General features: G+C 44.5%; 5 protein-coding genes and 1 non-coding gene across 8 annotated transcripts in view; 2 read left to right on the top strand and 4 right to left on the bottom strand.

The window, feature by feature from the left end:
• Positions 1-10318: 10318 nt before the first annotated feature.
• On the bottom strand, positions 10319-10400 carry TRNAS-CGA (transfer RNA serine (anticodon CGA)). The gene has a single exon. It is a non-coding gene; the product is annotated as a tRNA-Ser (tRNA).
• Positions 10401-20379: 9979 nt separating this feature from the next.
• On the bottom strand, positions 20380-22448 carry LOC142209989 (olfactory receptor 6N2-like). Its single transcript, XM_075279022.1, has 3 exons — positions 22442-22448; positions 22293-22346; positions 20380-21383 (listed from the first exon to the last, which is right to left on the bottom strand). Exons 1-3 carry the CDS (start codon positions 22446-22448, stop codon positions 20380-20382), a joined length of 1065 nt encoding a protein of 354 aa, XP_075135123.1.
• Positions 22449-36090: 13642 nt separating this feature from the next.
• On the bottom strand, positions 36091-61173 carry HYOU1 (hypoxia up-regulated 1). 2 transcript variants are annotated; one of them, XM_075279879.1, is made up of 25 exons: positions 61107-61173; positions 59542-59646; positions 53123-53216; positions 52740-52818; positions 51943-52097; positions 51222-51298; positions 50749-50930; positions 49383-49498; positions 49037-49223; positions 48807-48941; positions 48611-48693; positions 47410-47542; positions 47121-47305; positions 46861-46999; positions 46710-46770; positions 46014-46096; positions 45703-45840; positions 45160-45338; positions 44709-44796; positions 44388-44510; positions 43508-43641; positions 42842-42926; positions 41214-41460; positions 40752-40829; positions 36091-39656 (listed from the first exon to the last, which is right to left on the bottom strand). In XM_075279879.1, the coding sequence occupies exons 2-25, from the start codon at positions 59612-59614 to the stop codon at positions 39607-39609; spliced, it is 2904 nt and encodes a 967-aa protein (XP_075135980.1). In that variant the 5' UTR covers positions 59615-59646; positions 61107-61173; the 3' UTR covers positions 36091-39606. The 2 variants fall into 2 exon arrangements, with proteins under 2 accessions (XP_075135980.1, XP_075135979.1); XM_075279878.1 differs by having other exon boundaries at positions 61016-61142.
• An 18874-nt stretch (positions 61174-80047) lies between these two features.
• Positions 80048-87505, top strand: RBM7 (RNA binding motif protein 7). Its single transcript, XM_075279877.1, has 5 exons — positions 80048-80175; positions 81243-81405; positions 82466-82562; positions 82926-83019; positions 84491-87505. Exons 1-5 carry the CDS (start codon positions 80086-80088, stop codon positions 84779-84781), a joined length of 735 nt encoding a protein of 244 aa, XP_075135978.1. The 5' UTR covers positions 80048-80085; the 3' UTR covers positions 84782-87505.
• Positions 87506-93032: 5527 nt separating this feature from the next.
• VPS11 (VPS11 core subunit of CORVET and HOPS complexes) lies at positions 93033-105711 on the top strand. Its single transcript, XM_075279876.1, has 16 exons — positions 93033-93218; positions 94270-94418; positions 95445-95580; positions 95897-96060; positions 96889-97121; positions 97235-97442; positions 98845-98996; positions 99553-99739; positions 100580-100723; positions 100830-100994; positions 101435-101596; positions 101766-101905; positions 102020-102222; positions 102814-102985; positions 103618-103840; positions 105274-105711. The coding sequence occupies exons 1-16, from the start codon at positions 93056-93058 to the stop codon at positions 105436-105438; spliced, it is 2766 nt and encodes a 921-aa protein (XP_075135977.1). The 5' UTR covers positions 93033-93055; the 3' UTR covers positions 105439-105711.
• Positions 105712-109370: 3659 nt separating this feature from the next.
• Positions 109371-112659, bottom strand: part of KMT2A (lysine methyltransferase 2A) — a 73716-nt gene continuing 70427 nt past the window's right edge. For both annotated transcript variants that reach the window (XM_075279875.1, XM_075279874.1), the window contains exon 36: positions 109371-112659. This exon is cut by the window's right edge and continues 3005 nt beyond it. The gene's annotated coding sequence lies outside the window, so the exon portion shown is untranslated.

The following is a 112659-nucleotide window of genomic DNA, read 5'->3' as shown; positions in this document are numbered from 1 at the left end:
CTCCAGATTCATGTCCTCTCCATCTCTGCCCCCAGATTCATGTCTCCACATCTCTGTCCCCAGTGTCATGTCCCCCATCTCTGTCGACAGATTCATGTCCCCCCATCTCTGCCCCCAGTGTCATGCCGTCCCCTTCTTCATCTGCCCTGTTTCATGTTCCACCTCTATGCATACACACATTAAACTTACCTTCTCCGACGACTCCGAGTCCTCGCTCCCCCGCCGCACTCTCTCTCTCTCTCTCGGGCTAGTTCACACGTGAACTGCCCGTGCGGGTTTTGACACCGAGAGAGACGCGGCGAGCCGCGTCTCCCTCTGGTCAAAACCCGCCTGCCGTGACCATCGCGGTCGCGGCTTTCCCCTCCACTGTCGACTCAAATGAATGAGCCGACAAATCTTCCGCCTGAAGATTTAGACGCAATGTGACGTCATCATGTCACATCACGTCTACACAGCAGCGTGTAGTAGCGAGTAGCCGCGTGAGTATTGCACCTCTGCGGCCCGCACAAAAGTCTCAAACTTTGTCTCTTAGAGACAAAGTTTGAGACTTTTGTGCGGGCCGCAGATATGCCTGTAAAGGGCCGCATGTTTGACATGCCTGACTTATAGAGTGAGATTGGTATATCTTGTCGAGGCTCAAATGGTAGCAGCATCAAATCTGAGAAGACCACGGAGAGCTCCAATGAGGGAGATGGCTTCTGTGGATCTGGGTTCAGGTTCCTCAGAGCCTTGAAGAAGGAATTTATTAAATGCTGGTCAGAGAATTTGTTCTGTAATTGTGTATTCAGCATTGTGAACTGCACTGTCAGGGTATTTATCTTGAGACCCTTATTGAAACCCTCTTTAAGTAACATGAATAGAGTTTACTGAAACCACCTGTGCGTCATGTTTGGAGCACCAGGAGTTAAAAATTGACCATATCCTGTTATAAACTTTCACCGTGGATGGCTTTCTGGCACGCAGAGTGTTGACAACCTCCGATTAGAGACCCAGATTGATCAGATCTCCAGGTAAGTCTCCATGGCACACTCTATTCTGGGAAAGATCATGTGCTATCATAAGTCTCTGTAAGTAGCCGCAAGCATGGGAGCAAATCTCAGGACAGCTCTTATTCCTGTCCATTTTGTGGCCTGGGTTAAATAATGAAATCTATGGGTTTTGTGAATGTAGTCTTACAGAAAGAGATCTCCACAAGACTCTACAAACTACCAAAAAGCTGTTTTGTCTCCACAGTTAAAAAAACATTGAAGAAGAATGGTGTTCATGGAAGGACTTCACAAAAGAAGCCACCATGACTCAAAAAACATTGTGGCTTGTCTGATGTTTGCCCAAAATCACCTTGATGTTCCACAATTCTTCTGTAATGTTCTACTGTCTATCGGGTCCGCCGGGGGACTCAAATGATGGAAAGGTGGATTGTTGTTTTAGAGGTTACACACGCACACAGTCAGACTCTAAATCAGATGTGAACTTCCTTAAAGTGACATTGGTTATTGCTACAATTAAGGTTTTGATAAATGGATCATTGTGACCATACAATCATATGGAAGAATCCATTGAATTGTATAAAGGTAAAATCAAGACAATACTTCTGTCCCTCAATCCTCCTTACAGCTGCAACTAAATCATTTATCAAATAGTAACATGAGCATTGGCTGAACTTCGTAATTGAGAAGGGTAGTGGGGGTGGATACAATATTGTTGGGGTGGTTAAAAGAAAATAGAGGAGTTGAGAGGAGAAAAATAAAAGAAAAAAAAAGAAAGAAAAAAGGGAGATGGGGGCAGGAGACCTTCATGCCTTGGGGCTGTAGGTGGATGGGGGATCTTCTTCATCTGTAGAGTTCGTAAACTTGTAAGCAACTAGGAGGATAAGAGGAGGTGGACATAGTGGATCCAGGAGATCCATATCTTTTCAATTTGGCATTAGAGTCTTGGGCAGTCAAAGGTGACACTCCAAGACATTTTGGATGACACACATTGTCCGAACTAAGTGACAGCCACAGAGGCGCACCTTTCAATAAGTAGCTGTCGATAATTTTTACTCACTTGTCCATGCTCCTGTCTTGGTCTCCCTCCGCTGCCTCCTCAAGGAGGCGCTACACTTACATCACAACACTATGTACAGCATCCCAGCATTCTTCAGCGTCAGCTACAGCACATTCTGGAGGTGGCAGCAGAGGATGGCCAGGAATGGAGCATGGACAGGTGAGTAAAAATGATCTACTGAATATGGCTGGATTTTTTAAATCATAAGTAATCTCTTGCTCAGCTCTTCAGTGTGCCTCACTATGTTACTATGAATGTCTATAGAGACTGCATGCTTGATTATATACCTGCCAATGGAGGATGCATTTTACTACATAATATATGACTTTCCTTATCTTACCTTAATCATCAATGGCTGTAGATTGTTTTGTTTCTTAGTATTTTATATATAAAATATATCAGGTGCCTGGGAATTGACTAAACCTAAGGGAAAAATACTCAAGGCTTACAAATTAACATGGGAAATAGCATGAGATACTAGGTTGTACTGTGGGATATTAGAAATAAACAGATTAATGAACTGAAAAATAAAATACGTTTATTATTATATTTAAGATTATTATTTTACATTATAGAGTATTATATTTTAAAGGGAGTCTAGCAGTAGATTCCCTTTTAGAACTAAAACCACATCGGAATAGCCTTAAGAAAGGCAATTCTTCTCCTACCTTTATTATTCTGATCCGCGCTGCTGTTCTGCTGTTATTTAGTTTTTTCGCCGTATGCAAATGAGTCTTCCGATAGCACAGGGGGCGTCCACTGTACTGTTCGAAAACTCTCCAGCAATGCCTCCAGCTTCTTATCCCGACTGCTTCTTCGCCACGTCATCAGCCGCATCTTCAGCCAAAAGAGCCAACTGCGCATGTCCGTCAGCCATTTTCTGAGAGTAGATGGTGAATCCAAAACTGTTGGAAAATTCAATCTGAATCTAGGTCTAACCAAATCAGTTCATTCTTCCCTAGCAGTAACCAAGACATACTTAGAAACAGCTGACAATAAGTGTTATATTGATGTCAGCAGCACGCATCATAAACCCTGGTTATTGAACATACCTTATAGTCAGCTCAACAGAATGTGTTAGGAGTATTTTGGTTCATTGCTTTCTATTTTTCTTACCTGGGGAGTTTTTGGCTGTGCAGTGTCTGGGGTGGCATCCTGGCGCTGCGGGGTTGTCCTGTCGTGGGTATTGGTGCACACCTTCTGACTTGCACGCGCGCACTGATGGTAGGCAGCTTTATCTCCTGGTTGATTAGTCTGTCCTCCCATTTGCACCTGGGAGGAGTGGTCTCTACTCTGTATTTAAACCCATGCCTCCCATGGTTCTGTGCTGAGTGTCGCTTTTACAGAGCTAGGCCTTAGCAGGAGGAGTAGGTGGTGTTCTGGGATAGAGGAAGTTCCGTGGTTGGTTTTTGGGAGGTTTTGGGTGAACAAGTTGGTTTGTGTGTTTTCCCTTCTGTGTTCACCAATCCTACCTCTGTGTGTTATTGACTGTGTGAGTGAATTGCCTTATCCTTTGATTTCTACTCAGTTTCCCTGTGTTTGTTTCCTAGTGTAAGGTTCCTTCCCATATTGGTTTGGGGGAATCCTTTCCCACATTTTTCCTGTGTGCTGCTTGTGTTGTTAGTCAGCGCACACCCTTGTCAGTCCCTGTCAGTAGCAGCTTCACTTGTTCGTTAGGGGTGACCCCCTTTAGTCTCCAGTCCCTAGAGATCTTATAGGGCATTCCTTCTCCCACTTCCCTCTAGGCCTACGGTATCAGTGAGAGAGGAGCTGTCGGGGTCAGGCTTAGCCTAAGAACAGCCGACCCACACCCGTGAGGCAGGGACCGGGTTAGCTAGTGGGAGTAGTGCAGGGCGAGATTTCCTACTGCTATTCCTTAGCCCCGTTGCAGCTACCTGGACTGACATAACAGAATGAATAAAACTGTACGCAGATAAGAAAAAACCCTCAAAGCACAGACCCCCCCAAAAAATTCAAGACCAAAAGCTACCCCAGATCAGTAATCACTGGAACTTACAAAAAAATACAACTGAGCACCCAAGAACCACTCATAGCAGACAACCCTTGAATGAGACAACCTCAAAGAAAACATGAGCCAAGATCCAAGGTGTAACTTTATTACTAGAGATGAGAGAAGTTTTGAAAAATTCGATTCTGCCACTTCGCCGGATTTCACCCAAAAATTTGATTTCACCGAAACGTTAAAAAATAGCAATTTCCTGGCTGCAGAGAGCCTGTATAGTGGTGTAGAACACTGTGCATTGCAGTAACACACATGGGGAGTCTGCTGTGGTAGTCAAACAATACAGTGAGTCAGTATGACACGCACATGACAGGCTTCACTTGTAGAACCATTGAACACTTTACTTATTTGGGGCCAAAACTGACCAAATAACTCAAGTGTGAACTCAGCCTTACATGTCGATGTTAGTGCCAGGTATAAAGAATCATGCAGAGGCTCAAGATCCTACTGTAGCGTGAAAGAGCTCACTCCTTTGAGATCCTTGTCTGCTGAATCCACACAGATGTCTACAGAACCTGTTCTAGTAAATGCTTATACAATTAGAGCCCCCCTGACAGAGTGGAGAGGGTATCATAGTGACATGGTGACATAGTGTTGAGGTAGCAGTAGCATGAGGAGGCCACAGAGTGGCAAGGTGGAGGTAGCAGAAGCCTTAGGAGGTCATACAGTGACCCAGTGGCAGATTGTGGAGGTTGCAGTAGTCTTAGGAGGCCATATAGTAACTCAGTGGCAGTGTGTGGAGGTGGCAGCAGCGTGAGTAGGCCACAGAGTGGCAAGGTGATATTATGTGGAAATATCAACAGCCTCAGGGGGCCATACAGTGCTCAGTGGCAGATTGTAGAGATTGCAGCAGTGTTAGGAGGCCATACAGTGTACCAATGGCAGAGTGTGGAAATAGCAACAGCCTTAGGAGGCCATACAGTGCCCATTAACAGAGTGTGGAGGTGACAGCAGCCTTACAAGTGCAGCAACTCGGCAGAGGGGATCGGAGAGTGTGGACTACAACGACACGGACAGTGCCCCCTGCTAAGCCTGGTGCGCTACTCACACACTCTGAATCATGCACGAGGCTGTGCAGAAAAAGGGGAATCCTGCAGTTCTTGTCTTTCCCCCAGGCACCATTGGATTTAGCCATCAGGAGATCATTGGAGACTTTTGTGAGGGCTGTTTCAGTAGAGTGCAGAGTGCAGAAGCCAGATTGTAAGGGGTCAAGCAGAGAGTTAGCAGAGAGATAGCGGATTAACCGGTTAAGGACCAGGTCTACAAGTACCTTATAGACTAGGCCTCATTTTTCAAAACTAACATGTGTCACTTTATATGGCAATAACTTTGAGATGCTATAACTTACACAAGTGATTTTGAGATTGTTTTTTCATGACACATTGTGCTTCATGTTAGTGGTAAACATTGATCCAAATTTTTGTATTAATTTCTAAAAAATTTGGAAATTGAAAAAAAACGAGTGATTATGAAGATAATCTTGTTTCCCTTAGTCCTAACAGCGGCACAATGTGGGGTATTTCTGCCCCTGTGTGCTGGTAGGACAGGCGGATATTTAATTAGCCAATCAAATGCGTGGCAGGCCCTATAAGAGGGCACAAGAACCTCCCCTCTGCGTGTAAATACAAAAGTACCTCCATTACATTTATATACAGTTTTATACATAAGATATGATTCCTAGGGTGGGAAATCTTGTGCCGCTGTTAGGACTAAGGGAAACAAGATTATCTTCATAATCACTCGTTCCCTGTCGTCCTCAACAGCGGCACAATGTGGGGATATAGCAAGCAGGTCCCCAAGATGGGTGGGACAAACCCATGACCGAACTTAAACTGGTCTGGGCAAAGGCAGTGGAATCTGCCACTTGGTCCTTCAGGCGGTAATGCCGAATGAAGGTGGATTCAGATGCCCAAGAGGCAGCTGCATATATTTGGTCCACAGACAAAGCACTTCTTTCTGCCCGTGAAGTGGACACTGCCCTGGTTGAATGGGCATGAAGGAAAGATGGAGCCGACAGCCCTTGGGCGGTATAGGCGACTCTAATAGTCTCGGTAACCCACCGTGATATTGTAGCTTTGGCGGCTTTGGCGCCCTTGTTTTCCCCGTGTAGCTGACCAACAGGTTTTCAGTCCACCTAAAGGGGCGAGTGCGCTGCAAGTAGATCTGCAGGCATCTAACCACATCCAGCTTGTGCCATCTTTCTTCTTCAGCAGAAGAAGGGAACGGAAAAAAATACTGGAAGGGAAATCAGTTGGTTCCTGTTTACAGCAGATGGCACCTTGGGACGAAACCCAGGGAGGAACCTAAGCTGTACATGGTCAGAAAAAAAGGTGGTATATGGCTCCTCAGCGGACAAAGCTTGTAGTTCACTAACGCGTTTGGCAGGTGTGACTGCCCATAGCAGCGCCATTTTGCCGGTTAGCGACTTGAGGGAGACCTCTTCCAGAGGTTCAAATGGCTGGCCACATAGGGCGTTCAGGACCGGAATAAGGTCCCATTGGTGGACAGGGGTGTTTACCACCGGTCTCAGCCTAGTTGCCCCTTTAATAAAGGTGCTCACTAAAGGATCCTGAGACAAACGCCTCCCCAGATAGGCGGACAGGGCCGCTACGTGTACCTTGAGTGTGGCCGCAGCAAGACCTCTGTCTAGTCCGTCTTGAAGGAAGTCCAGGATCACCTCCGTAGGGGGATCGGTGGAGTCCACTTGATGCTGCAGACACCAGGCATTAAAGATGTTACCTATTCGACGGTAGCTGTTAGTCGAATCTGCTCTGGCGCTGGATAGGGTCTTCAAGACGGCTTGTGACAGTCCTCTATTTCTCAATAGGGACTGGTCAACCTCCAGGCTGTCAGGTTGAGTCTCCTCAGATCCTGGCATCTCAGCTCTCCTTGGGTTGCCAGGTCTGGGAGTGGGGGAAGCCTCCAATATATGCCCTGACTCATTTGTATGAGCTGAGCAAACCAAGCCCTTTTTGGCCAGAACGGGATTATGGCTATTCCCGAGGCTTGGTCCTGTCTTATTTTTATCAATACCTTCGGTATGATTGGAATTGGAGGGAATATGTAAAACAGCCTGAACCTCCATGGGATGGACAGGGCATCCACCGCCAAGGGATTGTCCTCCTGGTACAGAGAGCAGAAGGTCCCCACCTTGGCGTTGAGTCGGGTAGCCATAAGATCGACCTCCGGGAGACCCCATCTCTGGACGATCTGTTGAAATACGTCTGGATTGAGAGACCATTCTCCTGATACGGTAATACCCTGACTCAGCTGATCCGCTACCATGTTCAGGGAGCCCTTTATGTGAACAGCGGATAACTGGACCAGATTCTTCTCCGCCTAGGCAAATATGAGATTCGTCTCTCTCAGCAAGGTTGGTGACCTGGTGCCCCCTTGTTTGTTTATATAGACTACCACCGTCATATTGTCTGACCGGTTTTTGACAGACTTGCTTTTCAATTCTGGGGCAAAGTGTACTAGGGCCAGGTACACTGCTCTGAGTTCCTTGAGATTGGATGACCCCAGCTCCGGACATCTCCATCGTCCTTGTACAGTTTTGTCTTGACAATGGGCTCCCCATCCCCACTGGGATGCATCTGTTGTCAACAGGGTCCACACTGTCGGGACCGTGGACCTTCCGTCTTTCAGGTGTATCCACCATCTGAGGGAAAGACGGGTAGCGGGAGAAAGGCAGATCTTCTTGTGCAATCCCCGTGGAGACCTGTTCCAGGTTCTCAACACTTCCATCTGCAGGGGACGCAAATGCCATAAAGTCCAAGGCACCGCCCTGGCCGAGGATGACATCAGGCCCAGGACTCTCATGGCGGTCCGGATGGTTACCTGCCGAGTGCGCAATAGGAATCGTGCACTGGCTTGGATTCTTTCCTTCCTTGGACTGGAGAGGAAGATCTGCATCGCTTCTGAATCCACTATAAATCCGAGGAATTTTCTTCAGGTGGATGGAACGATTTCGGACTTCTCCCAATTGATAATCCTAACTCCTGTAGGAAGTTGATGGCAAGGTTGAGCTGCTGGAGGAGAGCAGCAGGAGACTGAGCTTTCAGTAGCCAGTCGTCTAGATAAGGGACGATGAAAAGACCCTGAAGTCTGAGGGCCGCGGCGACCGGAGAAATCACCTTGGTGAATACCAGTGGGGCGGATGTGATGCCAAATGGCAGAGCTGTGAATTGATAGTGCTCCCTGTGGCCGGCCATAGCGACGGCAATCCTGAGGAACTTCCTGTGGAAATGAGCAATGGGGACATGTAGATAGGCGTCCTTCAAATCGAGGGTAACCATCACCTCTCCTGGCTGAAGAAACACAGCCACGGAATCCACGGTTTCCATTCGAAATGACCTCTTCCTGATAAACCGATTGAGGTACCTCAGATCTATTATCATCCTCCAGCCCCCGGTGAACTTGGGGACCAGAAAGACGGGGTAGTAGACTCCCAGACCGAGGTCTGAGGCTGGTACCTTCTCCAGGGCGCCCTTGGTAACATATTCGGCAACCAAGGCTTCTAGACTGGCCTGTTGAGAAGGTGGAAGAGTTTGGGTGGAAACGAACCGATCTGGAGGTGGAAGATGAAAGTCGATGTGATACCCGTGTTGTATGATCTTCAACACCCATGGGTCTTGGATATGGGTGAACCATGCTCTGGAAAAGGAGGAAAGACGTCCTCCCACAGGAAGGGGGGCCACAGGGAGCTGCCCCACGTCAAAACTCAGGCTTCCTCTTGGTGTCCTCCTTGGAAGCGCCACGACCAGCTCCCCTAGGGCGATATCTAAAACGCCGTTGTTGGGAAGGGCGTCTATAATTAGAGGAAGAACCTCTGCCTCTAGGGGGAGCACGTCTGCCCCTGGATGCTTGAGGTAGGGACCTTCCCCTACCTTCAGCTAATCCCTCCATAATGGCGTCTAAGCTTTGGCCAGACACCCTTCCCGGCTCAAAGGGGAGAGCACAGAGTTCTGCTTTAGACGCAAAATCTGCCCGCCAAGGCTTTAGCCAAAGGGGTCTACGGGCCGCAGTAGACAACGCCATAGATTTGGCGGAGATTTTAAATTGATGGCAGGAGGATTCCGCCAAATAATCTGCAGCCCTATGAACTCTTTTCATAGAGGCCAGAATCTCATCTCTGTCTACGCCCAAGTCTATATCCCGCTCCAAGGCGGCTAAGCGGTTGCGGAAAAAGTCACCAACCATAGAGGAGGCTATGGCCACAGAGGCTTGTGCGGAGGAAGCTGAGTAGACCTTCTTCAGAACGGAGTCCGCCCTACGATCCAGAGGGTCCTGAAGATTTGAACCATCTTCCAAGGGCACCAGGGTTCTGCGGGACAGCTTTGCTACGGCCAAATCCACCTTCGGGGGAGGCCCCCAGGAATCCCACTTGAAGATCCTGGAAAGCGAATGTCCTTTCTCTGGCTGTTTCCACTGCTGCACCATAAGGTCGGTCAGCGTGGCGTCCGCATGGAAGGCAATATGTCCCCCAGAGGCAGACGTGGAGGCTTCCCCGTCAACATCTCGGCCCACTGTAGACCGGATGGACTTCAGCAGCCTGCCCGTTTGTTCATAATGGAACGCAGTTCTGCTGGAATAACTGAGTCGTCCTCGGAGGAATCATCCTCTGCCACCCGCAGGTGTTACAAGGGGGGGGGGAAGAGACGAGGAACGGAGCTCAGAGCATGGTCTCCTGGTGAGCTGAGACAAGGTGCAATGGATCCCTTTGAGGGAATCATCCTGCAAAACAAAAAGGAGAGTACAAGCAAGGGAAAAACTATTTACCCAAGCGATGCCCAAACTCACCATCTCCTTGACCCATGCCATCATATCTCTGGGAGAGGGCTCCACAGGTGGAGGACCTCTGCACCCGCGACAACGGGCCCACTCATAGCCTGAAAATAGGCACGTTATAGGACCAGTAGTACCCCGCAGGGCACAACCTTTCAAGCCGCTACCTACCATCAGGGAGCGGTGTGTCGCAATCGAAGCAGGAAAGATGTTTCCTCTTGGAAGAGGTTTTCCTCCTACCATCCCCAGGAGGGGTAGTAGAGGATGACATATCCTACAGAGAGAGATAATAGACCATGCAACACTGTCACCATGACATCATACCAGCTTTTAAAAAAAGGGTAAATCTTACCAGGTCCTGTAGACCGGACAGAGAGGTGACTTGGCGCCCAACGTGCGACTCGAACCCACGACCTTGAGATTAAGAGTCTCATGCTCTACCGACTGAGCTAGCCGGGCTGGCGCTGTGAACAGGATCTGAACCTGTGCGGGGAGACCCCATTGGATTTCGAGTCCAAAACCTTAACCACTCGGCCATCACAGCCGGTTCCCAATAAAGTTTGCAAACTGGAAAAGAGTTCAAGATCAATGAACACCACAATCGCACGCCTTCAGCAGATACTGCAGGAAGGTCTCTGACACCAGGCCAGACAGCCTCTTAATTCTGGCCGGCTGGAAGTGGGCGGAGCCACAATCAAAGCAGGTGAGGCAACCTGCCCAGACAACTAACCCTGTAATCAGGGGTCTGCAAAGATATACATTCCCCCCCACCAAGAGGCCCTTAACACGGGCACTTACCCCCACATCTCCCCGTCTTTTCCGGCCTTTAATAAGGCCTGAATCTTCCCTGAGTGAGCGGCCACCAGCGCCAGGCCGTTGCCATGGTGCTATGATACTTCCGGCGAAACCGGAAGTGCGCGCTTACAGCGGCCGGCGGGGAACAGGATACACAACAGTGTGGTTCCACCCGCCGGCAGTCCGCGCGGCCACCAGAGGTGGCATGCGGAGTCCCCGGACTCTCACCAAAATGTCAGGTAAGTCACAAGGAGCAGGGGAAGCGGAGGAGAGGGGGGGCAGGGGGGATAGAGGGGGGTAGCCACACATGGCTAACAAGCACCTTCTCCCCGCAGGGCACAGAAGGTGACAAGAAGAAAACAACCGCTCAGGAGGTGAGTGATCCTGCTGAGCTTCTCTAAGAGGACACAAGTCCTCCCACCTGTCCTCTGTCCACACAGGACAGAAAAAAACACGCAGAGGGGAGGTTCTTGTGCCCTCTTATAGGGCCTGCCACGCATTTGATTGGCTAATTAAATATCCGCCTGTCCTACCAGCACACAGGGGCAGAAATACCCCACATTGTGCCGCTGTTGAGGACGACAGGGAAAAGCAATTTTCAAAATGTGAAATACTCTGCTCTTCAGGCAAATAGTCATACCTCCCAAATACATGAATAAATAGTATCTACCATATCTCTGCTTTATATTAGCATCATCTTTTAATCGTCCTTTAATTTATTTTGGATGTTAGAAGGCTTAGAAGTGTAACAGCGATTTTCCAGATTTACAAGAAAATTTCCCAAACTCATTTTTAGGGACGACTTCAGTTCTGAAGAGGATTATAAAGGCCTATATAATAGAAACACCCCCATAAGTCAACACTTTTTTAAAACTGCACCCCTCAAATAATTCAAAACAGCATTTGAGAAGTTTGTTAACCCTTTAAGCATTTCACAGCAATTAAAGGGGTTGTCCCATAACAAACATCCTATTTATACTGCTTGTTAATGTGGATTTAAGGTTTTTCCTAAATACACTGCTTCAGCAAAACTACTTTCTTTGTCCACTTAATTTATTCATTTCATTGTTGACATTGGGTTTCTGTGGCCCTTGGGATTATCTGCTCATTTCCCAAGTGATGTAGCTGCCTGCTCTCAGGGGGGAGGGAGGAGGGGCTAAGTGCACGGGAGCGAGCCTGTGCCTGTAGCTGTTCCTGTGTCTGCACCACACATGTGACCTAGCTTCCTGCTTTCAGATAAAGGAGGGGGAAAATGAGTGCTGCTTTCTTATATAAAACAGTCTAAATCCTAGTGGGCTAAAGGACCTGGTCCCTCTGCTCACTAGGATTTAGCTTTCTTATATAGAGCAGGCTAAAAGCTAGTGGGCAGAAGGACCTGGTCCCTTAGCCCACTAGGATTTAGCCGACTCTATATAGAACAAGCTAAATCCAAGTGTTATAGGACCTTTGATAACATCACAGGCACTTCAGTCGTCCCATATGATCACGCTATGTGGTGGGTGGAGCTACATGCTAATTTGGAGGTGGGGCTAAACTGGAGGTAGTCAGACAGTATGGCTTTGCATATGAAACCCCGTCCACCAATTGACATCGAAAACCAGGAAGAAAAAAGTCTTTGCAGCAGCGAAGACTGGTGAGCAAGGGACATGGGAATACCCCTTTAAAAGAATATGGAGATGAAATTTAGACGTTTCATATTTATCCAATAATATATTCGTTTTTGACTAAAATTAACACATTCACAAATTGTTAAAGGATAAAATGCATTTCACAGTTTGTTATGCAATTTCTCCCAAGCAAAGAAATACCCCACATGTAGGTGTAAACTGATGTTTGGGCAGACGGTAGCGCGCGGAAGGAAAGGAGCGACACTGGGGGTATGAAAAGCAGAATTTGCTGCAATTTTCAGGCGCCATGTCTCATTTGCAAAGCCCCTAGAGTACCAAAACAATGAAACTCCCCAAAAAGTGACCCCCTTTTGGAAACTACACCCCTCATAGAATTTATCAGGGTGTGTAAAGAGCATTAATATGCCAAGGGGGTTGCACATCGGATAGTGACAAGTGAATACAAAGCTGTGCAGGGTACATGGGGTACACAAATTCCCTACTATGTCCCCAATAGCTCCTATGATTGGGGAGGGTCACTCTGGGGTCACTCTTAGTTTATTTTCCCTTATAAGCTGTAAATATGGGGGTGTTCCCTGATATACACTCGCACAGCTTATATATTCGCTTCCTGCCACAGCCAGTTGTGTTCTAATGATTTGGCGATTTTTGGGGATTTTGTCTTCACATTGTGCAAGCTATATTTTCTTTATTTTTCTGGTGATGTGGCCATATAAGGGCTTGTTGTCCGTGGGATGAGATGCATTTTGTAATGACACCATTTTTGGGTGCCTACAACTTATTGAATACATTTTATTAACTTTTTTTTACTCCATTTAAAAAAATAAATAAGTAAATCAATTCTGGCATTGCGTTTTAAATTTTTCATCATGCAGCGTACAGTATAAGTAACATGTGCCCATTATTCTGCAGGTCGGTACGGTTACGGCGATACCTCATTTATATAATTTTTTTATGCGATATTAATTCTGCAGAACAAAAACACATTTGGGGACATAAATCAATGTTTTTGCATCGCCATTTTCTGAGAGGCGTAACATTTATATTTTTTCAGTTGACAGTGTTGGTTGAGGGTAGAGATGAGCGAACAGTGTTCTATCGAACACATGTTCGATCGGATATCAGGGTGTTCGCCATGTTCGAATCGAATCGAACACCACGTGGTAAAGTGCGCCAAAATTCGATTCCCCTCCCACCTTCCCTGGCGCCTTTTTTGCACCAATAACAGCGCAGGGGAGGTGGGACAGGAACTACGACACTGGGGGCATTGAAAAAAATTGGAAAAAGTCATTGGCTGCCGAAATCAGGTGACCTCCATTTTAGACGAATAGTGGATTTCAAATCCGGGTCATATGAGAATGTGAACTTTGTGACTATGAGACAGGGATAGCTGTACAGGCAGGGATAGCTAGGGATAACCTTTATTTAGGGGGGAATGTTATTAAAAATAACTTTTTGGGGCTCTATCGGGTGTGTAATTGTGATTTTTGTGAGATAAACTTTTTCCCATAGGGATGCATTGGCCAGCGCTGATTGGCCGAATTCCGTACTCTGGCCAATCAGTGCTGGCCAATGCATTCTATTAGCTTGATGAAGCAGAGTGTGCACAAGGGTTCAAGCGCACCCTCGGCTCTGATGTAGCAGAGCCGAGGGTGCACAAGGGTTCAAGCGCACCCTCGGCTCTCCTACATCAGAGCCGAGGGTGCGCTTGAACCCTTGTGCAGCCTCGGCTCTGCTACATCAGAGCCGAGGGTGCGCTTGAACCCTTGTGCACACTCTGCTTCATCAAGCTAATAGAATGCATTGGCCAGCGCTGATTGGCCAATGTATTCTATTAGCCTGATGAAGTAGAGCTGAATGTGTGTGCTAAGCACACACATTCAGCTCTACTTCATCGGGCTAATAGAATGCATTGGCCAGCGCTGATTGGCCAGAGTACGGAACTCGACCAATCAGCGCTGGCTCTGCTGGAGGAGGCGGAGTCTAAGATCGCTCCACACCAGTCTCCATTCAGGTCCGACCTTAGACTCCGCCTCCTCCGGCAGAGCCAGCGCTGATTGGCCGAAGGCTGGCCAATGCATTCCTATGCGAATGCAGAGACTTAGCAGTGCTGAGTCAGTTTTGCTCAACTACACATCTGATGCACACTCGGCACTGCTACATCAGATGTAGCAATCTGATGTAGCAGAGCCGAGGGTGCACTAGAACCCCTGTGCAAACTCAGTTCACGCTAATAGAATGCATTGGCCAGCGCTGATTGGCCAATGCATTCTATTAGCCCGATGAAGTAGAGCTGAATGTGTGTGCTAAGCACACACATTCAGCACTGCTTCATCACGCCAATACAATGCATTAGCCAGTGCTGATTGGCCAGAGTACGGAATTCGGCCAATCAGCGCTGGCTCTGCTGGAGGAGGCGGAGTCTAAGGTCGGACCTGAATGGAGACTGGTGTGGAGCGATCTTAGACTCCGCCTCCTCCAGCAGAGCCAGCGCTGATTGGTCGAGTTCCGTACTCTGGCCAATCAGCGCTGGCCAATGCATTCTATTAGCCCGATGAAGTAGAGCTGAATGTGTGTGCTTAGCACACACATTCAGCTCTACTTCATCAGGCTAATAGAATACATTGGCCAATCAGCGCTGGCCAATGCATTCTATTAGCTTGATGAAGCAGAGTGTGCACAAGGGTTCAAGCGCACCCTCGGCTCTGATGTAGCAGAGCTGAGGGTGCACAAGGGTTCAAGTGCACCCTCGGCTCTCCTACATCAGAGCCGAGGGTGCGCTTGAACCCTTGTGCACACTCTGCTTCATCAAGCTAATAGAATGCATTGGCCAGCACTGATTGGCCAGAGTACGGAATTCGGCCAATCAGCGCTGGCCAATGCATTCTATTAGCCCGATGAAGTAGAGCTGAATGTGTGTGCTAAGCACACACATTCAGCACTGCTTCATCACGCCAATACAATGCATTAGCCAGTGCTGATTGGCCAGAGTACGGAATTCGGCCAATCAGCGCTGGCTCTGCTGGAGGAGGCGGAGTCTAAGATCGCTCCACACCAGTCTCCATTCAGGTCCAACCTTAGACTCCGCCTCCTCCAGCAGAGCCAGCGCTGATTGGCCGAATTCCGTACTCTGGCCAATCAGCACTGGCTAATGCATTGTATTGGCGTGATGAAGCAGTGCTGAATGAGTGTGCTTAGCACACACATTCAGCTCTACTTCATCGGGCTAATAGAATGCATTGGCCAATCAGCGCTGGCCAATGCATTCTATTAGCGTGAACTGAGTTTGCACAGGGGTTCTAGTGCACCCTCGGCTCTGCTACATCAGATTGCTACATCTGATGTAGCAGTGCCGAGTGTGCATCAGATGTGTAGTTGAGCAAAACTGACTCAGCACTGCTAAGTCTGCATTCGCATAGGAATGCATTGGCCAGCCTTCGGCCAATCAGCGCTGGCTCTGCCGGAGGAGGCGGAGTCTAAGGTCGGACCTGAATGGAGACTGGTGTGGAGCGATCTTAGACTCCGCCTCCTCCAGCAGAGCCAGCGCTGATTGGCCGAATTCCGTACTCTGGCCAATCAGCACTGGCTAATGCATTGTATTGGCGTGATGAAGCAGTGCTGAATGTGTGTGCTTAGCACACACATTCAGCTCTACTTCATCGGGCTAATAGAATGCATTGGCCAGCGCTGATTGGCCAGAGTACGGAATTCGGCCAATCAGCGCTGGCTCTGCTGGAGGAGGCGGAGTCTAAGATCGCTCCACACCAGTCTCCATTCAGGTCCGACCTTAGACTCCGCCTCCTCCAGCAGAGCCAGTGCTGATTGGCCGAATTCCGTACTCTGGCCAATCAGCACTGGCTAATGCATTGTATTGGCTTGATGAAGCAGTGCTGAATGTGTGTGCTTAGCACACACATTCAGCTCTACTTCATCGGGCTAATAGAATGCATTGGCCAGCGCTGATTGGCCGAATTCCGTACTCTGGCCAATCAGCACTGGCTAATGCATTGTATTGGCGTGATGAAGCAGTGCTGAATGTGTGTGCTTAGCACACACATTCAGCTCTACTTCATCGGGCTAATAGAATGCATTGGCCAATCAGCGCTGGCCAATGCATTCTATTAGCGTGAACTGAGTTTGCACAGGGGTTCTAGTGCACCCTCGGCTCTGCTACATCAGATTGCTACATCTGATGTAGCAGTGCCGAGTGTGCATCAGATGTGTAGTTGAGCAAAACTGACTCAGCACTGCTAAGTCTGCATTCGCATAGGAATGCATTGGCCAGCCTTCGGCCAATCAGCGCTGGCTCTGCCGGAGGAGGCGGAGTCTAAGGTCGGACCTGAATGGAGACTGGTGTGGAGCGATCTTAGACTCCGCCTCCTCCAGCAGAGCCAGCGCTGATTGGTCGAGTTCCGTACTCTGGCCAATCAGCACTGGCCAATGCATTTCTATGGGGAAAAGTTAGCTTGCGAAAATCGCAAACTGACAGGGATTTCCATGAAATAAAGTGACTTTTATGCCCCCAGACATGCTTCCCCTGCTGTCCCAGTGTCATTCCAGGGTGTTGGTATCATTTCCTGGGGTGTCATAGTGGACTTGGTGACCCTCCAGACACGAATTTGGGTTTCCCCCTTAACGAGTTTATGTTCCCCATAGACTATAATGGGGTTCGAAACCCATTCGAACACTCGAACAGTGAGCGGCTGTTCGAATCGAATTTCGAACCTCGAACATTTTAGTGTTCGCTCATCTCTAGTTGAGGGCTTATTTTAGTAATAGCTAACACCTGCTCGTGATCCCTGTCAAGGGGGTCTCTGAAGGCCAGCCATATTTTTACAATTGGCCAGTCTTCAGAGACCAGGACCGCCGGCCGTAATTTTATGACCGGCGGCCCTTAACTGGTTAAACGAGAATAGACCAGACGTTCTAAGATTTTAGAGATGAAGGGGAGGTTAGAGACGGGTCGATAGTTAGCAGCACAGGACGGGTCCAGGGAGGGCTTTTTCAATAGCGAGATTATGACAGCATGTTTGAAAGAGGATGGGAAAACTCCAGAAGAGAGAGGTTAAATATTTTAGTAAGGTAAGTTGTGACAGCAGGCGAAAGAAATTGGAGAAGGTGTGAGGGGAAGGGGTCACTATTGCAGGTTGTAGGGTGAGATGAAGAAAGTATCTGGGATACTTCCTCTTCTGTAACAGGTTCAAAAGATGAGATTGGACAATCTGAAGTGCTGTTGATGAGGGGATCATTACTATGGTAGGTGAAGAAGAATCATAATTTTTAATTAGATGATCAAAGAGGGTCATGTGGGGCCATCTTATTTCAATAAAATATGTGTTTTACTACCCTTGTACCCAATACTACCAGGAGTATTGACCATCTGGTCATGGTTCATTGAAAATTTTCTGAAATTTGGTTTGTTAAATCAGTTTTGCCAACTCTACTAGGGAACAAGGAATTCTAGGATGTATTAAAACATTTTACAGAAGAATGTAAGCTTGGATCAAGCTGAAGAGACACTGCATGATGCAACCGGGCAAGGACCCAAAGCACCGGAGTAAAGAATGGTTGAAAAAACATTTGTGTTTTAGAATGACCAAATTAGAGTCTGGACCTTAACTCTGTTGAGATACCATAGAATGACCTGGAGAGAGCTGGGTACACAAGGCCCTCTTGAAATTTTAATAAATGGATACACATTTGTAGGAGGGAATGCCAAAAATTTCAGCTATAGGAAATGTTTGGTGGAGATAATTGTTACTGCAGAGGGATCTACAAATGAAATATATAGGCTTTACCTACTTTGTCTCTATACACTGTGAACATGTAGTCAATGTACTTAATAAAAGACATGAACAGTATTTTTCTCTGACCCTATATAGTATCTGCCCTGAGATCTCAACTTTAATTTTTGTATTTTACCACCTTTCCAAACTATACAGCTGAAACCTTACATAGTATATAAGGGTGGATATAGATACAAATCCATCAAATCCAACCTATAAACCTACCAATTTCATCCAGAGGAAGGCAAAAAATACCACAAGACTAATACCAATGATCTCATCAGAAGAAAAATTTCTTCCCAACTCCAAATACGGCTTTTGAACCAAGTTCCTGGATCATTATCCTCTCCCAAAAATTTCTAGCATCCATAAACTATGATTTTCTTACTTTCATTAAAGGCCCTCTTGAGCTCATACAAGTTCTTAGTCATCACCACATCTTGTGGCAGTGAGTTTTATAGTCTTACCACTCTTACTGTAGAGAATCCTCCTCTATCACTAAGGTAAAACCTTTTTTTCCTCTAAACGTAGACGCCGCCCCCTTGTCACGGTTATAGGCCTCGGTATAGAGTGATTATTGGAAAGGTCCCTGTATTGTCCTTTCATATATTTGTACATCCCGATTCCTTTCAGAGTAGGTTATCCAGGTTGGATAAAGCCCAGGTGTACTATGTGGATTCTCGAAGTGTTCCCATTTAAAAGAAGACAATCACAGACCGGAATTGGTTTATACGATACAACTTTACTAAACAATGCTGCACAGATAGTAGTACAAAAAAAACGTATGGTTGTGAGTCACTTTAAGAGACACAATACACTTAGGCTCCATGCACACTACTCAGCGTGCATCCGATGCGGGGATTACTTTGCAGCGAATACACTCGGATAACACTTGTGGTGACATCTGAGTGCATTCTGTGATGTGCTTACCTTCATGGGGGCTTCCAATGCCATCTGTTCCTATGACACTGTGCATGATAGGACTTTCTCTATTTTCATCGGAATGGAATGGCCATTAGACAATCCCTTGGAGGGGCATCAGATGGCACACTCAGTTGTGTGCATGGGGCCTTGAAGAAGTGTTCAGTTTTACATCAGTATGTGATCTGTCTGTATGTGATCTGTAGGGTCTGACTCCTGGACCCCACACGGCCCAGCTGTTCCAGGAGCCTCCAGAAGGGAAAGCTTATACAGTGGTCAGGGTGCGTTTGCAGGCTGCTCCTATTCAAGTAATAGAAGCAACTCTACAATTTCTCGTAACCACTTCTATAGAATTGATGGGTTTATTGCACTATCCCTATTAGTTGAATAGGAGCAGCCTTTAGGAACTCCCTATTAACTACAGCCTGGAGGCTGCCAAAGCAGCTGATCTATACAGGGTCCGGGTGTCAAACCGCACAGATTCCGTACTGGTGACCTATCTTGTGTATAATGATCAGTATGGAAACTCCACTTGGCGCCAGAAAAGCCCTTGAATGCTTATAGCATTCTGATGAGGAAAAAAAAATCATATTCATTTCAGTACATGAAAGAATGCGCTGCAGCTTAAAGTTACTTAAAGGGGTTTTCCAGGAATTTTTTTTTTCTCTTTTTTAAAAAAGGTCTGTTAGCACCATTAAAGTTCCACAAAGTCAACTATTACTGCAGCCGTCCACCAGTCGAGGGCTTTATGGCAGAGTGGCCTGAAGGAAGCCTCTCCTCAGTGCAAAACATATGAAAGCCCGCATAGAGTTTGCCAAAAAACACATGAAGGACTCCCAGACTATGAGGAATAAGATTCTTTGGTTTGATGAGATGAAGATTGAACTTTTTGGCTTTAATTCTAAGCCGTATATGTGGAGAAAACCAGGCACTGCTCACGTACATGCCCAATACAATGCCAACAGTGAAACATGGTGGTGGTGGCATCATGCTACGGGGTGTTTTTCAGTTTCAGGGACAGAACGACTGGTTTCAATTGAAGGAAAGATGAATGTGGCCAAGTACAGAGATATCCTGGAAGAAAGCCTTTTCCAGAATACTCTGGACCTCAGACTGGGCCGAAGGTTCACCTTCCAACAAGACAACGACCCTAAGCACACAGCTAAAATAACAAAGGAGCGGCTTCGGAACAACTCTGTGACCATTCTTGACTGGCCCAGCCAAAGCCCTGACCTAAACCCAATTGGACATCTCTGGAGAGACCTGTAAAAAGGGGTGTGAGTTACCGTACCCACTGTATATCTTGTGATTTGCTGAGTGGTTCTAATCTTTGCACCCAAGACATTTTACATAAGATTCTTTTAGTTTTAATTGTAATTTAGCTTTTTCATTCTCAACAAAATAGACCTCGATGGTATTTTAAACATGAACAATTGAAAACTTTTTTGAAAGATTTTTTAATTTCCTGGTTTCTCAAGCCATATATCACAGGATTAGCTAAAGGTATAAAGACAGCAAAAGTGAGACCAACAACACGATTGTACTCTGGAGAATAGAACTTGGCTACATGTATGTACATGAAACCAACACTGCCAAAAAATAACACAACCACAATAACATGGGTACCACATGTAGAGAAAGCTTTCTGCCGTCCAACTGTAGACTTAATCTTAAGAATATCAAGTAAAACCTTTATATAAGAAAGGAGAATGCACACAAAGTTCAGCATGATCGCCGAGCTGAGAGAAGACTCCACCATCTTAAGTAAACTGGTATCTGAACATGCTAAATCAATGAGAGGTGGAAAGTCACAGAAAAAATTCTCAATTTGATTTCGACCACAGAAAGGAAGACGAGAGATTAAAATTATCTCCATAACTGGAGAATATAATGACCAAACAAGACACATAATGACTAATTTTATAAAGAACTTAGTAGTCATAATGGTGGAATATCGTAATGGCTTGCAGATGGCCAGGTACCGGTCATAGGCCATTATTGTGAGCATGTAACATTCTGCGACTCCCAGTACATGGAGGAAATAAGCTTGTAAGAGGCAACCACTGAAAGATGTATTCTTCTTCTCAGCCAGTAGATTGGCCAACATTTTAGGCATAGTAACAGCGGTATAACATATTTCAATACAGGATAAAGACCCAATGAAGAAGTACATAGGTATCTGGAGACTGGGCTCCAGCAAGATCAAGACGAGTATGAGAACGTTACCAAAAACTATAAATAAGTAGATAAAAAGAAATACCATGAAGAGTAAACCTCGGAAATGTGGTAAGTCTGAAAATCCAAATAAAACAATGTCTTGGATTTTGCTGTCATTGATATACATGCTTAGCAAATTTATTAGAAATTCAGGATGGAATACAATGAATTGATCGCAAACTGATGTTTACATAAATTGTTAAAACGTATATTCTTGAATACATGTGGTTTTTCTATTATAAACATTGTCAGGTATTAGTCTAACAATGCCCTTCATCTAAAATGATCAGATAAGACTGTATTTAGTACATGGTTAAGAGTAAGCAGACATAGCTAAGACCGCTATGAAGACTCCAGTATTATAAGCAGGTAGAGACCCCTGTTAAATGAGTTGCCCCATGAACAGAACTATAATTTAGTAAACAATTAAACATTAAATATTTTACCACATACCACATCATCTTAGTGGTGACAGTATATTGTCTAAATCCCATTGACAATTTATATGACCATGAATGCAGGAACTCAACCATGATTCCCTTACTGTGTCTGGATTATCTTCTCATCCATGTAGAGTCCCTGACTGATAACCTGTCCACAATAAGGAAACCATGGCAGGGTTTCTGACAATTCCAAGATCATAGAGATTTCCTACATTCATGGCTAAGATGGTCAGCGAAAATCCTTAAAATTCTACAAAATTTTTCATTTATATTTGCAAAAAATGTTAAACTTGATGTAATTATGGTCAAGTTTATGACTTTGCATTGTGGCCAATGACCTTCACATTACAGTCAAGTTCCTAATAATTTGGAGATGATGGCTTATCTGATATCTAACTGTATGGACATTAGTAATCTTGAGGTAGATGTCGTGACTCACAATCCGATTTCCAATCACAAAGACATCTAATAGGAAGAGGTCACACCAGTCACACTGCTCCAAACCATTTTTATTAGGGGACCTGGGCAATGAGCATGCAGAGTGGGAAAGGACTCTATTTACAATGTTGGCAGAAAAATGAAAGCCTACACTTTAACATAAGTGGCCAAATCCAAAAATGGCCATTATCCTTTCTCAAAATTTTACATTTCATACTTTCAGACATAACCTTCTTCAGGTATCTATCACACTTAGATGTATCTGTTAAACTTAAAGATAAGACATGACTCAAGAGAACACCTTTTTACTACTGTGGAGTGTGGTGGCCATAGGCTTTACATCTACCCAAATAATACCTGGCATTGTACTTGGTTATCTCAGCCTTCTATGTGGCCACCTGGTCATTTGTGAACCCAGCAGTAAGCATGGAGGAAAGAACATGTTCAGAAGGCCCATTCTATGACATTGGGATCACCAATGTAAGTCTGAGCTGATGTTCATTCTCTACATGTACAAGAAGATTTCTGAAAAATATTCTACCATTTTCTGTCATTGACTTCTATATAAACCTGTGTGTCTTCATGGTTATGTACAGTGTACAGTATGCTTATACAGATGTACCAAAGTTAAACCAGATGCGTTCGCAACACATACACAGTGTTAATTCTTTTCAACTTTTTCTCACTTTGCAGTGGCTTTTGCTGTCTTCTGTAACAAGATTTTATGCCGTAGCAAGTTATCATACAAAATGTCAAGTTGCTGTCCTACATTTATATACCCAGAGAGTCCTGATCTCAACATCATCCAGTCTATTCGGGATTACATGAAGAGACAGAAGGATTGGAGCAAGCCGACATCTACTGAAGATCTGTGCTTAGTTCTCCAAGATGTTTGTAACAACTTCCCTGCTGAGTTCGTCAAAAACTGTCTGCAAGTGTCCTTCTAAGAATTGACGCTGGTTTAAAGGCAAAGGGCGGTCACATCAAATATTGATTCGATTTAGATTTCTCTTTTGTTCATTCCCTTTGCGCATATATATATATATATATATATATATATCTCCCTATATTATAAAAATGAATTTCTGTCTGTCTGTCTGTCTGTCTGTCCGTCTGTCTGTCTGTCTGTCTGTGCTCTAATGCGAACCAAACGACTGGACCGATCTTCACCAAATTTGGCACAAAGATACTTCAGGTATCCGGGAAGGTTTAAGACGAGACTCCAACTCGCTCGGACGTACCGTTGCTGAGATACAGCATTCCAAACACAGTGCCCCCCCCCCCCTTAGCCAATACAAACCTGCAAGTCTTTCACTCATATTCCAACTGCAATACACATGGTCACTCCACATACACAACCCAACACTGATATCCAAACTGAGATACATGCATCAGAGGATTAGATACACAGATCAGCACACAGTATCACACGCCAGAGGATTACATACACGCGTCTGCACACAGTCCCACAAACCAGAGGATTAAATACGCGCTTCTGCACACAGTTCCACATGCCGAAGGATTAGATGCACGCGTCTGCACAAAGTACCACACGCCGGGGGATTGGATACATGCGTCTGCACACAGTACCACATGCCAAAGGATTGGATACACGCATCTGCACACAGTTCCACACACCAGAGCATAAGATATGCACATCTGCACACAGTACCACATGCCGTAGGATTAGATACGTGCATCTACACACAGTTCCACATGCCGTAGGATTAGATACGCGCCTCTTCACACAATACCACACAGGGGAGGATTAGATACATGTGTCTGCATACAGTACCACACTTTGGAGGATTAGATACATGCCTCTGCATACAGTATCACAAGCCAGATAATTACATACACGTCTCAGCACACAGTACCACACAGGGAGGATTAGATACACGCGTCTGCACACAGTACCACATGCCGTAGGATTAGATACGCGCGTCTACACACAGTTCCACATGCCGTAGGATTAGATACGCACCTCTTCACACAATACCACACAGGGGAGGATTAGATACGTGTGTCTGCACACAGTACCACACTTTGGAGGAATAGATACATGCCTCTGCACACAGTACCACAAGCCAGAGAATTACATACACGTCTCAGCACACAGTACCACACGGGGGAGGATTAGCTACGCGCATCTGCACACAGTACCACATGCTGTAGGATTAGATACACGCATCTACACACAGTTCCACATGCCGTAGGATTAGATACGCACCTCTTCACACAGTACCACACAGGGGAGGATTAGATACGTGTGTCTGCATACAGTACCACACTTTGGAGGATTAGATACATGCCTCTGCATACAGTATCACAAGCCAGAGAATTAGATACGTGCATCAGCACACAGTACTACACGCCAAAGGATTAGATATGCGCGTCTACACACAGTTCCACACGCCGTAGGATTAGATATGCGACTCTTCACACAATACCACACAGGGAAGGATTAGATACGTGTGTCTGCATACAGTACCACACTTTGGAGGATTAGATACAAGCCTCTGCACACAGTACCACAAGGCAGAGAATTAGATACGCATCTCAATACACAGTACCACATGCAAGAGGATTAGATACGCGCATCTGCACACAGTACCACATGCCGTAGGATTAGATACGCTCGTCTACACACAGTTCCACTCGCCATAGGATTAGATACACGCCTCATCACACAATACCACACAGGGGAGGATTAGATACGCGCATCTGCACACAGTTCCAAACACCAAAGGATTAGATAAGCGCGTCTGCACACAGTACCACATGCCGTAGGATTAGATACGCAAGTCTGCTTACAGTTCCACATGTCAGACGATTAGATACGCACATCTTCACACAGTTGTACACGCCATAGGATTAGATACACGCGTCTGCATACAGTACCACATGCTGTAGGATTAGATACGTGCATCTGAACACAGTACCACACTTTGGAGGATTAGATACATGCCTCTGCACACAGTACCACATGCCAGATAATTAGATACGCGTCTCAGCACACAGTACCACACGGGGGAGGATTAGATACGTGCATCTGCACACAGTACCTCACGCCAGAGGATTAGATACACCTGTCTGCACACAGTACCACACGCCAGAGGATTAGATACGCGCGTCTGCACATAGTACCACATGCCGTAAGATTAGATATGCACGTCTGCACACAGTTTCACTTACCGGAGGATTAGATACGTGCCTCTTCACAGAATGCCACACGGGGGAGGATTAGATACACACATCTGCACACAGTACCACCCGCCGGAGGATTAGATATGTGCATCTGCACACAGTACCACACCAACAAGGATTAGATACTTGCGTCTAAACACAGTACTACACGGAGAAGGATTAGATACAGCTTTACTCCAGGTATCCATAACAACTGATCACAGGTTTTTCACTGATATCCAAAATGAGATACACATAATCACATGACGCTTATGGACATACACACAAACCACATACAAAATACACCAGTGCAAAATTGGACATTTCTTATGGGGCCACTACACAAACATAAAATGTAATATACCCGTGCGAAGCCGGGTCCTCCCTCTAGTATATATACACTCACCGGCCACTTTATTAGGTACACCATGCTAGTAACGGGTTGGACCCCCTTTTGCCTTCAGAACTGCCTCAATTCTTCGTGGCATAGATTCAACAAGGTGCTGGAAGCATTCCTCAGAGATTTTGGTCCATACTGACATGATGGCATCACACAGTTGCCGCAGATTTGTCGGCTGCACATCCATGATGCGAATCTCCCGTTCCACCACATCCCAAAGATGCTCTATTGGATTGAGATCTGGTGACTGTGGAGGCCATTGGAGTACAGTGAACTCATTGTCATGTTCAAGAAACCAGTCTGAGATGATTCCAGCTTTATGACATGGCGCATTATCCTGCTGAAAGTAGCCATCAGATGTTGGGTACATTGTGGTCATAAAGGGATGGACATGGTCAGCAACAATACTCAGGTAGGCTTTGGCGTTGCAACGATGCTCAATTGGTACCAAGGGGCCCAAAGAGTGCCAAGAAAATATTCCCCACACCATGACACCACCACCACCAGCCTGAACCGTTGATACAAGGCAGGATGGATCCATGCTTTCATGTTGTTGACGCCAAATTCTGACCCTACCATCCGAATGTCGCAGCAGAAATCGAGACTCATCAGACCAGGCAACGTTTTTCCAATCTACAATTGTCCAATTTTCGATGAGCTTGTGCAAATTGTAGCCTCAGTTTCCTGTTCTTAGCTGAAAGGAGTGGCACCCGGTGTGGTCTTCTGCTGCTGTAGCCCATCTGCCTCAAAGTTCGACGTACTGTGCGTTCAGAGATGCTCTTCTGGCTACCTTGGTTGTAACGGGTGGCTATTTGAGTCACTGTTGCCTTTCTATCAGCTCGAACCAGTCTGGCCATTCTCCTCTGACCTCTGGCATCAACAACGCATTTCCGCCCACAGAACTGCCGCTCACTGGATGTTTTTTTCTTTTTCGGACCATTCTCTGTAAACCCTAGAGATGGTTGTGCGTGAAAATCCCAGTAGATCAGCAGTTTCTGAAATACTCAGACCAGCCCTTCTGGCACCAACAACCATGCCACGTTCAAAGGCACTCAAATCACCTTTCTTCCCCATACTGATGCTCGGTTTGAACTGCAGGAGATTGTCTTGACCATGTCTACATGCCTAAATGCACTGAGTTGCCGCCATGTGATTGGCTGATTAGAAATTAAGTGTTAACGAGCAGTTGGACAGGTGTACCTAATAAAGTGGCCGGTGAGTGTATATATATATATATATATATATATATATATATATATATATCGTTTCATTCGTTGATCTTTACATCTTACCTCAATAATCAATGACTCTAGACATTTTTGTTATTTACTTACACAGTGTATGTATATATATATATACTGTATATCAAGTGTCTCAGGCTCTGGGGAATTGACTAAGTGGTGAGGGTATAAATCTTCAAGGCCTAAGAAATAACATGGGAAATGCTGTGTGATAATTGGTGTACCTTAATGAATTTGTGCCTGTTTATTTTCCTAACTATGTTATTGTATAAAATACAATATTCATGTGGTATGGTCTGCAGCAAAACATCTCATAACCACTATGAGAACCATATTAAAGTGACTCCATCCTTTATCACAATATTGTCTTTAGGTCCAGTATTCTATGCTGAACAATTTTGCAATGTTTGAGATCATCACTCTGAATTTCTAATCGAAAACTGTAAATAGACGTAATTCACCAAATTCTGGTTGCCTGCCCTCACCACTAGAAAGGTTTAGGAGCTTATAGTTGTTCTGTTTTTTAGTTTAAAGGATTTTACCGGGCTGCAAATATTGGTATCCTATCCTAAGGATAATTCATCAATATCTGATTAGTGGGGGATCTGACACCCGGTACCCCACTGATCAGCAGATATTCAGAGAATGAAGCAAGAAGCAGACAGCTCCTTTCACTGTGTAGTGGTCAGATCAGATATTGCAAATCAGCTTCTTTTTATTTGAATGAGTAAAAAATAAAAATGTTACGTCTCTCAGAAGATTGTGATGCAAAAATCAATGTATTTCTTTCTCCAAATGGGTTTTTATTCTGTAAAATTAGTAATGCATAAAAAATATTATAAATTAGGTATCACTATAATTGTACCGACCCATAGAATAAAGCAGTGGCATAACTAGGAATGACGGGGCCCATGGCAAACTTTTGACATGCCCCCCCCCCCCCCACCAATGCCGAAGACCTCGACCAACTCCCTCCCACACATTCCTGCACGCTCTATAATGCCCCATAGTGGCCCCTGCACACAGTATTATACCCAATAGTGGCCCCTGCACACAGTATTATGGGGGGGGGGGGGGGAGAGGGAATCCAGATTCCTATATTGGGGACTAAATAACTTGTGTTTTCTCTCTCCTTAGCATGTCCTCCTCCTCCTCCGTGCTCCCTTCCCGGGAAAAGACTACTTCCAAGAGGAAGCATTTATCTTGCAGTAAATGAAGGATCCCGTTACCCGACGGGTATGAGTATCGGTATTGCCGTGGATGCAGAGGCCCCCCATCAGAGGATACCCCCCTGCATGATGTGGTCGGCTGGGTAAAAGACTTCGTTCATCAGTCTATGAGAGAAGTAAAAGATACCATTTCCTACCTGGCAAAAAGGCCCCGAGTGGAGCCCAGTGAGCTCTCTCTCCCCCCCTTGGAAGATCTCCACATTGGGGATGTTGACGACTCGGAAGAGGAATCTGAGGAAGCTGAAAAATCTATATTTCCACTGGAGAAGATGCCCAGGCTGCTTAAGCCCATCAGGTCGAGGGACCGTGAGAGTGGCGAAGGATCTAGCTGAAGATCCAGGTCCTTCAGGGCAAATTCGGACTTAGTCCGCAAAATGGAGGCTGAGTGGAGACGTCCGGAGAAAGCGTCCACTAAACGCTTTAGATCCTTGTTCCCCGTTTCCGAATCCCAGCAGGGAACCTGGGGGTTCCCCCCAAAGGTGGATATGGCCGTGGCAAAACTATCCAGGCGCACGGTAGTACCTACGGAGGACGGATCAAATTTGCAGGATCCTATGGATTGCCGCGTCGAGGGCTCGCTGAGGCGGATATATGCAGCCTCCTCCACCCAGGCCTCTGTGGGCTTCTCCGCCAGCAAGGTGGTGTCAGGCCTTCGGGCTGAGCTGTCGTCCCTGGCTAGGGACAACGATACTGGAGTCCACCGAGATGACCTTCTATCAGCAATGTCGGATATTAATTTAACGGTAGACCACTTGTCTGAGGCTACCTTTTACCAGACAAAGCTGGCTTCTAGGGCAATGGCACTTTCCACCGCGGCCAGACGCCCTTTATGGCTGAAGCCATGGAGAGCCAATAATGCCTCCAAGTTTAGTCTGTGTGCCCTCCCCTTCGAGCCAGGGAGGCTGTTCGGCAAGGAGTTGGATCGAATAATGGAGGGTCTCATGGATTCTAAAGGGAAGAATCTCCCTCAGCCCTCCAGCAGCGGAAGACCTTCCTTTCGGGGCCGCAGTTTCCCCAGAAGAGGTTCTAGAGGCCAGAGATGCCCTGGCCCTCAGTCCAGAGGGAGAGGTCGTGGTGCCTCCCGTGACCAGCAGAAGCGCTCATCTTTCTGACTATCCGACCTCCCCTCCCCGCGTCCCCGCAGCAGTAGGCGGCCGACTTTCCCACCATTCGGCTGCTTGGATTCACCATATTCAAGGCCCCTGGGTCGTGCAGCTGATCCAGGAAGGGTACAGGATAAATTTCATCGCTCATCCTGCAGAGAAATTTGTAACAACTCGCCCTTTTCAGGGCACCAAACAACTTCATCTAGAAAGGTCCGTCCAGGAGTACGTGGACAAAGCCGCATTGGAACCGGTTCCTCGTACAGAACACGGCCAAGGCGTCTACTCTCCGGTCTTCTTAGTTCCCAAGTCATCAGGCGGATAGTGGATGATCATCGATCTCAGATACCTGAATCAATTCATCCACAAGGTACGGTTCTGCATGGAAACCATCAGATCGGTGCTTCCCTTTCTGCAGCCCGGAGATCACTTCATCACCTTGGACCTAAGGGACGCATACCTCCACCTACCCATTTTTCCGGCTCACAGGAAATTTCTAAGAATTGCTGTACACCTAAACGGAAATCTGTCCCATTTCCAGTTTACGGCTCTCCCATTCGGCATATCCTCGGCCCCCCACACCTTCACAAAGGTACTGGCTCCGGTCGCAGCCGCCCTGCGCCTCCAAGGGATCTTCATTGTCCCGTATCTAGACGACTGGCTCCTAAAAGCCCGGTCAAAGGAGGTCCTCACCACACAGCTGCAGACCACAGTGGCTTTACTAAACGAGCTGGGCTGGCTAGTAAACTGGCAGAAGTCAGTAGTGGTTCCATCAACCCTGATCCAATTCCTGGGATTTATCTTGGACTTTTTCAGTATGATGATCTCCCTGCCCTCTCCTTGCAAGGAGAAGATTGGTTACTATCAGGATGGCCATGAAAGTCCTAGGTCTTATGTCCGCCACCATCGAGGCAGTTCCTTGGGCCCTGTGGCACATGCACCCATTACAAAGCGAGATCTTGAGAGTCTGGAACCGCAGTCCTTCAGGACTACAGAAGCCTATCCAGTTATCCATCAGTACCCGTCGATCACTGGCTTGGTGGTCTCATCTCCAAGACAGGAAGTCCATGGTCCAGACCTCCTGGATCATGTTGACTACAGATGCCTCCCTCACAGGATGGGGAGCACATGTAGGGGAGACCCTGGTACAAGGTACATGGAATCGTCTGGAGAAAACGCACTCATCCAATTGGCGCGAGCTTACGGCAGTTCACCGTGCACTTCTGGCATTTGCACCCCACCTGCAGGGACAAGCTGTGAAGATAAGGACGGACAACCTAACAGCAGTCCATTACATCAACAAGCAAGGGGGAACCAGATCCCCCTCTCTCCTGCAGGTGACCACCTGATATTTTCCTGGGCAGAGGAGAATCTGTCCCAGTTGTTGGCAGTTCACATCCGAGGTCACTTGAACATCTTTGCGGATCAGCTCAGCAGAGGCCTAGTGACATCAGGTGAATGGTCCCTGGATCCGGACATCTTTCACCATCTCATCGAGATGTGGCGTCTCCCCGAGGTGGATCTGATGGCCACCCAATACAACGCCAAAGTAGAAAGGTTTTGCTCCCTGTACTGGGAAGACATCCCTTTGGCAGTGGATGCCCTGTCAATACCTTGTAGGTAGACTGGTATACGTCTTTCCTCCCATTCCGATGATTCCGAAGGTATTGGCAAAACTCAGGCAGGACCAGATTTCGGCAATAGTGATCATGCCGTCCTGGCCAAAAAGGACATGGTTTACCCACCTCATTCTGATGAGTCGAGAGAACTACTGGAGGCTTCCATCAGTTAACAACCTGGTAACTAAACAAACAGCTCTGCCAGGACCTGGACAGGTTCAACCTCACTGCCTGGAGGTTAACCGCGCCGTATGTGGAGATAGAGGATTGTCCCAGGGAGCGCTAAGGACGTTAGCCCATTCAAGAGCGGAGTCAACTAACCGGAGCTACAAGAGGATCGCCCGGATATTCCGAAATTGGTATGCGGATAACCAGCGCAACTCTGATAGAAATTCAATTGTGGAATTCCTACAAGACGGTCTGGAGAGGGGGCTATCACCAGCCACCCTGAATGTTCAAGTTTCAGCTCTATCCGCTCTCCTGGAGACTCGGTTTTCACAAGATCCTCTAATCAAGCAATTCCTAAGAGGGGCCGCCAGGCTCCGCCCCCAGGTACAACCTCCAGTCCCTAGGTGGGACCTGGCTGCGGTTCTACAGGGGCTTTGCTCCCCCCCTCGAACCCTTATCTGAAGTAGATTGGAAGTACCTGTCATACAAGGTTACCTTTCTGTTGGCAATAACCTCCGCCAAAAGGGTTGGAGAACTATAGGCCCTAGCGGCCTCGGAGCCCTTTATAACCTTTTTCCCGGACAGGGTACAGCTGAGGTTTGTCCCGGGATTCTTGCCAAAGGTACCTACACTTCAGAATATCAACCAGGTAATTTCCTTACTGGCCTTTTTTCCCTCCCCCACTTCCGAGTGGGAAGAGAAGATGCACAAGCTGGACTTGGTCAGAGCACTGCGGATCTACCTGGACCGCACAGCCTCCTTCCAAAGATCAGGAAATCTGCTGATCAATGTGTTTGGCCACAACAGAGGTGTCAAAGCATCGAAAGTAACAAGAAAAAATATATATACCGAGCAACCCAGATGATTCCCAAACATACACTTAAATATATTTGAAAAGATCGTGTACCAAACACAAGGGAGATTTACAGCAGCAGTAATAACATCCAAATACCCCTTAGGGAACGATAAATGAAGAAGAAAGACCGATGGATGCGAGGATAAACTGCGCTACTCTCTTGAGATAAAATACGTTCTTTATTCCGCTTTTCTTAAAAACACGACGCTACATACAGCGTTTATGATATCCTGTATTCATTATGATATTTGTTTGTTTTTATTAAGGTACATTGTGTGTTTCTGTAACACTTGAGAAAGGGGAATCCCCCGAAACGCTGTATGTAGCGTCGTGTTTTTAAGAAAAGCGGAATAAAGAACGTATTTTATCTCAAGAGAGTAGCGCAGTTTATCCTCGCATCCATCGGTCTTTCTTCTTCAAAGCATCGAAAGTAACCCTGTCAAGATGGATCAGGGAGGTCATCATCTGTGCCCTGCGTGCTCAAGACCTTCCGGTACCTGAGTTTGTCCGTGCCCACGCCTCCAGAGCAGTGGCGACGTCCTGGGCAGATAGGCGTCCCCTTTCTTTTGAACAGATATGTGCCACTGCTTCCTGGAGTTCACAGCTGACCTTTGCCAGGCACTACAGGCTGGACTGGCGTGTGGCGGATTCCACAGCATTTGGACCATCTGTCTTGGCATCAGCCTGCCAGGATCACCCACCCTAGGGTATTAGCGATACTTGCTAAATCCCCAGTTGTTCTGCTGGTTGGGCGTAGGGGGAATGGAAGATTATGAATGATAATCTGTTTTCCCTTGGCCCACACAGCAGCACAAGGCTCCCTCCCAATCCTTGTTATTGTATATTTTGTATTTTTGTATACTTTGTTACTAACACAGGGGGGAGGAGGTCTTGTATAGGGGGTTATTATAGGGCTCTTATAGGGGGTTAAAGCTGTTAGTTAATTAAAAGTTCAACCTGTCCTAACAGCTCACAGGGGCAGAAATACTCCAGTTGTGCTGCTGTTTGGGCTAAGGGAAAACAGATTATCATTCATAATCTTCCATTCTCTGCTACTATTTAACCCCACGTTGTTTTAATAAAAGTGCGTCAGTATTTCCTCCTTGGTTGAGAAAGGAACTAATACCGACACTGTGTGTCTGTGTCATTTCCTTACTGCTGGCACTCAGCCAGCAGGATTATTGGTCAATCCTATTAATATTATAAAGGTGAAAGTTTATGAGTTTGTGTGTTTGGATGTTTGTTCCTCATTCACAGCCAAACTGAATGGATTTTGGGGAAATTTCACACACACACACACACACACACATATATATATATATTTGCCAGGAAAAGGTAGTAGGAAAAGGTAGTAGGCTACTTAAAATGTGGGTCACTCACCCCAAATCGCCACCGTGACCCTCCAAAGACCCCTCCGGGCTCAGCTGTAGAAGCTGGCATTCTGCCAGCGCTGGTCTGTCCACGCATCTCCTATTGGTGCATGGCAGGCTGTGGGCGGGCTATAGAGCCAGGGCTGCGGCACCATAGGTTGGGGGCTGAATATGGGCGTGCTGATTGAGCAGGGACACAGTGAAGAAGATGGCGGCAGCCCACATCGTCCCGGAGTCGCAGCTATACTAGGCCACCAGCACACATCGCGGACGGAGGAGGCTGCTGCACCCGACACTCCACATGCAGGTCAGTGCAGCGGGGGGAGGGGCTGTCCCTGGGAGGGGGTGTCCCCAGGGATCAACCACGTTCCCTAGCTTTATGTCCCCCTCCTACATCGGCCCCAGTGTAGTAGCACTCACCTTGGCCACTCTCCCCCGCCGCTCTCTCTGCTCGCTGCTGCCTGTGTGTGTCCTATATGCAGCAGAGGTCGGCCCGGCGTCATCGGCCGGGGCCTCGCTAGGACACACACAGGCAGCAGCCACAAACTATATGTACTGCGTGAATGGAGAAAGCAGCAGCAAGGGAGCGTGGCCAAGGTAAATGCTAATACACTGGGGCCGATGTAGGAGGGGGACATGAAGCTGGCGGCAGAGATGGGGGGACATGAAGCTGGGGCAGAGTTGGAGGGGATATGAAGCTGGGGGCAGAGATGGAGGGGACATGAGGCTGGGGGCAGAAACTGGAGGCAGAGATGGAGGGACAAGAAACTAGGGCCACAGATGGGGGGACATGAACCTGGGGGCAGAAACTGGAGGCAGAGATGGAGGGACAAGAAAGTGGGGGCAGAGATGGGGGGGACAAGAAACTAGGGGCAGCAATGGGGGGGACACGACCAAGTAAGACCCATGAAATTCCGTCAGTGTGAGGCAGATTTAGCATCCTTAACAGTGTGCCAGGATGGACTCTTAGTTATCTATGCTGCTAGGAGTCCCTGCTTCCTACGTGAATACCATCCAGAGATCCAGAAGCCCATCTGGAAAGGACCTCTGTCTGTATCCCTCTCGAAAAAAAAAAAAAAGGGGGGGGGTAAAACCCCAAAACGCTTTGACAGTGTTGTGTGTGTATTTGTCAATTACAATAAAGCAATATTTTACTGAATACTTTGGGAATAAGCGCAGTGCCTCTGCAGTGGTCCAGATCCTGTCAAATCTTCGTCCCTTGTGGATGTTAAGGGCCCCATCAGCTATATATTACTCCACTCCACTCCACACATAGCAGAATCGCTTCCCAGCAAAACACGTCTATCTTAGGGTCCATTCACTCGGAGGAAAATAGCGCTTTATTTGGCGCTGAATTTTCAGCACTGAAAAAAAGCCTCCCATTGACTTCAATGGGTTCCACTAGCTTTTTCTTTTTCCCATTAGCAGAATTCTCCACTAGCGGAGGGGGGGGGGGAGGGGGAAGCTAGCAGAAAATCAATAGGGAGCCTTTTTTTCTCCCAGCGCTGAAAATTTTGTTCGTGTGAATGGACACCAACTGTGCACTTGGTACCGTCTACCTACATACAGTCCAGTGATTCTAACTCTATTGCGCAATTGCTGCTACAAGTGAAGAGCTGAAGGATCCTGCCTACTACACATGCGCAAGAAGTCCACAGAAGAAGAAGCCGGTGGCACAGAAGACATTGATCTCCAGGACACAGAAGACAGGCAAGTATAATGGGGTGGTTGAGTCAGTTAGGTAGGTAAGGTTAGTAGCTTGCAGACTAGCTAGGGAAATAGGGAGGCGGAGGGAGCGAGAGTGGGATCTGAGACTAAGACAGCAGGAAGCTACCCATGTAAACAAATGCATAAGAAGCCAGGAGCTCCCAGAGAAACTCAGAAGTTGCAATTCCGCAACATGGGCCTTAAAGGGGTATTCCCATCTCACATACTCAGCGGTCTTTATAGTTGTAAAATCTTCTTTCTTCCTGGTTTCTTGCATTATTTGGTGGGCAGGGTTTCACATGCAACCTGTCATTTAGCTCCGCCCACCCATAGTGGACTATGAAGTACAGGCAGCAGCAACTCCATTCTGTGTTACATACAGAGACTGCCTGTCTCTGCCATAATGAACACAATTGAATTAGCTAACCTGATAACTGGGAGAACAGAAGAAATGAAAGCAGCTCCTCTCCTCTATCTGATAGCAGGGAGCTAGGTCACATGGTGTAGACACAGGAATAGCTAGAAACACAGTCTGGCACTCTGCACTTAGCCCCTCCTCTCTCCTGAGAGCAGCAGATACAATCACTTGACTTTTGAGCAGATAAGTCAGGGCTGTGGCCACAAAGAATTGAATAAAGTAAGATAGTGGACAAACAAAGCAGTTTTGCTGAAGCAGTGTATTTAGGAAAAGTCTTAAATCCACATTAACCAGCAGTATAGATAGGATCCTTGTAATGGGACAACCCCTTTAAAGCTGTCGGCAAGCCATCCCCTTGTCCAGTTCCCCTGGGGTTTACGATGGAAACCCCAGGGCGGACAGCAGTAGTAGTGTGAACCCTGTCTAAGCTATTGAGAAATCTGTGACAGTGGATGGGATTTAAAACAATTCCCAGCCACAAATAATAATAGTAATTAAAAAAATTAAAAAAAAAAAAAAAAAAAGCAGAAGCAACGTGTACCAGCATGTCTATAATTGCTGCATGTTCTGATACAGTTCTCACCCTTCACAACCTTTTGGTTGACTTCTTTAGCAGCAGCCCCGTCCCGTGTAGCTTACATCTTAAAGATCACGCATCAAGAAGTAAACAGACAAGAGTCATGGATTTTCTTAATAACACAGCCTCACATTCAGAAATATAAAGAACTTTATTATTTTCCTAGATTCTGCAAATGGTAAAACAGCAGTTATGAAAAAAAAAAAAACTGGACGCAATTTTCCAGGAGGCTTCTGGCCCAGTGTTGTTAGAGAGCCTTCTTCACTGTCCAATATCACTATGAAGGCCATACATAGTTCTCATCAGTCAACATTTAGATCATTCATTACAATGCATTCAAGGAGTGAACAAAATGATGATGTTACTACGCACCAGTCAGCAGCAGAAACTGACGCCTATTGCAAGAATTGCTTCGGATTACAATGCAGCTTTGCTTTGGCAATGAAGGGTGAGAAAGCCGCAGCAGAAACTACATATAAACACACGCGCTCTTTAATTTTGGCACACATTTGCCCCTGACAGTAGCTGTAGTAGTTCAAGAAACAGTTTTATGTATCGTAGGAACAATCTAAACTGTGCTAAGAAAAAGGGCAGCATTGAAAATCAAAGTATTCTGATGCATTGTGTGAACAGGATTTGAAAATTCCATTCACTACAAAGTAATATCAGGCTGCAACAACCATTTTTCCACAGCAATCAACATACTATATTATACCGGCCAACATAATATTATTTCCCGTACTCAAACCGATTCAATTTTGGGTGATGGATTGGTATGGTTTCTGAAAATGTGCGACTTTCTGGGCAAATAGTTGGTATCTATGCAATATAAAACATCTGTGGAGCGTACCACTAAAACATGTAACTATAAAACTGTATAGAGAACCCACCATCCAAATGATTGTGACAATGTGGTACATACATGAGGCTAGCTTACAGAACCAGTACTACACACCAGAACTGGTTAGAACTGAGAAAAAGCAGCAGCAGAGATGTTTTGAAGGCATGGATGAAAGAAAAAAACCCCAAAAACACTCCAAAACATGGAATCAGTGGTCAAATAGGCAATTACACAAAAATAATTAAAGAATTTGACATTATATTCACAACTATATTAATTGCTCATCTGGACTTTTACATCATGACTGTTGGTATTTGCAAGCAGGGGCCATATATTTAGTGTCCAGAAAACCATATTACAACTGTTCAAAGGCTTCTAGAATAAGGGTCAGCAACCCTCGACACTCCAGCTGCTGTGAAACTACAACTCCCAACATGCTCCATTCACTTCCAAGTATGCATGCTGGGAGTTGTAGTCTTACAACAGAGAGCACCGAAGCTTGCTTACTCCTGCTCTAGAAAGACCAGTATGTGCGTACATCTAGGCACTGTGTCTTTGAGATGTCTCTGTCACATTGGGCAGGAAGAGCGGAGCAGACTGATATATAGTTTTGTAGGAAAAGATTCAGCATAATTTGAAACCTTCTTATTTGAACCGTAGAAGTCCAATGGACGACCCTAATACAAGAGAAGAACCACCCACTGGACTCCAAAGCTCAAAATACGCAGGAGTTACAATGAGCAAATACAAGTTTTACTAAACTTTGGCCACAAAACTATAGAATAATGTGCTCAGCTCCTCCTGCTACGCAAGTCGTTGCCTATACAATGAATGTGGAGTATGACAGGTTCCCTTTAAGTGGATACAGATATTGACACTTTTCTACATTTTTTAATGTTTATCTTCACTTTTTAAGTCTATTCAGCCTCCACTTTCCTATAACTGATCATTTAGTTGATTATCTCATGGTTTGTATTGAATGTAGATGGGGGGAAAAAAAACAAAAACGTATCACATCCATAGTAACTCGACATAACAGATGGAAGGCTTAAGTCACGGATTCCACGAACAATGTTTGAGTACATTCAAGACATTCAGACACGTTACATGATTGGCATTGCATGAATATAGTTATTGGAGCTCTTGCAATGCAACCGTGTGTAGCCCAAATAAAAAGAGGCAGGGACATCTGTCACCACAAACCACACTTTTCTTAAATTTAGAAAAAAAAAAAACCCAACACTAAAAATCACATTTATTTTCACAAACCTGAAGGCAAGTGCTGATATCTAAGTGCCATAAACTAACTTAGTTTGGATTAATTTCACTGTTGAATTACAGGCAAGATGTGGAAGAGAACATGGTGTTAGACTGTATATTACATTTGTGATCTATACGTAACCAAGCAGAAATAAACATTGAGATATCTGTTACACTGCCTACACCTGCACAACGGCAGGACTTAAAGTAAAGCTTCACCTATATGAGATATTGCCAATATAAAGTGTTACTGTGTGTTTAATTCCCTTTAAACAGTGGTAGTGATCCAGCAACATGCAGGACTTTGTGCAATCACACATTCCTTACCAGTCTTTCGATTCCCACAAAAAAATAAAAATAAAAAAACAAAACCCACAAAACCCTGCTGTTTTAGGGAACTCCGACTAAGGCCAGTTACTGACTGCTGAGTTACAGCTGCATTTTATCATCTTTTTACATCCCTAATACAGTCGAAAGGCCCAAGATGGATAAAGTAGAAATGCTGTCCAATCTGCAGGCAGCATGTTATAGAGCAAAAGTAGCTGAGCGGATATATATAGGTTTACAGGAAAAGATTCACTAACCAATAAGCAGCTAAGTCTTTGCTCATTCTGTGCTAAAGAGTCCAGTGGGCGGTCCTACTTATTGTCTGAATGCCTTCCCTCTGTATGCATACAGAGAAAGCTGTCAATCGCAGTGTAGAACCGCCCACTGGACTCCTAAGCCCAGAATGCGCAGACATACAAATAAATGACAAGTTAAACTAAAGCCATCTATCAATCTGCTCAGCTCTTCCTGCTCTATATAATAATGCAGAATGAAAAAGCATTTTTAACCATCATATTTGTTTTAATTTAGTTGTTAGATCATTCCTTCAGCTAAAGGAAAGGGTACAAAAACACAAAAAAAACCAAAAAAAACCCACCCACCTTCCAGGAGCAAATATCCCTTGGGAAACTAAACATTGCCTTAGTCCTCCTACCCCATCCCTGAACTACGGCTGAGATCCACTTTTCTTAAAGGGGAAGAATTACGAAAAATTATTGCGACTGGTGACCATTTCTTGTCACAGTTAAGCATCTGAAGTGCAAACTTTGTAACACAGACACATTGTTTATACAATTTTTTGTGTATTTTTCACATCTTGGAAAACCAGCTATGTCATTTAATATCAGGCCTGATACTGATGGACTTCTGTGTTGCCTCCAAAACGCTAGAAAGGCCAATGCTCTTAAGGGCAATGTTAGTCAAAAGACCTTGAAGCACGAAAATTGTGACTATTTTTCCAGCAAAAATTACGTATCTTCCTGCGTACACCCAGCGTTAAATAAAACACAACAAACACACAAGGTAACAAAATTTCTAACATTGCTCTGACAGGACAGAAATATACATCCAAAGAACAGTTTTCCACTTTTTTTTTTCTTGAGAAAAAAAAAAAAATTAACCAAAAATAAAGTTCAGTTTCTTTTAAACCATCAGGGTCCATTACAAAAAAGTAATGTCAATAAATATGAGCGCCGACACAAACTGCGGATGTCACAGGGTTATAACTCGGTCTTCTCGTTCTCTTGAGGAGGTTGCTGCGTTGTTGAATCTGGAAAATAACAGAACCAAAGAAAATGGAGAGAGAGAATAGTAAGATTAGAGGATTGAGACTAGAGGATAATGTTATATCTGGCATTGCCACTGCATGAGCCCCAAGATCAAGTTAGGGCTAGAAAATCTGTCAATGTATTGGCTGGATTCAATGGCCCAAATGTAGCTCTGCTGAGCTGAACCAAGCAGATCAGTTCTGCTAAACCATGTTCAGGACTGGCCAACGCACAGGTCATTTTCCAGGACCAAACTTGTAAAATGGCACTAGATGTCTCACTAACCCCAAATGGGATAACACAAGATGTACAAGCCATGAAGTTACTTATAGACTAGCCTGGATGCAGGTAGAGTGGTTGTCCCAGAATAACTTGTGGATAGGTGAGAAGTGTCTGATTGATTTGGGAACCCTTGGCAATCATGAAAACGGGTTTCTAATGGCCTGCCTCCTCTCTAAACTTAAGAGGATCTTTCACGTCCTGTAACACCAAAGGTTTTATATACCGCTGGAATGTTGACTGTATGCTGAATTCAGTTACAAGGGCATGTGCCCAGGTACCGGAGATATCGGTGCCATTCGTTACAGCACTGATATCCCTTCACTATCAGAAGGGCGGGCCTTAATTGTCATTGCTGAGGGCAAGGAACGCCCCCCTCTGACAGTACAAAGCTATGGAAGAGTACTGATGAGGGAGTGTTCCTTACTGCCCAGTGATGACGCTAGGTGGTAAAAGTCCGCCCCTTCTGACAGTGCAGAGATATTGGTGCAGAAAGTAAGGGCAATGATATCTCCTGCACCTGAGCAAACAACCTGAAAGCTGAATTCAGCGTGCAGTCAGCTTTATAGCGGTATAGAAAACTGCAGGTGCCAGAGGACGTAAAACTTACTCTTTAAATGGAGCAATGGTGGTCTAGTATATTGTCACTCCATTCAAACATCTATGGTCCTGATGAAAGTAGCACTGTACTCCGCTATCTAAACCTGCTGACTGGTTCCTTTTAAAAGTTCCTGCAGGTTCATTGATACGTAACATCCATACTCACAAGCTTACAATTTGACCAGAGCTTTAAAATTCTTGTGCATGTCCCGGTTTACCTGCTTCAGAACCTGATAATTCTAAAATCTTCTCTTCCGCTGGAGGCTCCTTCGCAGGCTCAGGTTCACTGGGTGGTTCTGTTTGAAATAAATACATAAAAGGTAAGTGTATATATTTACTAGGATTCAGAGCTGGGCTCTGTTCACGTTTGTATTAATTCTTAACCACTGCTCTAGAAGCTTAAAACCTGACGGACCAATGAAAAGTAAGGGTAGCAGCACAGTTCAAGCCGGTATACCTGGCTGACACACGGGCCGCGTATCACGGGTGGAACGCGAATGTGTGCTGCTACCCTAAATACATAAAATTTTGAATCTGCACCAAAAACCACATGCAGCGTTGTCCAATGCAATTTTCACTTATTTTAATTGCACCCAACTGCACCAAGTAAAAGCTGCATAATGTGGTGCCTGTTTGTAGAAAGGTAGGGGACAGAGAAAGTGGTGAGAACTGTCACTTACCTTCTGTGGTCTCTTTAGGCGGTTTGTCAGCAGACTCAGTCGTGTTTTTTTCACCATTGTCAGATTTTGTGGTGTTGCTCTTTGGCTTGGGCTTAGGTTTGGGTTTGGAAAACTTTGCCTTGTTTATCAGGTACTGAATTTCTCTATCCAATGCTGCAGACTTTTGCTCGATATCTTTAGACAACAAGACTGGTTTCTCGGTGGCAGGTAACTTTTCTTGCTCGGCCAGAGTTTCATTCTTCCAAATCTGAGTAAAATTGTAGAATATATATCTCATGTAATGTCTGCTCAACACTCAAAAACAGCCTGATCTAAGACATAGATTTGGAAAAATAGCTGTCGACAATCTGGATTCTACCAAATGTGCCTATAATTGGAATGTTAACGTAAAACTGGAGTGATAAATGAACAATGGTTAAAAAACAAACAAACAAACAAAACACACACCACACACTAGGTGGATGGCAGGGTCATTGTAACAAACTTTACATAAATCGGCAGTTTTCCGCCTCCGCAGAAGAGAGGAGACTAGAAGTTATGAGTAGAGATGAGCGAGTACTGTTCGGATCAGCCGATCCGAACAGGACGCACGCATTGAAATGAATGGACGTAGCCGGCACGCGGGGGGTTAAGCGGCCAGCTGGCGTCAAAGCGGAAGTACCAGGTGCTTCCATTCATTTCAATGCGTGCGTGCTGTTCGGATCGGCTGATCCGAACAGTACTCGCTCATCTCTAGTTATGAGGACTCCCATAGACTGCACACAGAGAAGAATTTGCTTATCTACCTTTCTTGTTCACACAGAAATATCAGGGGGATCATACGGGATATTAGAGAAGTATTGATGTGAAGTATTAATATGAATAAACCTCTGTCTGTGCCTGTGCCTTTCCTTTGGTACTCAGCTTCTGCTCACCCATCACTTCTATCATAGAGCTGTAATTGGACATCTATGACCTTCTGCAAGATGCTTTCAGCAGAGATTTCAAGTTTAGCAGGAAGGTGGAGGAGCAGCACTAAAGGAGACTGTATGACTGCTTCAGCCTATCATTGGCCTTAGCGGAACATCACCGAGGCAAGTGAGAAGCTGTAGCACTAACGTCAGGTTGCAACCCTGCATACAAAGGCAGGAAGCAAGGAAAAGGTATGGCACTAAAACCGAGGGGAGAAGAGAGGCAAGTATGGACCTTGCCTCTAAGGGGATGTTCACACTTGTGCCCCTGTCCACCCGCCGTTTCTGTCCTAATCCCCAGAGAAACTGCATAGGGGACGGCTTGTCAGCAGTCAGTTATAAAACCCATTCTTTAAAGCAAACCGCCGATGTCCGTATGCAGCCTCTATGCGGTGAAACCTTTTTTTTTTTTTTGCAAGGACACAAAGTCAGACATGTAGGACTTTGTGTCCATCCAAAAAAAATGGTGTCACCGCGGAGAGGTTGCATACAGACACCAGCAGTTTGCTTTAAAAACCCATTCAGAGGAGAATAGAAGTTCATTTTTTAAGTTTTACAGACATCCTTGATAAACTTTTTTTGGTTTTTAAACTCCATCCAGCCCACTTAACATCACAAGGCTATCACTAAAAATGTGTCACAAAGATGTAACCGAGAAAGTAACCTCTTTCCTCTTACCCAGGTGTCATTAATGAGCTTTTCCAGTGTATTAAGCTCAACTGCTGTGAATATGGGATCATCATCAGGGATCATTCTAGCACTCCTAAAGACAGAAAATAAATTAGGTAAAGAATATTACAAGTCAAAAACAGACCTCATACAAACGTATGACACAGATTTATTCATGGCTGGACGACTGAATTCCTCTGCTTACACTTCACATAGCCCAATATATGCCAAACTGGCATACTTATACTTGAAATGTAAGCCAGCTCCTAGTACAGAGCAGAACAACTGAGGCACATCTGACACCTCTTCAGACATCTAGAAGGCCAACCGATCGGCTGTTTGAAAAGGCCACGGTGTTCGGATGAGCACTGTGGCCCATTTACTACTTACCAAACACTTGAATAGAAGATGTGCTTGGTATCAAAACTCAGACTATTTATATGAATGGGACTGAACTGGGAACAGGCCATGTGATTTGATGAATGTGATGTCACATGGCCTGTGATGCAGAAGTTGCTCTTAGGAAGCGCTGCTGATAAACAGCTGATACTTGGAGATCAGACCCATGCTGATCTTCCTGAGAATAGCTTAGCAATTCACAAGTCCAGAGATCCCTGTTAATACTTACAAGTAAAATCATTTACAACAAAGTATATTTCCATATGGCTCACTTACTTCAGGAAAATAGTAGAGTGATTTAGCAAGCTGTCCAGTACTGCCAGTCTGTCCGGCCACTTTCTTCTCTCGTCAACCTTGAAAAATAATGTCTTGCACGCCTTCTTAAGTTCATTTAGCTTCTCTTTGAGATCCTGCAATAAAGAATTGATGAATGGGAATCAATCCAGTGGATAAATTCCATCCTAATACCACGGACACATCTTGCATACTCAAAGCAACTGCTGCAGAATAGTCTTCGGCCCACCCGCTGTGAAGTACAAGTAGTAGTGTAGTGGATGGGATTTACACAACATGTCAATTATTGTTCAGCCACAGTTTTTAAACTTTGTATTGCAAAAGCTGAAAGCAAGGGCCAGCTGCCTGGGAATAGTAGCTAGTGGACATCATGGAGAGAACAAAAGACAAAGGTTGTTTGGTTTCAAACAACCATAATAGGGCCAAGAAATCCAATCTGTCTACAGGCAAAATTTCTAAGAGTGACCATGGCTCATATAAAGGGAACTCACAGCTTCATATGGGGTTTTTTTTACGATGCTGTGACTACCACCTCTGTAGAGTAGCATTGACATGATGCTGTACATACTGTACGACACAGTTGTAGTAGCTCGGAAGCTCGCAGCGTCATAGTACACCATGTCCTATTCACATGAGCCATGGTTGGGCTGGGAAATGTGGCCAACTCAAGGCCTGCATTTCTCATCGTGATCAGTTGTGTTAAACCGGCCATATAGAAACCCATTGCATTGAAAATGTAGCCCGATTTAATTTTGAAAGCCCATCTTAAAGACAGGCCATACATTTCAAAAGGTTGGTTAACACCCTTAAGAAACGGATCTTTAATTCTTAGAACATTAACTGTGTGTTTTAGGTTACGTACCTTCGTGGTTGCTGTATATCCTTCATCCTCTAGCCAGGTTGAGGCTTGGCTAAGCTTGCTTGAGATCTCCTCTCTCTGCTCTCCGGTAGATACTTTTTTGAACTCTTTTTGTTCTAGTTTATCCTATGGCAATAAGCAGACACTATTATGGAAAGATTCCTCTTACTGGTAATTGGATTTCCCCCATGCCTCCTCAATAGAACAGCATTCTCCTTTGGTACTGTTGTGGAGGCATGGGCGAAGGCTTGGTTCTAACCATATGTACTGTATAACACAAGTATGAAATCCAATTAACTAATTAATTTAATAAGGACAACATACCTGTGTCTCAAATATAAAAGCTTCTAAGCTATTTGCAGCTTTCTCCCTCTCCTGCTTTTCTAGGTCACGTTCAGTAAGATCCTGAAGCCTAAGGTACAAGATAATTTGTTATATTCACGTTTTCTTATATAAAAATGAAAATAAAAGGGACACTGCTATTACATCCCAGGTTTTACTCTGAAAATATGGGCAGCTGAAGATACGTCATCAATGTAAAAGTCCCAGACAATCTCTTTAAGGCGATTTGTTACATTGATTTGTTCTTGGTGTAGCAGCAAGATACAAAAAAATTCCAAGCAGAGAATGTGGCTTTCAACCATATCACTGCAACAGATGTATGCAGTACATCATGGCTGCCAAATATTTACAAAGGCTCACAGCATATTGCAGGTCACAAACCACTTCCAAAAACTACACATGACCTTTGCAAATTTACCTCCCATATACTCACTTTTTAACAGATTTCTTCACCTCATCTTCTACTAGATCTGGTATATCATTAATGGTCTGCTCTGCTCCTATTTCATCGACAAGTTTCTGCTTCTTGGGAGCGGCAGGTTTTTTGGGCTCTTCTTCTGGTGGCTTTGCAGACTCTGATTCTTTTGTGGCTTCTTCTTTTTCCTTAGTGTCCTACAGGAATCATAAGAGCATAGATTTAGTAATAATCCAGCTGCTGCTCATTTTGGGCAATGTCTCTGTAGATTCAGTTTTGCTCATGGGTCCCCTAGATGTGATCTATATCAGACAATGTCACATTCCTTTTGGAAATAACCTGCATCTTATAAGTCTTCTGTTCTGCTTGGCTTTCCAGTTCACAGAGTTTGTAATAATCCATACAACCCTTAATCTGAGCAGTTCTGCCCCTTCAAGCTAGCATCAGAAGGGAGTCTCATCTCTGCAGACCACCACTGACCCAAACGTCTGACATGTCACAATGAAATGTCAGTAGTTCATTAAAATAATAAGTATCCTTTGATCACATATTGTGCATTACCTTGCCATCTACCTTTTCACCCTCCTTTGGCTCTTCAGTTTTTTTTTCCTCTGCTTTACTGTCAGAATCCTTTTGCTCACTGGCTTGTGCTGTTGACTCTTCCTCTTTTGTGGCCTCAGTCGGCACTTCCTCTTCTTCCTGTAATGAATATTAAAAAACAGCATCAAAAACTGTATTTACAGCTACGTTTGACAGCCACAAGCAAGGACCACAAACGTACCAATCTAGAATACAGATTTTGATTAAATGTAAAATGGGATGTATGACCAATAACCAGACATGAATGTGATGTCTGGGGGATGAAGGCTTACCTGCACAGTGTCTGTGGCATTTTCCTTACTTTCTGCGGTGGAACTTCCTCCTCCAAATAAGCTTGATATAGTATTTCCCAGCTCTGTAGAGAGCAAAGTAATCTTTATAACAATACAGGGGATGTGAAGAGGGCTCAGAGGTGCAAAACCACAAAATCAGCAAGAGAAAAGCCCCAATAATGGCACCATGCAGGGGCACAGCTACTGGGACAGCAGAGGTAGCAGATGCTGTAAAGGAGCACCTCAATGTGTAGGGCCCGGTGGCAAACTAAAACAGTATCCTACATAGCACATGCTATGTGGGGGCCCTGTTTAAGATGTCACATTGGGGCCTAGCAGCTTCAAGTTACTCCTCTGGCACTATACACGATGAGAAAATCAAGTTTCATGCATTCGAATATTGACATTATACACACCTTATATATTTATATACATATACACTTATACCGATTGCCTATGTTCTGAAGTATCCATTGGGCATGAAGTGAACATTAAATTGAGCAGGAGACCGTGCAGGCACTGCTACAATTAGACACATTTTTAAGGAAGTCAAAAATTTTAACACCCTGAAGACACTGCAGAATTACTTGCATACTTGACATGAGTGACCCAAAGTTTATGTGGTATACTTTATCACGTTTTCACTTCCCTGGTACATTCATATGGTCTGGTCTATGAAAGTAATGCTTTACGTACTTGTCAGTGTTGATTCCTGTTCAGGCTTTTCCTCTACTGAAGTTTCGAAAACAGATTCCACCTAAACAAACAGAGGCATTAGGACAATTCGAGGTCGGGCTGTAGAAAGGTTTGGAGTGCCAACTCAACCATCCTGATGATTAAGTCTTACCCTGTCAAGACTGAGTATTCCACTTTCATCCATGTTGAAATGCGCCTTGATACCCTTTGACTCATAGTCTGCATTCTTCTGAAAACTCTCCCCAACTCCACGGAGTTTTACAGTAGTGAGGTTCAATGATCCGAAAATTCTGAAACAGCAAAAAAAAAAAAAAAAGAATAAAATTAAGTTTGTCACAACTGAACACAGTATAGTGTATATAACATAAGGTTTGTGATGGGTGGGCAAGAACATAATGATCTATTACTCACTTCAGGTCCTCAGCGTCCAGAAAGCTCAGGTCGCCATAATTGATGTTGAATTCAAAGTCATCCGTGTATCTATTAAAGGTGATGACCTTGCGCTGTGGGTATGGTGCCATCCTCTGGAAGAGAATTCGCTTATTGTGTTTTAGGTTTTTTACGTTCTCTTCATCCACTTCTCGAGTAAATTCCACCTGAAAGATACGAGATTCCCATTAGCTTGGGGACTTTTCCCTTCTCTAAGACCAGATTTTGATAATACTTAACAGATTACAATATTTCAAGTTATAACTGTTACCTGTATTGGAAAAACTGCAGCGTCTCGGACTACAAATGGCTTCACTTTAAATGCTTTACTCAGAGCAGCCGCCTGATACACAGCTCCCATAGCAGCAGCTTCATCTGCATTTATGTTCTTTCCCAGCTCCTCCCTGTGACAAAGTTGTGAATTATACAGATGATAAGAAATATGGTTCAAGAAATAGTAGCCTTTTATAGCTTAAAGGGTTCTTTCCTCCAAACACTTATCCTTTATCCAAAGCATAGGGAATAAGTGTCTGGTTACTCAAGGTTCAGCCACTGAGACCCCCAGAGATCAATAAAATGGCAGTGGTATGCATGCCATGCCAGTTCTATATTCACTTCTATGACTTACAACATTTATTTTTGCAGTGTATGCATTGGATTGGTTAAACTCCCATGTAGTAAAATACTTTGTAGCAGTTTAACTGTGGTCAACGCAGTGGGATAGCCACAGTAGAAAACTCAAAGCATATGTGGCCATAGCCTTAAAGAAGCTGCCCCACTAAGACTTTTCCCCATCACAGCAATTCCCAACTCTCCATAGAACGCCATGTCACTTGGGTGAAAAGCTTGATAAGTTCTTGGGGTTACTGGGGAGTATTACAAAGCAAATAATAAAAGGTGAATTTTGATATGTGCTGGGTGGGGAATATAAGATGGCGCCGCTTTGAAGGTACGTTCACACGATACAGTTGCGGAGCATTTAATACTGCATCAAAACTATGTTGGAAGAAAATCAATGCCGTTTTTGGTGAGGTTTTCTACTTTGCATGCAAAGCATTCATTTAGCACTTTTCAGCTTTCAAAAAGTGTGCTAGAAAAACACATCAAAATTGCATTTTTGTCTTTTGGTGACAAACACAGCGGTCAGGGTCCGACACACGAACTGATCGGCTGATGTGGCCGTCAGAAGCAGGCCTGCTCCTTTTAAGGTGAATATAAGTGGGACTGCAGTTCCAGGCAGTAGATTGCAGTAATGATCCTTTGAACTGTAGCCTCACTTCCATTAACTCAAAAAGGAGTGGCCAATAAACTTAATTTATGGCTTCCGACAGCCGCATCAGCTGATTGGTTGGACTCCAACACCCGAGCCCTGAACCAATCTGTTATCCTGTGGGTAGGCCTTCAGTATGGTAATGGATAACCCCTTGAACCATAAAGATTTTGAAACAACAATTTTGCAGCACCATACTCACTTGCCCACAGCTTTAAGGAGCAGTTCTTGAACTTTGGGGATACGGGTGCTACCTCCGACTATGATAACCTGATCAATATCATCCTATTAACACAAACACACAAGAAAACTTTATAATTCATAAAACTATACAGACCACCATGATCAGGAAAACAAAAGTGCTAACTTTAAGTATGCCATCTATGGATTACTCTCACCATACTCATCTCAGCACTCTTCAAAGCCTTCTGCACAGGAGCAGAAACCCTATCGAAGAGATCTGGGCACAGCTCCTCTAGATCTTGACGAGTTACTTTGGCTTTGAAGTCAATATCATCCATTAGACCCTCGATCTATAGACAAAGAAAACATTGGATGTGTGAATACCATAAAGGATTTTGTCTTCCTGTTATTTACCTTTCTTTATTAAAAGTTCAGAATATCGTACCTGGGCCATATGATCATTGTTGGCGCTCAAGATGGTCTTTACACGATTTGCCTCCTTGAGGAGCTTAGCCATTGCCCTTGGATTCTCACGAACATCCTTCTTGGATTTCTTTTGTTCATTGAAAAGCTTGGCCAAATGTTCCCGAAGCCTCAGGTCTATCTCCAACCCACCAAGAGTTCGGTCAAACCTGAATAGCATAAAATTTTGAATAGAGGGAATAAGTTAAAAGAAAGATGCCTATTGAGTGTTAGCAGAAGTTAATATATGTTCTAGTCTGCATCAAAAAATCTAGCACATTTTTTGTTAATTCTCCAACAATTTCTTTGAAGAACAACTCATTTCTTACCCAACACCCTGAATCTGAAGCTGCGGCTGAATGCCTGACTCTTTAGTCTTCGTAGTCTGATAAGTCACAATAGTGCACGTTGTACTCCTTGATCCCATATCATAAAACATAACGTTCTGTAAAAGACAGAAATACAATTAAAACAAATTTCAAATGGGGGTTGTAGGTAGGGCTGTCCATTTTTGCCCAATATTAAAATCTCAATTTTTATTTTTTCAAAGTTTAGGCACTATTCTCAATCTCGATTTATATGTTTTTGTTAAATACAAGTACAGGGAGAAGGAGTCAGATCTAGGTGACGCAGGCTACCCCATCCTACCACTAAGCTACTGACTATTGAAGAAGCTATTGAGCCAAGTTTGCGGCAGCAGGACAACGCTTGAATGGAAGTTAACAGACTGTGTGACAAGGATAACGGTGATTATATGATTCTGAGGAAAATGGTGAATTAATTCAATTAGTTGCACAGCCCTAGCAGAGGCGGCTTGAAAAACATGGCCGCTTTCTTCTAGAAATATTGCCACACATGTCCATGATCTTCAATTGCAGCTGAGCTGCATCATAGCGAGACAGACCTGCAATACCAAAGACAACCTGTAGACAGGTGTAGCACTGCTGCTTAATTCCAAAAACCATATGTTTCTAATGAGAGACAATGCCTTTAATTCTAATCTACTAAAGCACACCCTTGAGACTGAGGCCCCACGTTGCAGAAACGCAGCTTTTTTTGTTGCAGATTTTGTTGCGTTTTTTTGAGCCAGAGCCTCAGAATGGCTACAAAAGGAATGGGAAATATATAGGAAGTTCTTATAATTCTCCTGTCTACTTAATCCACTCCTGGCTTTGGCTTAAAACCGCAGCAAAATCTGCAACATAAAAAGCTGCGTTTCCGCAACATGGGGTCTCAGCCTAAAAGGGTTATTCCAGTTACAGTATTTTACATTACTCCCCATTCACTGATCACAAGAACAGGGGTTCCTCTGATCCATGTATGGGAATGAAGCAACTGGTCAGTCATGTGTGGTCATTTCACTCCCTTCTAGGGGACTTCTGGAGATAGACAACAGCACTCAGCTATCTCTGGCTGTTAAACTGAGAATGAATGGAGCAACAACATGCATGCTTAACCGCCCAATCTTTTCAGATGGGAGAAGAGGTCCCCCAGTCTCGAGACTGGTGTGGATCCTAGCACTCCTACACACCGATCAGTTACATTAAGTTCACTCCAAATTACCAGAATAGCCCTACATTTCCTTCATGAGTGGACTACATAAGCAAAAGAACATCTTTATACTGATACTACTTTATATACAGCCACACAGAGCATTCAAACAGGAGTGCAAAAGTGTAGAACATGCAAACAAACCTGTGCAGTTGCGTTAATATCTTTCCTTCGGAAAACGCCATAGTTTAGAGCCACTGCAGTGTTATCATTTATAAGCTGGAGCACCTTAAGACCAGCTAGTTTGGCGGCTTGGAGAACAGCTCGGCGCTCCGCCTGATTGAAGAACGCAGGGACGGTAATCACTATGTCCTTTATGGGCTGCTCTAAAATTTTAAAAAGAAATAAATGAATGAGTATAGATAGAAATAAATGTGCATGCTAGCTGTTAGTGCAAATATGAACATAGCCTTAGCTTCAGAGTCTTAGACAACCAAAGCACAATGAACACACAACAATATGAAAATGCAAAAGGAGGAGGAGGAGGAGGAATGCCATAAAACAAAACAGAAAGGACAACTATACATTCTGAGCTTCATGGAGAACAAAATACTTAACAGATCTACAACAAGCAGGAGTAGGAAGAGAAGAAAAATACACATTTATTTCAAACGTACCTGCAAATTCTTCAGCCAGAATCCTGGAATAATTCAGCACCATGCCTAGCAATTCTTCAGGTGAATAAGTCAGTTCCCTGGAAATATACAGCGAAGGCAGGATTAGAGCAATGATCAGTAATTCCATTCTCACAAGAGAGAGAGAAAAAAAAAAAAAAAAAAAAAACACATTAGTAAGATGAGTCAGGACAGCCTAAAAGCTTTCAGGGCATGCAGAAAGTTGTAGAATCCTAACAGATGGGAGTACCACAGGTTGAACAAATCTCTACAGGAACAAAAGAGGCAGTTGTACTGCACAATAATTACAAATGATAAAAAGTGACTATGTACATGTAAGTCACACAACCGGGAAAGGGGGCCATGTGCAGGCCGTATGTCTTGGACTGAACTGTGCTTCATGAACTAAACTCACTGCATCGTAGAAAGTTATGATGCAGGGAGTTCCAAACGGCCAAAGTGCTATTCTACCGAACTAAGAGCTTAGTGTTAGTTCAGTATAGTAGTACTTCCGCAATCTGGGAGTTCACCACATCATAACGCCTTATGACGCAACGACTTCAGGTTATACAGCAGAGATCAATCCAGGAAATCCAGGCTGTATAACTTGGTAGTCTAAGTTTGGCCCAATATCTATATATTACAGTATATATATTATTGGCGCCCTGGTCATATTAAACCCCTATGAAAAGGAATTAGTAAACGCCTTAGAAATAAAACTTACTCTGAAAGCTTGAACACCACTGTGCCCCGCTCTCCATCCTTTACAACATTGTACTCTGGGAACTGACTTATGAAAGTCTCAACTTGTGGGTTCTCTGCCCGCTTTCCCAACAAGTCCTGGAAGTACCGAAATGTCAGCTTGGGATTTTTGGCTGCCTGTGAGGAAAAAAAATTAAAAAATTTAATAATAATAATAATAATAATAATAATAATAATAATAATAATAATAATAATATACTACAGAGGCTGTTTAGTCTGCAGAAACATTAACAGTTGTTACAGAGAACCTGTGAGGCCAATTTAAGACACAAAACCACCCACATATCTTCATGAACTGAGGGTTTGTATCCCAAATTGCCCTATTTTTAAAGCCATCCTTATCCAGGTTTTGTTTTGTTTTTTAATTAATAGATTTAAAAAAATAAAAAAAAAATCCCAGACCTAGAGAAGAGTCCGAAGAAACTACTCGTAACTTGTGCTCCAAGTACCTGGCAAGTTCTTCAATGAAGCCATGGATGTACAACCCTGTCTTCACGTGTACCCTGAAGCAGAGGTGTACTCTGGCAGCTTCACTGAACAATTGCGCCAGTGGGAGAATATAGTGGCAAGGTGAGTATAAAGCTTTTTTATTTTTAGCGCGGGAATGAATGGCTTTACAACAGAGCTATTTGGGTCACTGAAACCCCAGTCCATATAGACTTGTGGAAAGTTTAGTGTTGCCAAATCATCCTGACCGGTTCTTATTAAAAAGAAAATATACCAACAGAGTTATATGCACGAGGGTTAGAAGTGACTTACCATCCCTACAGCACTATCCCCAAAGAGACGCTCATTATCTTTCAATGTTACGGCACAAGGTGTTTTTCTTCTGGACTCCCTGAAAAATAAAAAATAAAGAATTGTAAAAACACAGACTCTCCTCTAAAAGAACTTTATTTGGAGATACGTTGAGCTGGAAAAGAACACTGGGAAAATTCATCTGTGAACCTTGCAGAATTGTGAATTCAGCTCTTGATCACAACACATGCTACAGCACAGTACTGCCATGTAATCCAGCAGAAACCCCAGGAAGCCATAACAGTTTCTTTCTTTGTTACAGAATCCTAAAAATGAAATCTCCACTGAACTAAATAAAATCCTTTCTAGTTGCAGCACGCAACGTTATGACCGTTAACACTTACTTGTTTAAAACAATTTCCATAGGTACTCCAGGTTTCACAATTGCAATTTTCATCCATTCCGAGCCCATATCCACAGACATGACGGCCACAGACTCTGTGAGGAAAAGAACAACATGCGGTCAAAACTAAGAAATTGCACAAGTTCCAATTAAAGAGGTATTCTAAGATCAACAACACTTGGGTAGGAAGAAAATGCCGAAATAATAAAAATAATTCCACGCTGATCTAGTACCATCAATCTGGTGCTCTCTGCGGTCTGTGCTGTAACAATGACATTCCCGATTACTTATGTAGAAGTCTGAGGCTAGCGATTGTCATAGTCGGCACAAAATGGAACCTATGCTGTATCAATGACATCCCAGACTGCTCGGGTGACTACTACTGAGGCTGGTGACTAGTGGTAGCAACATCCAGGACTGTGGAGCCAGCAGGCCAAACCACAGACTTGGACTACTTTTTTTCCCCACAGCCCAACTGACTACTACTTGGACTCTTTCGTAAATGGCAGCCATGATGAGTCAGAAGCAATAAATCTCCTCTAATTCATTAAAAAGCCAGTGGCAATTCCTACGAAAGGAAATACAATATACGATATTAGTCATATAATTACATTAATTACCTAATAATAAATAAAACAAATCATTAACTCTAAGACTCCACGACTCCACCCAAAATTGGACTCGACCCAGACTCCAGAGTCCTGGCTGCCACGTGGGTATTTGGAAAGGGTCATTGCTGCAGGACAGGCTAGCAGAAAGGACAGACACTGCAACCGTGCGGGAATAAAGAAGGGTTTGACCGTCAGGGACGTTTGCTTTTTGAGGCAATATGGCTTATAGATATATACAGTTAAGGGGGAGGGGGAAAACCCCCCACAACAAACAGCTGCTCAAGGAAACCTTCTGTACAGAAGAAACCCCATCAGCTGTTCGCTGCAGGGTCCGATCCAGAGCCTCTGGCAGTCAGTAGGTATTGCTGATGCAGTATGGCCTATAACATCCCATTCAGCTGGTCACTGGCATATAACCACTCATATGGAGGAGAAAAAGTTTTACCTGTTACTTATCTAGTTTACACAACGGTGCAAATAGGACACAAGGAATAAAAGGCACCAGGCAAACAGACCAGCCCTGCCACGTGGCCAAATAGCTAAAATCTGGTCAAGACCGCTTACATATGAAGTGGCAGATAATGGGAATTACAAACTGTATATGTCACAGAGAGACCCGAATAGGACGCCCCTATGTATCCATGTATAGGGGTAAACAAATACCCTTGGCCTTTGCATGTTATTTACTACTGCATAGAAAACAATGGGGAAAACAAGCAGATTATTATTCCTTATGAACTGGAAAATTGCTGCACCAAAATAATACATTATTTTAGAGCACTGTATGAACCTAAAGTGTATCAGATCTCCATTTGCAATGCAGATGAGTGGGATGTATTGTTTCCTGTAAGCAGATACTTCATGCTGGGGAAAGCCCAAGAAGCAGGTCTTTGTTCTGATCTCTACTAAGAGCTATTAAGGATCAAGTTTTTGGTTTGTTTTCTTTAATAAATTAAAACTACAATGCAGGGTTGGATCTGTCAGATAATGGAAATATGTGGTGAATGACAGACCTAAATGACTCATAATGGAGTCCGGGCAGATTCTAGCAAGGTGTCACTGCCAGGTATTTTAGGACATAAACATGCACTTTTTTTTTTTTTTTTTTTAATGTAGATTGTGAGCCCCATATAGGGATCACAATGTACTTTTTTTTTTCCTTTTCCCTATCAGTATGTCTTTGTAGAATGGGAGAAAATCCACGCAAACACGGGAAGAACATACAAACTCCTTGCAGATGTTGTTCCTGGTGAGATTCAAACCCAGGACTCCAGCTCTGCAAGGCTGCAGTGCTAACCACTGAGCCACCGTGTTGCCCCTTAAATATGCACCATTCTTATCAAATATGTGGCATCTGATAAATTTGCTACAGATTTAATTTTGCTGGAGTTCGTGTTACGTACTTTAAAAAAAATCCCCATCATAAATCCCTCCACTGAATGTGAAGCCACCCAAAAGAAGACAAACTGCCAAATGTGAATTCACTATATATTAATGCTTCAAGCAAATTTAATTTATGTAGGCAAGAACCCCTTTCTCCTCAAGTAAAAATTGGCAGTAAACGGTCTATGCATGTATATGCTGTCTATATATGCGCCTTAGTTTTTTTCTATACTCCCCAAATAATACACAGACAAATACTGATGAATTGATAACTTTGTTAACAATAAAGAAAAAACCCTCTGCAAAATGACCATTAAAGAAAAAGGTCCATTTATTCCTTACTCTTGCCTCTTACCACTCTCTCTCTCTATTCACCAATCTTATCTATACAGAGACAGACCAGACTATGAAGTCTATGGAGCAGGGTAGGAGAGGAGTACAAGGGAAACAGGGCAAAGAGAACAAGGAGAAATTTATTAGTGTTTAGTCTCAATTCTCATAAAAGGCTGGATAATAATTCCCCAGATTCCAGCTCTGCTGTAAAATAAAACAGTCTCCCCCCCCCCTCCATAGACTTCGATTTCCAGTTGCTTAATACTTTACAAACTTTTGCTACAGATTAAATCCAAAATAAGTGAAGAAAGACACTTTTCTAAGATAAAATGCATAACGAAATTTACCTGCACTAATGATTTATTAAAATTATTTTATACTTTTTATCCTTTTGGTGCATTTTAAACTGTCAAAAGAATCAGGAACATCTGCCACGAGTCCGTGTATTCAGAATAGTGAACACTGTCAGTGCACTAGTACACAAAACCTAACCGCATTATTTCCATTAACTGTGCAAGGACTAAATACTGTTAAAACACTCCCCGAAGTTTACACTGACAACACGGATATCCTGCCTGCCTGAACGTGTTATCAACTGGGCGGGAGCACTGCCAGACCAGGATACCTGCTCCTACTGTATCTGCTAATATCACTGCACAGACATAAGGCAAGGCAGCAAAGCCTTCTACTTGTAACCAGACACACAGGGTTAATTAATCCAGTTGATTTAAAGGAACACCAGTCCTACTGATTGCCAAAAGACAAGATCTTCCATTAGAGAATGGAGAGAAACAGATAAACAAAAACAACAAAAAAAAACCCCCCTTTGACCTCAGTTATTTTTTTGGTGTGGCACAGCTCCAGGATATAGGGTTAATGTACATGCACACAAATAGGATTTATAGGAATTTATGCGCACAAAAATGAAACTGGAGTGGATTTTCATATATATTGGGTTTTTTTTGCAATCTGCACTAAGGAAAAATAAATAAAATAAAATCGCTTGACATGCTGCAGATTTTAAAAGCCGCACCACAGGTCAATTTCTCATTGACGTGAGTTCTGGTGGATTCTGGTGCAGATTTACTGCAATGAAATCCAGAAGCAATATCCGCTGGTCATAAAAGTCCATCACCAGCTACTGGTGTCTGGTGCTCACAATGCGATGGATCTGGCAGAACTTTAAGTCTCCCATTGTAAAAAGAAGTGACGACAGTTAGAACAAGGAACTTTTATATTCCTGGAACAAAGCCCAGGAAAAGGAGATGATGCAAAATTCTACGGTACATGAGCCAAACACATCTTTTATGTATAATCACCTGCTCATGTGTAATGTTTACACAGGCCGCCACTGTTGAAAATTTTCAGTTAGAGAAGAATCAAAAGGTGTCTCTCCCTCCCCCCCCCCCAGAGTTGCATCACTGCAATATCTGCACAAAATGGTGTGGTTTTAGCAGTGGGTACTCCCCTTCTTTAAGCGGTTCCACTACAAAGATTGACCTGTGATGCAGTTTTGGGTTTTTTTCATAGCCTGTGGATCAGATTTGGTTAAATTCATCAATATTTCTTAATTTCTCAAAACTGTCTAGAAGACAAATGGTTTCTGTTGCCGATAGCAACCAATCAGTGGGGCCCCTTGAGTTGTACGATGACTAGTCCCATCAATGCAGTCAAGACCACCCCCCTCCATCAGTAAACTGCTTAGGTTTGAATATGCAATAAGCAACAATACAACAATGATTATTTGTACGGCAGCTCAAAGACAAAATTGAAAGTGCTTGAAGTAGTAGAAATTTTACACAATGGGAAGATTTACCAAGCTAAATAAGTTCTGGCTCAAACTGAACAGAGAAACTTGTGTACAGGTCATCCACCAAATGTATTTGTTTTAGGCCAGGGCCCCACATGGTGTAAATGCCAGGTTTTACAGTCCCTGCAAAGTGGATGGGATTGTAGAGAATCCCATCCACACATTGCAGAAAAATACATGCACCGGACAGACTGCGGTTTTGGAAAATCGCAGCATGTCAATTCTACCTATAGAAAGGCCGCCGGTTTCCCTAAAGGTATAATGGAAGCAGAAATTCTGCAAAGGAAACCTCTGTGGACTTTGTGTGTAAATGCTGATGCGTTGCCGCCAGATTTTTTTTTCCCCCAAAAGCGCTTTTTTTTTTGCTGCGACCCGATATATGGGGCCTTAACCTCAGACACCTTTCATACTGCACTATAAAGTTCTGAACAGTCTAAACAAAATGGCTAAGTTGAATAAAATATGCCAGACTTATTAAGGCCTTATTCACACCAGAAAAACGGTCTTTTGATTGTCATCCCCCCCCCTTCACAAATTCTAAAAATTTCACAGACACACACGTTTCATCAGTAGAAGCTTGCTGCTTAATTCTGTAACCTACTGACTGTCTCTTAGCCTTAAACTAGGGCCCATCTCACACAGCAGTAGGGCCCAAGCCGCAGCAAAACACTGCAATATAAAGGGCGATTGGGGACCCCCAAAATGACATGGAGAAAACAGAGCCAGGGGAGGGAGGATACTGGTTGGCCTGTCTTTGTGCCTAGATGTGATCTGCATTTATATAATAAACTGGGTAGACTGTTAAATAATTTGCCAAGTTTATAATATGGATGTATAGGCTAGTTGCAATGCCATACACTGCCTCTCTCTATACAGGAGAGTGAGGGCACCTCATGTGGTGCACCACTAGTGCAGGTTGTGGCAGACTCGAGGCCTACCCTGGCTCAGTGGCCCAGCAGGGGAATTCACCTGCTCCCCTGTGAGCCAGCCTAAATCTGTCACATGAGCCACCATGATAAATTTAGTGCAGGATCTGCAGGTCTAGTTTTATGCCATCTAAATTTAGGACCGTATTAATAAATTTGTCTCACTCCAGATCAAAGATGTTGCGCAGTGGATACAACTGGCAGTGTGATATAAAATAATAATAATAATTTTTTTAAAAAAGGAACAGTTACGCTGACCTTATTGATCCCCTGGAGGTCAAACTCCCAATATAAGTCTATTAGGCCTTGATCTGACTCCCATAGATCAGCATTCTGAGTTTGACCTCCAGTTCATACAGAAAACACTACAGAGGGGATTCATAAGGACTGGTATATTTTACGTCAGTCTTTATGTAGCCTGTAATAGAAGATGTGGATCATCATGAGCTTTGTAGATCCTTCAGGAGTCCTTGCACCTGGATGAAAATCGTGCTAGATTCTTAGGTTTAGTTATGCTTTAACATGTCCTATATAGTGTATACCCCTAGAGCATATAGACGTTTAACTATATCCTTGTCTGATAATCAAATATTCTTCACTGGCAGGTACACACGGCCATGAGCAACTTTTGTTGACTCCCCACGTGGCCACGAGTTTAGGTGAATTTCACCTAAATTGGACATATGTCCAAATACATGGATTTTGGAGACCCAATGTGTTTGATAGTCCTAAGACCTTCTTGTATGGTTTGTCTTGGTAAAACTCTGGTAACAGATTGAATCCTTCACATTTTTCTGTTCGCTGAGCCAAATTTGAAACTGAAAATTCACCCTCTGTATCAGATTGGTGGGGGTTCAAAGTAAATAGTAGCAGAGCTGCAGTACTCAGCAATGGCTACAATATCAGGGACTGGGACTGCAACCTCAATCTCTGTCCCCAGTATGGGTTCTGCCACCGAAAAGCAGATCAGTGTGAGGTCCAGGACCGGAACATCCTCCATCTCCAGCTGATGACACAGCCTGAGGATGTGGTCATCAGTATCAAAACTGCCTAGAAACCAGAAAATCCCTCCACACTGAGAAAACACATTGCAGAAAGCGCCATTGTTGTTGTAGATTTACACATTGCTTTTGAAATCATTCTTGGAATTTTCGCAAAAATAAATAATAGTAATAATAATAAAAAAAAAGATATACAAAATAAATACAGACAGATGTTATGACTCCCAGACTTACAACTGGCAAAGCCAAAAATAAGCATCTATGATTTTTTACATCACTGTAAAAGCTCCAACAGATCCATTACCAAGAAATAAGCTCTGCAGTGTAGGAGTCGCCCATCGTCCGCACAATCTTACCTGTCTGGGTGGGCAGCAGGATTACTAGGGAAGCAGAGAGGAGTGCACATAGCGTCCACGTCTGAAGCCCCATCTTCCTGGGGTCACTTTACAGATTATATACACCTGCATAATGAAAAGAGTACACATGAGCACCAGAGAGAAAGAGGTTAATTTATAATCCATGCTAAAAACCGCTCTGTACCAAAATAACTGTTGCTACATAGGGAAGAGACCAGCAACTAGAGCTGGGAAAACATGGGTTAAATATAGATACTCCCCTTTCCCCAGTCCTCCTTCCTTTTGGCGCTAGGACTGCCCAGACCGGAAGTACTAATGCTCACATGGCCGATGAGGCCAGTGTTGTCACATATGGGATACCGTTAGCAGTCACTGGCGATGTCACTGCTCATGTTAAGGCCTACAACTGGTCACAGTGGTCAAATATGCCTTAGCACTTTCGCTCAGCCAGTCCACACCCTATTTCCAGTTATCCAGGAAAACCTCTTGAAAGGGAGTCTATCATTGGCTAGATCAGTTTTTAAATCAGCATATCATTCTAGTCATACCTGTCTTCTCCTGATACTCAAAGCCATTTTTTTTAATAAACCGGTTTTCTTATATGCAAATTAATCTTCAAGGAGCACCGGCAGCGTTACCCCTGTGCCCCAAGCAGCCCTACATCATCACCCCTGTGCCCCAAGCAGCCCTGCATCATCACCCCTGTGCCCCAAGCAGCCCTGTATCATCAGCCGTCTCCATTTCTCACCACCCCCTTCTTGAAAAACGATCCCGCCTTCTACACCTCTTCACTAAGCAGTGAAGGCTCAAGAGAAGACAGGTATGCCTGGATTAGCCTTTCTAAAGACTATGCTTATTTAAAAAACAATTGAGCCAATGACAGACTCCCTTTCAAAAGGAGCCACATTTGCCATAAAAGTTATTTCAGTGGCCCAAAAATAAGAACTCCGGACCACCGATAACACAGCACATAAACAACATTGCTAAAAAGCGCCTAGTCATTTTGTGTCCAACCAGGCTGGTCATTAAAGGGTTAAAGCCGGGTTTAAAGCTTGACAAAGGAGTCAGAAGGATAAGATGAGAGAATAAGGAGGCCGCAGAGATCCCTCAAGGATGTGCACTCAGTGATCTCCAGCATGTGCAGGAAGAATAAATGGAGGATCTACACAGGACAAGGCAATGATCATCTCCTCTGTACAAGCACAGGCTGCACCTGGCCAGCTCATCAGCCTGCAGGAGGATGCATGACGTCACCAGGATACATGACATCACGATTGTAGACAGGTGATGTCTCTGGCAGCACAGCTGCAATGGTCAGCACTCAGCAGTACTTGTTCCGGCCGTACCTCTTACCAGTGCTGTGGACGCTATACACAGAAGAAGCGCTTATTAATACCACCCTCGCCCCTTACACTACAGCTCCATACTGGGCATGTGCACAGTAACCCCGCAGCATGTCAGCCGCACGCCTCACCTATGCCCTCTACGCAGGACTTTGCCCCGGCCCGGTGCAGTGTGCAGCTCTCCCGGCTCTGTGCTCGCCGCTCACTCTGCAGCTCACTCACCTTTCTTGCTAGCAGCCCGGAGTGTCGCGCACAGGCCTGAACGCGGCGTAAGCTGATTGGTCGCTTTACCGGCAGCTCTAGCGTCAGCCAAGCGCGGGCCCCCAGCCAATCAGGCTTGGCAGAATTTTCCGTCTCTCTCTTCCCATTGGTCCACGTTCTATCGAAACGCTGATTTGTCCACGATCCCGTGACGTCATGCATGCAGTCTAATACCCTATATCCCGAGTTCCTGACATGTGGGAGGGTGTTTACAACATGCTGCAATGTGGGGCTGGAACTGCCTGGAAGTTATGGGGAGGCAGTAGTGAGCTGACTGATGCAATGTGCCGACATCATTCATTACCCAGGAACCATAACATTAAAGGGATTTCCCACTAATCCACAGGATAGGGAATAAATGATTGCTGGGGTCTGACCTTGGGGCCCCCACTGCTCACAAGAAGGGTGTCTGTAGTACCCCGTGTGAATAGAGCTTTAGTGCACATGCATGTTCTTTGCTCCATTCAAGTTTATCGAGATCCAGAGGTCCCATATATGGGAATGAAATGGTGGCATGTACGCTAAGTTCACACTAGCAATAAGCCTTCTGTTCTGATCCATTGAAGGATCAGAACAATGGATAAGCGGACTGCTACAACAGTAGTCACTCACGGAGCCTGACATACCCATTAAGGTTCCGTTGGGTGTCCCTTCTTTAAAACTGAAGTCAGACTGAGGCCTGGTTCACATCTGCATTCGGTATTCTGTTCGGGGAGTCCACTTGGGAACCCCCAACCAAAATACCAAACGCATTAAAAAGCGGTGAGCAATGAAACCACACGGACTATAGACTTTAGACTATAATGGGAGTCTTTGTGTTTTCCACGAGGTGTCCACACAAATCATGCGGAGAGAAAAGTGCTGCTTGAAGTACTTTTCTTTCCATATGACTCGTGTGGATACCATACGAACAACACTCAGACCCCATTATAGTCTATGGGGTCCTTGTGGTTTCATTGCTCACCAAGTGCTCCCTAAGTGGACTCCCCAACCGGAATACCGAACGCAGATGTGAACCAGGCCTTACAAGGACTTCTTTGTGAGACTTTAAACACACACTGTGACAGAGACTCCAAGGCAGATGTGAACTTAGCCTTAGTGACCAGTCAGTTTTTTGGAGTTGATGTGTTGGAAGCAGGAAAAATTAACAAACTGAATAGAACCTGGCCTTTGGCATTCCACCACAGCTTATACTTACAGCATACCTCCCAACTTTCAAAGGACAGAAAGAGGCACTCCGCCCATTCTAATAAATTTTTCTATGTGCCCCCACACAGTATAATACTCCTACAGTCACCCTAACATTATAATGTTTCCTTCCAATTGCCCAGTAGTATGAAGTCCCTTCTCCTGGTGCCCCAGTTTAAACTGAGGGAAATTAGAGGGGGACATTAAACCATAGGCTTAGTTGGATGGGACATTAAACTGGGGGTTGCTGGAGGGGGACATTAAACCGTGGGGGTAGCTGCAGGGTGACATTAAATTGGGGGCAACTAGAGGCAGACCTGTCCCCCTTCAGCTACCGCCACGGTTTAATGTCCTCTTCTAGCTGCTCCCAATTTAATATCCCCTTTCAACTTGCCCCCAGTTTAAGGTCCCCTTCCAACTTACCCCCAGTTTAATGTCATACTCTATTTGTCCCCTATCATCTGTCCCCAGTTTAATGCCCCTCCCTCCATCTGCCCCCAATTTAGTGCCAACTTTTCCTCTGCCCCCAGTTTAGTGTCAACTTTTCCTCTGGCCTCAGTTCAATGTCCCCTTTTCCCTAGTTTAATATCCCCCTTCATCTGCTCCCATTTTAATGTCCCCTCCTTCATCTGCCCCAAGTTTAATGTCCTCCCCCTTCATCTGTCCCCAGTTTAATGTTCCCCCCTCTATTTGCCCCCCCACACACACACAGTTAAACATAATAAAACACGGATATTTACCTCTCCTCACTCCCCTGCTGCTCTGTCTGAGGTCTGTCTTTCCTGCCTGTTGGGGGAGCTACAGGTGAGATATGAGTGAAATCATCACATTGCATCTACAGCTCCCAGGGCCAGTGCATACAGGAGCGCAGTGATGAAACAGAGGCTGTCCACGGACCACTCCTGCTTCATTGCTGTATTCAACTCATCTGCCTCCTCTCTGGAAGCAGATGAGTTGAATTCGGGACATACCTCCTGCCAACCAAGACTGCGGTGCACAACCCGGAATCCGGGACTATCCTGCCGAATTTGGGACAGTTGGGAGATATATGTAATGTGACATCACTATGTGCATTATACCTGTAATATGACAATACTGTGTACATTATCCCTCTGCTGTGACATCATTGTGTTTATTATCTCGGCACTGAGAAATTACTGTGTACATTATCCCTCTGCTGTGACATCAGTGTGTTTAATATTTCTGTACTGTGACATAACTCTGTTGCGACATCACTGTGAACATTTTCTCTCTACTGAGTTGTCATTGTTGCTGTACTGCAGGTGGAATCTGCATCTATCAGCAGTTATGGCATATCCTTTGGACCAAAAGTGATAAATGGTGAAATCAGAATACCCTTTAAAGGCCTGTTCACACTCTTGTAATATGCCTATATCATACCTCCCAACTTTTGAAGAACCGAAAGAGGGACAAAATGTGCGGAGTGCGGCGGCAGCAAAATTTAGTCCCGCCCACTTTTGTGTTGACTCCGCCCATTCTCATTAATTTTTCATGTGCCCGCAAACAGTATAGTCCTCCTGAAGTCACCCCTAAATTATATGTTCCCCCTCTATCTCTTCCCCAGTTTCATATACACCCTTCATCTGCCCCCAGTTTCATGTCCCCCCTCCATCTCTGCCCCCAGTTTCATGTCCCCTCCATTTCTGTCCCCAGATTCATGTCCCCCATCTCTGCCCCCAGATTCATGTCCCCTCCATCTCTGCCCCCAGATTCATGTCCCCTCCATCTCTGCCCCCAGATTCATGTCCCCCCATCTCTGCCCCAGATTCATGTCCCCCCATCTCTTCCCCCAGATTCATGTCCCCTCCATCTCTGCCCCCAGATTCATGTCCCCCCATCTCTGCCTCCAGATTCATGCCCCCCATCTCTGCCCCCAGATTCATGTCCCCCCATCTCTGCCTCCAGATTCATGACCCCCTCTCTCTGCCCCCAGATTCATGTCCCCATCTCTTCCCCTAGATTCATGTTCCCCCATGTCTGCCCCCATATTCATGTCCCTCCATCTCTGCCCCCAGATTCATGTCCCCTCCATCTCTGTCCCCAGATTCATGTCCCCCATCTCTGCCCCCAGATTCATGTGCCCTCCATCTCTGCCCCAGATTCATGTCCACTCCATCTCTGCCCCCAGATTCATGTCCCCCCATCTCTGCCCCCAGATTCATGTCCCCCCCATCTCTGCCCCCAGATTCATGTCCCCTCCATCTCTGTCCCCAGATTCATGTCCCCCATCTCTTCCCCCAGATTCATGTCCCCCCATCTCTGCCCCCAGATTCATGTCCTCTCCATCTCTGCCCCCAGATTCATGTTCCCCCATCTCTGCCCCCAGATTCATGTCCCCCCCATCTCTGCCCCCAGGTTCATGTCCCCCCCATCTCTTCCCCCAGATTCATGTCCCCTCCATCTCTGCCCCCAGATTCATGTCCCCTCCATCTCTGCCCCCAGATTCATGTCCCCCCATCTCTGCCCCCAGATTCATGTCCCCCCATGTCTGCCCCCAGATTCATGTCCCTCCATCTCTGCCCCCAGATTCATGTCCCCCCATCTCTGCCCCCAGATTCATGCCCCCTCCATCTCTGTCCCCAGATTCATGTCCCCCATCTCTGCCCCCAGATTCATGCCCCCTCCATCTCTGTCCCCAGATTCATGTCCCCCCATCTCTGCCCCCAGATTCATGTCCCCCCATGTCTGCCCCCAGATTCATGTCCCCCATCTCTGCCCCCAGATTCATGTCCCCCCATCTCTGCCCCCAGATTCATGCCCCCTCCATCTCTGCCCCCAGATTCATGTCCCCCCATGTCTGCCCCCAGATTCATGTCCCTCCATCTCTGCCCCCAGATTCATGTCCCCCCATCTCTGCCCCCAGATTCATGTCCCCTCCATCTCTTCCCCCAGATTCATGTCCCCCATCTCTGCCCCCAGATTCATGTCCCAGCCATCTCTGCCCCCAGTTTCATGTCCCCTCCATCTCTGTCCCCAGATTCATGTCCCTCATCTCTGCCCCCAGATTCATGTCCCCTCCATCTCTGCCACCAGATTCATGTCCCCTCCATCTCTGCCCCCAGATTCATGTCCCCCATCTCTGCCCCAGATTCATGTCCCCCCATCTCTTCCCCCAGATTCATGTCCCCCCATCTCTGCCTCCAGATTCATGCCCCCCATCTCTGCCCCCAGATTCATGTCCCCCATCTCTGCCCCCAGATTCATGTCCACTCCATCTCTGCCCCCAGATTCATGCCCCCATCTCTGCCCCCAGATTCATGTCCCCTCCATTTCTGTCCCCAGATTCATGTCCCCCATCTCTGCCCCCAGATTCATGTCCCCCCATCTCTGCCCCCAGATTCATGTCCCCCATCTCTGCCCCCAGATTCATGTCCCCTCCATCTCTGCCCCCAGATTCATGTCCACTCCATCTCTGCCCCCAGATTCATGCCCCCCATCTCTGCCCCCAGATTCATGTCCCCTCCATCTCTGTCCCCAGATTCATGTCCCCCATCTCTGCCCCCAGATTCATGTCCCCCCATCTCTGCCCCCAGATTCATGTCCGCACATCTCTGCCCCCAGATTCATGTCCTCTCCATCTCTGCCCCCAGATTCATGTTCCCCCATCTCTGCTCCCAGATTCATGTCCCCCCCATCTCTGTCCCCAGATTCATGTCCCCCCATCTCTGCCCCCAGATTCATGTCCCCCCATGTCTGCCCCCAGATTCATGTCCCCCATCTCTGCCCCCAGATTCATGTCCCCCCATCTCTGCCCCCAGATTCATGCCCCCTCCATCTCTGCCCCCAGATTCATGTCCCCCCATGTCTGCCCCCAGATTCATGTCCCTCCATCTCTGCCCCCAGATTCATGTCCCCCCATCTCTGCCCCCAGATTCATGTCCCCTCCATCTCTTCCCCCAGATTCATGTCCCCCATCTCTGCCCCCAGATTCATGTCCCAGCCATCTCTGCCCCCAGTTTCATGTCCCCTCCATCTCTGTCCCCAGATTCATGTCCCTCATCTCTGCCCCCAGATTCATGTCCCCTCCATCTCTGCCACCAGATTCATGTCCCCTCCATCTCTGCCCCCAGATTCATGTCCCCCATCTCTGCCCCAGATTCATGTCCCCCCATCTCTTCCCCCAGATTCATGTCCCCCCATCTCTGCCTCCAGATTCATGCCCCCCATCTCTGCCCCCAGATTCATGTCCCCCATCTCTGCCCCCAGATTCATGTCCACTCCATCTCTGCCCCCAGATTCATGCCCCCATCTCTGCCCCCAGATTCATGTCCCCTCCATTTCTGTCCCCAGATTCATGTCCCCCATCTCTGCCCCCAGATTCATGTCCCCCCATCTCTGCCCCCAGATTCATGTCCCCCATCTCTGCCCCCAGATTCATGTCCCCTCCATCTCTGCCCCCAGATTCATGTCCACTCCATCTCTGCCCCCAGATTCATGCCCCCCATCTCTGCCCCCAGATTCATGTCCCCTCCATCTCTGTCCCCAGATTAATGTCCTCTCCATCTCTGCCCCCAGATTCATGTCCCCCATCTCTTCCCCCAGATTCATGTCCTCTCCATCTCTTCCCCCAGATTCATGTCCCCCCATCTCTGCCCCCAGATTCATGTCCTCTCCATCTGTGCCCCCAGATTCATGTTCCCCCATCTCTTCCCCCAGATTCATGTTCAACCCAACTCTGTCCCCAGGTTCATGTCCCCCCATCTCTGCCCCCAGATTCATGTCCCCTCCATCTCTGCCCCCAGATTCATGCCCCCCCATCATTGCCTCCAGATTCATGCCCCCCCATCTCTGCCCCCAGATTCATGTCCCCCATCTCTGCCCCCAGATTCATGTCCCCTCCATCTCTGCCCCCAGATTCATGTCCACTCCATCTCTGCCCCCAGATTCATGCCCCCCATCTCTGCCCCCAGATTCATGTCCCCTCCATCTCTGTCCCCAGATTCATGTCCCCCATCTCTGCCCCCAGATTCATGTCCCCCCATCTCTGCCCCCAGATTCATGTCCGCACATCTCTGCCCCCAGATTCATGTCCTCTCCATCTCTGCCCCCAGATTCATGTTCCCCCATCTCTGCTCCCAGATTCATGTCCCCCCCATCTCTGCCCCCAGGTTCATGTCCCCCCCATCTCTTCCCCCAGATTCATGTCCCCTCCATCTCTGCCCCCAGATTTATGTCCCCTCCATCTCTGCCCCCAGATTCATGTCCCCCCATCTCTGCCCCCAGATTCATGTCCCCCCATGTCTGCCACCAGATTCATGTCCTCTCCATCTCTGCCCCCAGATTCATGTCCCTCCATCTCTGCCCCCAGATTCATGTCCCCCCATCTCTGCCCCCAGATTCATGTCCCCTCCATCTCTGTCCCTAGATTCATGTCCCCCACCTCTGCCCCCAGATTCATGATTCATGTCCCCCCATCTCTGCCCCCAGATTCATGTCCCCTCCATCTCTGCCCCCAGATTCATGTCCCCCATCTCTGCCCCCAGATTCATGTCCCAGCCATCTCTGCCCCCAGATTCATGTCCCCGCCATCTCTGCCCCCAGATTCATGTCCCCCATCTCTGCCCCCAGATTCATGTCCCCCCATCTCTGCCCCCAGATTCATGTCTCCACATCTCTGCCCCCAGATTCATGTCCTCTCCATCTCTGCCCCCAGATTCATGTCCCCCATCTCTTCCCCCAGATTCATGTCCTCTCCATCTCTTCCCCCAGATTCATGTCCCCCCATCTCTGCCCCCAGATTCATGTCCTCTCCATCTGTGCCCCCAGATTCATGTTCCCCCATCTCTTCCCCCAGATTCATGTTCAACCCAACTCTGTCCCCAGGTTCATGTCCCCCCATCTCTGCCCCCAGATTCATGTCCCCTCCATCTCTGCCCCCAGATTCATGCCCCCCCATCATTGCCTCCAGATTCATGCCCCCCCATCTCTGCCCCCAGATTCATGTCCCCCATCTCTGCCCCCAGATTCATGTCCTCTCCATCTCTGCCCCCAGATTCATGTCCCTCCATCTCTGCCCCCAGATTCATGTCTCCACATCTCTGCCCCCAGATTCATGTCCTCTTCATCTCTGCTCCCAGATTCATGTCCCCCATCTCTGCCCCCAGATTAATGTCCTCTCCATCTCTGCCCCCAGATTCATGTCCCCACATCTCTGCCCCCAGTGTCATGCCGTCCTCTCCTTCATCTGCCCCCAGTTTCACATTCCACCTCCACATTACACTTACCTTCTCCTCGTTCCCCCGCTGCACGCCGCGTGCCTCTCTCACTGGCACACAGTTGTAGACGCGATGTGACGTCATCACATCGCGTCTACAAGCCAGTAGCCGGCGGCAGCGGTGAAGCGAGGAGCTGACCTGTGTCAGCTCCTTGCTTCAGCCGCGTATGTGTTCAACTTTGGACGCAGATCTGAGTTGAAATCGGGACATACCTCCCTCCAACCGGGACCGCGGGACATGTCACCGGAATCGTGAATGTCCTGCGGAAATCGGGACAGTTGGGAGGTATGGTATATCTAGGTGTGATAAAAAGTATGGAGGTATACAGTCATGGCCAAAAGTTTTGAGAATGATACAAATATTAATTTTTACAAAGTCTCCCACTTCAGTTTTTCTAATGGCAATTTGCATATACTCCAGAATGTTATAAAGAGTGATCAGCTTAACAGTAATTACTTGCAAAATCAATAGTTGCTAAAAAATGAACTTTATCCCCCAAAACACATTTCAACATCATTGCAGCCCTGCCTTAAAAGGACCAGCTAACATCTTTTCAGTGATTGCTCCATTAACACAGGTGTGGGTGTTGCTGAGGACAGGGCTGGAGATCAATCTGTCATGATTAAGTAAGAATGACACCACTGGACACTTTAAAAGGAGGCTGGTGCTTGGCATCATTGTTTCTCTTCTGTTAACCATGGTTATCTCTAAAGAAACACGTGCAGTCATCATTGCACTGCACAAAAATGGCCTAACAGGGAAGAGTATCGCAGCTAGAAAGATTGCACCTCAGTCAACAATCTATCGCATCATCAAGAACTTCAAGGAGAGAGGTTCCATTGTTGGCAAAAAGGCTCCGGGGCGCCCAAGAAAGACCAGCAAGCGCCAGGACCATCTCTTAAAAGTGTTTCAGCTGCGGGATCGGGCTACCAGCAGTGCAGAGCTTGCTGAGGAATGGCAGCAGGCAGGTGTGAGTGCATCTGCACGCACTGTGAGGCGGAGACTCTTGGAGCAAGGCCTGGTCTCAAGGAGGGCAGCAAAGAAGCCAGTTCTCTCCAGAAAAAAACATCAGGGACAGACTGATATTCTGCAAAAGGTACAGGGAGCGGACTGCTGAGGACTGGGGTAAAGTCATTTTCTCTGATGAATCCCCTTTTCTATTGTTTGGGAGCGAGGTGACGAGGTGAGCGCTACCACCAGTCTTGTCTCATGCCAACTGTAAAGCATCCTGAAACCATTCATGTGTGGGGTTGCTTATCAGCCAAGGGAATCGGCTCTCTTACAGTCTTGCCTATGGGAAGGATATGCAAATCTGTCTTCCATGATGTAATTAGGAAGTCAGATGCTGCCTCAGTATTGCAAACCAATAGAGGGCGCTCACTGAAATGTGCAAGCCTATCTTCCCTGATGTAGTTGGGAAGACAGAATTCCAGTGAAATAACCCAATAAAGGTTGCTCCCTTTTGCATCATGCACGACCTTCCAAGAGGCCTTTGTTTTGCAATGACGCTGGGATTATTACCAGGTATAGTCTCTCAATCAAGGACAGCTGTTTCGATGTACTTGCATCTCTTCAGCTCGATGTGTCAAATCTGAAGTCACAATTGCTGATGCATTGCTATTGGATTTATGTTGAAATACTAATTTTCCTTTAAAACTAAACACTATCAGCTTTGGAATAAAGAATGTATTATAAGATGGCGACGATTCTTATGTTTTGCTAAATTCTTTAGATTGTAACCAGGACTACAACTTGCTGTGCGTCACGCACCAGAACCAATCATATGAAGAATTTCATGTTATATTATGCATTAACCCTTTCTTTTCCTTTCCTGTATATCTATGCGTGACGTGAAATAAACTTGGTTCAGTGCTGCTAGCCGAGGATAAAAGAGCATGAGCTGAGAAGTTTTGAAGCTGCTTGAGTCTGATTCATTTCTTAAAGCGACGGTGCACACACATGCTCTTACTAATTTGGATCTGACTGATTGACCCGTGCTGTCGAATTCGATCCTGACAGATGTAGAGAGGACTATAACCTGGTAGAGGTGAGAGGCTTAGACAGGGTTAAGGGGATATTGTCACTCCTTGGGGAGAGACCACCATATAGGTGTGTGGAGACTCATTAAGCCTTTAGCACTCCACTTTGCAAAGGACCCACAGCCATGAATAAAGAATGGTACCAGAATGTCCTCCAAGATCAACTTCTCCCAACCGTCCAAGAGCAGTTTGGCGATCAACAATGCCTTTTCCAGCATGATGGAGCACCTTGCCATAAAGCAAAGGTGATAACTAAAGGAACGAAAGGCTCAGGGAACGAAACATAGAGATTTTGGGTCCATGGCCTGGAAACTCCCCAGATCTTAATCCCATTGAGAACTTGTGGTCAATCATCAAGAGACGGGTGGACACACAAAAACCTACAAATTCTGACAAAATGCAAGCATTGATTGTACAAGAATGGACTGCTATCAGTCAGGATTTGGTCCAGAAGTTGATTGAGAGCATGCCAGGGAGAATTGCAGAGGTCCTGAAGAAGAAGGGTCAACACTGCAAATATTGACTTGCTGCATTAACTCATTCTAACTGTCAATATAAGCTATTGTTACTCATAATATGATTGCAATTCTATTTCTGTATGTGATAAAAACATCTGACAAACACACAGAAAAACCAGAGACCAGCAGATCATGTGAAAATATAATATTTGTGTCATTCTCAAAACTTTTGGCCATGACTGTACATGCTCAGAAGTGCACTGAAATGCTGTTGCATCAGGATTAGTGTAATACAGATCCTAAATACCCCTGTCTGCACGAAATCTTATTTCTTGCAGTTTCAAGGTGGCAGAGCTAGTATTGTTGTACATTGGTCTAGGTGTACAACAGAATACAGGTGGTTCAAAGACGTGGGAAAAATATGGTTGTGTCCAGATGTTAGTTGATACTCCATGTGACTTTAGTTATTATAGCAGTGTCTGCCAGATCAGCAGGCCATGACCAGTACTGTGGGTGGGACAATCACTCTGTAAGGATACACCGATGATTCCACATCATTCAGTGGTCAATATGTTGTCCTTCGAAGTTATACAATGTTGCAGCATCAACTCACACTATGTGTGGTGCTGTTGCAAAAAGATGGGGAGGATCTTCAGGTTATTATTGGATGGTAATCATGGACAGTACAACACTGTTGGATTTTCTTTGTGCTCATATAATCACAGGTGCAGGTCATGCACATCCAATAGAATGCATTACATGCGGCGTCGTAATGCATGTTTTAGGTATTCTGTAATATTGCTTGCTGTACTTCCTATGGAGCCTAAGCCTCCTGCTGCTTTGCCCTGTGAGCTTATACAGCCAATCTTGCTATGAAAGGACAATATGCCTCTAAATTGTGATTACTGACAGATATTATAGTGGTCAGGTCACAGTTACCTGTCAAGGCCACATGGAGCCATACACTTTATGAGCTACATCACAATAGTGTCACCCTGCCATAACATAGCCACATTTGACATCTGGTTCCCTTGTGGTTTTACTGAAGCAGAATACTGACGCTAGCTGCAGTCATGTGAATACAGAGTTGCCTATACTCAAGTGAGGGGGTGTTAAAGGGGTTGTCCAGGATAACTGGAAATCCCTACATTAATCTAAAAACCCTCCTCTTACTTTCTAAATAACATAATTAATCAAAATTGTATATTTACCCGTATCCCTGGGGCAATCAGGCGACCGCCCCAAAGACATTTGCCAGTTATCCATTGATGATGTTTCTCCGTTTCTGGAAACGGATCATCACTACTAGTTTCCCCCTTCCACTCCATGATACTTACCTTCCAGGCTTCAGATCAGAAACCACGAAATGGGCAATACAAGTCCCAGGGGGCCAAGACAGAACGGAATTTCTCCACAGCGTTGTTCAGGGAGGCCGTAAGGGACTCCAAACATTTTAAATCCTTAATATGAGCCAGCAGAAAGGGGAGTGAAGGTGGTTGGGTGCTCTTCCACTGGCGATAAGGGACTTCGCCGCCGTACAGACATACAAGAACAGTAGTGACAAGTGCTTGCTCAGGGAGCAAGGAGGGAGATTAAAGAGGTATACTAAGGGATCCAACGGGACATCACGGAGGAGGATGTCTTTCAATAAAGACTGAACCCCCCGCCAAAAGGGACGGATTAGAGAGCAGTCCCAAAAAATGTGGTAAAGAGTCCCTATGCCTGAAAGGCATAACGTTAACCGGCATTGCCGCTACTCGGCATTGAGATACATTGGGTTCCTAAGGCAGGACAATGCCAGACCTCATGTGGCTGGAGTGTGTCAGCAAGATGAAAGCATTGAAGCTATGGACTGGTCCGTCAGTTCCCCAGACCTGAATCCGATTGAGCACATCTGGGACATCATGTCTTGCTTCATCCACCAATGTCATGTTGCACCACAGACTGTCCAGGAGTTGGCAGATGCTTTAGTCCAGGTCTGGGAGGAGATCCCTCAGGAGACCATCCACAACCTCACAGGAGCATGCCCAGGCGTTATAGGGAGGTCATACAGGCACGTGAAGACCACGCACACACTACTGAGCCTCATTTTGACATGTTTTAAGGACATTACATCGAAGTTGGATCACCTTGTAGTGTGATTTTCCACTTTAATTTTGGAGGGGATTTCAAATCCAGGCCTCCATTGCTTAATAAATTTGATTTCCATTGATGATTTTTGTGTGATTTTGTTGTCATCACATTCAACTTTGCACAGAACAAAGTATTCAATGAGAATATTTCATTCATTCATTCAGGGTTGAGGGGATATCGTCACTCCACAAGGAGAGAACCGCCATTTAGGTGTGTGGAGTCTTATTAAGCCATGATTCATTCATTCAGATCTAGGATGTGTTATTTGAGTGTTACCTTTATTTTTTTGAGCAGTATATATATATATATATATATATATATATATATATATATATATATATACATTGTCTACGCCTTGATCTTTTATTTTTAAATGTATTTTGTGTGTGAATGAGTGCATTTTTCAAAAAATGATTTGTGATTGTCACAAAGTTACATGAAGGTGGATGTGGCTATTGATAACCCATTGAGACATATGTAATCTTCAGGTTGTCTACTTTCAAAAAATATATGGGGTTTAGGGGTTCACTTCCTTTCCATGGTGTGTAATCACTACAATTTATAGGATGATACTTTTTTAACATTTCTAGCTTCAAAGCAGATTCTTGTTCATTCCAGTTCTGGTGATTTTCTGTAGACACATGAATGTAGGTGTAGGCTTTAAAGGGGTATTCCCACGTCGCATACTCACCAGTCTTCACTGCTGTAAAATCTTCTTTCTTCCTGGTTTCTTGCGTCATTTGGTGGGCGGGGTTTCACATGCAACCTGCTGTTTAGCTCCGCCCCCAAATTAGCGTGTAGCTCTGCCCACTGCATAGCGAGATCCTATGGGGCGGCTGAAGGGCCTGTGATGTCATCAAAGGTCCTCAAAAAACACTATATGCACAATATTGGACTATGAAGTACAGGCAGGAGCAACTCCATTCTGTGTTACATACAGAGACTGCCTGTCTCTGCCATAATGAACACAATTGAATTAGCTAGCCTGATAACTGGGAGAACGGAAGAAATGAAAGCAGCTCCTCTCCTCTATCTGAGTGCAGGAAGCTAGGTCATGTGGTGTAGACACAGGAATAGCTAGAAACACAGGCTCGCTCCCGTGCACTTAGCCCCTCCTCCCTCCCCCCTGAGAGCAGCAGATACATCACTTGACTTTTGAGCAGATAAGTCAGGGCTGTGTCAACAATGAATTGAATAAAGTAAGATAGTGGACAAACAAAGCAGTATTGCTGAAGCAATGTATTTAGGAAAAGTCTTATATCCACATTAACAAGCAGTATAGATAGGATCCTTGTGATGGGACAAACCCTTTAATGATATGAAAGAACTCTGCACATGTTGACCTCTTATTTTTAGGAGGATTGGTGCATAAAACCTTTGTTTGGTTTCCACTTTTAGCAACTAATATACATTTATTTGCAATTTTTTTAATATAAATCATTCAATTTAAATCAAAATTGCATGAAGGTGCCTGTTCATATACAATATCAAATGGCATTGCGACAATGCTGCATGTGTCTTAACCACTTCAGTACCGGGCCAATTTGTGGTCCAGGACCAGACACATTTTAGGTTTATTATGTATGTGCGGTTTTGAGGTCTGTAAAATTTTTCTCGTATGTCTTAGTCAACTAATTTTTGCGTCTTTTTTCAGGGACACATAGGGCTTTATTTTTATGTTATTTTTATTTTCAAATGTGTTTTAATTTTTTCTATATCCAGGAAAATATAAACAAAATAGGAGGGAAATTGTGTCTGGTTTTCAATTTATAATTTTTTTTTAAATTTAATAACACAAAGTGTCACTGAAAAACTTTATAAAATAGTTTTTCCTCTCCGTTACGGTAATTTTTATTTTGTATGGTGTCGTCGGGGGCGGGGCTATAACCTTTAATAACGGCGTTTTATTAGCGTATTATTTATTTATTTTTTTATTATTATTTTATTTACATTTTTTTAAAACTTTTTTATTATATTTTTATTTTATTTTTTTTCCAGATTGTGTCCCCGTAAGGTGATAAGAGACCTTTGGGGACATCTGATCACTTTTTTTTTTGTACTTGAGGCTGATTTCTCCTATAACTGGGGCTGGTACATTTAACCTCAGTTACAGGAGGAATACAGCCTCCTGCACGCTGCTATACACAGTATACAGAGCTGATCTGAGTCCTGTAGGACCCAGCAGCTCTGGCAGGACGCTGCTCCCGGCGGATCACGTGTCTGCCGGGTCAGAGGGCAGCTGATTTATGGCTGCGTCCATAGCCGTGTATACAGCGTTCATTGAGCGCTGTATACACAGCGATCGAGAAGGCAGGGGAGGTAATAAATCTACCCTGTCTTCTCTCTGGGAGCTCCGGCTGAAGTTACAGCCGTCTCCTATTGAAAGCAGCTACACAATGTCCGTGCAGCTGCTGTGTTCTGGTGGACGTACAGGTACGTCCTGGCAGAACTAGGCAACCACTTCCCGGACGTATATAGTCTATGGGCGGTCCGAAAGTGGTTAAGAAAATATATAGGTATGGGGGGGGGATGATTTTTTTAATGTTGCAGTTTAGGATTGATTTACAGTATATACTCGAGTATAAGCTGAGTTTTTCAGCACAGTTTTTGTGCTGAAAAAGCCCCCCTCGGCTTATACTCAAGGAAAAAAAAAATATATATTTTTTTTTTTTTTTTGGGGGGGGGGGGGGATCTATGACCAGCCGCAATAGTAATGTATAGAATAGTGGGGGGAAAAAAAGCTTTTAAAAAAAAACAAAAACATAAAAGTTGTAAATCCCTCCTTTCCCTAGAATAGACACAAAAGTAGAAAATGGCTGTGAAACACAAACACATTAGGTATCCTGTGTCTGAAAGTGCCGGGTCTACTGAATATAGGGGATCTGCAGTCAGGGCCGGCGTCAGCGCACGGCATAGTCGGGCAAGTGCCGGGGACCACAGAGCCTCTGGGGGCCTCCCGGCACTTGCCCACCCCAGCACTTGCCCGATTTCAGCTCATCGGCGTCCGACGGACGCCGATGAGCTGAATACATAGACGATTAACCCCTTCCCGCCGATGGCATTTTTTGATTTTCGTTTTTGACTCCCCTCCTTCTAAACCCCATAACTTTTTTATTTCTCCGCTCCCAGAGCCATATGAGGTCTTAATTTTTGCGGGACAAATTTTTCTTGATGATGCTACCATTAATTATTCTATATAATGTACTGGGAAGCAGGGAAAAAATTCAGAATGGGGTGGATTTGAAGAAAAAATGCATTTCTGCGACTTTCTTACGGGCTTTGGTTTTACGGCGTTCACTGTGCAGCCAAAATTACATGTCCCTTATATTCTGTGTTTCGGTACAGTTCCAGGGATACCAAATTTATATGGTTTTATTTACATTTTGACCCCTAAAAACAATTCCAAAACGGTGTTAAAATTTTTTTTTCTAAAAGTCGCCATACTCCGACGGCCGTAACTTTTTTATACATAGGTGTACGGGGATGCATAGGGCGTCTTTTTTTGCGGGGCCGGGTGTACTTTTTAGTTCTACCATTTTCGGGAAATGTTATTGCTTTGATCACTTTTTATTCAAATTTTTATCAGAATCAAAACAGTGAAAAAACGGCGGTTTGGCACTTTTGACTATTTTTCCTGCTACGGCGTTTACCGAACAGGAAAAATATTTGTATAGATTTGTAGAGCGGGCGATTTCGGACGCGGGGATACCTCACATGTATATGTTTCACAGTTTTTAACTACTTTTATATTTGTTCTAGGGAAAGGGGGGTGATTTGAACTTTTAATACTTTTTATATTTTTTTTTACTTTTTTTTTTTTTTATTTTTTTTTGCATTTATTAGACCCCCCTAGGGGTGTTGAACCCCAGGGGGTCTGATCACTAATGCAATGCATTACAATGCTAATGCATTGCAATGCATTGCAAAAAATCATCATCTCTTTTGCAGGCTGCCTAGACCAACCTGCAAAAGAGAGAATTTGCAGACCGGCTGGGAGCCTTTAACAAGGCTCCCGGCTGTCATGGCAACATGACGTCGGCCCTGGAGCATGCTCCAGGAGCCGGCGATCCCTGCCAAAATGGCGGCGCCCATGCGCCGCCGGGAAAATGGCGCCTCCGGCGCCTTTGACAGCAGCGCCGGAGGGGTTAATGCCTCCGATCGGTCCGGGGACCGATCGGAGGCATTAAAGCCGGTTGTCTACTGCTTAAAGCAGTAGACACCCGGTGGCTATGGCGGCCGCCCGGCTCCCGGGCGGTCGCCATAGTTACAGACCCGACACGCGCCGTACTATTACGGCGCATGTCGGGAAGGGGTTAAAGCAGGAGCTGTGAGAGCAGGTCATCACATCGCGCCTACACACGCAAGCCGGGCCGCGGCTTTAAAGCAGGAGCTGCTCTCACAGCTCCTGCTTTAATTGTCTATGTGAATGGAGTGAGAGTGGAGAGAGGAGCGTCGGGGGAACGATGGAAGGTGAGTGTAAGTGTTTGTTTTGTATTATATTAAGGTTGAACATAATGAAGGGGGCCCATGAAACTGGGGGGGCAAATGAAGGGGAGGGGGGAACGGCATGACACTGGGGAAGATGAAGGGGGTGGGGAGAGAACGGCATGAAACTAGGGACAGAGATGGAGGGGGCCCAATGAAACTGGGGGGAAATGAAGGGGAGGGAGAGAACGGCATGACACTGGAGAAGATGAAGGGGGTGGGGAGAGAACGGCATGAAACTAGGGACAGAGATGGAGGGGGCCCAATGAAACTGGGGGGCAAATGAAGGGGAGGGGGGGAACGGCATGACACTGGGGAAGATGAAGGGGGTGGGGAGAGAACGGCATGACACTGGGGAAGATGAAGGGGGTGGGGAGAGAACGGCATGAAACTAGGGACAGAGATGGAGGGGGCCCAATGAAACTGGGGGGCAAATGAAGGGGAGGGGGGGAACGGCATGACACTGGGGCAGATGGGGGGGGGTGGAACAGCATGACACTGGGGCAGAGATGGGGGACATGAAACTGGGCAGATGAAGGGGGAGAACGTGATGAAACTGGGGACAGAGGTGGAGGGGGGGACATGAAACTGGGGGCAGAGGAAGGGTGTATATGAAACTGGGGGAGAGATGGAGGGGGGGCATATAATGTACGGGTGACTGTAGGAGGATTATACTGTGTGGGAGCACATGATAAATGAATGAGAATGGGCAGAGCGCGCCGCACATTTTTCCCCTCTTTCTATTCTTTAAAAGTTGGGAGGTATGGCGTTGGTGACGCCACACTCCTACATGACGTCACTTACTTCATCTGCGACGCACAGTGTCTCAACTCCCCCACCTCCTTTACAAGGGGGCCCACTGAGGCTCTGTCGCCCAAGGGCCCATAAAAACCTGGAGCCGGCCCTGTCTGCAGTGCTCCTGTTCCGTTGGGAAGGGGTTAATAGGAGCACTGCAGATACCCTATATTCAGCCAGACTGAATTCCAAGTGAGGGAAAAAAAACCCAGTCCTCAAGCTCAGGGAAGGGGCAGACAGACAACCAAAACACCCCCTCCCGTTTCCCAGCACCTACTGCACCCAAAAACTCCGACCATTTTAATTTTTTAAATTTTCCAGTAGCTGCTGCATTTCCCCCCTCGGCTTATACTCTAGTCTATACGTTTTCACAGTTTTTCGGTAAAATGAGGGGACTCGGCTTATATTCGGGTCGGCTTATACTCGAGTATATACGGTATCCATCTGAAAACTGCGCAAATTGCTCCTGCTACCGTAGGTGCAACATTTGGAGAGATGGGGGACAACATGGTGGCTCAGTGTGTCCTGGGTTTGAAAGGGCAAGATCTACAAGGAGTTTGTATGTTCTCCCTGGGTTTGCATGGATTTCCTCCCATACTCCAAAGGCATACTAATAGGGGAAAATGTCGCTTGTGAACCCTATATGGGGCTCACAATCTACGTTAAAATAATAATAAAAAAATCTCCAGAGACCCTTGGCAGTGAAACGGTTAAATTAACCCTCACTGTGAGTGGGGATAAAGTATCCCAAAATGTTGCTGAGTGACATATTTGACAGGATTGGTGGGGACAAGGGTGGTGGCACATTTAACTGGGTTGTCTCATGATAAGACACTTGGAGAGGGGATAGGATGCACAGCAACATTCATTTGGGGCACTCTCCAACCTCCTCACTGGGACTTGCAGGGGTAAGACCACCATTTTGGCCATGTGGGAAAACCAGCATCACAACACTATCTGAATCCTTAGGGCTAGTTCACACAGAGTTTTTTGTATCGGAACCTGAGGCGGAGGCTGCCTCAGGTTCCGATCCATAAAACGTGTTGCTGAACTGAAAGCCGATGCACGGCAACGGCTTCCAGCTGCGCACCCGCCTCCGGATCAGGCTCAATGAATGGGCCGAGTCCGGAAGAGGGTGTGTCTTCAGGCTGACTCGCGAGGCGACTCGGCCGAAGAATGAACACCTCGCTTCTTTTTTCCGGGAGGCGGAAGAAACGGCTCCCGGAAAAAGCTCCCATTGATTTCAATGGGAGCCGTCTTTTTGGTCTCAAAACCCTGACCAAAAAACTCCGTGTGAGCTAGGCCTTAGTTTTTAGGGAAAGTGCAAAACTGGCTTAGCACACCTCAACCAATCAGATCGCAGCTCTTATTTTTCTACAGGTGAAAGCAGCAACCTCATTGGTTAATATGGAGAGCGCCGCCACCTTCCTGCTGCCTAGTACAAGCCAATGCGTGAGTGTAGCCGCTGACAGTGACACGTGACATTCCGCAACCACCCACACCGGACTCCCCGCCCCTTTCCTAATAAGGCCTGGTCAGCTGCTACAGTGACGTAGTTCCGGGTTGCTGTCGCTTAGGTGTGTCGTCATTCGTCTGGCCAGCGAAGATGGGGGCTCCGGAGGCGGACAGGACCTTGTTCGTAGGAAACTTGGACCCGAGAGCGACAGAGGAGTTACTGTTCGAGCTGTTTCTGCAGGTTGGGAAGCGTTACCGGATCAGAGGTCATTCGCATTTGGCGGCAATCTTTGTTAGTGACAGTGTAACGTGTGGGAAGAAGGGGCACTGCGGTTACTGCCGATTAGCGCCTCGCGTGTGCACTGGGGCTAATTACTCTTGTTTTACATGCGGTGTATATAACGCATCCGCTGTACACGAGCCCGATCATCTGGAGCAATTTTGTTTTTGTCCACAAGATGGCAGTGTGGAGCAGAGCAGTGTATATGATGCTGGAGGCGCAGCGTTACCTCTCATGTATATGAATGTGTTCACACAGCTTGGGGTTTTCAGGAGTAAAATATTGTTTACCTACCCTTAGTATGTCATCAATATCAGTTTTTTTTTTTTTGTTTTTTTTTTTGTTTTTTGAGAATCTAATGCCCAAGTCTCAGACCAGTGTTAAGTCTACTTCACTGAATATCAAGCAGAGCACCCTAGGGTGTATTGCAGCTTTGTTCCCTTGAATTGGACCTACCTGCAAAGAGACCATGCGCTGTCACTGGCCTGTGAATCAGTCCCAAAGTATTAAGCCCACCACCACCAGTCACGCCTGCATGTACCTAGACTGCGGTCAGGCTGAATGTATAGCGGAGGCAAAGGAAACCCCCACCTCACTAACAGCAGTCAGAGCCGCCTATGACTTATAGGCAATAACAGTAGTGTGATCTCTTAGCTTATTGCACTGACACACAAGCGGGTTCATGATATATGTGTAAATATATATAGATATGTTTCTGTAGGGTGCTGAATTAAACTAAAAACCTCTTAGATGCACCATCTAAGGCCCGATTCACATCTAAGTTCGGTATTCCCTTTGGGGAGTCCACTTGGGAATACCAAACGCATTAAAAGCGGTGAGCAATGAAACCACGTGGACCGATAGACTATAATGGGGTCCGTGTGTTTGCCACGCAGTGTCCGCACAAATCATGCAGAGATTATTTTTAAGATTATCAAGAAGCCAAAGCATTAGGAATGTACTTGCTCCAAGTCCTCATATAAAACTACTAGTTAAAGAAATATATGGTGTGCTGCTCTTCTTTCCAGGCTGGTCCTGCAGTGAATGTTAAAATCCCCAAAGACAAAGACGGAAATCCAAAATTATTTGCTTTTGTAAACTTCAAGCATGAAGAATCTGTTCCTTATGGGATGAATCTGTTAAATGGGATCAAACTGTTTGGAAGGCCTCTGAAAATCCAATACCGCTCAGGTAAATGGAATAGACTATTGGACTGAGCTCTGCTACAGGAATTGGTGATGTCATGTCTTTAAAGACTTCATGTAATGATATGCTGCAAAACCCTATTAAAGGGATGTGAGCAGCTGAAAAAGAAAGCAATGTAAAGAGGAGTTCCAAGGGATGGCATGGAGTGATGTGCCAAGGCTGAAGAGCTATGATGCCTCCCTACCCCATGCTTATTGTAGGGACAACTGGCAACCACAGACTTTTGATATATAGTATCTATAATATAATTTACCAAAGCTTTGCATTACTCCTGACCATTGTAGTGACTGGTGCTGGCTACTTTAGGCTCACACTTGTGCCCGTGTCCGCCTGACGGGTCTCCGTCCTATTTCCTGGGTAAACTGCATAGGGAACAGCTTCCTGGTGTGTGTTTTGTGTGTTTTTTTTTTTTTTTTTTTTTTTTTTTTTGTTTGTTTGACGGACACTGAGTCCTGCATGTGCGACTTTGTCTGTGCCAAAAAAAAAATGGCTTCCCCACGGAAAGGCAGCATATGGACATCGACGGTTTGCTTTGAAAACCCATTCAAATGAATGGGTTGTAAAACTGACCACCGGGAAGCCGTTCCCTGTCCAGTTTGCCCGGGGAGCAGGACTGAGACCTGGCGGACCCAGGCACAAGTGTGAACACCCCCTCATTGTTTAAGGTTTGTCAAGTCCTGTGTGGAATTCTCTTCAAATCCATGGCTGAAACTGACTGTGTCCTGGATTGGCCTCTTTGTCATTCAATAATGTATAACTATGGGTATTTAATATGGAATCTATGCAAATAATGAACATCTGAATCGCATGATTCTGCATATGAATACGAATTATGTCTATCTTGTATGCTGATGGATTCCTGAATGTGCGATCATGGACTTGGAACATCTGATACTACCGATTTGCTGGAATTTCTTTGAGTGTCTCAGATGGCTATGCTTCATTTAGTAAGCCCGGGTGTGAAATAAAGTGACAAGGATTAGGAGACCCTACCCCATTAACGGTTTATTATCTGCATTTGTATTGAAATTACCCTCCTTTACAGGAAGCAGTCATGCCTCTCAAGAATCAAGTAATACAGCATCTTCCCCACATGGAAATGGTGGCTATCCTGGAAATGGTCCATCACCTAATGGCAACAGGTAACTAGAAGCATGATGGATGTATTCAGATAAACCAAGAGCATAATAATAGGTACAGAATTTGGGCATCTCTGACAGTTCTTAGAAATTAATGGACTAACCTGTGCGAATATTGCTCCACTCAGACAGTTATAAGCGACCCCCTGATCAAAAGAACACGGGTCCAGCAGTCAGAGACACACACACACTCCACTATCCTATGTGTAGAGTACATAATTTTCTTTTTGAGCGAACCTCTTTTAATATTTGAGGTAACTCAAGATTCCAATTAAAGTCTTTTCTTAAATGTTTAATTTGATAAAATAAATGTTCTAAAAGTAAAGTGTATTCTTAATTTTTTTTTTTTTTTCTTTATCTTTACAGATATGACTACAATCCTGACATGAGACACAGCACCTCTCCTCCTGGCTATCAAAAGCCATACTCTTCTCCAGATAATCTTCAAAGACAAGCAATGGTATCTATATAGTTCATATAAAATAATATGGTGCAGGAAGAGAGAAGGCTATAATGGTTCTAGTTCAGATTTTGAAGTCTTGGTTTCTTCCTTTGGTTAAAAAAAGGCTACTTATAATGTGTATTGAGTTCAACACAAAAAAAAGGAATATGGATGATAGGCAAGGGTTTGGTATAAACCATGGGCGTCTTGTTTATTTTCTTTTGGTCTGGGTTAATTTTTTATTTTTTTTTTATTACACAAAATTATTCCTGACCTCCTTTAGCCTATATTTTATATGTATCATATAAATTTATAAAAAAAAATAAAAAAATATGTATGTGACTATATATTGGTACAGAATGCATACCAAAATTCGCATGGCATATATTAACAGTCTGCATCCATTGTAAATAGAGGGGACATCTTATTTCCCGTTTAAATGGTTCAATAAAAATAAATCATCCAGGGAAAGAATGATTATATGCTACACATGCTTGCAGATTCCATCTGGAAAAACTGTGAATGGAACTAATCCTGTGTGCATCCACCAACACATCTGCAGCAGAATTGCAAGTCACAGGCTCTGATCTCTGGCATGGCTCTGTCTGTAAATGTATTGGATTTAGTATAAGCATATGTGTGACTTGCCAGGGCTAGAGAAATTAAAGAGGGCTATCCTGCGTTTCTGAATGTTTACCCTTAGGCCTCGTTCACATCTGCGTTGGTATTCTGTTCGCGGGAGTCCGCATTCTGTTCGGGAGACGCCCCGCTCACAATGCCGAATGCATTTGCAAGCAGTGTGCAGTGAAAGCACAGGGACCCCATAGACTATAATGCTGTCTGTGTGCTTGCCGCCAGATCTCCGCAGAGAACATGTGGAGAGAAAAGTACTTCACAATCTACTTTTCTCTCGACGTGTACCATGTGGAGATCACACGGACCCCATTATAGTCTATGGGGTCCGTGTGCTTTCACTGCACACCGCTTGCAAATGCGTTTGGTAGTCTGTTCGGGGGGGTCCTCATGCAGACTCCCCAAACGGAATACCAACGCAGATGTGAACGAAGCTATCAGGATTAGATCAGTGAGGATTACAGCCTTGCATCTCACCAGGCAGCTGTCTGAAGGAGCCATCAGTTTTAAAGACTGAATAACTCCTTAAATTCTAATGTTATAATTTTCTCTGCTGCTAGGAGTCTCTGCCTCTCAGCGACCACTTTGCCATACTGGTTATAGTATAGGACAGTTTGTCCTATACAGAGAGAGCGACTCCTAGCATAGATAACTATTATGCTAGAAATGCCTCTCCTGGCGTGTTGAGGCTCATAAATCTGGTGCACACATGGACAGCTGAAACTCTTGTGAACGCAGGGTAGCTAGCCATTATTTCCTCTTAGATCCTGGTTTGGTTATACAAAAAGTGTTTATGAATTTCATTATCCTGACCTAACTTTTTTTTTTTTTTTTTTTTTTTTTAATTTCCTCCCAGATGAATAACTTTTACAGACAAGGATCTTCTCATGGTTCCAGCTCGGAGATGTCACACTCTAATTCCTATTACGGCCCAAATAATCAAAGTTCCTCCCACTCTACACAAATGCGTTATGATTCCTCCCACAGCCACCGAAAAATGAGAAGCCAAGCTTTTCATCCTTATCAAAATGAGGGTTACCAAAGCAGTAGAGACACACACTACAGGGGAGGTCAAGAGGAGCACTACTATGATGGTCACAATCCCCATCAGAGAAAAGAGTCTAGGTGGCGCCATTCTCGCTATTAAAGCACCATGTTTATATCTGTGAGGTGGGATCAGTTTGAAGGAGTTTTTTATTCGTTTGTTTTTTTTAATAACTGTAGTAACAAAAAAAAAAAAAATCCACTTGCCTCATATCTAATATGAGGTGTACACATAACTAGGAGAGGATACGAATGTCATGTATGACTTTTTATATAGCTTTTTTTAAATAAGAAAATGGTTTTAAAAAATTTTATTCAGTGTAGAAAAAAAAATTGTATTAAGTCATGAGTAAAACCAATATCTATATATGCCACATAGAAACCATTTTGGAAGTTGGTGGCAGCACTCAGTATAGGAATGCCTCATGTCGTGGTGTTATACTGCATCCTAACAAGCATCAGTATTAGACTTAATGGGATTATCCCATAAAGGACATGTGACACCTATCCAGAGGATACTGGGAACCCCCTGATCACTACAACAGTGGTCACAAGTCCTGTTTTAATTTGTTGCATGACCACAGCGAGCAGTAATTTGAAAGGTGGCATAGGCACGCGTGTCCCACTCCCCTAATCATTGTATTTGGGGCTGAAGGAAACAGGTGATCATTAAACCTGGCTACTTTTGGTTAACCCCATTTAGATTTTGAATGGAGCAGCACAGTGAATGCTTTACCAGCGCTGCATAAGGCTTGGTTCACACATCAGTATGCCATCCGTCCTTTTGAATTCAGTTTGAGACTTTAAAACGGACTGATGCACATACTGATTGTGTACTGATACCTTTTTATGCTAATAGCAAATGCTGTCGTCCCCTAGAGGACAGATAAGGGGATTAAAAGTAGAAAATTGTAAACAGAGTAGAGCTAAGGACATTTATTATATAACAGCGTTTGCTATCAGCATAAAAAGGTGTCCGTACACAATCAGTATGTGTGCATCAGTCCGTTTTAAAGTTTCAAACTGAATTCAAACGGACGGACTCATCCGGAACGTTGGGCTTGGGTCTCTTATTCTAGAAATTATTAGGCACATTCAGACACTTATCACCTTTGTGGGACAACGCCTTTTAATGTAGTTCACTATTAACTACCATTCTGCCACTAGACTGGGGGAGAGCAATCTCATAGTAACAGCTTTTATTTCACTCCTCCCATGACTACACTTGTTTAAGAGGCTTTCTGGGACTCTAATATTGATGATCAGTCATCAATATTAAATCGGCAGAAGTCTGACTCCTGGCCCCTCCAGTGATCAGCATTTTGAAGAAGTTGCAGGACTCCTCTGAGCACTGTGGCCTCTTCAAACAGCTGAGCTATGAGTGTCAGGTATCTGACCCCACAGATCTGATATTGGTATCCCATCCTTAGGATTGATGATCAGTATCATAGTTCTGTAAAACACATTTAAGGCTAAGGCCCCGTGTAAATGCCAGTTTAATAAAAATAGCTGTGTTTTGCAGTACCAGCAAAGTGAGAGAGATCAATCTCCTCTGCATGTTGTGGAAAAGCTGCATGTTAAATATAACCGGAATTGAAGCATTTTCCCTATCGATTTAAAAGGAAAAGAAATACTCTGAGGGAAAACAGTTTTTTTTTTTTTTTTTTTTTTTTTTTTTTTTTGTTTTCCACAGCATCTTTAATTTTTATTTTTTATTTTTTTTTTTTGCTGTTGCACTACATGCAGTTTTAGCCAACATGTTTCGTATGAGCTGCGTACATAAAGGCCAAAGTACACAGCTTATCTGGACAGTTACAGAAATAGATGTGTCTGTGGAAACAAACCCAACCATCATGCTTAGATATGATTTGAGGCCTAAATCCCTCATTGTACTACACATAACAGGTTTCTGAATTTCCCTTGTTGTTAAATGTAAGCTTGCTCTTTAAGTGTACATTCACATGTTGCTGTAGAAGTGTCTATCCCTTGAACATTTGAGCCTTGGAGAAATCCGTGTAGGTGCTACGAAACTGGAGCTGGTTTTTAGTCGCACTCATTTCTGAACAAATCTGTCACATGTGAAATATCCCTAATGTGTTGAGTTTATGGCAAGCACAAGATTAAAAAAAAAAAAAAAAAAAAAGCCTCTACCTGGTGATATCATGTAAGTATTAATGATGCTTTTGTTAAATATCCGCATGTCCTGTAGTAGAAGTGATGGTGATTTATGTTAATCTTTTAGAGCTTCCTTCTCAGGGTTTTTTTAATATAGAGACTTGATGAAACAAACTCAGTACTGCAAAGTATGTCAAATCTGAAGTGTTTTCTCTAACTTTCATGTTAATACTTTCACTCTGTTACATTCAGCCCCAACAGTAAAGCTTCTCCATATTTCTAGATGACCATGTTTTGGTCTGAGACCACACATTGCCAGAAAGGTTCTTGTATAGATTTCCTACTCTTTTTGAAGCCTCCCTTTTCTTTGGCTGAGAACGCAGTAAAATCTGCAAAAAACAAACAAACAAAAAAAACGCGGCTTTTGCACAATGTGTGGCCTCATCCCTTACATAGGATTGTGTGGGCTTGTAATATGCTATATTTGTCTAGTAAGTATATTATAGGTCACTGTATAGTGAAGCATCCTAGATGTTGCATTCTGTTGTATCATGTGCCATTGTCTTGAAATAAGTCAGCATTGTAGCTAATGAGTATTCCAAGCAGGCTGTAAAAGTCAGTCTACGTGTGGCTAATTGTGGAAATTTAGACTTGCAAACCATGTTGGACTGCTGTGTACAGAGTGGAATAAATCCATTTATATTGTCTTGTATTGGGCCTCTGTTTTATTTAATTTCATACTTGGAAAATTGGGCAAGTTTCTCAGAATACGGATCTAGAAACATCCCTGCATACGTCCACTAAAATCAATGGGTGTACATGAAGCAAAGTGAGTAAGCTCCAAAGGCTACATCATATGTGGGCCATAATATGCAATAGAAACGCTTGTGACAAACACAGCAGATTCATAAAATGGACAGTCACTGACTAGCGCACCTAGATAGAAATGTCAGCCGCAAAACTCAGCATTAGAGATGAGCAAACACTGTTTGGAACAGCCGTAGCGAACAGCACGCTCCCATAGAAATGAATGGAAGCGGGGGGTTAAGCGGCCGGCCGCCGGCAAAGTCTGCGTGCCAGGTGCTTCCATTCATTTCTATGGGTGCGTGCTGTTCGGATCATCTCTACTCAGCATGTCTCAGGCAGACTACATGTGTAGCCTGGTTTAGATACTACGCCTTACCACAGGAGGGCTTAAAACTGTCTAAAAAAAAAAAAAAAAAAAAAATGCTCTGGCTGTTGAAAAATTCTACAACTGATATTTTTGCCCAGTTAATACAAGACTTTGAGAAGGGATGCATTATTGGAATGAGAGAAACAGGATGGTTATTTTGACAATATGCCAGCCTTAAGCTTTTCTGACCTGGCTTTTAGGAGCAGTGGTTATGTGACAGTGTGCACACATTGCAAAGCGGCTCTGGGTGGTCCAGATAGACCACCAGTAGAGAGAAACATTTCGTCTGCTCCTGAGCACAAGCAGCTCCTGTAGTTTGTTTGTTTGCTTCCATCCACACACAGGTGCAACCTTCATTTCACACTGCTGTCTTTGCCCACACCCTTTCCGGGTGCATGGCAGAAGGGAAATTGGTAGCCTAGTGCCATTTACGTGTCCCGTCTTTGTGGTATTGTGAATGAGAAACTTGGACTGCTACAGAATGGGACCATATCATATCAACGGCAAATCCAGGTTCGTTTTGGGATCCAGTCAGGTTTGAGTATGGAGGCCTCATTGTGTTTACTTCAATCCACCATAATCCAGCTTTTGGTGAGGTGATCTGGGGGGCAATTGCATATGACAGACAGTGACCCATAGTAATGAAATGAGTAACTGCTTAGTGATATGTGCAGGGCACGTGTTGCCTCTCTTTGCAAAGCTTCCAACTGGTGTTTATAAGCAGGATAATGCTCGCCTACACAAGGGTTTCCCAGGAATGTTTCCACCAAATTGCCACACCTCTTTGGTCCACCTGGTTGTCAGGTTTATTGCCAACCGAGCATTACTGGAGCCAGCTGTGACACCAACTTCAGTAACCTCCAAATGTGCAGAAACTACAGAGCCAGCCACAATATCTGTGGGCAAATGTGCCACAGGATACAATACTGAACCTGAAAGCCATCTTGTGTACAGGTTAGAAGAGGCCAACAGGGTGCTAGAGCCTCCTTTCAGCTGTACAATTTGCCCCATTAAATGTCTCCTTTCACTGTAATGTTCTAATTGCTCACATAGATCATCATTACATTCTCACACAGGTTTATTGCATTCCAAAAATGACATGGAGTGTATGTGAAGTTCTTTTTGTTTTTGTCAGTATGCATATTTTTTTTGCTGGTCATGATGGTGTACCTTTACAGGTTGACGCTAGGTTCACATTAGCATTCAGGTTTCTGTTCTTTGGGGACCAGAAAAACAGAAATCCTCTCTGCTTAAAAAGCAGTTACCTGCAGTCGCTTACAGGACATTCTTCTCTACATACGTAAGAGTTCCTGAACAGTCACCCAACGCTAGTGTAACTGCAGCCAGAGATGGGGCCATGTGAAATTTCAGCACAGAATAGAAGAATATCTCAGCACAGCAATATGGGAAAGAATTCATAGCAATGCTATCAAGTAAAATACTTATTTAACAGGGCTATATCCATATTAAGACAGGATCCTGCTCTGAGGAAATAATAAAGAGGTAGTAGGATAAAGGAAATTTAAAAAAAAAAAGAGGCTTTCTGTCAATTTTTTTTCAGCGGTTTCTGAGGCGGAGTTGACACTGGCACAGCTATGAACCTAGCCTAAGATGTAAATACATGTTAGGTATCCCTGTGTCCAAAATCGCCTGCTCTACAAATCTATAAAAATATTTTTATACTGTACAGTATTTAATAAATGTTAACTTTTATATTTAGCAATATATGTGAATTCTTCTTTGAAAAAAATAAGACACCCCCTGAAAATAAGACATGGCACATCTTTGGGAGCAAAAATTAATATGACACGTCTTATTTTCGGGGAAACGGGGTATATACTGTACATAGTAATGGAGTATATACTGTACATAGTAATGGAATATATACTGTACATAGTACAGTCATATGCATGAGGCCTTATTCTGCAATCAGTTTAGGTATTTGGGACTTCTAAAATCCGTTTTTGCACAATTTTTGAGAGAAAATAATGCATTTTACATTGGGAAAAGTTTTTTTTTTTTTTAGCATACCCTTGCATTACCTTGCAATTACCGTATATGGTTTTGATCGTGGTGCCAGTTTCAATAACACTATAGCAGTTGGGCAGCCATATGCAGGGATCACAAATTATGCAAAGGTCAGAGATTATAAGACATGCATACCGCCTGCTTCTGCTTGTAACTAAAAAGTCACTGCATGGAACAAACAACTAAAATAATGGGGTATTTACATCTTAGGCTAGGTTCATAGCTGTGCCAGTGTCAACTCCGCCTCAGAAACCGCTGAAAAAAATTGGCAGAAAGCCTCTTTTTTTTTTTTTTTTCTTGAAATTTCCTTTATCCTACTACCTCTTTATTATTTCCTCAGTGCAGGATCCTGTCTTAATATGGATATAGCCCTGTTAAATGAGTATTTTACTTGATAGCATTGCTATGAATTCTTTCCCATATTGCTGTGCTGAGATATTCTTCTATTCTGTGCTGAAATTTCACATGGCCCCATCTCTGGCTGCAGTTACACTAGCGTTGGGTGACTGTTCAGGAACTCTTACGTATGTAGAGAAGAATGTCCTGTAAGTGACTGCAGGTAACTGCTTTTTAAGCAGAGAGGGTTTCTGTTTTTCTGGTCCCCAAAGAACAGAAACCTGAATGCTAATGTGAACCTAGCGTCAACCTGTAAAGGTACACCATCATGACCAGCAAAAAAAAAAAAATGCATACTGACAAAAACAAAAAGAACTTCACATACACTCCATGTCATTTTTGGAATGCAATTAACCTGTGTGTGAGAATGTAATGATGATCTATGTCAGCAATTAGAACATTACAGTGAAAGGAGACATTTAATGGGGCAAATTGTACAGCTGAAAGGAGGCTCTAGCACCCTGTTGGCCTCTTCTAACCTGTACACAAGATGGCATTCAGGTTCAGTATTGTACCCTGTGGCATATTTGCTCACAGATATTGTGGCTGGCTCTGTAGATTCTGCACATTTGGAGGTTACTGAAGTTGGTGTCACAGCTGGCTCCAGTAATGCTTGGTTGGCAATAAACCTGACAACCAGGTGGACCAAAGAGGTGTGGCAATTTGGTGGAAACATTCCTGGGAAACCCGTGTGTGGGCGAGCATTATCCTGCTTATAAACACCAGTTGGAAGCCTTGCAAGGAGAGGCAACACGTGTCACATTACATAGTAATGGAGTATATACTGTACATAGTACAGGAGTCCTTAAAGAGTGTTCATATCCAGTGTGGCTAACACTATTTGCCAAATTTTTACACTAACTCACGAGCAAGAACGTTATGGGGCTCTCTGCTGTTCATGATAAGGACTTTTATAAGTGGTCATGAGGTCAGTAATTTATTTTTTTCCAGTTGATAAATATAATGATTATTAGTACTAAGTACAGATGAGTGAACTGGTTTGCACCTAGCCCTATTAGACCCGAAATTTCCAGAAGTTTTGTGTTTGCCCAAATGCAAAACTTTGGGGATTTGTTACCTGCAAACTAGAAGTGAAAGTATTATATTCTGCAGTCTCTTCAGATCCCAGAGTAAAATCGGTGAAGGCCCAGGGCCTATAAAATCACAAGCAGTTATAATTACCTTCCATCACCTCTTCTGAGCCTTCTCATGGTGTCTGGCACTCTCTCTGGGTCCTTTTCTGGCCTCCTGGGTGATGGCCTCAGAGCTCACATGGGGCGCATTGAGTGCCGTGATGTAAATGTACTCCAATTTGACCGTTGAGTCTCGCTCGCAGGCCTCATGGGTGACCTCAGGGCGCAAGATGTAGGTTATAGAATAAGATCTATCAGGTTGACTTCTAAAGCACCGCAGAACCTTCTTACTGATCAGGGAAGAGCAATGGGGTTGTCTAAATGGAAACATTATAAAATAACAAACCAAGCATTACTAACTTGTCGAATCTAGTTCTGCACCAGCGCTGATGCTCTGGTCGTCCCGGTTGTTGGTATTTGTTTACTGTTTTGACATGGTGCACACCCAAATGACTGCAGCGCCCAATCACTGACCTCAGTAGTCCCGTGTCCCATATGCCACCATCAACACTGCAGCAGATCCTGACTGGCTGCAGAATGTCAGCAATGCAGGAAACTAAACAAGGTCCGATGGGTCCACTGGAGCGCTGGCGCTGGAGCGGTGCTAGATTTGACAGGTGATTAATGATTGGTTTACTGCATTCTCCGCAGGTATTTCCATGTATTATACTCATGGACAACCCCTTTATCAAAGGTGTATTAAGAAATATAAAAACAATACAGTATCAAAGTTCCCTAATCCCTACCTACAGGACCAACATCAGCATGTACATTCATTTTTTGTGTGTGTGTAGAAGCATCAAACAGAGAAAAGCAATAAACTTCACGAGGATCGTCCCATAGAGAGCCCAACTTCAGTTCTATAAGCTTTATACACCAAATGGAGACTCATACAATAAAAATGTGACAAAACTAGTACCTGTACTGTTAGGAGTCTAAATATGTGTAACTATACTAGTAGTCAGAATACTTTTCACTGCAGCACTGCTCACAGCCATTGTGTTAATGGTTGCTATGCCTACAAGTCAAACTCTAACCAGACCGATAAGATACCCTTTAATCCAGTCCTACACATTACATTTTTGGGGCAGAAATGACCCATTTGTCCTTTTTAGCCAACAAACGGCCTGCGATCTGGCATATAGATGCTGCAACTGGTTGTTCGTGGAATGGTCAAGTCCGACCCATGAGATTAATATTGGTTGTTGGGGAATTGTACATAATCATAAGGATGGACGGACAAATAAAATCTAAACTATGTGGTCTTACTGTTCGGAGACCCTAAATTATGTGTAGTATGAAATATAAAAGTATAAAATACTTCAATACATTAGTGACACTATAAAATAATAATATTATGGTGGAAGATTTGCTGGGATCCATTTAGTCTAAGATGTTTGGGCAACTTGCCCATACCAAAGATGGCTGCCGTGCTATCAGCACCGGAAGGTTAAGGGATGTTGTGTCGGCTCATCCCATCACATGTTATTGCTCCTAGGTCATGTGACCGGGCAGCTCGGAAGACGGGGAAATGGCGGCGTATCTACAGTGGAGGCGATTCGTTTTCTTTGAGAAAGAGCCGGTCAGGCTTCCCGGGGAGAGCGCGGATCCTCTCACCCTGCCGACTGGGCTGACAGTATGCGACTCCGGCCGGGGCAGTCTGCTCTTTGGAGATATCCTTTCTGTATTGTTACGTGTGAATGGTCGCTATACATAGATGGTGCTAACTAGCTTGTGTGGAACCACAACTCCCAGCATGCACTGGGTGTGGGGCTGACCTGGGGGTTATGGTGGCACAGCAGCAGATTCCAGGGAGTAATATACTTTACTCCTGACATGGTTTCCTGTTTGAAGCCCCTGGCCCAGGTGTGAAGGTCCATGTGGTGCCCCCAGACCATGCCCTGGGACAGACCATAAGGGTCAATTCACACACTGCGACTTTGTGCAGAAATGTTTGAGACTGTCCCATTCCTATAAATGGGGTTTGCAGAAATCCCAAGGCCTTCCCCTAAAATGTGACAGTGTGTAGGGGGCATTGTGGCCGACACCCCAATACCTGCACCTTATATCACCCAGAATGGCTCATGTATATCTAGCTCATAGTGTTTTGGGTTCTTACTACTCAGACTGCCACCAATGTTCCCTACGAGGAGGCGGCATTGATGAGGAGGCTGTGTATGTGTCCGCAGTATCGGCGTGTTATATATTACCATTGTTTTGACACAGTGCCGCCCCATTCTGGAGATTATCGGTACTGAATGCTGTGCTTGGCTTTTTTTCAGCAATCGCATAGAGAAGAATGAAGTGTCGGCACGCTAATGTCACCATGACACCATTCAGGTTTGGGGGGGGGGGGGGGGGTGGTACTAGTAACCTCATATGATTGACTATTGAGCCCCTACCCATCAGGCGCTTATCACCTGTCCCCCTGGATAGAGGAGAAATGTTGTTTGCTCGAACGTTCCTTTAACAAGTCCAGACCTTTACATCTTTTGATAGGAGCTGCTACACTTATTCTGGAACAGTTGGATTTTTTTTTTCTAGTCCCCTCCATTCCTGAGCAATCAATGCTTTTAGTTTGTAACTGGACCCTTATGGATCCAGCCTGCAGTAGTTTATAAGGATTTATTTTTTTTGGTCCTGAGCTGGTGGTATCTGCCTGTCTGTCAGACCTTACTGTTCATAATATGTAAGGCCTCCGCCTTGATCTTCTAAGTAGCGTCCATGTCTTTAACTGAGCATCAGATATGACAGGACAGATCTGGTTCCTGCCTCGCTCCCTGCAGCTCACCTCTTTCCAGGCTTATAAACTCCGTGTCACCCACCTTCATCAGTTGAAGCAGCACAACATCCTGGTGTCTGTAGGCGAGGATGAGGAGGGGGTAAATCCTTTGGTAAGTGAATGAAATGAGTTTAGGATTGAGCCTACATTTTTACTTTTCATCAATCATTCTCTTTGTCAGATCCTCTACAGTTTTTATGTCCTTCTGTTTCCTCTTCCCTTTATCCCAAACACTTCAGGGGGTTCCATGAAAGGGATTATACAGAATTTAAAAATGGCTGAGGGGTTCAGCTCACGGTTTACTAGTTATTCAAGCTATCCACATCACATTAGTTTTAAAGGGGCTCTATCATTGGGAAAAGTTATTTTTAACTAATCACATCCTTGCATAGCCTTTAGAAAGTCTATTCCACACCTACCTTTAGAATGTAAATTGCCTCAGTGGTTTCTGAGTAAGTCTGTTTTTATTCATATGCTAATTAGACTGGTGCACGATGCATCGAGCACCCCCTTTGCTATTGTTTCCTATGCACAGGCTGCTGCTGCTGATGACTCGGCTTCCTGTTTGCACTCCCACATAGGAGATAATAGAACAGACAAGTGCTGCTGGGAACTTCCTGTGCTGGCTGGAAGCTCATTAGTATATGAATAATAACGGACTTATTCAGAAACCACTGACTCTGGGTTCACACCATCGTTCGGGTCTCCGTTATCAGGTTTCCGTCTTCCGCCGGCAGAAGACCACAACCTGTCAGACCATGAGCGCCAGTGAGCGTTTAGTGCTCTCCACGGCGAAACCGTTTTTTTTTTTAAACCGGACACAAAGTCCTGCATGTCCGACTCTGTGACCGGTTAAAAAAAAACAAAACAAAAACTGTTTAGCCGCGGAGAGCATAAAATGCTCACCGGCGCTCACGGCCGGACACTTTTCAAACCCATTCAAATGAATTGGTTTAAAAGATGACTGCAGGTTTCCGTATCCTGCCCAGTTTCATGCAGGAAACGGAACAGAGTACGGGCGCAGATGTGAACGAGCCCTGAGGCAATCTACATACTAAAGGTAGGTGTGGCATAGCCTTTCTAAAGCCTATACAAGCATGTGATAGAGCCCCTTTAATATTTCTTCTCTTTTCCTAAGGTCAAGGTTTGGAACCTGGAAAAGCGTGATGGAGGAAACCCACTTTGCACAAGAATCTTTCCTGCAATCCCTGGTAATAAGCCGACAGTTGTATCCTGCATCACAGTTCATGAAAACCTCAATTTTATGGCCATTGGTAAGTGTCTCCCATGGAAGAATATTGCAGCGATACCTAGAAATAATAATCTTGTACAAGGCCTGAACCCTGGCTACCGCTGGAGGCTTTTTACACTGCTTGTAGATCTGGTCAGGCCCAGTCTTGTAATTTACAAAGCTCTGATACTTGGCTTTATGGAGCATAATGGTGGCGGCGATTTGGCCATAGTGAATATTGTGCCTTACAAATTGTATAAGCTATAAAACATTGTATAACATATATCGTCAGCATTCTTTATCTTACTGCAAAAGACTTCCAAAGTTTCGCTAACTGCTTTTCACCTTCTTGCACCAAGGTTTTGCAGATGGAAGTGTCGTCTTAACCAAGGGCGATATAACTCGAGACAGACATAGTAAGACACAGATCCTGCAAGAGGGCAGTTATCCTGTCACAGGCATGGCCTTCAGACAGACCGGCAAGACCACCCATCTCTTTGTGGTCACAACAGAAAGTGTCCGGGTAGGCAGTAGCTCATGTTGTACCTTACATGGTATCTTTGTCTTCTTCCCAATGATTATCTGCACGGTAACTGTGACTTCACCCACCTTCTATGTGCCCTCTCTTGTAAGATCTTCACTCCTATAGCTCCATTAAATTTTCAGCCTACCATGTCGTGAGTGTAGCGTTAAACTAATAAACACCTATAGGAAAATAAAAAAAGAAACTGCGCATGCTCATCCTGGGTAAATATGGACATATCCAGTGGCTCACAGGGTTCACTTTAGATTGCATTTAAACTTGCCACTTCCACCCAAGATGCTCTCCACAGGCCTGTACATCTATCACTTCCATCGTCTTTGCCTGCCACCCTACCTGTTCTCTCTGATTTGCCAACGGTTTAAGACTAACATCCACCATAACTTGAACCTCCTATTCCTGTTTTTGAGACTTTTCTCAAGCTGCACCAATTCTGTAGAATGAGCTACCCAGATTCCCAACATCCCCAGTTTTAACACTTCCTTTTAAGCAGACCTATCACATTTCCTAATCTGTGTTGCATCCCTCCCTCTAAATTATTTCTCATTGGTCAGCGTTCCCCACACTCCATGCATGCACAGATACTGGATCATGCAGAGTTATGTGTACTGCCCTGTTTTTATAAAACATGTCTGGAACATTGTACAAAGCATGTCCTTCCATTATCTAAGGCCAAAAACCTTGAGAATGTTGAATATGCACAACCTAAAATTCCCCTGCCCTACAACACCACTGTTCTCTTTGAAGATAAAAATGTAGATTTCCTTTAACATAACCTTGTCATCGGTTTTAATTTTTCTATATTTTTAGGCCTACGAGCTGAGTCAGAAGGATTACCCATACACAGAGTTGGATTCTCACGGCTGTGGTCTGCGCTGCTCAGCTCTGTCTGACCCATCACAAGACATGCAGTTTGTAGTGGCCGGCAATGAGTGTGTATACCTTTACCAGTCAGATGAGAGGGGGCCCTGCTTTGCATTTGAAGGACAGAAACTGATTGTACATTGGTATCGTGGCTATCTAGTCATTGTATCAAGAGAAAGGTATGCAAATCAAATGGTCTACGTACAGAGTTCTTTCTATGTTATAGTTATCAAAAAAAGATAGAACTGCTGTAATAGTCTTCTGATATTGTCCACACTTTTTGTGTTCACAGATCAGATTTTGCTGGCCGTGGTGCAGATAGTCATGCACCGGACAGGCAGACACTGACCATATATGACCTGGGGAACAAGCTCATTGCTTACAGCTGTGTCCTGAATGATGTGGTGGATGTTTTAGCAGAGTGGGGCTCACTCTATGTCCTTACACGGGATGGACTGCTGCATGCATTACATGAGAAGGACACGCAAACCAAGCTAGAGGTACACAAATATTCTTTTATTGTGAGACATTAATATCAGATTAGTGGTGGTCTGACACCCCCATCGGGTGTTCATAGTGGCCTGCCGGTACTAAATGCAAATAACTCTGTCCTCTGTGTTATAGTCGCTGGACTCGCTCAGTACAGAGAACAGATAACATCATCTTTTAGCTTTGTACACCCCAGCGGAGGTGGCTGCTGTGAGCAGCTGATCGGTGGAATCGGTCATTCTCCCTCCCACCCCCCGACTCCATGTCCAACCATATTTCGTTCTAAGGCTCCGTTCCCACAGAGTAACGCACCGCGCATTCATACACGTGTCAAAGTGTGAGCGCTCAAAACAGATCCCATTCACTTCAATGTGTGCTGGCTTACGGCGCTACACATTGACATCAATGGGAGGCTTTTTAACCCATTGATTTCAATGTGTAGCGCACATGAGCCGGCACACATTGAGGTGAATGGGATCTGTTTTGAGCGCTCACTCTGACAGGTGTATATGCGCGGCGCGTTACTCCGTGGGAACGGATCCTAACTCTAAATCTGACTCTCCAACTCCACAGTCCTGGCTATAATAATAGAACAATTTTAATGTATCAAAACTACAAGACTAGGGCTTTATATCTTTGACGCATTTATATTTACTCCATGCCCTCGTTCCTATAAAGTACTGACTATAGACCACAGTGCAGACTACACCACTGCTGTGAGGCACACGCTGGTTTTAGCTTCTGATCTGCAGACACCGCTAAGAGGCGTTTAGTGCATGGAGAATATATATTACAGCTTCCATTAAATTTAATGGTCACTGTATATATTCACATACAATGAGCTCCCTCTAGAGGTGACTGCTGGCAGCCAGTTTTTTCTTTATCACGTACTGTGTGGTGGGAAGAAAGTAGATTTCTTCATGTCTTTATGTCCATTCTGAAAAAGTATGATTTTTCAGACCAAGCACTGAATTTATGAAGCACATTTTCCAAAATGCATGTTTGGTACAGATGGTGAGGTTTGAGACTTGTGCACAACACAACAATCTCTATGTATGTCCCTGTATACAGTGGGCCGGGTACTGATGGAAGAGACATTTGAAGACTGCAGATTATTTCTTTGGTTTCCTGTACACCACCCATTTGATATTTCATGTAAATAAGCCTGGATACAGAGACCTGCTCTCCTTAGAGATCAATCCAAATATTAATGAGAATTGCCAATGCCAAACATTTGTAATGCGCTTTTCTCACACAAGGGCCGTGGAGTTGGGGAGTTAGTGGCTGCTGTACAGGTGCTCATCCCCAACACCGGGTGTTTCTGGGTCATTAGCTATTAGATCAATGTTTGCATAGATTCAGTTTTCTTTTGTAGTCTACATTGCGGTATAATTTGTTCTCCTGTCCCATCAGATGCTTTTCAAGAAGAACCTTTATGTTATGGCCATCTCTTTGGCCAAGGGTCAGCACCTGGACAGTGATGGCCTGTCTGAGATCTTCCGCCAGTATGGAGACCACCTTTACAGCAAAGGAGATCACGATGGAGCCATCCAGCAATACATCCGGTATCTTAGAATTTTACTCCTATTATTTTCAATATAGACTTCTATATTAATCCTGCATGAAGATGCGTGAATTTCCTTCCCGCGTGAGACCTGTCATTATGGGAGTCATACACTAATATGGCCACAGCTCTGTAACATAAGGCCTATTTTTGCAGGCTGACTCTGTACTTCTCTGTACCTGTGTCAGGATGAGCTGCTCCCTTGTTGGTTTTCGGGTACACTATGCATACTTTTCATAGCTCCTGTCACCATCATAAAACATGATTTTCAGCTTCCAGCAGCTCTTTCTGACTTTCATGTGTAAGAATTATATATATATGTTACTTATCTGATGGTTTTTCTTTCATCTTAATTTTCTCATATTTTCAGTGACATTTCGGGGTTTTCAGAACAAGTATTTTTTTTTTTTCCAGACTTATGGTCTCAAGTTACAATGGCTGTAATACAATTGTAATTTGAGGGACTAATGTATCTGACCGCTTTTTGTTGGTTGTAATCCATGTGTGTGTTATCTGCTCCTTGCTAATCCTTGCTGCCTTTTTCTTCTGTCCCATAGAACAATAGGGAAGTTGGAGCCTTCCTATGTAATCCGTAAGTTTCTAGATGCCCAGCGGATACACAATTTGACAGCGTACTTACAGGCATTGCATCTACAATCTCTAGCCAATGCTGATCACACCACTCTTCTACTCAATTGCTATACGAAGTTAAAGGACAGTGCCCGCTTAGAAGAATTTATCAAGGTTAGTGACCGCAACATCATGGGGATTGTGTAAAACAGACAGTGTTTTTATTTTCTCATTTCTTAATTATGGATTTCCCTATACGTAGAAGTAGTAATGACAGATGCCGTGTCAGCATTTCATTAATCTAGTCATTAAAGAAATATTTTGATTTACCTAAACCATTTTTCAGTCATCTGAGCAGGCATCGTTGGTCACGAGAACAAGGGTCCCAAGTCCTTCTGCCACTCGTGCACACTGCTTGTTCATTCTTTTCTATGGGCTGCTGTATATAGCCAAGCACTGGACGTAGCTACTATTCAGCATTTGTGTAGAGATGACATGTTAAAGTACTTGGTAAAGCTGGGCAAGTCATCTAAAAATAATCAAAACCAGGGCTGGTGACAAAACCTAAAATACAGTGTTACTCACGTCTCCTGGGCTCTGATGTGATTCCCTCATCTCTTCTGGACTTCTGACTAATATCCAGGACCACTGGGCCTCAGCAGTCACGTGAGTCACGCAGTGTCCCAATGCTTGCATCTGTGTGCCACAATGCCACGAGGTTTGCCCAACACTTACTCATACTTTAAAAGGAGTGTGACCAAAATAATCACCATTAATCGTAATCGAGGTAAAATGCCCAATTAATTGTGATTTTTGAATTAGGTCATAATCGCCCAGCCCTAGTACTTGGGACCTCCATTCTTCTGATCACTGTCTGTGCAAGTAATCAGACCCTCACCAATCTAGCAGTTAACTTTCACTGTTGGATATGGGATAACTTATTACTGGAATAAATCTTTAATCATGTATCATCAATCTTATAACTATGTTATGTTTTGGCGTTGGTTCTACCAGGCCAGTGAGGGTGAAGTCCATTTTGATGTGGAGATAGCAATCAAAGTTCTTCGACAAGCTGGTTACCATTCACATGCCCTCTATCTGGCAGAAAAACATGCCCATCATGAATGGTACTTGAAGATCCAGCTGGAAGACATCAAGGTAACATCATAGGCCTGTGTGTACAGAACCATATTGTGTGCTCTGGAAGACACCGTGCTTCTTTCAGTGTTCATACATATACTGTACTTTCTATCATCTATTATAGAACTTCCAAGAAGCTCTGCAATACATTGGACGACTCCCATTTCCACAAGCTGAGAGCAATATGAAATGTTATGGGAAAATTCTCATGTATCATGTGCCCAATGAGACAACCCAGCTACTGAATGAGCTTTGCACGGACTTTCCACAGCCTGGAGGAGGAAACCGGGTGAGCTGTTTGCAGTAATTGCAGGGGTATGGATGTAGTGTGACCTATGGCTCTTCAGCTGATCCTCAGAATGAAAGGGTTACAGAGCTGCAGTCCCGTCGCACCTTTTCTTGCACATTAATGCCCCATTTATCTGCTGTGCAAGGAACTTCATCACAGCTTCATTGAAACAAATTGGGTTGCTGCAGTTCCCTGCCCAGCCAGTTAGCCTGAGGTGTCACTGTGCAGAGAAAATACAAAGAAGCTGCATTGCTGATCCATTCTTGAGAATGATGATGGTCGCTGAAGTTAGCCTTCTGAGATCAAGAGAAGGAATATAATAGAAATATCCTGTCTCATTATAAGATATAAATACCCCTTCATATTGTCTTGATATGCTAATCCTAGCCCAAGACCTTTTTCTGCTTTTATCAAGACTGCTTCTGCCCTTATTATTTTAGGCAAACCCTGAAGAATTCATTCCAATATTCGCTAACAATCCCACTGAGCTGAAGACGTTCTTGGAGCATATGACAAGAGTGCAGAGTGATTCTCCACAAGGAGTGTATGACACTTTACTTGAGTTACGTTTGCAGAATTGGGCACATGAGACTGATCCACAGGTAAACCATGGGTACTGCACCTGATATTACTAATAAGTAGTTTTCTGACTATATTATTGTATTTTCAGTGCCCTGGGCTAGAAGACTTGGACTTGTATATGTGTATTTGCACCTGTGTGATATAGAGGAAGTACCCCCCATATTTTATTTTTATTTTTTTATTGAACAGCAAAAGCAGCAGCTCCAGAATGACGCCATGACTCTTCTGAAGAGTGGGCGCTTCAAGAACGTGTTTGATAAAGCGCTTGTCCTGTGCCAGATGCATAACTTTCAGAAAGGAGTGCTATACCTGTATGAGCAAGGCAAACTGTGAGTATATGCTGTAGCTGCCCAGATATTGTCATTGCAGATCTTTTCTAGACTAGACCTGTGACCTAAGTGATGTGATCCATGACTTCGTCACTGACTTTTTTTGCCTTTTAGCTTCCAGCAGATCATGCATTACCACATGCAGAATGATCAGTACCAGGAGGTGATAGAAGCGTGTAAGCAGTACGGGGAGCAAGAGAGCTGTTTGTGGGAGCAGGCACTTAGTTACTTTGCACGGAAAGAGGAAGACTGTAAGGAGCACATTGCCACTGTACTGACACATATTGAGAGCAAAAACCTCATGCCTCCACTGTTGGGTAAGTTTCTAGAAATTAGTGGTAAAACAGCCCTAAAGTCTGTCTGTATTATCTGTGCTGGGTATGGCCAAACCTGGCAAAAAGTATCAAATGTGGATCTATCTTACATGCCCGAGTTTATCATAGCAACAGCCTTTCACATGGCGGCACTACATTTTACAAAGGATCATTTGGCCAATGGCTATTATCCCTGAATACCACATGCATGTTCAGCACAGCAAAGCATGCATCTGCTCAAAATGGGGAGAGGTTAGTAAGCTACTACCAGACACCGAACTATGGCTTATCTTCCCTGAATACAAAATAATTGGCCATTTTAAGTCCAGTAACCTTAGCTGCTTTTCCATCAGTATCCACAGTTATGGGAGAGTTGACACGCCTATTGATGGCTGTGTCTCCCAAAATTGGTGGATTCAGATGACTTGTGGTGGCCATGCCACATGTTCTATATAATTCATTATTTTCCCCAGTGCAGTAACCCTCGATTTCACCTGTATTTGCATCCCTGTATTATTCAGGACTGTGCTGTGGATGGCTGGGTTGTGTGACGTTGGCTAGATCTAATGCAGTCATTGTTTTCCTCTTCTACAGTGGTGCAGACCTTGGCACATAACTCCACTGCCACCCTGTCTGTGATCAGAGACTACCTGATGAACAAACTGCTGAAACTGAGCCAGCATTCTGATGAAGATGAAAGGATTGTGAATAAGTACAGGGAACAGACAGCCCATGTCCGACAGGATATTCATGTATTGTGCAACAGGTAAGAGGCAGATGCAATACAATAACTATATTTAGTTACTCAGCACATGTACAGAAACAGAGACTGTCAACCTGATACTTTCATAAGAATACTTTTAATACAATAGTTCAGTAGTACAATAGTGTAGTTAAAGAGCTTTGCAATATGCTTCAGTATAGAGCCTGTGCCAGGTATTTCTGCCATCTTTATATCTTATCTGATTGTCTCCGGAGTACAGACTGAAATCAATCAGATCATTTTACAGTGGGCTCTATAGAAGGGAGAAGGAGACAGACCGAGATATGAGGCCGTCAGCAGCATGAGTTATTTCTGGATAGTAATCCCTGATAATCCAGATGTTTTGTGAAAGTCTGTCTATAATGCAGAAGTCTCTCTGAGTTTTTCTCCCCCAACCCCCCCTCGTATCTCCATGGAGCTCTATTGCACAGATTTGATCAGTTGCAAAAGAGGCAAATAAATGAAGGAACAAAGTAAATTACAAAGTTTGCTGTCTTTCCCTGTCCTATAGATTTACGCTTTAAATAAACAGTATAATATTGCTTCCTAGACATTAGATTCTCCTGTTAAATATGTAGAAAAAATACATATTGGACGAGCTAATGTCAGTGTATGTATATATTTCCCTTTATAAGCCCTAAGATCTTCCAGAAGACGAAGTGTAGCATCTGTAGCAGTGGCCTGGAGCTGCCATCTGTGCACTTCCTGTGCGGCCACTCTTTCCACCAGCATTGCTTTGAGAGTTATGCAGAGAGCGAGTCGGAGTGCCCCACCTGCATGCCAAACAACCGCCAGGTCCTGGATATGATTAGAGCTCTGGACGAGAAGAAGGACCTGTATGACCACTTCCAGCACCAGGTCAGTACACCATCTATTCTATGATCTTCCTATAGTCTTACACTATTCACACTGGTGAACAAGGACCTGCAGATGCACTTCTGTTATCTTCAAAAAAAATAAAACCACTACAGGTAGGTAGATAGATAGATATTTTTATTCATTTATTTATTTTAATTTATGATTTATTTATTTTTTTGTCTTGTTTCTGTAGTTTTGACACATAATACCTATAGTCTAGTGCCAGGGTTGGCCGGCAAGCAGGCGAGCCCATAACTTTGTGGCACAGCAGCTGCCACCTCCGCTCCACCCCCATTTTGTCAGTCTTCAGGACCTGTACAGCGATCCTGTTTATAGCTTGGCATGTGACTCTACACTTTATTGGATGAGTTATGGATGGGATCGCCTGAGGATGAATAGATGGGGCTGGAGCTGTCATCAGGAATAAAGGACAAGGTCGTTAGGAAATGTGTGTGGGGCACTAATGGGCTTAATACTCTCTATATTACAGCTGTAAGTCCCATTATAAAAACATGTAGAGTTTGCATTGCTGTTACCTCTGTTCACTGAATTATGCTCACTTTCCTTTATATGGACACAAGACAAGCAGAAGTCTCGGAGATGTCTTCTCCGAGTCCTTGACTGTCTTTGAGACCTGACCTGTTCCTGTTAGATTGCAGGAGTCTAAACCCACAATAGAAATTCACAAAGCATGATATCAAAGTTAATGGATAGAGTTTAGTCACTCTCCCGGTGACACAGTTCACTCCATTAGTCATTTCAGTCCACTACATGTAACATACAAGAGTACAACAGTGGCCGCAGAATATTCCTCCTCATGCACTTTAATGCCCAGGTTAGAATATAGTCTATTCCTTACTGAAACAATTCTATGGATCAGATTAAACCTGGGTCGGCGGAGTTAGGAGTCGGTGGTTTGGCCTTCTCTGTATTCCGCAGCCTGACTCCTTCATAATTGGCTAACAGCCATGGCTAGACCGAAACGGTAAAGATCTAATTCATGAAGAAACTCAGGGATTGAATTCCCGTGAAAGTAAAAACCAGAGTCTGTAGCTTTTTTCGGTATATTTATCATGGGCTGGGACTCAAACCTGTAGTCTGTTATTGTTCTGTAAAGCTTGAAATTTACATGTGAGTCTTGGCAAAAACCGCCCTCATTAATCTTTAAATAAATTTGGTTTATGATGAGTAAATATAGTTGATAGAGATGAGCGAACACTATTCGAAACTCCCGTTTCGAATAGCACGCACTCATAGGAGTGAATGGATGCAGCCAGCACGCAGGGGGTTAAGCAGCCGGCCGCCGGCAAAATCAGCGTGCCGGCTGCTTCCATTCATTCCTAGGGGTGTGTGCTATTCGAAACGGACCATTTCGAATAGTGTTCGCTCATCTCTAATAATTGAATTTATTTTTATTTTTTTTTCCTCTATAGTTAAAATACGCTGCTGATGGATTCAGCGTGATCGCAGAATACTTTGGTCGTGGCGTATTCAACAAGTTAACATTGATCACAGATGCCCCTGCAGGGAGGATGACTGGGGCAAAAGATTCAGGACTGCAGCGGGACCTTCTTATCAACACCAGAAGAAATATGTAATTCAGAGATAAATACTGTATGTAGTGGAGGACACTTACAGGTGGTCTGGCCCCGTGATCCACAGTAACAGAACATCAGCTGAAGTCATGGAATGAAACCTACAGCGAAGTGGACAGAGCGAGATAGAGGAGAAATTGAGAACAACCAGTGTAAGGAGTCGGAACAATATTCGTGGCTTGTCTTGTGCCTGCTTCAACCAGGGTCACCGAAACGTACCGATACTCACATTTGGCTAACATTACACCAGTAGTTGGCACGGTGCAGATTGTCAGTAAAGGCTATTGTACATCTTGTCATATGTTTCATTTGAAGAGTGAGCTATATGTTCGGTCTACTCTTGCTGTGAAGCTGATGCATATAGGTCATAATCCCCAATTTTCTTTTTTTAAACTGTAATTTTTCTTAAATTTTGCACAACAAGGCATGCAATAACAAAAACAGATAAAGAACAGTGGAATAAACGCCTAAAGGCGAACTGCCACAACATGTAGACGGCACAACAAACCAACTAGGAATAAAACATAACCTTTATTGTGTGTTATTAAAGCAAAACGCTAACAATTTGCCCCAAATCGCTAAAATAAAATGGGGTGACTACAATATAATGTGGTAATGCTGAGATGGTATAATCACTTCTCAGAAAGTAAGTTACATTCCCATTAATTATAGATACAAGTTCACTTAGGAAGGATTGACCCTTCAATAATAAGATGGGTCAGTAGAACAGGGATTCCACCCCACAATACCTTGCTGAATACATCCCATATAGGAATAAAGTTGCTGAAGAGCTGGACCTACAGATCAAAGCTCTCCTATCAGCGTCTCCTCTCATAAGGTAAGTGTAACAGAGATTGATTCCATTCCTAGCAGGATATGTAGTCTCTCAACGCGTTTCGCTAACAAAATACAAGCTCATCAGGAGGGAATTCTATGCCCTAAAGAAAATGCCCCCATTTTAGCCAAACCACATTTTGCTTTTGTCTCTGAGGCAGTGGGTGTGTACGATAAAGAGCAGTCTGCCCCTCCCCATCCATTATACCTAGTTTGGTCTGTTTACATGTAATTCTGCAAGGAGTAACTGTACAAGAGCAAACAAATTATATGCTCAACTTGACGTTTTTGTAGCTAAGGGATCGAGGAACATTGAACTGTGAATACATACCTCCCAACTTTCAAAAGACAGAAAGAGGAACAGCATGTGCGGTGCGGTGTACGTGCAATTTATCCCCACACACTTCTATATATGTATAATGCTCCAACAGTCACCCTAACATTGTATGCCCCCACATTATAATGTTCCCCTCCAATTGCCTCATAGTATGAAGTCTCTCTCCTGGTGCCCTAGTTAAACTGGGGAGAAACTAAAGGGGGACATTAAACTGTGGGAGTAGCTGGATGGTAACATCAAACTGAGGGCAACCGGAAGAAGATATGTCCCCCTCCAGCTACCCCCACAATTTAATGTACTCCTCCAAGTATAATGTCCCCTTCCAACTTGCCCCCAGTTTGATGTCCCCATCCAGAGACGCCCACTGTTTAATGTCCCCCTCCAGCTGCCCAAAATTTGATGTCACCCTCCACCTGCCCCCTTTACATCTGTCCCCAATTTAATATGATGAAAAAAATACTGCTATTGTCCTCTCCTCACTTTCCTGCTGCTCTATAGAAGTGTCTTCTTCCAGAGTGTTCTGGTAGCTGCAGCCACAATGTGAGTGACACCTTCACATCACTCCACTGCTCCTGGGGCTGGAGCACACAGGGATGGGCTTCATACAGAGGGGTGACGTAGGTGCTGTTTGTGAATGGCTCCTGCTTTGTCATTGTATTTAACTCCTCTGCATCCTCCGGTCGCAGATGAGTTGGTATCATAACATCCAGAATCCGGGACTGTCTCGCTGAATTCTGGACGGTTGATAAGTATGCATAAATACATTGAGAAATATGGTGTTCAATGTGAACGCTGTAGCTACAAAGCATCTGTGTCACTTTTTTCAGTAGAATTTAGAAGGTTGTCCAGGAGAAATTCTTTTTGTGTAAATTAGGCAGGTGGAGGTGAAAAAGATACAGAAAAACCATGCTCACCTTTCCCTGGTGCTCTGGTGTCCTCCCAGTGTGGTCCGGTCCTGCTGCTCCGATGTTCCTGCCAGCTAAGTATTTCAATACTACAGACGAGTCTTCTTGGTGGAAAAACCGCTGTGTGTAAATAGCTCCATAGTCCCCTAGTGGGAGACTGATATTACTCAGAACAATATGTACATTGATGATATGACATAGAATTATTCCCTAGCTGGGGAATTCTACCAGCCAGGAGCAATATGAGTCTGTGGGCGGTGCTTCAAATCAGAACCACGCCCCTTGTAGCACTGCACGGCATCAAGAGTGGGTGCAACCAATGGAATCGTGCGAGGTCATGTGGGGGGGCGTTCCAGTGGCGTGTCTACACTTTAAAAGCCCGAGGTTTGTCCGCACTCATCTGCATTGAACTATAGTACCGTGTCCTCCCATCTGGATCATGGAAACTGCAGTTCTAACCACAATCTTCATTAGCAGCAGAAAAACTGATGACAAGATTTCTGAAGGCTTATACAGTGATAGAATAGACTGCCCAGCAAGACCCTGCACATATTTCAACTTTTCAGGAAAACTCAGTACCCTTAAAGTGGATAAATGTACCTTGTCGAGCCTGAATAGCCACTCACCCTGTATCAGGACCCGATAGACTGTACTGTTATTCTACTATTAGCCACTGGTAAACTTGTGCTAGGTTCACACCATTGATTTCAATGGGTAGCGCATGTATGCAGACACCCATAGAAATCAATGGGATGTGGTTTTTACGCGCTCATTCTGAACGAGTTTTACGTTCAGAATGAGCTGAGCGTAACTCCGTGTGCAGGCTCCCATACTGCCACAGAAATACTTCTAACCAAACTCCAGCCATCCCCACAGGGTCCGTCACATCCCCTTGGTTATCCTCTGAGAAAGGTTCCCATATTACATAACCATTTCCAGGCCCCTTACATCCTGCAGGTCACCTCACACAGGAGTCTACACTAGATTTTGCAGTATTCAAGAAAAAGTTTTGCAAACATACCATTACACCCAATCATTTATGTCCAGGCCTGTGTCATGAGTTTTATTGTTAAAGGGGCTCTATCACTGGGAAAAGTCATTTTTAACTAATCACATCCTTGCATAACCTTTAGAAATGCTATTCCACATCTACCTTTAGTATATAGATTGCCTCAGTGGTTTCTGGATAAGTCTGTTTTTATTCATATGCTAATTAGACTGGTGCACGATACATCGTGCACTCCTCACCTATTGTTTCCTATGAGCACAGCACAGGCTGCTGATGACTCAGCTTCCTGTTTACACACAGATAGGAGATAATCGCAGAGAGGAGTGCTGCTGGGAACTTCCTGTGCTGGATGGAAGCTCATTAGCATATGACTAAAAACAGATTGAGGCAATCTACATACTAAAGGTAGATGTGGAATAGCATTTCTAAAGCCTATGCAAGGATGTGATTAACTAAAAATGACTTTTCCCAGTGATAGAGCCCCTTTAAAAAAATTCTGTTGAAGTGAAAAGCAATGTCTGACTTCCATTGGTTCATTTTCATAGAATTTTTAATTACTACTACTTTGGTCAGATTCAAGTTATTTCTGTGACCATTGTGGGGTTTTCTTTCATTAAACTAAGGCTACCAACAATTTTGTCCACATGTGCATGTTACTACAAATGGCAGAGGGGGTCTGCTGCTGGACAAGGGGCCCAATGCAAGAACCGGACGAAGCCCTCTGCTTAGATTCTGGCATTGCATTTCCTACACGACCCCTTTGACTAGTTTTCCCCTATATACATTTATGAAAAATAAAACCTAATGAATGCAAAAAAAAAGCCAAAACGCATTTTGTACATCAAGAAACTGGACATTTTATTTAGGAACCTAATCACTTAAATTAAAAAAAGTGCATAGAAAAAAAAGCAAACATGTTTAAAACTCCTCTCTTTAGTTTTTACATCTATGTACACTTTACATTCAGACCTGACAGTTTCTGTTTTCATAGCAAACAGTTGTACATTTTTATTTCCTTCGGTTCTGTCCAAAGCGGACACTTGTTTTTTTTTAATCCTTTTATATATTTTTTAAATAACACTGATAAAACTACGACAGTTTCCTTTTTTCTTTATTTTTTTTTCCATTAAAATAAGAAAAAAAAAAAAGGAAATAAAACAAAAAGATTCTGGAAGAGCAGCAGGAAACAGGATGGAGAGAGGGTTACACAGGATGGCAGTCGTAGAATACAAGTCAGCGGATATATTACCTTATATTGACTGTTGCGCCTGCTATACAGGCCAGATTTAAAGCCACAGATATCTAAAAGTCAAAGATCACAAGAACACCAGTTTGTTTTACGTAAATGTAGAGGGGCTGATGCCCTGCAAGCTCTAAAAACCTAATATCTAGCTGAAAAACAAAACCTTATTGTACAAGTCATGATTAGATACAAAATCTCCAGGGTTTACAGGGCATTCTGCGGCCTGACAACACATTTCCCTCACTTGCTGCGGGAAGCCTGGGAGATTCGGAAATTCGGTGTGGTTTATGAACGGAAACCGGTTGTGTACTGGTGAATACAAACACTGTAGACAAAGTTACGACGCACAATTGTGGCGGATTTTATGGTGGCCGCCCAAACAGTTACACTTGTAAGATTCATGTTTGCTCTAAGATGCTGGAAGCTTCAGATTTGGAGTATCGTGATGTGTACACTCCCTGTCTTGTGATATATCGCCAGTTAATACTAGTCGGAGGTGATGTTTTAATGTTCCTATTTTATAACAGACAATCCCTTGTCGACCTTAAACATGGGTTGCGGAGATGGAGACCAGTCATGCTCCTACTACAAACATATTTTAATGTTGGCCAAAAGATGGGGTTTTGTAAATCTTATGGGATAAAACTAGGCTTCAGAAAAGTGTTGTACGTTAAGAATTTCCAGGGGTTGTCCCATCGGAGAAGATCCCGTTCAGAATACAGCTCCTGGAACGATTAGCTTATCACCCAATATTCTGCTCATGGCATTTTTCGCAGACACCTCGAAAAGGCCAATAAGGCATTTTGTCTGCAGCAGTTCTCACATGGGAGATACTCTATATTACATGGTGACCATTCACTACCAGTCTGCCAGAATGGGGAGACACTCCTATGGGGTCTGCCTCTGTTCTGACCCCTATCAGGGGGCCCAAGCCTATGATGTCCATATTCCATAACATGAGGGTTTGGCTTCATGTGACAACCCCCTTAAGCTGTAGAACTGCATGTCATTAAAATGGCAACCGACTGGACTATACCTAAAGTTGTCTAGTCTATGGACAGATCTTATTTTTTTTGCCCATTTCCATCAGGTTCTGTTGATAACACTGTATGGTCATTGACCAACCCTCAGACCTTAAAGGGTAAGCTCACACAGTTTTTTTGCAGGTGGAATCTGCCTTAAAAACCCTCCCACTCATTTCATTGGGAGTCATGCACATTTTTTTCATCTAGAGGGAAAAAACAAAAAAAAACCCAAAGACGCTATGGCCTATTTTCAGATGGATTCCATCTTGCAAAGCCCATTGCAATGAATGGGTGGTGGGAAAAAAATGCTAGATTTTTTTTTTTCCTGCCCTCCCCTCCTGATAATACTTGTCTATGGACGAGCACTGGTGAGCGGGGAGGAATGACCCCCTCCCTCTGCTCAACTGTACAGCGTGATAGGCTCTGCTGTGGAGAAGGACGTTCCTGACAGACTGTCAGGAACGCCCTTCTGACTGTAAAGCGCTACAGTACCAGGACCGATGGCTCTTTACCCGGGGAACAGTTCGGGAAAGCAGATAGTGCGCTGAATTCAGCACACTGTCTGCTTTCCAGCAGTATATGGAACTGCCTGTGCCCAATCTGATGAAAGGTCCTCTTTAAAGTGAATGGTTGCCTTTTAGGTCCACCATTGTACATACCTGTAAGCTACCCCTAGTGGTATTTATGGTACATTCCACAGGATATGCCATAAATGTCCAATAGATGTGTCTCACCTATCTCTACTCTTGATTGCCGTCTCACAGCCACTGTAGATGGAGAGGGCTGTACACACATGGGTCTGAACCTAGCAGAGAAAGCATGCTATTGACTGTGGCCTCTAGGGGTATGTTCACACAGCGGAAACCTTTTCCGCCGTGTGAACTCTGCGCGGCTAGCCGTGACGCCGATGCAGTGCATCAGCATCCAGCTCCTGTTTAGGCCTGAATGAATGGGCCTAATCAGGAGGGTGTCTCGCACCACGGAAGTGGCAGAAAGAAAGGGCATGGCGATTCTTTTTCCCCATTAGTAGAAAGGAAAAAAAAGCGAGCGACTCCCATTCAGATGGGAGCATTTTTTTTTGCAGGCGGATTCCATGACAAAATCCACCTGCAAAAAAACTCAGTGTGAATGCACCCTTAAGGCTAGTTTACACAAAGTATACGCTGAGCCGATTCTGAACGTAAAGCACGTTCAGAATCAGCGCGTACAAAGCAGATCCCATTCATTTCAATGGGAGCCAGCATACGAGCGCTCTCCATTGAAATGAATGGGCTGCTTTTTTCCCTATTGGTTTCAATGTGATACGCGCGTATACTCAGTGTGAATGCACCCTAAGATGTTAAACAGTCTGGCTGGAGCTAACTCCTGCCCTTCCAGCTCACATGCAGGCCCTGCTTGTTCCTGAACTTACATCATACATTTGTGGTGCTGGATGTTAAATTGTACTTCCAGTTATAAAAATAAAATAAAACCTTTCAGAAATGAGTATTAGAGGCGTAAATAAACTGCGTAATAAATTTCATTTATGTTGCCTTCTCCATTTATCAAGCCGAATTCCTTCTTAAATATTAGTCTATAGAGAAGGGAGGGGATGTGAAGCGTCTTCTGGAAAACAGGTTCTGGCTGCTGCTACACTCTGCTATCCTGTGACTGAAGGGGAGCTTATGTAATACTGCTATGCCAGAGATAAGAGGCAATAAGCCAATTAACATCGTCCTCATCCCCCCTCCCATCTCCATAGAGTTCTGTGTAGGTCTATGGAGTGAAACAGGCTGATAAGGAGTAAGAAAGCAACTTAACATATTACAGGCTTCTTATATTCACCTGTACAATTCATTTATGCAAGGCCAACTGGAGAAACCCTTTAAGTG

Source organism: Leptodactylus fuscus, chromosome 6 (assembly GCF_031893055.1).
Source record: "Leptodactylus fuscus isolate aLepFus1 chromosome 6, aLepFus1.hap2, whole genome shotgun sequence".
NCBI classification, from domain to species: domain Eukaryota; kingdom Metazoa; phylum Chordata; class Amphibia; order Anura; family Leptodactylidae; genus Leptodactylus; species Leptodactylus fuscus.
The sequence above is the reverse complement of the archived record's forward strand: the minus strand, read 5'-3'. Positions and strand labels throughout refer to the sequence as shown.

Coding starts and splice junctions, on each gene's coding strand:
- RBM7 (XM_075279877.1), top strand. CDS start 80,086: ATGGGGGCTCCGGAGGCGGACAGGACCTTGTTCGTAGGAAACTTGGAC. Junction 81,406..82,465: donor GAAAATCCAATACCGCTCAG/GTAAATGGAATA, acceptor CCTCCTTTACAG/GAAGCAGTCATGCCTCTCAA. Junction 83,020..84,490: donor ATCTTCAAAGACAAGCAATG/GTATCTATATAG, acceptor ATTTCCTCCCAG/ATGAATAACTTTTACAGACA.
- LOC142209989 (XM_075279022.1), bottom strand. Junction 21,384..22,292: donor TATGTCTGAAAGTATGAAAT/GTAAAATTTTGA, acceptor TGTAAACATCAG/TTTGCGATCAATTCATTGTA.
- HYOU1 (XM_075279879.1), bottom strand. CDS start 59,614: ATGGGGCTTCAGACGTGGACGCTATGTGCACTCCTCTCTGCTTCCCTA. Junction 44,511..44,708: donor CTTTTATATTTGAGACACAG/GTATGTTGTCCT, acceptor TTATTGCCATAG/GATAAACTAGAACAAAAAGA. Junction 42,927..43,507: donor CACTCTACTATTTTCCTGAA/GTAAGTGAGCCA, acceptor TTCTGTCTTTAG/GAGTGCTAGAATGATCCCTG.
- VPS11 (XM_075279876.1), top strand. CDS start 93,056: ATGGCGGCGTATCTACAGTGGAGGCGATTCGTTTTCTTTGAGAAAGAG. Junction 97,122..97,234: donor GTCATTGTATCAAGAGAAAG/GTATGCAAATCA, acceptor TTGTGTTCACAG/ATCAGATTTTGCTGGCCGTG. Junction 103,841..105,273: donor ATGACCACTTCCAGCACCAG/GTCAGTACACCA, acceptor TTTCCTCTATAG/TTAAAATACGCTGCTGATGG.